Source organism: Carassius carassius, chromosome 17 (genome assembly GCF_963082965.1).
Source record: "Carassius carassius chromosome 17, fCarCar2.1, whole genome shotgun sequence".
NCBI classification, from domain to species: Eukaryota; Metazoa; Chordata; class Actinopteri; order Cypriniformes; family Cyprinidae; genus Carassius; species Carassius carassius.
In genome coordinates, this window is record NC_081771.1 from 28,063,374 (window position 1) to 28,189,191 (window position 125,818).

General features: G+C 38.5%; 1 protein-coding gene across 2 annotated transcripts; it reads left to right on the forward strand.

Annotated features, from left to right (window-relative positions):
* Positions 1 to 42,671: 42,671 nt before the first annotated feature.
* Positions 42,672 to 110,591, forward strand: tmeff2b (transmembrane protein with EGF-like and two follistatin-like domains 2b). 2 transcript variants are annotated; one of them, XM_059571589.1, is made up of 8 exons: positions 42,672 to 43,327; positions 54,822 to 54,931; positions 62,654 to 62,810; positions 84,551 to 84,647; positions 92,763 to 92,911; positions 101,696 to 101,819; positions 102,446 to 102,604; positions 109,943 to 110,591. In XM_059571589.1, the coding sequence occupies exons 1-8, from the start codon at positions 43,126 to 43,128 to the stop codon at positions 110,034 to 110,036; spliced, it is 1,092 nt and encodes a 363-aa protein (XP_059427572.1). In that variant the 5' UTR covers positions 42,672 to 43,125; the 3' UTR covers positions 110,037 to 110,591. The 2 variants fall into 2 exon arrangements, with proteins under 2 accessions (XP_059427572.1, XP_059427571.1); XM_059571588.1 differs by having other exon boundaries at positions 42,681 to 43,327; positions 109,940 to 110,591.
* Positions 110,592 to 125,818: the final 15,227 nt, after the last annotated feature.

Consider the following 125,818-nt stretch of genomic DNA (forward strand, 5'->3'; position numbering starts at 1 on the left):
TCATAAAGGACTATTATAAACTGTAGAATGTTCAGTCTGGAATCTGAAAGAGAACAGAACAGAGTATGATATGCTTTTACACACTTTATGACTCAACGTAAAAATGTAACTTACAGCCATCTGTCAGACAAACAGACAAAGAAGAGGCGTCAAATCTATATGAGATAAAGTTCTTTGCTGTCTAAATACATTTAAAAATTGTTTTTGCAGTTTTATTTACACTCTACAAATCACTGTGTGGGTCATTGAAGTTCAGTTAAAATACTGAGAAAGCTTACCAGAGAAAGCAGAAGTTAGACTGTTAGTTACAATATTAACTGAAGAGAGAAGGCTACACTGTAAAAACCGGTAAAATACCGGCAGCTGTGGTTGCCAAAACTTCACCATTAAAAATATGGTAGCAACATTTTAGGTCTTACAGACTTAACTTAATTTCACAATAAAATACTATTTCATTAACCATTCTAATGTTTTAAAGTTAATAAACCAACATATTGAAGTACTAATATCTGTTTTGAACCATTGTTATGCACTGATAACCACCAAAAAGTGGTGGTGATGAGAAAGTCACATGATGAATCAAAGCTCATCACAAACAGCTCTTCCACAAGCTGAGAAGGAATATATATATACATTGTGACGCGTGGCCCGAGCACTCATCAGCGTCGCCCTGGAAACAGAGCAGACACACCTGCACCTGCTCATTACGGGCTGAGCGGTCACACCTGCAGCCCATTGGAAACGGGCTTTATAAGCAGCGTCATCGAACACAGAGGTGAGAGATGTCTCCAGAAGGGTCAGCTAACAATTCTCTGTGTTTCCCCTCCAGACAGCAGCGTGTGACCGCCAGCCTGCTGAAGACACGGATCTCACGGACCCACACAGCACTGCGCACCAAAGGAGGAAGAGAAAGCTGAGCACTGAGCACCGGAAACCCCTCACGTTGGCTATTTTTCCCTACACCACCTTAATAAAATCCACCCTCCGGCGAACTTACCTTGACCCTCGTGTCGTGTGCTTCTTCACCCCGTCACACTGGTGGAGAATGCAGGCATTACAGTGAAGAAATCACCGACCAGGGTCCCACTACATCACCGTTACCGTTCACTTGGTTTATTGACGGACGTTTTTTTTTCCGGGCTTGTTTCTCACGTCCCCTTCCTGTTTCCTCAGGTGGCGCTCCTCCCCCAATGATGGAGGATCTGTTAAAGCACCTCACCGGGGTGAGCATCCGCCAGCAACAGATTATGGAGCACACGAGGACGACCGCCTCTAACACTGCTGGGCCCAAGTGAGGGTCGCCGATCGGAAGGACCTCCAACCGGCACCCCACCCAGCACCTCACTTCGTGGTCAAAAACGGCCTGCTGTACTGTTGCCCAGCGGAGGGGGGAGGAGAAAACTTTATTGGTTGTTCAACGGACCAAAACAAGAGCGGTGCTGGAACTGGCCCATGCCCATCCTATGGCCGGCCACTTGGGGGCCCAAAACACCAGCCAACGCATACGCGACCGTTTTCATTGGCCGGGCCTGGAGGCCGAGGTGAAACGTTTCTGTCAGCCCTGTCCCACCTGCCAGCGGACGTCTCCACGGACCCCTCCCCCCAACCTGCTAATTCTGCTGCCCATCATTGAGGTGCCCTTCGAGCGGATCGGAATGGACCTAGTGGGGCCGCTGCCAAAGTCTGCCCGGGGACACGAACAAATCCTGGTCATCCTGGACTACGCCACTTGCTTCCCTGAGGCCATCCGATCCGCAAAGCCACCGCGAAAGCCATCGCCCAGGAGCTCTTCCTGTTGAGTAGTCGGATCGGCCTACCATCCCAGATACTGACTGACCAGGGCACCCCCTTTATGTCCCGGGGGATGGCTGACCTCTGCAAGCTCCCCCAAATAAAACAGCTCCGCACCACCGTATACCAACCGCAAACGGACGGCCTGGTCGAACGCTTCAACCAGACCCTGAAGCAGATGCTGCGGCGGGTGGCTGCTGAGGACAAGCGCGACTGGGACAAGATGCTGCCCTGTATCCTCTTCGGCATCCGGGAGGTACCCCAGGCGTCCACCGGGTTCACCCCTTTCGAGCTCCTTTTCGGCCGACAGCCCCGTGGCCTGCTTGATGTCGTCCGAGAAGCCTGAGAACAGCAGCCGGCCGTCCACCGCTCCACCATCGAGCACGTCTCTTAGATGAGGGAGAGGATTGACAGGGTCATGCCCATCGTCCGGGAGCACCTTGCCAAAGCCCAGCAGGCCCAGCAACGACATTACAACAGGGCGGCCCAGCCACGGTAGTTTCAGCCTGGAGACCACGTTATGGTCCTAGTCCCCACTGCCGCCTGTAAATTCTTGGCCAACTGGCAGGGACCCTATACCGTGATGGAAAGGATCGGCCCTGTAACCAACCGGGTCCGGCAGCCCGGACGACGCAGAGAGGACCAACTGTACCACGTGAACCTTCTGAAGTGCTGGGTCGGGACCGGGCCCCAGCTTGCAGCCCTTGCTCAGCGACCTCCCGTGGCTGTGGACATGGACCCCCACCTCTTGGCCGCCCAAAAGTCGGAGCTGCAACACCTGGTCACCAAAACCCACCACCAAAACGCAGGTACTGGCCTTCTTGGGGTTGGCGGGTTACTACCGCTGTTTTATTCCTAACTTCTCCTCCTTAGCCTCTCCCCTGACAGACCTGACCAGGAAGGGGCAGCCAGAGAAACGGAGAGCACGTTCCAGCGCGTGAAGGCCGCCCTCACCTCCGAGCCCGTGCTCAGGGCCCCCAACTTCAATCGCCCCTTCCTGTTGTAGACAGATGCATCCAATACCGGGTTGGGAGCCATCCTCTCCCAGGTCCTCGACGGTGAGGAACACCCGGTCATCTTTATCAGCCGGAAGCTGACCTCAGTGGAGCGATGGTATGCGACCATCGAGAAGGAGGCACTGGCCGTCAAGTGGGCAGTCCTGGAGCTCCGCTACTACCTCCTCGGCCACCTCTTCACCCTGATTACGGACCACGCCCCTCTACAGTGGATGGACCGGGCGAAGGTTACCAACGCCAGGGTGACTCTGTGGTTCCTCGCGCTCCAGGATTTCCACTTCACCGTACAACACCGAGGGGGGATGGCCAATGCGAACGCCGACGGTCTCTCAAGGATATGGTCAGCTTTTGCAGGTCTGTCAGGTTCCACTTCCCACCCTCCCCCAGTTTCCCTGCTTCTCCACAGGGACAGGACAACGCTTGGGGTGGGGGGAGTGTGATGCCTGGCCCTGGAAACAGAGCAGACGCACCTGCTCATTACGGGCTGAGTGGTCCCACCTGCAGCCCATTGGAAACGGGCTTTATAAGCAGCGTTGTCGAACACCGAGGTGAGAGATGTCTCCAGAAGGCTCCGCTAACAATTCTCTGTGTTTCCTCTCCAGACAGCAGCGTCTGACCGCCAGCCCGCTGAAGACACGGATCTCACAGACCCACACAGCATTGCGCACCAAAGGAGGAAGAGAAGGCTGAGCACTGAGCACCGGAAACCCCTCACGTTGGCTATTTTTCCCTACACCACCTTAATAAAATCCACCCTTCGGGTAACTTCCCTTAACCCTCGTGTCGTGTATGTCATATTATATATATAAAATATGTCATATTGTAGGTTCTTCAAAGTAGCCACCTTTTGCTTTGATTACTGCTTTGCACACTCTTGGCATTCTCTTGATGAGCTTCAAGAGGTAGTCACCTGAAATGTCTGTCTTCCAACAGTCTTGAAGGAGTTCCCTGAGAGATGCTTAGCACTTGTTAGCCCTTTTGCCTTCTGTCTGCGGTCCAGCTCACCCCTAAACCTTCTCGATTGGGTTCAGGTCCGGTGACTGTGGAGGCCAGGTCATCTGGCGCAGCACCCCAACACTCTCCTTGGTCAAATAGCCCTTGATGCCTTCAGTGTGACTCTACAATTTTCATAGTCATGAAAATAAAGAACGCTCTTTGAATGAGAAGGTGTGTCCAAACTTTTGGTCTGTACTGTAAATATATGTGTATATATATACATATGTATAGAAGGAGCACAGTGTCATTCACACAAACACTAAACACCATCATGGTAACACACATGGTACTGAAATAATGCAATTAACATTAATTTAACAACATTAGATGTAAGATAAAACCCTAATGTACACAACTAATAAGAAAAAATAAGAAGAAACAATTATTTCAACGGAAAAAAAACAAGCAAACATAAAATATGAAGTGTCATGCAGGGAATTCTTGGAGTGTCAATTTACAGTTTTTAGCTGTAAATTCAACAATGACTTTTTCTATTTCACCTCCAAAAAATTAAATTTACATTAAATGTAATTACAGTTATTCACCGTATATAGTATGGAAACGTACAGATAACCAGTTATTTTACTGTTAAAATCACAATAATTTTTACAGTGTAGAAGAGCCATTTTTGCTTGTTGTGCCAGGCAAGAATCGCATTTGTGTTTCTCAAGGAATTGGGTCAGAATCAGGAGATAATGCCTGTTTCACTGCTAAATTGCCAGTGTAAATATTGAACAGTGCACAATCCAATCCAATCCACTTTATTTCTATAGCACATTTTACAAACAAAAAGTTTGCAAAGAGACATAGACTCAGAACATACAAAGCAATTAAAATATATAGAATACAAAAGATAAAAATAATAAATACCACAAAGGACCACACAACTCACGCACAGTTAAAAGCCAAAGAATAAAAATTAGTCTTTAGACGAGCCTTGAAACACTCAACTGTAGGGTCAGTTCGGACATGGATGGGCAGAGCGTTCCATAGTTTAGATCCAACCACAGAAAATGCCCTGTCCCCCCGAGTTTTAAGTCTTGACTTAGGGACTGCAAGCTGTAGCTGGCCCTCCGACCTCAGTGTCCGCGCTGGCGTATAAATTTGGATGAGGTCCGAGATATATGTTGGGGCCAGTCCATTCACAGCTTTAAAAACAAACAATAAAATCTTAAAATCAATCCTAAAACGAACAGGAAGCCAGTGCAATGAGGCAAGAATTGGAGTTATATGAGCGCGCTTTTTGGTTCCTGTTAAAAGACGTGCTGCAGAATTTCGGAATAACTGTAAGTGTGAAAGTGAGTTTTGATTTATACCAATATAAATTGCATTACAGTAGTCTAAACGAGAAGAAATAAAGGCATGTTTAACTTGTTCAAAACTGTTAAAAGACAAAAATGGTTTAACTTTGGCTAAAAGGCGAAGATGATAAAAACTAGATTTCACTACTGCATTTATTTGTTTGTTTAGTTTAGTTACAACAGGATGCACAAAATAATTGAGGGAGCCCAAATCTAACATGGGATTAGTGGGGCCAAACTAGATAATCTCTGTTTTACTCTCATTTAGTTGTAAAAAATGTTGGGCCAACCACGCTTTGACGTCATTTAAACATTCAAGAAGGGGTGTCAGGGGCTGCCTTCATGCTTTCTGATTGACATATAACTTTGACAATCATCAGCATACAAATGATAGGAGATGCCATGTTTTTTAAAAATTATTCCAAGTGGAAGGAGGTACAATGCAAAATGAATAGGACCAAGAATTGATCCCTGTGGGACCCCACAGTTTAAAGGTGCAGTTGATGAAGTAAAGTCCCCCATTTTAATGAATGACTAATATGACTGAAACAACCACAGATACAACCCGTGTGGTACTCCTCTTTTTCAAACATAGTTTTTTTATTATTATTATTCATTTTATTAGGTTTTAATGCATCTGTAAATTACAGAATATGTCATACAAGTGTAAATATAATTACTTTTTTATGTCACACAGTTTATGATTACATTCGTTTCTGGCTTGCAATGGATTTTTTCTCATGCTAAGAACACACTGTGTCAGCACACTTAGGAAAGTTTAATAATTTGAAATGGTATTAAATTATCCCCTAGCCTCCTTTTTACTCAAATGTTTCTGAAGTTATAAGTTCCAAGTTTTCTTTGCTCTTATAAAGTGGGGCACTGAGCCACTGGCTCCAGAAATTAGAAAGCAATCTGAAGAACAGATGCTGAGGCATAATTTGATCACTGGCTTCTCTCACCGTGATTAGTTCTGTTTAAATATCTCAGTTCTATTTTAGAGCCAGGAATTCCAGATAATGTGAAGTAAAGTTGGCATGAGTGCAGGTGTAAGCAAACCCAGGTACTGTCAACCTCCCACAGGACATTTCTAGGTAATTTCTTCTAACTGAAGTTCAAAGTGTGCTAAGTTATTTAGTATGTTGTTGTTGAGTCATTTGGAAATCGTTTACTAAGGAGTATGCACAGCGAGTCCCGGGAGGTTCTATATTGCTCAGCATTTGTCTTGGCATTGATTCTGTGCCTATGCTCTTGTTCCGGTGTGTTATGACGATCACTGTATACTCTGCTGTATATGCACATTTAATATGACACCATTTGAGTACATTAAGAAAGATGACCTGGGATCAATTCATCATATATAGAGTGGTGGCCAAAATTATTAGAACACTAGTATTTCCATCAGCTAAAAATGGTTTCAAGTCAGTTATTTCTATCTTTTGTTGTAGTGTGTGAGTAGGAAATATCACTTTAAATTTCCAAACAATCATTTTGCCATTAATTGTTATAATCCAGTGACATTTTTGTTTGCACAAGGAGTCTGGCAATAGCTAGTGTTCCACACAGAGATCTGATCTCATCATCATACATTCTGTGGAAATGTCTCCAAGATGCTTAAAGAGACCTACCTGCAAAGCTACTTGAAAAACTATGAGCAAGCGCACAGAGGGCAAAAGCTCCTGTAAATGCAAAGGATGGTCACACCAAATATTCATTTAATTTAGTTAATAGATGAAGAAAATACTAGTGTTTGGCCACCACTCCACACACACACGCACACACATACACGCACGCACACACAAATATATATATATATACAGTTCCCCCCTCCCATTTTTTTTTATTTTATTTATTTATTTATTTTTGCACATGCACTAATAAGTTTCTTTTTTACTTTTAAATAATATGGAGAACAAATGGAAATGGTGTTTGCCACAGCATCCTTACAGTGAGCCCCTTTAATTTAATAGTTTACCAATATGTTTATAATATTTGGTTCCACCATTAAACTAAATTACTACTACTATTAAAACATTCTTTATAACACCATTACAGGGAAAATTCTATCATCATTTACTCACCCTTCACTTGTCTCAAACCTGTATTCTTTCCTCTGCTAAACAAAAAGGCTGAAGTATTCTAATCTGATATTGTTTAGAACTGTGTAGAAAATCTGAATCTGAAGTGTTAATTTGGTAATACTGTAAACCATAGCAACACAGCAATGTGCTAAAAAACACTCAAAACACCTTACGTATTCATTCATGTGCAACCACCTACAGCACCATAGCATCATGGCAGAAAATTTTGTATGGGCAAACGCAGATTCTTTTCTTCAGAAAATGTATACTTGTAGTTCTTTCATATCTCTTCTTTACCACATGTTACACACACAGAGAGAGACAAACTGCTGACATAGACCATCCTGTTGTCAGTGACTTTCAAAATATGTAAAAATGTACAGTAACAACAAAAAAAAATTAAAAAAATAAAACATTCTTCTCAACCTTGTCTCATAACATTTCTTGAATTATATAATGCTTCAGAAGGTATCAGTGTTTGGAGGTATGTAGGTCTTAGAAACAAAAAAGATGGCCATGGCAAAGTAGCACACTCTAAAAAGATATTTTTTTCACAGTGATATTTTTATTTTTGAAATATGAAGTTGTTCTACTGCTACTATCTTATTACAGTACTGTTAATCTGTTCCTCAAAAGCTTTTGGCTACTAAACTGGTACTAAATTACTAGTTCCCCCTCCTAGTCTGTACAAAACACAATTATGTACTGTACAATAACACCACAGTGGAAATTCATTTTTATAATAAAAGTACAATAAATACTAGCTGCACTCAAGTTTTGCCAGGTATCATGTCTTGTCTGGTGTTATCTTATCAACATAATTCATCATATTTTGTCAGTGGAAACAGATCACTGGTGATGATTGATGTTTATTAATATAACCTTCAATTCAATCTCATTACATGTCAGTCAGCAGCCTATATTGGGCTTTTGGGTTGCTGTGGAGGGAATCAATCCCATTAGACTCAATATATTTGTTTGTTTTACCTTTAATAAAAAATCTGCAGCAAACATATATGTTTAGAAAGCCATCAGTCCAATTTTCTTAAAGATTCAATTGACAGACAAAAAAATAAAACACTAAATCACGCCTCCGGTATATAATGCACTGCTGACTATATCTAGCACTGGGGCAAACACTGTCAGTAGCTATTTTAGCTGAGGCTATTATTTTAATTGTAGTTATTATTTAGATTTCAGAAATAGCTAGGGAGCTACGTGTGGCTGCAACTAGAGGGTCTCAGCCTCTTTTAGCCCACCTGTAATTTGAACACTCTTTAATAATGTTCTCAAATTGCAGCAAGGCTGAGAATTTTGGGTTAATTACTGTACATCTCCAATTCCTCGTCCATCTCTCCATCATCTCTGCCTATCATTACGTATTCCACTGCACATTTATTCATCGAGTAACAAATGTAGCATTTGAACCAATCAGACACACAATTGCTCATTAGATTTAACAAATCAATTATTCATTAGATTAACAAACTATCACAGACCCCTCACCCAACACCAGAATCAGTGCCTATAGTGCCTTTCGCACCGCTTTAGTTCCAGAACTAAATGTACAGTACTAAAGTACTGGGAAGATTTTGCACAAATTATTTCCAAGTACCATTTAAAGGGTTGCATTCGCACCAACAGTGTGTACTATGACATGACGTAAGTCGGTCCACAGCGATGTCATTTGTGCATGGCATTCAACAACGTTAACAACTGGAGGATGACGCCGTGAGCAGAGCTGTGTTTTTGTTGTGTCTCACGGGTTTCACAATAATGGACATGGAATGTTGACATATATGTAAAGCGATTGAAAGAACGGAAAGAAGGAATCTACAACGACAACTAGCAGTGCTACATTTGCTACAAGTGCCTGCACTTCAGCGTCCGCCCATTTATCACTGTTCATCTTACTTGCGAAATAAGTTGATACAATGTTTACACTATGTTTACACAGCGTTTTAAATCATGGCGGGTGTGTCAGGGTTTGGCAAGGTAGGACCCAGATGCAGAATTAACAGGGGAAACACTTTATTAACAAGCGTGAAACAGATGATGCAGTAAGGCAGTCCAAAATAGGGCAGGGCACACGACAGGAGAACAGGCTGGTCAGAAGGAGATGGCTCCAGACTCTGTGGCAAAAGGAGACCTGGTAGCAACTCAAGCAGGAAGGGCCTGACCCAGTTGAAGGAACCCCTTGTAGCGCCACAATGTCTGTCAGGTCAGAAGAACCAGCGACCAGGGAGGATTCAGGAAGCAGGGCAGGAACCAACACAGACACAAAGACAAAACAGGGGAGACAAGAATTTGACAGATAAAAGTAAACTTGCAAACCAATGCCTAGGGAGAAAAGAAAACTAAAAAGGAAAAACAAAAAGTAATACTAGAAATAACTGGAATTAACTGAAAACAAAAGAATAACAATTGGAAAAAGCTAGGAATAACTAGAACTACAAACCAAAATAAAGAAAACAGCAACCTTGCTGAAAACTAGAAAGAAAATAAAAAGGTGGGAAAAACCCCAAAAGGTTAAAGAACAAAAACACTAAACTACAAAGACTAGAACTAGACTACACATGGGAACAAATGAAAACTAGAAAATAAGAGGGAACCAAATGAGATGCAAAATACTGATTAAAGAGTTCTAACAAGACTAAATATCCAAGCTAGAGACTGTACACAAGGCACACACAAAAACGAACCAGCAAATACCAGAGGGTAATGAGCACAATATAAAGGGAGCAGAGCACACAAGGATCAGGTGAACAATTAGACAAACAAAGGACTAAACAAGGGGGCGTGGTGATTAGAAATGAGGAGGCAGGACAAGGGGAGCACACGGCCAACATAAACAAAGACACAACCATGTGCTCAGGCACAAAATGAACAGAGACACACTAAGCAAAGATAGCACAGACAAGACTGTCAGGGCAGGATCCTGACAGTACCCCCCCTCCAAAGGACGCCTCCTGGCGTCCATCCTGGGTGGAGTTAAACGGGTCACAGGGTTGGTAGGGAGCCAAAATGGTACTGACTTGGGGGGTGGATGGAAAGGGACCCATGGACGCCCAGGCCTGTCAGGAAACACAGGGGGTGGGATGGGAAGGGCGGAAAATGTTCCAGGGGAATGGTTTAAGGCTGACCAGGGTGGTGCCATCTTAGGGAAACTTTGCAGACCGGGACAGACAGAGGGTGGGGGCATAGTTAGTGGCACCTCTACCAGCACATTTCACAGGTGAAGGTCTCCTACTGGACTGGGTATTATGGCCAAACTCCAGGATATTCTTGGTAGGCAAGACATGACTAACAAGGGATTCGGAGGTGGCATCAACGAGAAGTTTAGGGCTCTCTGGAAGGGCCTACTTGGATAGAACATGGACAGTTTTCGAAGGTACAGCATGAGAGATAAGGTCATCTTCTGTGGGCTTTACATGACTGACAAGACTTTCAGGGTTGGCCACCAAGGATGCGACAAGACTGGCAAGAACTGCTTCTGTAGCGGGGGGAGAGTCTGGAGTGGGCTCTGGGGATATAACAGGGATGCTCTTAGGGGCCTCTGGACCAAGTTCAAATACTGACACTGGACAGCCCTTGGGACTTGTTGAAATGCCCTCCTGGGCTGCAGGAATAAGCTCAGGAACAGACTCTTGACTCCTGCTGGGGGATAACGAACTGCCCTCTGGGGCTATGAAGATTGACCAGGGAACTGGCTCTTGACGGCCCTCGGGGGCTGTTAAACTACTCTCCAGAGCTGGAACTGGCTCAAAGACAGTCTCAGGAACACCTCCTGTGGCTTCTAAACGGTCCTCTGGGGACACAGCAACAGACTCTGGGATGGATTCTTGAGTGCCCTTGGGGGCTGCAGGAACAGACTCATGAACGGATTCTTGGATTACTGATGCTGACGCTTGACTGGCCTCTGGGGCTGCAGGGACTGGGTCTTCAGGAACAAACTCCTGGACTGGTACTGAAGCGGACTCTGAAGCAGACTTTGGAATGAACTGGTTATGAAGACTCTAGACTCTGGTCAGGGGCTTGAGAAGATTCTGGAGGCTCCAGGGCGGAAGCATATTCAGTGCCTGTGGGGGCTGACGGCTTGAGAATGCCCTCCATGGATATGACCAACAAAGTGGACTGTTTAGGAGTGGTCTCCATGGTAGTGTCAGGAGTGGCAAGCTCAGGCCTGACACGAGTGTCGGTGACAGAGAGAGGGGGCTGCTCAGGAATGATGTCTGTTGCTGTAACAGGAAAAACATGCTGCTCAGAACCTGCCTCCATGGCCATAACTGAAGCATCAGGCAACTTGGGATCATCCAGGGTAAGTATATGAGGGGTCTCTGAACAAAGGGCTCTAGCCATCCTTGCGCGGGACTTCCTACACTTACGCCTCCCAGGACCGGAATTTGTCATCTTGCCCACTTTAGCTCCCCTCTTTATGTATACGTAGGTGTATGTTTATTTGTTTGTTTGTTTAGACTAGTTATGTGTTAGCATTTAGTTAACAAAACTTTTGTGCATGAATTACAGTTTCTGATTCTGTCACTGCTTGTGAATAATGTCTCTTTTACAATTCTGATCCAGCTAAATGCTCGAATGCATTAATACTGGAAGGTTATTTTCTGTGGCTATGAGCATTCTTTCTTAGAGTTGATATGAACTTACACTGAATGTTCACTGAACAAACAGATTAGTTGATGGCAATTTAATTCTGCTACAGTTACTAATGGCAGCTGATATAAATTATTTTAATTCATCATAATTAATTGTTATTATTTATATACCTTTCCCTTTTGAGCTAATTTGCTACACAGATCAGCTTTTTATGCCCTGTGCAGTCTCTGGCTGTAAAATGTCTACAGCTCACCACAGATCTTTTATACACCATCTCCCTATCGGTTTTGTTTCCTTTCATCCCTTATCTTCCTACAAAAGAAGAAGAGGACTCCTGTGTTCCACTCGAGTGCTTCCATATTCTCCAGATGTGACACAAGTGTTTTGAAGAACCCTAAATGGAAAGCAAGGAACTCATAATACATGTCAAGGGGCCTCACGGGAAGATGGTTTTACATATGCTCAAGCATCAGTTTTTGAAGTGCTGTTTCATAATCTGGCAACCAGGGGCTGTTTGCTTCATTTGTAATTCACACCTGAAAGTCGGTCATAAAGAGAACTGATTCTACGCTTGATCTTAGCCATCGGGCTGAAAATGACATAAAAAGAAGGTACTCTCTCACATTATCTGGACTCCCATATATTCCAAGAATTCAAAGACTCCCAATATGCAAAGAAAGCAGTTTTGCTGTAACTGATCTTTCACTTTTAAAAATAAAGGTTCCAATGGAGTTTTTTTGCAATGACACTATTGAAGAGAGTTATTTTGTATTCCTTAAGGATGTAAAATGTGTAGATGAGTTTGTTTCTTCATGAAAAAAGCATTACATAACTTGCTCACTAATGGTTCCTCTGTAGTGAATGGGTGCCATCAGAATGAGAGTCCAAACAGCTTATAAAAACATCACATTGATCGACAAGTAATCCACACAACTTCAATCTATCAATATAAAGTCTTATAAGTCAAAAAACTGCTTATTTGTAATAAAGAAATTCATTATTAAGATGCTTTTAACTTCAGACCGTTGCTTCCACCTGAAGAAATCTAGTCATAATAATGCTTTCTCCAGTGAAAAGGTAATTTTGTCTGAATCAGAAGAGAAATATGCACAGATCAAGAACTGTTTAGAGGCAAAAACCATCCAAAACATTTTTAACTGAGAGGACAACAGGGGATGGACTTTTTGACTGGAGGAAGCATTATTATGAATTGTGGACTGGTATTTTGGCCAGATACAATGGTAAAATGCCTTCCCTTACGAAAGGAAAATATATTTCCCTTTTTATTTTCTAATACTTTATATATTTGAATACATTTAATAATATATTGATGATACATATATTATATAATATATTGCAAAATATACAAATGATTGCCGCTTTCAATATATTATTATATATAATATATATAGCATTGCTGGGTACAACAGACAGGATGTGACGAGGCTCTGGAAGTTCAGCTGAGACGTGACCAGGCTCTGGAAGAACGGTAGTGATTTGACTGGGCTCATAAAGACCAACCATGACCTTGTTCTCGGAGATCAACGGTGACTTGACCTTGTTCGGGGAGATCAAAAGTGACTTGTGACTCATGAGGTCAAACTGTGGTTTTGCTTGACTCATGGGTGTTAATAGTGACTTGACCTGACTCAGGACGGTCAATGGTGATCTGAATAGACTCTGGGAAATCAACGGGGACCTGACTCAACTCTGGAGCATCCACGGAAACCTGACTCGACTCTGGAGCGTCCACGGGGACCTGATCAGTGGGGATCTGACTCGACTCTGGAAAATCAACGGGGACCTGAACAGCGGGGACCTGACTCGACTCTGGAAAGTCAACGGGGACCTGATCAGTGGGGATCTGACTCGACTCTGGAGAGTCAAATGGGACCTGACTCGACTCTGGACAGTCAACAGGGACCTGACTTGACTATGGAGGGTCAACGGGGACCTGACTCGACTATGGAGGGTCAACGGGGACCTGACTCGACTCTAGAGGGTCAACGGGGACCTGACTTCACTCTGGAGGGTCAACGGGGACCTGATCAATGGGGACCTGACTCAACTCTGGAGCGTCCACGGGGACCTGACTCGACTCTGGAGCATCCACGGGGACCTGACTCGACTCTGGAGCGTCCATGGGGACCTGACTCGACTCTGGAGCGTCCACGGGGACCTGATCAGTGGGGATCTGACTCGACTCTGGAAAATCAACGGGGACCTGAACAGCGGGGACCTGACTCGACTCTGGAAAGTCAACGGGGACCTGATCAGTGGGGATCTGACTCGACTCTGGAGAGTCAAATGGGACCTGACTCGACTCTGGACAGTCAACAGGGACCTGACTTGACTATGGAGGGTCAACGGGGACCTGACTCGACTCTAGAGGGTCAACAGGGACCTGACTTCACTCTGGAGGGTCAACGGGGACCTGATCAATGGGGACCTGACTCAACTCTGGAGCGTCCACGGGGACCTGACTCGACTCTGGAGCATCCACGGGGACCTGACTCGACTCTGGAGCGTCCATGGGGACCTGACTCGGCTCTGAAGCGTCCACGGGGACCTGACGCGACTTTGGAAAGTCTACGGGGATCTGACTCGAGTCTGGAAAGTCTACTGTGGCTGCCATCTTGTGCAGTGGCGCTGTGCTGGCAGCCATCTGGTGTAGTGGGGCTGTGCTGGTGGCCATCTCGTGCAGTGGCGCTGTTCTGTTCTGGCGGCCATCTTGTGCAGTGGCGCTGGGCTGGCGGCCATCTTGTGCAGTTGCACTGGGCTGGCGGTCATCTTGTGCAGCGGCGCTGGGCTGGCGGCCCTCTTGTGCATCCTTTCTGGAGACACTGGCATAGAGTCAGCCATCGTGTCTGGAGAGACGGGTGTGGTCGGTGTATCCCATTGAGCACGATGGTGTAGGTAACTGGTGAACCCCCAAAAGTCCAGGATCTCCAGCCTCCTCATCTCCCATCGAGGTACAGGGTCATCTAGGCAGGCGTTAAACAGGTCCTTCAGTGCCTCATCATTAAACCCCAGCCCTACTGCCATAGTCCAAAACTTCTGAGCCAAACCACCAACCTCACACCCCCTTTGACGGAGGGTGGTTAGGTTCAGAAGTCTCCCCCTCTGCTCCTTCATGATGGCTGGGGAGCGGATTTGAAATCATCATCCAGGTGGATGCTGCACACTGGTGGTGGATGAGGAGATACCCCCTGACTATGTAAAGTGCTTTGAGTGCCTAGAAAAGCGCTATATAAATGTAATGAATTATTATTATTATTAACTGTCAAGTCAGCAGTCTTCCCCATGATTGTGTAGCCTACAGAACTAGACTGAGAGACCATTTAAAGGCTTTGCAGGTGTTTTGAGTTAATTAGCTGATTAGAGTGTGGCACCAGTTGTCTTCAATATTGAACCTATTCACAATATTCAAATTTTGATACTGAATTTGGGATTTTCCTTAGTTGTCAGTTATAAATATCAAAATTAAAAGAAATAAACATTTAAAATATATCAGTCTGTATGTAATGAATGAATGTAATATACGTACAGTCGTGTGGCCAAAAGTTTTGAGAATTACATAAATATTGGAAATTGGAAAAGTTGCTGCTTAAGTTTTTATAATAGCAATTTGCATAGACTCCAGAATGTTATTAAGAGTGATCAGATGAATTGCATAGTCCTTCTTTGCCATGAAAATTAACTTGATCCCAAAAAAACCTTTCCACTGCATTTCATTGCTGTCATTAAAGGACCTGCTGAGATCATTTCAGTAATCGTCTTGTTAACTCAGGTTAGAATGTTGACGAGCACAAGGCTGGAGATCATTATGTCAGGCTGATTGGGTTAGAATGGCAGACTTGACATGTTAAAAGGAGGGTGATGCTTGAAATCATTGTTCTTCCATTGTTAACCATGGTGACCTGAAAAGAAACGCGTGCAGCCATCATTGCGTTGCATAAAAATGGCTTCACAGGTAAGGATATTGTGGCTACTAAGATTGCACCTAAATCAACAATTTAAAGGATCATCAAGAACTTCAAGGAAAGAGGTTCAATTCTTGTAAAGAAGGCTTCGTCTACGTCCTCGTCCAGGATCGTCTCCTAAAGAGGATTCATCTGTGGGATCGGAGTGCCACCAGTGCAGAGCTTGCTCAGGAATGGCAGCAGGCAGGTGTGAGCGCATCTGCACGCACAGTGAGGCCAAGACTTTTGGAAGATGGCCTGGTGTCAAGAAGGGCAGCATAGAAGCCACTTCTCTCCAAAAAAAACATCAGGGACAGATTGATCTTCTGCAGAAAGTATAGTGAATGGACTGCTGAGGACTGGGGCAAAGTCATATTCTCCGATGAAGCCCCTTTCCGATTGTTTGGGGCATCTGGAAAAAGGCTTGTCCGGAGAAGAAAAGGTGAGCGCTACCATTCAGTCCTGTGTCATGCCAACAGTAAAGCATCCTGACACCATTCATGTGTGGGGTTGCTTCTCATCCAAGGGAGTGGGCTCACTCACAATTCTGCCCAAAAACACAGCCATGAATAAAGAATGGTACCAAAACATTTTCTTCTTCCAACAATCCAACAACAGTTTGGTGAAGAACAATGCATTTTCCAGCACGATGGAGCACCGTGCCATAAGGCAAAAGTGATAACTAAGTGGCTCGGGGACCAGAATGTTGAAATTTTGGGTCCATGGCGTGGAAACTCCCCAGATCTTAATCCCATTGAAACTTATGGTCAATCCTCAAGAGGCGGGTGGACAAACAAAAACCCACTAATTCTGACAAACTCCAAGAAGTGATTATGAAAGAATGGGTTGCTATCAGTCAGGATTTGGCCCAGAAGTTGATTGAGAGCATGCCCAGTCGAATTGCAGAGGTCCTGAAAAAGAAGGGCCAACACTGCAAATACTGACTCTTTGCATAAATGTCATGTAATTGTCGATAAAAGCCTTTGAAACGTATGAAGTATGTATGTATGTACGTATGTTTCGCAGCAAACTTTTTGAAAACTAATATTTATGTAATTATCAAAACTTTTGGCCACGACTGTACAAGTTTCACTTTTTGAATGGAATTGGTGAAATAAATAAACTTTTTGATGATATTCTAATTATATGACCAGCACCTGTATATATTCAAGTTTCAAGATTTTTATTTGTCACATACATGGTTATATGGAGAGCATATGACCAGCAGTGAAATATGGGATCTGTAAGACTTGAAATTCAATAAAAGAAAAAATTCAGCACATGAAATAAAGATTTTGACAAGGCACGTTATGTACATATTATCCGTTCAGAGAATATACATGTGATAAGACCAACTGGAAGATCCATCACCATTACAGTGATTCAGGCCGGTTAGAGCACAGAGCAGTGCTGTGTTTTAGTAAGACACTGACTCAATCCAATTATACCTCACTCACATCTGGGCTGCTGACAAACACAGGTGTTTGCCCTCATCAATACTTCCTTTAACTATTTTTTAAATTATTTATTTATTTTTCAGTTTTATCTTCTTTTGGTGGCAGAAAAATGCAAATGTGTTTGAATCAATCTTAGACTATCCAATTCCACTTGCCTTGATAGTGTATAGAGTGTCTCTATAAGTGTGGCTGCCTCAGCAATGAAGAAAAAACTATAAAAATCCATATATCTCTGCAAAGGGTTTGTTTACATCAAGTTTAGAAAGTTTAATCTTGATCACAATGAACCATCTTTGGAAAACCCATGATTCTTGCTAGGTATGCAAGAATGAAACAACTTTTGACTGGTTCATCTCTGATGATTGTGTAATTTTAAATAATGTACAGGTGATAAATAACAGATAAAATTAAATATAATATTGTGACAGCTGTTTGGGGAATTATTTTATCTAGACAAAATTTTGTTTACTGTACTAAAATATAATTATAAATCTCCACACACACACACACACACACACACACACAGAGTATAAAGAATTTATAATTTTTTTTTTTTTTTACATTTGACTATTTCCTGAAACTGTTGAATCCAATCCGATTTCAGAAACCTTTTTTTAACAACCCATTTATTGTCCAGTTCAAATCTGATTTATCTTCAAACTTTAAGGATTTTTTCCTCTAAAATGTTTAAACATGGCTTTATCAAGCCAACAATCAAGGTTTGTTTTGACATTGAAAAAAAATTAAGTAATATGATCTTTTTCAAATTTAAATTTCTTTCTTGTATTCAAATTTGAATTGCAGTCTTGCATCCCATTTTCTTTCCTGATTTTAATTCTGAATGGCTTGAAACCCCATTATATATATATATATATATATTAAATTAAATTAAATGTATGCATTTAGCAGACGCTTTTATCCAAAGCAACTTACAGCGCATTCAGGCTATCAATTTTTACCTATCGTGTTCCCGGGGAATCGAACCCCCAACCTTGCGCTTGTTAGAGGAACAAAGTTTTCTGGAATATGTTTACAAGAAAATACTATTTCAATTTCAATCCAATGTGTTACTCACCATTTCTTTGTAAATGTTAATGAAATTTACTAGCAATTTCTGAGTGAAAATTGTACACAATTTTTTTTCTTTGGCTATTATATCACTACTGCAAGCAGAAAAAGAGCAGACAGTCATTTGCTGATTGTAGATTGAGTGGACACAGTTTACACCTGTACTTTTTGCTGTCCACTTGTGACTGGATGGAAGTGTAAGGTTCATAACACTTCCAAACCTTTGATTGACACTGAAATGAACACTGTTGGAAATTCGATTACACACAATAACTATTGGACTGACACAAATATTCATGAAAAAAAAAGTCTTTTGATAGTGTTTTGGTTAAAAAAGGGTTATTTTGATGAATGAGAAACATGGGGCTCTTTTGAATTCGATACTGATTCCATGAAAAGTCCATAAACACTTGAATCTGATGATCTGCATCCCTGCTCTCTCATGTTTGAGAGTGGAGTGATAGCATTGCTTCAGTCCTTTTTATTCTCTCCTGGCCTCCTTTTTCCTCCCTTGAGTGATGATTAGCATGCTCGCTAATGCCTGCTAATGCACTTCTCTTCACTCAAGCCCCTTATCCTGCTTGCTCCTGCGTGGGTCTAAATAAAGATGTATTATTGAGCTCTCAATATCAACCTGACAATCATCGGCCAGCGCTATCGTTCCATTAGCATCAACAGCAAAAGACAGGAGCCGTCTAATTCGTCAATCGCCAAGCATCACTTTCAGGGAACTCGTCAATGGATCGTAGCCCTAATGGTGATCTCATCTCTGAGCTCAGTATCATCAAGTTGGCATTTGTGATTCAGAGCTAATGGAAATGTTGCTCTCTCTGCCCGAGAAAGACCTCAGGAAGCTATCGCCTGCTACCGCTAATGATGCCGATGCTGGTTTGTGTAACAAAAAGGTTGAAGGCAGAAACATCATGCCTATTCAAACTAGTGGATATCTGCTTAATTTCAGCCAAGTTGACTTTAAATGAAATTCTTAAAATAATAAATTTTATCTTTGAAGAAAAGTTAGAAAACTAATAAATAAATAAATAAATAAGGTGCTTGTCTAAAATGCTGTGGCAGAAATCATCAAAATTTGGCTTTTGTGATCACTGGTTGCAATTTTGCATGATTATAAAATTAATATATTAATAAAAACTATAGGTTTTGATTTGAACTCAGATCACATTTCACACTAAATAACAACTGGAACGAAGATGCCGAAACTTCAGGATTGCCTCAAAGGAATAAATTACATTCTAAAATATATTAAATTAGAAATCGGCTATTTAAGTTGTGGTTTTTTTTATTTATTTATTTTGCAATATTGCTGTATTTTGGTCAAATAAATGCAGCCTTGTTGAGCGTGGGAGACTTCTTTCAAAAACATGTTGACCCCAAACTTTTGAATGAGTGCGCAGATGTATTATATTATTACCTCAGCACACCTCTACTCTATATTTTACAAGCACAGAAGAAAAGAAAATTGTTTAACATTCATTTCTTAATCGGCTTAATTGGCTAATGACTTAGCAACTGTGAATAGCAAACCAGAAGATAATAGTGGAAACACTTTTAAAGCTTAAGTTTTCATTAAGGTTATGCTAGCAAGTACAAACTAGGTATCCATTTAATGTACATGGCCATTGTGTCACTATAATGCCTATGCTGTTGAGTTAGATCCAAAGGCGACTTTGTCCTCGTCCAGTGAGCTCAGCTGGTAAGTGAAGCAAGCTAATGCAATTATGAACTCAATTAAGTCACAGTAATAGAGTTTCCGTGAATCCCCCCGACTGAAGTGTCTGATAGCGAAGGGCAATAGTGACACTGTAAATTGACAATGGTCACATTTAATAACTGAGGATATATGTGTATTTGTTTGTAAAACCTGATGAAACTGACATTGATGGTAAACATTGCATGTCAAAAGGTTATGAAATGAAAATGGGAATCATTTGCTCACCCTCATTAAGATGCTTGTAAGAAGAATCTCCTCATCTATGAGAGAGAGCATACAAACAGTTTGAACTGTTCTAATTGACTTTATCTTTGTGACTGTGTGTTTTGAACAATTTTCACTTTCTTTGTAGACAGACACATTTCTGGAATCTTGTAAAATTGTGGTTAAAAAATGGATTGAACAACATTCGAATGAGGGTAAAAATGAATTGTGAAACTGGTGGAAGTTTTGCTTTGAGAATTCGCTCAGCAACCTATTGGCAAGTTTACATGATAAAAATTGTACTAAAAACTGCCCCTTTTTCCTTAGTTTTTTGTTGTGAGATTGTAGGGACAGAGGCTCCTCCTTGATGGAGGAGACTCCAGTGCTGATCATGGGCTGCACATGGGACACAAGAGGCTCATGGATTTTGGTCTGTTCTCTCTCATTTTTGATTTGTGTTCTTGTTTGAAGAGTGGGTTCTTGAGATTGTGTGTTCCCATTTTTATTGCCACAACTCTACAAACCCCATTTCCAGCAGTTATTTGATATTTTCCTTTCATTATTCATTAAAATCTTGATCCTAAACATTATTTGTTTAACTTTAAATACATATATTTTCTTTACTGAAACTCATTTTGGGAAGGGTCCTCTTTATGTTGTGACTTTGATCCAGGTCGTAACATAAATTGGGGCCTCATCTGGGATCAAATTCTGGTTTGGAGTTTTATTACTTGTTTTTCAAGTTACTTTGAGAGTGGAGTGTGGAAAAGGTTCACAGTTATTGCATTATTAGAAGACTCTGGTTAGGTAGAATGTTCCAGCTGGGTTGCTAGTCAGTCCTTCCAATGGAGCACTGTTTGTTTTGTTAGTTTGTTATTTTTGAAGGTATCCTGGGTGGAGATTTAATCTCTGTTGGGGGTAAGCTATTCAGGGCTTGGTTTTTACCAGGTGACATGAAGTTTTGCTTTTAAAGTGGCCCCGAGCCCGTTGAAGATTAGAGAGTTTTTTTTGTCGTTGTTGTGTACAGTGTTCACTAGAGTTGTTCTCTAATATGTCCATGCTTGTTGGTGTAGTATTTAGAACCAATGTTTAGTGTGGGAACATTTTAAATATTAACTTTGTTGGTTTAATTGAGAGAGCATTTTCTCATCTCTACTTTCTTCAAGTTGGTAGGTAATTTTACACCATGGTTGCATGCTATGCTGTTGAACGTTATCAGCAGTTCAGGTGTGTGACTTATGAATTGGTCTCTTTCTGTAAGAGTACTTTGTTTCTAGCATGTTACCTGTTGAGAGGTTTTTGTTAAACCTTTTGAATGGGTTCTCTATTGAGGAGACGGGGTGACTGATTATGACTTATTAACTGATGTAAATTAAATTATATATATTAAATTACATATATTAAATTCTAATGTGGAAGAATTTCTCAAAGCGCTAATAGCAAAATTACAAGAGCCAAAGTATTGTTGGCTTTCTCTGTGTCTGTGCATTAGCATGTGACTTTATTTTAGCTTACATAGTATCGTTTTCAAAAACTTGCACTTTGAAAAGCATTTTCAAAAGTTTGCGTTTCAGGCACCCAGAATGCTGCTGTCATGTAATGTCATGAAAATGAATGACCAAAACGCATAAAAAGTTTTGTTTACACCTCATTTTAATGTGTAATTGTTGCATTGTAATTATATATTTAAGTACTGAGTACATGTACTTACTGTAATAAATTCCACTGGTAGTGAGCAAGTGAGAACCCAAATGCAGCTTTTATTACACAAAGGTAATAACCACAAAAAACTTGACTTGACCTGGCTTGAACAGACTTTGCATAACCCTTTTGTAAATAAATAAAGAAAAAAGAAAAAAGAAAATGTAATTTGTGGTTGCCAGAAATTCACTGTAAAAATACACTGACAATGTTTTAGGTATTACAAGATGGCAACTTGCATATGTAGATTTCATTAAATGGTAATGTTATTTACATAATCAATTTACTATAAACACAAAATATAAAGTAAAATGTAAGCAAACACCCTAATACACCTTATTAATAGCAAAAAATAAGAACAAGAATATTTAAATAAAAGTTTTCCATTGTAAATAATGCAGTAATTCATAGTTTTTACTTGTAACAAATCTTAAATTTGACAGTTTTAAAATCAAGTTATGTATAATGTTAAATTGCAGTTACAGTTTTTCACTGTTTATGATACTTATAGAGTTAGCAATTAAAAAGCTATTTTTAGTTATATTTTTTTTCAGCATAATTGAACTGTCTTTATCAGAAGGTGACATCTACTTCAATCAAAAAAGTGAAACAGCTGGACAGAAAAGTCTGAGAAAGATTTATTTAGACTCCCTGCATCCAGAAAACAAAGCAGATGTGACAAATGCAATAGGAAGCCTTGATGAGGCCGCTTTGTTTATCCGTCCTCTCGTCATCAAACCAAGGCCTTACTTGAAATACCATAATTTGGGAGATGTGAGAATTACTGCAGATCAAATGCAACAGCTTCCTCTCAACTCCCCAAAGAACTAAGAATAGAGATTAGCAAACGCAGAAGACACAGAGCGGATCTTTATAAGCACTTCCTCAAAGTGAACGAGACCCCAGTGCTCTTACAGACTGGAACAAATAGGTTACTCCATAGCCCCGAGAAATCTCCCATCAGACACCTCTCCCTTGGAGCAGATCACATGATTGGCCACATCTATCACAACGACTATGTTTGAGGGCACAGAAATAGCAGTTTGACTTAATACAATTCAGACCCTTCAGAAAGGGAAAGGAAGACACACATGCTCACATACGCACTTGAAATTGAACAGATCTGTCTACACCAGTGCAAAACGCGGTCATGGGACTGATGCTCTCAAGTCAAAGACAATAGAAAACAGCTTTTACTCTGTCACTGACTACCAAAATACAGCTTGCAGTGCACATAAATTTGTACCAAACCACATGCCCAGAGTCATCAAGACTGGCTGGTTAATGTGACCCCGTTAACCCCAGCTGGCAGATGTCCTAACCACACTATCTGTCTAAAAACCGTTTCCCCTATAACTAATATTGCATATCATATTTGTTTTTGAATGGTTCCTGAAAGCTCAAAGCTTTTTGCATAAAGCAGATTATGCAACTTTTGGAGAAAGCAATATAATAGAGGACTCATATTTTAATCAGAAGAAAAGGTTTGAAGTTAAAAATATCTTACATGCATCTTTTCATTTCACATGACATTTCACATAATTGATGGATTGAAATTGTGTGGATTACTTGTGGATTAGTGTAATGTTTGTTTATCAGCTGTTTGGACTTTTATTCTGATGGTACCCATTCGCTGCAGAGGATCATTTGGCAAGCAACTCTTGTAATGCTAAACTTCTCCAAATATGTTCTAATAAAGAATAAATGAAGAAACTAACAATCTACATGCAAGGTGGCCTGAGGGTGAGTACATTTTCAGCTAATTGTAATTTTGGGGTGAACTATTCTTTTATTGTAAATGCTTCTTCAGGTTTTACAGATCTTCTTGGCTTGTGCACACTGATAAGCACTCATTTATCACATAATCAGAGTGTGTTCCTATATTTCAAAAGCAGACATCACTTAGTTATGAAAAAATGTACATAAAAAATGAAGATTAGAAATAGGAGCATGATTGGTATTCAATGTGGACGTTTGAATCTGGCCTGTTTCCTTCACGCTCATGCACTTTTTAGTTTTCTGTTGGCTTCTAATCTCCTGCAAATTAAAGGCAGATATTCCAAAATATAAATTATAAAAAATAAGTAAAAAAAAAAAAAAAATTCACAAAAAACACTCATAAATATAATAGCAATATTAAGCTTCCTCAAGAGAGGCAAATTATTTTACATGATCAGACACTCTTCTCAGGAGGCACAGATAATGTCAAAACCATGAGAAAGTAAAAGGCAAGAAAATAAATAAATAATAAATAATAAATTAAAGGGCACCTATTATGCAAAATCCACTTCTACATGGTGTTTAGACATAAATATGTGTTGGCAGTGTGTGAACACAACCACCCTATGATAAAAATCCACAGACTCCTCATTTTTAAATCCAAAGTCAGTTTCACTAGGCCTGCCATTTTGATTGTCATGCAGTGTGATGTCACATTGCATAGGGCGGGGCCGCTGGGGTTGATTGACAGCCCTGCATTGCTATAGTTTCCGCCCTCGGCTGTAGTCCTCCATTTTCTCCATGATTGAGTAGCTGTAACATCAACAATGTCTTGCAAGAAATCCCCATGTTCTGTGTTTGGATGTAAGACTGAACATAAGAGTCATCATTTTCTCCCAGCACCTGAGCTGCTGAGGACGCTGTGGATTACTTTCAGCTCAGATTCCTTTGTGAATGTCATGTCGTTAGTACTTAGTGTTTTAAGAGCTTGTCCTCCAACAAAAAATTACCATATAGGTCGTTTGTGCAAGCACCTTATTACGACCTATATTTACGTTTTAAAGTTCTGTGCCCTCTAGCGAGTGTAAAAATAATAACAGTATCGTGTTGCGTCGGTTGTCATGAAATGACGTATAATGTCATTGCCAATCAAAATGCGCGTTTATTTAAATTGAATGTGTGGACTTTTTACACCGATCTCACAGTAATTTGTACATATTTTACTAGGTGGCTTATTCGCTCGAATGACCACATCTAACCCCACCCCACCATGCGCGTTCTTTGGGATTGAAACCATGTTCACATGATTATATATCATTGTACTCTTCCAACTGAGCAAAATAGTAGTATACGCTCTGATGGGTTGTATTTCAGGGATTTGGACAAACGACCTATACGAGCGTAGTGGTTGGAGGACAGGTTGTGTTTTAATCGTGTACGGGATGCCCTCTTCTGGAGATGGGGCGGGAATATGCAGCTCATTTGCATTTAATGTTTTTTAGACACACCCCAACAATGACATTTTCCAGCTGTTAAATAATGCTATATTTAAAGCCTGTTGTGAATTCTGTCGCTTTAAATATTAAGTTGGTTGCGTGTGTGATATTTTAAGTTCCCTTGTAAGCAAATAACGTAGTGCAGCGTTCTCAGCACATACGGACTCAGCGTAATTGGCTATTCACTAAGCTACTCCAGTTGAGCGATCATATCGCGTGCACGCATTCATGTGCAGTGTTTATGTGCAAGAGAAAGTTTATGACAAAGTAAGTTCTCCTTTCTGTATGTTGTGAATAACAGATTGTCATACTGTATCCCAACTGCGCTAATTTAGACCATGTTTGTGGTGTGGTTGATGTTTAGCGATCTGTCTGAGTGTAATTTGATACTGCTTAACGAGCGGATTATCCCGCTAGCATCGCGGCTCGTATTGTTCATGTTTAGCCTACTAGTTATTACTTTGAAGTGAATTTCTCCGTGGATAATATCTTTCACTGGTTGTCATTTATTACTGCCTGTATTACTGAGACAGTCCAATTTCTATAATCCACATTTTGGTGTTTGTCAATTTATTATGCAGTTTATTACAGACTCATACTAATATATTTCTCGATTTATATTTCATGCATCAGTGCACTTTACAGATATGTTTATATTTGGGTTTGCAATCTCTTAAGTTGTTGAATAATTTTAGACTGTGAATATTTATTTCTGTTATATTATTTGTTTCAGAGACTACCTCAAGTACACTATTATGTGTATATGGTCACTCTTGTGCAATAAACAGTTAAACTCTATCTGATGACTCCGACTCCCTGACCAGAGTTCTGCAGCGGTCAATAATATAATCCACCAGTTTCAGTGGGGCAAACCCCAACATATGGTCCTTCGAGCCGGATCTATTGACTACTGCAGTGATGTCATTGGAAGAGCGATCAACCTCTCTCCCTCATGTTGAGACGTCAGACAGACCCTCACGGCATCGTCGCACACCTAAGCATCTGGAGGAGTATCTCCTTGATTACAGCCATCACCGACCTGCTCTTTCCTCCCCACCTACAGCAGAGGTGCCAGCGGAGCAGAGAGGAGCAGCAGCCGCAGTGGGCATAATTAATCAATCACGACCAGTCTCCAGCCAGGGTGAGCATCCAGCCACAAGCTCCACAGACTTATTAAGCATGAGTTCACTGAGGGAATTAATGAAGTCTATCTCCGAGAAGGAAAGAGATGAAGCTGCTGATATGGCTGCACTTCAGAGCAAACTCAAGCAGTACGAAAAACGACAGCGTCGGCGTCAGGATCTGATGAAACATATCACATCATTCCTGAAGGAAGAAGGGGATGAAGAGGTGCAAAGTGTAAAGCCTGCCACACCACCGATGAGATCACCTCCAGAAAACTCACCTCATCCGACCCCTTCATCAAGTCATTCTTCCTATTCATCACAGTCACCTGACATTGAGTTACATACCAAAGGACAAGGACATGTGAGTGCCACACGAATAAATGTAAGCACACCTACTGCAGAGGCAGAGCACTTTAACTCTGGTTTCGTACCAATAAAGCCAGCCACTTCACTCCCCTTGTACTCACCAATTTCGTCTGGTACGTTACCTGCCGCCGTGCGCCAACATCAGTATGGCACAAGAGCAGATACTGTGCCACTACTGCTTAATACACAGTTTTGCCCATATGATGATGCTGGAACTGCCTTTCAGCCTCGGGTGCAGCCACAGTTAGTAGCTCCCACGCCAACCTACCAGCATCCCAGTGTGCCTTACATCTATACAACAGTGGCACCTTCTCCTCGACAACCTGTCGCGGCTCCATCTGCACCCAGTTTTTCAGTTCCTCACTATACTACAATGCCTCCAGTAGCATCAGTGCCTCAAACCCTGCACAGTGCTTCAGTTCCTGCCATGAACATTCCTGCTCTCGCAGACACTTCTCTAAAGCCATTGAGCCAGCCACTGAAGCGACCAGAATACTTGGTGCCTCACCGCCCTTTGCATGCTGTCCCCCAGCCAAAGATTCCTGATTTTGTGAATGACAATGAAAGGGAATTCGCTAACCTGAAGTTAGCTTTGGACAATCTTCTGGAACCTCATGCAGAGCTAGATGAAAAATACAAGTATCACATCTTGCTGGAACACCTTAAATTGCCTGAGGCACAAATGATTGGCCAGTCCTGCCGCCATCATCCCTACCCGTACTCTGCAGCTATGCAAGCTCTTCAGTTACAATATGGCCAACCCCATCAGCTGGCGCAGAGCGAAATAGCAGCAATCCTCACAGCACCAGAGGTAAAACCAAACGATGCACGCAGTTTTCAGAGTTTCGCTCTCCGTGTCCACCTCTTAGTGAGCATGCTGTTATCTTTGGAGGGACCCAGAGGGATGGAGTTGAACTGCTGCTCGCATGTGGATCGTTTGCTTAGTAAGCTGCCGAAGTACTTGCGAGATGGTTTCATAGAGTTTCTCCAGCTACAAGGGAAGCTCAACTCCCCCAGTATTAACCCGTACAACCTACAAGACTTCACAGGGTGGCTCGACATCAAAGCTCAGCAACAGAGATTGTCTAGTAGGTTAGTGCAACGCTATCAGTATGAAAGAGATCACAGTGGTTCAAAGGAGAAGAGTGCTGCTAAACAAAAAAGCCAAAGTACAGCCTTGTATCATGGTGCAGCACCCACTGAGGATAAAGCATTCCCCAGTCCTAAGGTGTCTTGGAAGAAGACCCCCCTCAAAGTCAACTGCCTTTTCTGTGGCAGTAAAGACCACTACATCACTCGATGCAGTAGTATTAAAGAACAGTCAGTGTCTGATCTTTGTAAGTGGATTTCAGAGGGGAAGCGCTGCTGGAAATGTGCCCGTTCCCATGCGCATGAGACCTGTAATCTGAAGAAACCCTGCAGTGACTGTAGTGGTATTCACCTTCAAGTGCTTCATGGCGTTGCCCGAAGTCGTGCAACTGATACATCATCAGCTTCCTTGGAGAGCCGCATCTACCTCTTGCCATCCATTGCATCTGGCAGAGTCCTTCTGAAAGTGGTGCCTGTGCTGCTGCACCACAAATCAAAGACAATAGAGACTTATGCAATATTAGATGACGGAGCTCAGCGCACCATGATCCTACCTACTGCTGTCCAACAGCTCCAGCTTGAAGGTGAACCTGAGACTCTAGCACTTCGTACAGTCCGACCGGACACTACTCACCTCAATGGCTCAAAAGTCACCTTCGATATCTCTCCACGAGGTAAACCAGAGAAACGCTATCAAGTGTTTGGAGCATTCACAGCTTCTGGCATTGATCTGGTGGAACAGTCATACCCAGTTCAGACTCTTCAGAGACGGTATGCACATCTAAGAGGAGTTCCACTACAGCCATTTCACAAGGTACGTCCGCTGGTGCTCATAGGTTCAGACCAAGTTCATCTTATCACTGCTAAAGAGCCTATTCGTCAAGGCACCAAAGGGGGACCCGTGGCAGTTTGTACAGCTCTCGGCTGGGCACTTCAAGGGGCGGAAATGAGTACTACCGGCCGAGGACCAGTGCAGCAGTGTTTCTTCGTTTCCACCGACCACCCAGATGATCTTCTTTACAGAAATGTGGAGCGGTTATGGCAACTGGATGTGCTGCCCTTTCGCAACGAGAAACTGGTTGTCCGGTCTAGGCAAGACAAAGAGGCCATGCAGTTGCTTGAGTCTCAAACTCAGCGAGTCAATGTCAAGGGAGTACAGCGTTACGCCACCCCTCTTCTGTGGAACTCAGGTGCTCCAGAACTTAAGGGCTCCATGCAATCCGTCCTTGCAAATCTGAGGAACACTGAAAGGAGACTCCAGAAGGACCCTGACAAGGCCTCAATCTATTCAGGAGAGATTGCCAAACTCATCGAGGCAGGTTACTTAGTCAAGCTCAACCAAACGGAAGCGACACAAACAGAGGCATGGTACCTGCCCCATCATCTCGTGAGTCATAACAATAAGCAACGACTGGTGTTCGACTGTTCTTTCAGATACCATGGTCGGTCCTTGAATGATCAGCTCCTCCCAGGTCCCACACTTGGACCATCGCTGTTAGGAGTACTCCTGAGATTCAGACAGTATCCTGTGGCAGTAAGCTCAGATATCAAGGGCATGTTCCATCAGGTCCGTCTGTTGTCGAAGGACAGGCCCTTTCTCCGTTTCATTTGGAGAGATTTGCAGAGTGAAAACCTTCCAGATGTATACGAGTGGCAGGTTCTGCCATTCGGCACGACAAGCAGTCCATGCTGTGCAATCTTTGCTCTGCAACACCATACTTGCAATTCTGAAGCCAAATATCCAGGGCTACAACAGCTAGTCCACCAAAGCTTCTATGTGGATAACTGCCTGACAAGCTTCCCTACTGTCTCAGCAGCCAAGCAAACTGTGGATCAGTTACGCAGCATGTTAGCAGAAGGAGGGTTCGACCTAAGACAGTGGGCTAGCAGTCATCCAACGGTGGTAGCTCATCTTCCGACGGAAGCCCAGTCATCAGCCACAGAGCAGTGGTTAGTGCAAAACCGTGTTGACCTTATGGAGCCCACATTAGGCCTCAGGTGGAATTGCGCAGCTGATACCCTCGGCTACCATTATCGGCTCATTGAGCATGCAGAACTGACCATAAGAGCTGCTTACCAGGTGTTGGCTTCCCAATATGATCCACTGGGGTTCATACTACCCTTTACCACCAGAGCAAAGGTGATCATCCAACAGTTATGGGCTAAAAAGAGAGACTGGGATGACCCAGATCTACCACCAAACCTTCAGGCCGCCTGGACCGACTGGGAAAGCGAGCTAAAACAACTCAGTGCAGTTTCCATTCCTCGCTGTTACACACCAGCCTCTACAACTGCAGCAGAACAGCACAGATCCCTTCATGTGTTCTGCGACGCCTCTGAAAGAGCATACGGGGCAGTGGCATATTTGGCTGTTCAAACCAGTGGTGACATTCATGTTTCCTTCATAATGGCCAGATCACGGGTTGCTCCTAAGAGGCAGCAGTCTATACCTCGCCTGGAGCTTTGCGCTGCCTTGGCTGGAGCTCAGCTGGCCAAACTGGTGAGGGATGAGCTGACACTCTCCATTAGTGAGACAATTCTGTGGACGGACTCCATGACTGTGCTAGAGTGGATTCAGTCAGACTCCTGCCGGTACAAGGTGTTCGTTGGGACACGAGTCACCGAGATCCAAGAATTAACAGACCACAGCTTATGGAGATATGTTAATACGCAGGATAACCCAGCTGATGACATTACGAGAGGTAAAACCCTCCAAAGTTTGGCCGAGCCCAGTCGATGGAGTCAAGGGCCTCCATTCTTGAAACAGAACCCAGAGCACTGGCCTAAAAGACCTGAAGTTGCACAGTCAGAAGTAGTTTCCGAATTGAAAGGCCTAACCTGCTACTCCGTAATGGCAGTTGTAACAGAGTCCAACCTCCCCGATGTTACGCAATTCAAGACCTGGCGAGAGTTAGTGGGGGCAACTCTGCGAGCCTGTCAAGGGGCAGCCGCATCGAATAGTGTAATAATGACTAACAGGGAGGCGGAAGCTGTCCTGCTGAGGGAATGTCAAGCTCAGAGCTTCCCGGAAGAGGTAGCTGCCCTTAGAGCACAGAAATTGATTCCTGTGCACAGTCGATTAGTTAACCTCGCTCCAGAGTGGGACCCCCTGACCAACATGATACGAGTTGGGGGGCGTCTAAGAAGGCTGGCAAACTCAGACCCAGAACAAATCCATCCCATTGTATTGGACCCAAGACACGCAGTAACAAAGCTCCTTATTCAAGAATTTGATGAGCGTCTGTTACATCCGGGAGCTGAGAGAGTCTACGCTGAGGTACGGAGGCAGTACTGGATTCTCAGAGGACGTCAGGCTATCAAGCACCATCAACTCCATTGTCAGTCCTGTCAGCGCTGGAGAGCGCAGCCAAAGGTACCTCAAATGGCAGATTTGCCACCAGAACGCCTCCGTCTGCTCTGTCCACCCTTTTATTCAACGGGTGTTGACTGCTTTGGCCCATACCTGGTCAAAATAGGAAGGCGGAATGAGAAACGCTGGGGCCTGATCTTCAAATGTCTCACAACAAGGGCAGCTCACATCGAGCTTCTTAATTCGATGGATGTTGATGCCTTCCTCCTTGCACTCCGCCGGCTCATAGCCAGAAGAGGTCAACCCCGCGAGATTCGCTCAGATTGTGGCACCAACTTCCGCGGGGCAGAAAGAGAGCTACGGGAAGCCTTCTTAAGCATGGAGTCAGAACTCCAAATCCGTCTTGCAGACCACCAAATTGAGTTCAAGCTTAACCCGCCCAGCGCTCCACATTTTGGCGGAATATGGGAGCGCGAGGTCCGCTCTATAAAAAATGCTCTTCAGGTAGCCGTTGGTAACCAAGCAGTCACAGAGGATGTTCTGTCCACAATCCTAGTGGAAGTGGAGGGGATTCTCAATTCAAAACCTCTGGGATACGCCTCAACAGATGTCGCCGACATCGATCCAATTACTCCTAACCTTCTCCTTATGGGGCGGCGGGATGCATCTCTCCCTCAGGTGGCGTATGCTCCAGGAGACATGGGGCGGCGGAGGTGGCGTCACTGTCAAAACATGGCGGACCAATTCTGGATACAGTTCACCAGAAACTACTTGCCTACGCTTCAGACCAGGCAGAAGTGGCATAAAGCGTCAGAAAACCTGGAGGTCGACTCTGTTGTACTGATTGTGGATCCGCAACTCCCAAGAGCTCAGTGGCCCATAGGTAGAGTTCGGAAGACATTGCCTAGCAGTGATGGATGTGTGCGAACTGTTGAAGTTGTCATTGACGGTAAAGCTTACATTAGACCAGTTGCTCGCTTGATACAGTTGCCTGCTCTAGAAGGTAACCCCAAAGACATTTAGAGAATTCCCTTGATTACCCATTTGCTACTCAAATGTGGGGGCGGCTGTTGTGAATTCTGTCGCTTTAAATATTAAGTTGGTTGCGTGTGTGATATTTTAAGTTGCCTTGTAAGCAAATAACGTAGTGCAGCGTTCTCAGCACATACGGACTCAGCGTAATTGGCTATTCACTAAGCTACTCCAGTTGAGCGATCATATCGCGTGCACGCATTCATGTGCAGTGTTTATGTGCAAGAGAAAGTTTATGACAAAGTAAGTTCTCCTTTCTGTATGTTGTGAATAACAGATTGTCATACTGTATCCCAACTGCGCTAATTTAGACCATGTTTGTGGTGTGGTTGATGTTTAGCGATCTGTCTGAGTGTAATTTGATACTGCTTAACGAGCGGATTATCCCGCTAGCATCGCGGCTCGTATTGTTCATGTTTAGCCTACTAGTTATTACTTTGAAGTGAATTTCTCCGTGGATAATATCTTTCACTGGTTGTCATTTATTACTGCCTGTATTACTGAGACAGTCCAATTTCTATAATCCACATTTTGGTGTTTGTCAATTTATTATGCAGTTTATTACAGACTCATACTAATATATTTCTCGATTTATATTTCATGCATCAGTGCACTTTACAGATATGTTTATATTTGGGTTTGCAATCTCTTAAGTTGTTGAATAATTTTAGACTGTGAATATTTATTTCTGTTATATTATTTGTTTCAGAGACTACCTCAAGTACACTATTATGTGTATATGGTCACTCTTGTGCAATAAACAGTTAAACTCTATCTGATGACTCCGACTCCCTGACCAGAGTTCTGCAGCGGTCAATAATATAATCCACCAGTTTCAGTGGGGCAAACCCCAACAAAGCCGTTGTTCAGCCGTTGTTCTCCAAAATGGTGCTAAGGTGATGCGGAGAGACACAGAGGAGGCGAATTGTTGAATAAAGTCGTTATTTTAGTTTTCTTCGCATAAAAAAAAAGTTTTCTTGTCGCTTCATAACGTTACGGTTTAACCACTGTTGGCAGATGGACTATTCTGACGATGTCTTTCATACTTTTCTGACAGTTTAATTTACTTGGCAGTTAATGGGACAGTCACAGGGGCCCGGTTTTCATCCAAAATATCTTAAATTGTGTTCTGAAGATGAACAAAGCTTTTACGGATTGGGAATGACATGGGTGTAAGTGATTTATGACCAAATTTTCATTTTGGGGTGGAGTGTCCCTTTAATATTGGGTATATTCATTGTACAGTAGCTAACTGTCAGGGGAGGGCTTAGGTTTCTTTGTTAGTTTTTTAGTCCAAATGTTTTTTGTTATTCCTTTCTTTCATCTTTGCACACTGTAGCTAAAAGACTCATGAGTAGGGATGGGAACCGAAAACCGGTTCTTATTCAGAACCGGTTTTGTTCTTTGAAAAGAACACATCTATCTTATGACTTATACAACAAACAAATGTTTTGTGCGGGACACAGAGAAGGAGGCGGCGCGGCAGCCTAGTCACTCCATCAAAATGCGCAAACGCGCACGGACAGCCACGGCGCACACACACACACACACACACACACACACTTTTGGTCTGGTGACGGCGCACCAGGCTACAGTCAGAAAACATTGCGTCAGCAGTACAGCTTTAAAGTACAAAAACAGCTTATTCGCTCCTACAAACTGCTAGGCGCACACACCGACACGCAAGTATACTAGATGCTAGTATTCGGGAAGCGCGCGGATTGAGTGAGAGCTAGTAGAAGTATTCCTGAAAATTTTTGTTACAAAAAATAATATTTGGAATAAAATTAATGCAATTAATAATGTGGTGAATTAATAAAGCTCTTGGAATTAATAAATGTAATGTCAACATTTCCTTTGGTGAGGCACTGCCTACCCTGCCTACCCTGACCGCACGTCCCTGGTTCCAATCAAAGTGCATTGAAGTGCGCAAGACGTGAATTTAAATTGTATTGATTTACAGAGGTATATGATGTCACAGTTGTCCATGTTTAAAGACGCTACACAGCACAAATCAGTGAATGAATGTTTCGATGTGAGGTAAACTTCAACAGATTTTCCCTGCTCAGGGAGTAGGGAGCAATGAACAATTGGAACACAGTTCATGCACGGAGTTCATTTCTAACGAGCTGATTATCTGAATCAGGTGTGTTAACAAAGAGAAACGTGCAAAATATGCAGAGCAGTCGGGCGCGAGGACTGGAATTGAGAACCGCTGCCGTAAAGGATGTCACGAACCGAATAACAGACACGCCTCCCTGCCTCTTTAATTACTGAGCACATTGATTCCAATGACGCGCGGCGCATCCACAAACTCGTTGCGCTGTCCTGTCTTTAATTGCCAAACACATTGTTTCCCACGACTGTATGTGCACTCGCGCCTTTGATAACTGTGCACATCGTTTTGTCTGACTGTACATCTAACGGCAGCGCGCTGCACCTGCCGCCACTAAATTGCATTATATTTGTCCCATATTGTCATTAATATACATACTGGCTTCAACTTGGACCACTAAATAAATAGACTGCTATTGTTATGCAAGTATGAGGGTTAGATTATTTAGTGTACAGGTCATTAAGAGTGATAAACAAAGTGATAGAAAATATTTATTTTAATGCATTTTAAATGTTTAAAAATGTGGAAACCACTCATTGCATCACACCATCTCCTGACTGCATTATTATTTGTAATATAGGGACTTTATGGAGAGTGTGAACCGTTATATTTCATTAATTAAGGGAAATTAACAAGTGTCTCAGCCCTCAAAGGACTATTAGGCCAACAAGCTTATTCCTGCTTGAAAAGCAAAACGTTATTGATAGTGTAAAAAAACATCAACTTTGAAACACATGCTGATTGATGGACTAGCATTACTCAACATTACTTACTACCTTCCAGCAACGCTACATTCAGTGAAGGTAAAATAGTAAAAAACATAGTTCATTTAAATGAAACCAGAAGCCAACCCAGAAAATTTCTAAAAATACCCCACCCTACTTATGAAGATCTTTACACTGTAATATATGTTGCATTTTGACATTGCCAACCTTTAAATTAAGTTGACAGTAAGTAATAAACAGTACTGAGCATTGAGTAGTTGAGTATTGTGCATTTTTCCTTACCACTATTTCTTAATAATTGTTTAATGATTTTAATGGAACCGGAATCAGAACCGGAACCGTTAGGTGGAACCGGTACCGGAATCGGAACCGGAAAATTTCTAACGATTCCCAACCCTACTCATGAGTATTCTTTGAATACAAAAACAAACACACTCCAATTCATCCTGATATCTGATATTTCCAGAGGAAGGTCTTTGTACGGACACAGCATGCACAGAGATCTAACAGTGAAAAGCCACTTAAAAATCAAATAACCAAGACTCCAACTTCTAGACTAACTTCTGACTTTTTTACTTCTAATACTGCAGTGATGGATATTATGGAGTGTTATTTTATCTCATTCTCTTCAAGCCACTCAATAAATATAAGCTATATTTTATGAACCGCAATGACAAATGTTTTTCATCCATAACAGAAGATAAACCATGACATTACTCCCTGATTCAAGACATTAATACAAAACTAAGTGACAACTCTGTCTCCCTCCTCCTCTTCCCTCACACACTTGCTGTTACTCCATTCTTCAGACAGATGAGCCTCTCATTTATAAGCTCCAAAAAAAAGAAAAGAAAAAAGTTGCTTTTGTCTATGAATGACAGTGATATTATTTTCTCTGGGTCTGCATGCTCTAATCTGCCTTTCTTACCGGAATTGATTTATTCAGATGTGTATCAAGCTGAGCCATCTTTGAATACTTCAATAATGTTCCTTCCCCTCCCTCTGCATTTCTGTTCTATTTCTCTTTGTTTTATTCATAGGCAAAACCAGCAGCAGTCATGATCACAGCATAAATGCGTAGCTTATTCTTTCACCTTCCATTGTAGGTTTTTTATTTTTTCTTATTGCATCTCCATTTTATGCCTGACCTGCTTTTATGAAGCAACATCAGAGATCTGGATTTGCATTCAGCTTTGACAAGTACCCGTGAAATCTACTATGGCCTTCAAAATCTTCTCATCTTTTTATCTGCGTCAACCCTTACACGTTGGTATGAAGAGTGGAATGCTCTGATATATAAAGGACTGTGTTGTGTGTTTTTAACTGAAAAAGACTGATCGGGCCACTTGTGAATATTATGGACATGCTTGTACATTTACAGCTCTGCACTCCAAAAATCAATTATTTGGGTGAGCGTGCTTAAATTGTGGACAGTACATGGACATATACAACAGTAAGTTAAGTATCTTCTCAATCCAGTCCAAAACATGGTGGAAACTAAGAACAAATAGCAATGGTTATGGCCAACAAATTTAGCCAACTCGTACATATTTAATATGCAAATTACAATGTAAAAGGCCTTTTAGTGTAATTCTGAAAAGGCTGAGGTACATATCTTTTTGTTGACAGATTTTTATTAAGTAAATAAAATAACTGTTAAACTAAAAGTCTAAAATATGATACATCAGGCTTTTAAAGAATGTTTATATTATATCTCTCACTCATCATTATATTAAATTGCATTACATGTTTTTCCACAAAAAAAAAAAAAAAAAAAAAAACGAGAGAAAAATAAAGCTTTCATCATAGAACATCATCTTACTAAGACATATTATTAGGAGAGTGACAACAATATTCATACGTATTTTATTTAAGTTCTCTCCAGCCCTGGAAAGCTGATCTGATATTTACATGGGTACTACTTCTTGCCTTATCGTTAGCCTTTTTTTGATCCGCAGGTTTTCCTCTTTTGTTTTTTTCATCCACCATCTCTATCTTTCCGCCGTCGCTCGGCTAGTCTCATCCCCATTATAAGTAGCTACACCCGCCCCTTACTGCTGACTGGCTACAAGTTAGTTTTGGTACTCGGCCTGACTCTGTTTTCTAAAGAGTTTTTGAAAAAATACAGACCACACCTTTAAATAGCCTGTTAAATACTTTTGATGTGATTTTAAAATTGAATTACCTTCTAATCTGGTGTCCTTGTAAAACATACATACTATACATGCTGGTTAGCAGGTGAATACGTGGGCTGTTGAAGACACACTCTGTTGTCTGATTTGCCCTTGCCTAGATCCATTCCTTGCTTAAATCATTCATATTTTGTCCTGAAGAGAGAAAGGAAAGGGGGATAGACAGATAAAGACAAACCCTGAGGTCTACAGGCATGGTGAAGTCAGGATTTATAGTCATACGAGAGCTATATAAAACTCAATAGTCACAGTCGGGTCAAGTTGACAGATGAGAACACAGACACGCAGAATCAGGTTAGATATACCTTGAGGGAGTCATCGGATCGGTTTGTCTTTTATTGCTGCCCTGAATGCAGGCAGAGCTGGGACAAACCACAGATGCACTCTTGTGGTTTGGAGGTGCATGGCCCGTCTGTACTACTGCAATAGAATCTAAAACACAAGAATAAAGTGCACTCCGAGTCTTTACCGCAAAGGTGCATTCAACATATTCAGATTAAGCTGTCGGGAAAGCTGACTGTGATTTATGATGATTCTAAATTGTATTTATGACATGTTTTCTTTTAGAATTAATTTATCTGTATGCAGTGTAATGAATATGTCAAATTATGTTTTATACTTGCAGGGTCATTTATACTATGTAGTACATTTTCATGTGCGCATTATATTAGATAATATTAACCTCACACTTTTACATTTTCTTTAATCATAATATCATAATTAACTTTTTATTCTTCAATACCACATGAGCCTTCAGAAATCATTCTTTAAATTGGTGTTGTGCATGTAACATTTCTTATTATTTTTAATGTTTACAACAGTCGTGCTACTTAAACTTTTGTGGGAAACCATGATAATTTTCAGGATTTTCAATTAATAGAAATTTTCAGAGTACAGCTTTATTTAATTTGAAATATTTTTTAAAATAAAAGTCTTTCCTGTCACTCAGTCAATTTAATGTGCCCTTGATTAATAAAAGGCATTACTTTCTTTCAAAAAGAAATAGAAAATCTTACTGACCACAAAATTTTAAACAGTAATGTGCTGTTTGACAAACTTTTCCAAATGCATGTAAGTGTACAGTGTCAGAATATACAAATATGCAATTATGTGATATCAGCACTAAATGAAGGAGAAACTCCAGCATTACCTACCAATTTAAATGTATACATGTAACAGACATGACTGCCCCAAAGCTTTTGCCTGCCTCTGATCTGCACAAAGTTTTTGTCCCTCCCACCTCTCTTTCTGCATATTCTGTGGATATGTACAGTATAGCCAATAAATGCAGTTAATCCCAGTCAGTCTGTGACTGTAAATGCAGCCTAGCATATTGATTTGGTAAAAGTTACAGTTCAAAATGCATTGCATAACAGAAGCATAGTAATATTAAATATAGTCAATTTATATTCACCAGATAACACAAATCTTTCCGTTCATACCAAATACGAGCATACTTCCCGGAAAGACGTTTTCTTTATGCATGTGTTGCCGTCACTTTCATAGCAGCATTGCAAAAGTTTTCAATTAACCACATGGCTCTAAATAAGTACTTCAAAGGTCAAGTTCAGCCAACCAAACTTATTCCAGTAATGAAAGCAAATATCTTTCCAGTTAAATTAAAGAGATCTAGAGAAAAGCCCAATTAAAGGAGCTCATCTTTAGAACACAATAGGAGTGCCGACAATGTGAGATGAGGACGCCGGAGCTCTGTGTGCAAAGGGAAGTGTAAGACAAAGGCCTCTTTAGCCACAATTAGAATATGGCCTTCTTGAAGAATCAGTGGAGGAGAATCTTTTAACAGACTACAGTCTCCCATTGGCAGTTATATTAGTGCTGTAACAAAGACAGTCTTGGGAGCCCTATTTTCAGTCTGTTAATTGAATTGTGTGGGAATTGTTTGCTGAAACAGTCTTGAAATAGGCGACTGGAGGTGTTAGACAGTAACAGACATGTGAGTTGACACTGCAGGTTACACAACAAAAGAAACTAAAAACCGCCTTCTCGCTCACGACAGGCGTCCAATCATACAGAAGTCTGTATGCTTACATTCTCCCGTCTGCGCAAACACTGACACACACCATTAGCTCAAACCCTCTTCCATTCTTTGTCTTCACCTCTGAGCTGTCTCAAAGAACCACGGATTCCAGTCCTCGCCGAGATCCTCGTACAATCCTAAAAAAACCTGCTGCTATTGAGCAGAGCCTTCGGTCCTATCCCACCAGCTCAGGAGTGCATTACTGCACAGCTGGATGGAGAGCAGGGAACACAGAGTGCTCTAACAGGACATGCAATGACCCGGTTGGATCTATGAGCCTGGGAAACGTCTACAAAGGGAAAAGAGACAGGGAATGAGAAAGAGGATAAGTCTGAGGCTTAATGCTAATGAAGGATTAAATCCACCGATTGACTGCTGTTAAAATAATTAGAAAAAAGTCAAATAGAATATAAAGTGCAGCAGTAATCTGATAAAGCAATGCCAGCTGTACTCTGATCTCTGAAATCAGGTTGTGTCAGTCATATTTTTGTCTTTAATATAACCAGGTAATTTATATTTTAATCAATGCCACACAAAATATACTTTGCACTTTGGAGTAACTGATCGTCAATGGTTTTTATGATCAACTTAAGTTCACAATATTTTGGGAAATGTTGCCACGTCACTGTATTTATTGAAAGAAGACTTGTAATGCTCAGCCTACGGTTGTGGGTATACACAACTAACGGTTGTTCTGGGTCCTTGTAAGTGCTGGTTAGGTTTTAGTGTTTGTTCAATATTCTAATCTAGCAAAAGTAGTAGCAGTTTTGTTATGAAATAATTTCACTACTTTGCATTGAGTGGATGTTGCCATTTACTTGTTTGTATTTTTTTTTATTATGAAATATGTCAATTATGTCAGTTATTTTAAGAATTTGAGTTATGGGAGTTGCCATGTTTGAGATTTTCTTTGAGATTTTTTTACTGTCTCTATGGTTACATGCGGGAAAAGCAAAGGGGTTTGATTTTATTTTTTATTTGTTCATGCAGTGTCAGACTGCTGAAGAGGACAGTTTAAGAATCACACCTGATATGTTAACTGATACCGTACTTAATATGGATATAAAGAAATCTGTAGGTTTCAGGAAGTTGGTCATTTACTGTGGTAGGTAAGGTAAGTGGTTAGCAAGCTGAAAAAAGTTTAAGAATCTGGTCAAGCATATTGCTCTTTATAATGATTGGAATACCTTTCTGAAAGTAGCCAAAAGTATTATATGTCTATCAGGGTTGTTAAAAACAAAACTAAAGCAGAATCTAGAGAAAACATGGAATGCAAAGCAGAGCGGCACTGAAGTGAATCAATGGATATTGAATTTAATTGACTTTAAAGGTTTGATGGAGCCCTGCATCCATATCCTGAGAACAAACACCAACTGGGTGTGACAGGAGAGGAGAGCTGTGAACAGTGTGTGCTTTGCTTATTCATTTCTCAAGCTAACGGGCAGATAATTATGAATGACACGCCGCTTCATTCACCACTCGCTCGTGAAATGAAACACAGAGAAGTACGCAAGCTCATGTGTGACAATTAATTTAGAAGTTTGACGGGACATGCAGGAGTGGAAGAAGAAAAGTACATATCCCGGAGACCGGAACCGGCACTGGCTTCGATGATCAAGAGTTTGGTAGTGCTGTATAAGTTAGAGAATGTTGATCGGTAACTCTCTGATGAAAACAAAATAATAAAGCAAACAAAAATAATTATGCTAAAACACGCCTGAAATAGTAATTATAACACACACACACACACACACAAATATTTTTTTAAGTCTTTTATTTGGAGTAACTTAACTCACACTTATTAGACTTGAGCTACCTGGGGTTAATGTCTCGGTCAAGATAGGTAGGATTGAGTAAACTCTCTGAATTCTTCAGAGCAGATACCGAATCAACATTTGACTCACTCTCTGAACTGTAAGTGATTTAATAAAAAAAATAAAAATAAATAGCACAAAAACGTGTGTACTTACCCTGACATTTAAATCAGTATTATTACAGACTGCAGCAGGCTAATAGATAGGCCTACATAGAGGGTTTCTCGTATTTTTTTGATAATTCTATTTGAATTAAAATACATTAGAACAAATATTCAGCAAAAAGAGAATATGGGATCTGTGCGATTTGAGCCCATTCTAAAAAAAGATCTACCTTTATTATTATTATTATTAAATTACAACAATGGTAGCACATTATCAGCCTACTGTGTACTGTCAGGAAAAACAAATATTATCTTTGAAGCTTGTCACTAGGTCAGTATGTTTTTGTTCCAGTTTTAACCCTACATGTTGAACACTGTATTAATAGTCCTCATTTAGAGTGCATATTAAAACCTTAAACAAAATAATAAAGCAAACAAAAACAATTATGCTAAAACACGCCTGAAATAGTAATTATAACACACACACACACACACACACACACACACACACACACAAATATTTTGTGTCCCTGTGCTCTAAACAATGCATGATTGGTTGGGTTTCCAGCAATAATACCTTGCATGCAATATAAGTGACATACAGGATGATGCATGGTTTCCCAGTATGCATTGCAACTGCTGGTTTTCTAATTAGTGGTGCTTGCTAAGGCAGTTATCACTATTATTATTGCTTACCCCTGCGGGATAACCCAGAACACCCTAGAAACAGCATAAATTAGTTAAAAACCTCTGAGCACACCGCAACTGCGTAGCAAGTACCCAGAACATTCTAGCAACTCCGAAAAAAAATTTGGGCAAGCATGCACAAAATATTGTTTTATTGTGACACTATTTTAAATGTGTTTATATTTTATAGACTAGTTTATCTTTGCATTAATAAAAAAATTATATATGTTGTTTTCTCATTTTAAACCTCTGTCTGATTACTGCTCCATTAAAGGTTAAACGAGTTTTGCAGACGTGTAAGACTCCAAGATTCTTATATTAAACATATGGCTCAAATGTCATTTGTATTGCCTTGAACACGTTAAATATCACTACTAATGTGCATTTATTAACATAAATATGAACAGTTCTGTGGTAGATTTCCGTCACATGAACAAATCAAACAGTTTTTCATAACGCTTCAACTGATCAGGCCAAAAATTCATCAAATTAATTTATATTTTTAAAAAGATTAAAGCTTACACGAATAGTCTCTTCAACCCATTGCGTGTTCCAGAGTGTTTCTCTTTTGATTTGATTCAGATTCGCGATTCACAAAACGAGTTCTTCAGACCGCTTTATGAGCCCGCGTGGCAGGTAAATGTAAAAGAGTCGACTCAAATGATTCATTCAAACAATTCGTTCGCGAATCGGACATCCGCGAGCAGATTGCATTTGTGATTCAGTCTCAAAAGTAACGAATACGTCTGGATTAAGTATTAAGCATTAAGTAGCGTAAAAGTCAACAGAAACATTTGTACTCAAGGAAAGTTGAACTGTATTATTTTGTCAGAGCTAATGACTTGAATAGCCAAAGCAAACAATGTAGGCTATTTCCTTTTACCGCCGGAGGTAAAGGAAGTCACACTTGCACTCTTGATGATGCTGTATTACACGGCTTGGTACCCGCTACACCCTCTACAGCCAATCTGCGCCGCCGAAGCATGTGCCCACCTCTCACCTTCATCATCACCATCATCGTCCTCATCCTCACAGTCAAAGCCAGACACCAGCCGAACAAGACACTGTCAGACAGACATAGGAAGAGAGAGAGAGAGAGAGAGAGAGAGAGAGAGAGCTTCAGCATTTTTTCCCCTTCAGAAAGGAGTGATCAACTAGTGGATCCGGACAGCTTTTCCAGGTCCATGCTTGGATGTTATATCTTTTCATCTCCGCTTTGAGTTTCATCACTGCAACCGGACACTTCCACTTGTCAAGACAGTCCAACCGCGCCGGTATCAGAGCATATAGATACATGGGGATCATCGCAGCATTGCCCGGAAGATGTGTATCACTGCTCCGCGGCTGAGATCTGTGTCGCCTGCGCTCGTCGTGGGATCAGAGACCTCGGTTCATGTCCAAGTGTCATTCCCGGTGTACTGAGATGGCTTTTTGCGCTGTGCTGCGACATACACGGGGACCGCGGCAGGAGAATCGGACACATGTAGTTTTAATTACAACATATTGCTTTTTTTGTATATTACCAGTGAAGGAACTTTGCGCGTTCCCATCATCGCTGAGTGACTGTCAAACACCCACCGGGTGGAACTGCTCCGGTAAGAGACCTGAACACTCCGCTAATTTCCAAAGCCCGTGCGCTCTTGCGCGCTTACTGTTCTAGCAAGTTTATCTGTTTTGAATCGGGTTGCTAATCATTCAGTGAACTGAGTCTTTTATTCAGAGTAACTTAACTCACACTTATTAGACTTGAGTTACCTGGGGTTAATGTCTCGGTCAAGATAGGTAGGATTGAGTAAACTCTCTGAATTCTTCAGAGCAGGTACCGAATCAACATTTGACTCACTCTCTGAACTGTAAGTGATTTAATAAAAAATACTAATAATAATTAGCACAAAAACGTGTGTACTTACCCTGACATTTAAATCAGTATTATTACAGACTGCAGCAGGCTAATAGATAGGCCTACAAAGAGGGTTTCTCGTATTTTTTTGATAATTCTATTTGAATTAAAAGACATTAGAACAAATATTATGCAAAAAGAGAATATGGGATCTGTGCAATTTGAGCCCATTCTAAAAAAAGATCTACCTTTATTATTATTATTATTATTATTATTTAAATTACAACATTGGTAGCACATCTTATCAGCCTACTGTGTACTGTCAGGAAAAACAAATATTATCTTTGAGGCTTGTCACTCAGTACATTTTTGTTCCAGTTTTAACCCTACATGGTGAACAATGTATTAATAGTCCTCATTGAGAGTGCATATTAAAACCTTAATCTGGTAATATGAATTCTTTAAGAGACGAGGCACGTCTGTAAAATCTGCAGTGAGTAGTTTATGATTGCTTTCAGTAATAAAATAACCATATACCTTTCAATGGTTTGGGCTTGGTAAGATTTATTTTTAATGATTAAAAATAATAATAATAATATTAATACCTTAATCTGCTATTATGAATTTTTTAAGAGTAAAAGAGTGCTGTCCTAGTGACTAGCTACAGGTGCAATTTTTTGTGTGGATTGGTCGTTCTAAGAGGTAGCTCAGATTTTCAGTGCACACGCATGTTTTGAGTTAATGATTTGCAAGGATTTTCAACCCCTAGGTCTTACCAGTAGGCATTTGTGCATGTGAAATCTTTGAGGGCAATCATCTGGCCCCAAACAAGTACATCTGGTGCTGCTTTACACCATATCAGTGGAGTAAATGTGGCACTGAAAGGGAGCGCTTGTCAGAGATACTTTGGGAACAAAGGGCCCCGCTGTGCAATTATGTTTCTCTTTAAATAGCTGTAGGAGGGCAACGGTCTACAAGAAATCTATCTGTTGCACAGACCTACAGTGGCCTATGTGAGATGACTCGGTGTTGGATCTCCTTCATAAAACAGTTTACTTTCTATCTAAACAGGTCAGTAAGAAATATAATCAAATAAAAGGAATTAGAGTACAGCAGACCTGTAAATTTGATGTTTACATGTTCTTCTCTCCCACACTCTCATTCTGTGTATGTCATTCCCGGCTCCGTCGTATCAATTCCTTCCCATCGCGTAACCCCACCACAGTGCTGTCACACGTGTTGAAAGCAGAGCTTGATAAAATAAGCTGTCAGATAGACAAGGTGCCAGTTGGCTGGCTTGACTATATTCCAATACAGATCTATCAGATCTTTCTGTTGTAAGCTTCTTTTCTCTTTGGCAGACTTACACAGTCATGCATGCTAGTTTAGGCTTGTCACACACCGCTGGTGAACTATTGAGAGCTTCGAGGAGCGAATAAAGCAATTGTTTGAATGTTTAAAAAGCTTACTTTACTCTCGCACTGTGGTATGCTGCTGATCATTTCTCTTAAAACATATTTTTTCTTATTTTTCAGTAAAAGGTCTAAAGACTTTTATGTCAAACAAGAAACATTTGGTCGAGAAAGATGTTTAGATAGCTATAGCATAAATCTATCCAAATCTAGTGAGGTTTATATTTTAAGCAAGACATAATAAATGTTGCCAGAGCGGAAATGTGGGACTGAGACTCAAATGAGGTTTAGAGTTTATGCTCAAATACTGCTGTATAAGATAGTCGTAAGTTTTTTCATAAACTTGCGGAGTTTACCGGGGTCCAACCTAATTCTAAAACATTCTAAAATTAATATTTAGGAAACTTTAAAATTGGAAACCCAATTGAAACGCAAATATTATATATAGTTATTCACATCGCTGGGGAACTGTTGAGATACATATACAATTATTGGGAAAATTATAAAAAAAAAAAATTAATTATACGGTGGCATTTTAAACAGTGATCTCACATAAAATAACCCACATTATCTTACAAATTTTTTCCTCTCATGTGAATGTATCTTGATTTGAAGATGATTACATATTTGTACTATAAAACAACACAAAAATATAAAAAAAGATTATTTTTTTTGCAGGTCTGTGTAACTTCAATGCAGGGGTACAGCACCTGATTTTTTTTTACCTTTCATCTGCAAATTTCTCTCTCCTTCAGACTGTGAAAGACCATAGGGATTAGTTTAATCCTGCACCTCAGCGCTTTATTTCTCATTCCTTAGACACTCTGTATACTAGAGCCTATTTTGATTGTTGGGTGTGTGTGTGAGAGAGAGAGGGAGAAATAGAAAGACTGTGAGAGGGGAAGGTCTTCTGGGAGAGCTTGTCTGAGCTCCTGGGCTAATGAGGAAGTTCTGGTGCCCTATTTTGGGTTTCTTGGGGTTTTCCGTTCGGCTCATTGTTTTATCCCACCTTTAATGCCATTATTGAGATTTAATCCAGTAGAGCACAGGAAGGATGCCACTACTCAGTCAAGAAAAACGAGGAGGAAAGAGAGTTCTCTCCTCTGTTTATCTCGATTCTGCCATCATTAGTTGGCTCAGAGGAGGCATGACTAATGTATGCCACCAGGAAGATGTTGCCGGGCTAATTGAATGGCTAACACAAGAGTGTTTGTGATAAAATAATAATGCCGCTTGGCTCATTCAGGGAGAAAGAGCGAGTTGGTATTGAATGGTCGAGTGTGAGTTGTGTACCTGAAGGTGAGCAGGAGAAATAAAGGACAGTAATTGGAGACGTCCCTCCAGAGTGCACACTCATAAAGCTGAGTGGTTAGGAAGAGCACCATGTTTAAATATGCATGACGGCAGATGTTTCTGTTTTTCATTCTGAACATTGTTATTTCCTCTGTTCTACAATTCCTACACATTGAAAACAGGCAGCGGTAACATGCCCACACACCTCAACAACATGCAGATGTAGAAACTCAGACATTAACAGGGAATCGAAATCTAAACATGTAAATAATCAGTTTTTAGTATTGTTATGATGTCAAATAAATTTGAGATCTTACACCATTTCTAAGTAACAAATCAAAATTATAATGCTAACCATGAACTATCTTCTTTAAAAGTAGATATTTTCAGATCAGTTTGCGGGATGACTTTCCTTTGAACCTTAATCTATTTGGGCCCAAAGCCACAATTTTATGTTCTTCCGATAATTACAAAATAGTTTGATGCATATGTGCCAAACAGTTATGTGGTGTATCCTAGGGGTGCAAAAGATTGAGAACACAGCTCACAAATTTGGATGGGGCTGGAGTGGCCAGCTGCACTAAAAACAAACATCAAATTCAATGTTTGAACAATGATCCATGCGCACAACAAGCAATGAACAAACACAGATGCATTGGTGCATTTCGAAACTCGGATGATCTTTGAATGGAAAGATAATAAATTACAAACAGATCTGAAACAATCAAGTGACTGTTATTGTGGTATGTTTAATGCATATACAGTAACCTACCACAGTTCAAAATGAATATGCATTGCACACCCATTCACAAACTTGGGCCAGATCTACAGAGGAGAAGATTCACAGCTTCACTGAGAGTATTTTTGTGTTTTGTGTGTAAAGCTTGTTGTTGCATCTCAGTGAGATTTGATGTTTGGCATAGCTTTAAAATGCAGTAAACTGTCAAATCACTTACCTTGTATAGCTTTATTCTCGATGGCTCACACTTTGCAAGGCTGTTTGGCGTAAGCCCCTGGCAAAACGGTTAGAAAGTAAATGAATAAACCTTGAACAGATTTTGTTGTAAAAGATAGATTTCTTTTAAGGTTCATTGTCTCAATGAGTGCATGTTATCGAAATGCTCATATTTATGATATTTCAGCTAGACTTTGTGAGGTAACAGTACACACTGAAAGTATGATGTTTAAGTACATTGCACACAGAGCTTAATCAAAATGGCATTTTAGAAATATTAATTATTACACTGGTCTGACTAAAATTGTACTTTTAAAGAACTTGTAAATTCACATACTGACATATAGTACCAACATTTGCAGACTCCTGCACTGATTTGGAATGAAAATCATTGGAATGGTAATTGCATTGTAAAATCTGACAGTGCTTAGCTCTTATTTGGTAACTGCTAGCATGGTAAAATTATCCAAATACCTAGTAAACACCCATTTGAAAGGCTAGGGATGTGTAGAAGTTTGAAAACAACAGATATGCCAGTTTTGCAGAGCTTTCTGTGACATTCTGTGGGCACAAATTAAATTTGGGACTGATAATATCAGGAAAGTCAGGTTTGGATTTGGACAAGATTTGTTTCATAATAAAAACAGAGGTTTTCTAAAGCATAAGTCAGCGTAACTAAATGAATAAAAGGGGAAATACCTTCCAGTTAAAAAACTCATCAAGTCTTTAAGGTCAGCCTCTCAGGCAATGTTTTCTCTCTATTTTCAATGTGGCAAAAAGATCGCTCTGCTTTGGAATGTGTGGAATTCTTGTGGGCTTCTTCATTTGGTAAATTAGCACATGTAATATAATTTTCTGCACTCTGAGAAAGAAGTTCTGCCCTTGAAACATTTCAGATATTAATTCATGTGTGTATTTGTCAGTGCATGCTCTCTGCCATCCAAACTCACAATGTGACGTGTTTCTCCAGATAAAATCTTGAGCGAATGTGATTTGTCTGGCTACATGAGATAGACAGGAAACACTGTTCATTCGATCAGTACTTATGGCCAGCTGTCATATGCAGCCATATGGTGGTGAAACCAAGCTCAACTCCCAGGGGCTTTGGGTCGATACTCCACAGGTATGTCAGAAGGTGCGAAGTTCAGTCCTTATTAACACAGTACTCCAAGGGTACCTCCAAAAAAGACATAGCTGCATCCTTCATTTAACATGGGTTCTGTTCCTGCTTGTCTGTTTTGGAAAATGAAAACCAAAGAGCTCAATGGTAGATTAATGAGGAGAGTATAAATACTACACTAATGGCCGGGCTATTCTTACTGGACCATCTGTTACGTGAGACAGGGTAGTGCTCACTTACATGCATTTGTTACCAACATGGCTAGAATCAACAATCATCAGTGACTGACCCACAGCTCAAAAATCACTTCTGAAATAACGAGATGTTACTGTACGTGAAAATCTGTTTAATACAGTAACTATTTGTACTTATTTGCGGACGTTATCCTTTGATGGTCATTGGGTATTGGCTCACATAAAAGCCTGTGGATTCACCTAAATGGAAAAATGGTTAGTGTAACATTAGCAACACATTATTAGCTGTTTGTAAGTGTAGTCAAGCCAGTGGATAATGATGTCAATTGGGTGTTAGATGTTGTAAAGATGTTCTGAAACATCTTGCAGTCGACACTGTATAATTTCGCACCTCCTCTTCTTTAGAATCAGTTTCTAGTTCAAACATATATGGCTGAATTAATGTAATATTGCCACTGTGTGGCATTTACTACTTCAGTTAAAGGTGGGGTAAGCGATTTCTGGGAGCCAATGTTGATATTTCAAATCTCCAAAACAAACACATCCCTACCCCAAAAGGATCTCGCCCCTATTTTGATAGCTTCACACATACGAACGCAACCCAGGCAACCATTATGGTGGAATCTGCTGTATTACTATCTGCTGTATTAAACATATTATCTTACTTTTCGGACACACATCGGGAGCTGATGCTTGGAACAGACAGTGGAGGAGGTTTAGATGCTCCAGGCTTATAGGGTGTGGAAATGAATGTGTATTTATCATAGCTGAAGGGAATGACAATATGATTGTAGATGAACAAACAATCGAACATGACAAACAAGCATATTCAAGAAAAAGCCTTCATATTTTAGTTATGTAAAATGAAGCAAAACCAATGTTACTCACTTATTGAGAAGGAACAAAGCAACCTTGGCATCTGATCACAGGCCTTCCCGCTCCTTGAGTTCTCTCCAGAACTGGAAAGCTGATCCAAAATTTACCCAGGTCTTACTTCTTGCCTTATTTTAAGCCTTCTTTTGTTTCGCAGACATTATCGTCTTTTGTTTTTATCCGCCATCTTTATCTTTCTGTCGTTGCTCGGATCGTCTCGCCCCCATCATACGTAGACATGCCCCTTACTGCTGACTGGTTATATAAGTTTGTTTTGGTACTCAGCCTGACTCAGTTTTCTAAAGTGTTTTTAAAAAAATACATACCCCACATTTAATTGAGTAAAAGTTGAGTTGAATCAATAATTATTAAAGAGAAGTCTGTTCTTTCACTGGATGAATGAGTTTTAGCTTAAAATTAGGACGTCATATAAAAAAAAAACACATGCAGAATTGTTCAAAGCATTGTTAATAAAGAAGCAACTAGAAAATGAACTACACATATCTTTTTCAGACAGATGTTTAATTTCATAATCTCTAGCTTCAGTTTTATTATATGTAACATAATATAAAAGTTATTAGTTAATGGTTATAATAAAATAGTTCAGACAACTCCCTAAATAAGTTTTGTTAGATTTCTAATCAGGCACTGAACAGAATTACCAATAAAGGTTGTTTCAGCCAACGGAATTGCTTTGAGGTCCTTTGGAACCTGATTCATTGGGCAGATTGAATTATTCATGACCCCAGTCCTTGATTAGTATGCAAATATGAGAAATAATAAAAACATTTTATAAAGAATTTTCTATTTTTCAGCTGTAGTTACCCAGCAGTTTCCTTCTAAAGTTCTCTTAAAAGAAAAGATGCATGGGATTTCACATCTATTTTCATATAGAAAATAAATATTTTTTAATGCCTTCGTTACCCCACATCTATAAAATATTGCACATTATACAGAGCAATATAACATTTCTTTTCATACTGCAGCAGCCTGGTAGCAGTAACTCACATTAGTGTGAGCTTTAGGTAATACTATTGCAGATCTTCAGTAGCTTTTGCACCCTGTCGGTTAATGATACTCAAACCATTTGCATATTCATTTAGCAGATGTTTTAGTTCAAAGAAACTTTGCCCCGAGTTCATTAACACAACATATGCAAGCACAGATTTCTTGTGATGTGTTGTTTGTCAGCAAATGTTCAGATATCTCTGGTGTCATCATTGGTATACATTCAGGTTTGTTGTTGTCACTATTTCCTATGCCACTTCCTGTGTGATGTTCAATGTTGGTTAACCCACCTAAACAATGTTGCAAGCTTAGCTGCCAACACTATTTGTTTCTTTGAAGAAAAAGGAGCTAAGCAAAGAAGAACGCTTCACAGAATGTTGCTAGTTAAGTTGCACTGTTTGAACTGTAGCACCACAGTAAAAGTATATACTAGATATGGGCTTGAAGGTTGAATTAAGACAAAAAGACAACCAGGATACAGTGTAAAATGAAAGTTGGTTAATCAAAATGACTCACAAATGAGTCACACACAAACTCTAAAAGGTCTCACTTACACACTGAAATAGTCGGAGTGGGTACCAAATTAACATCTGACTCACTCGCTGAACCTCAAGCCATTACTTTCAGTCATATTCGATTCGAAATAAGAGATGCAACGTACACTAATGGACAAAGATGTTCTTCTGCTTGTGAACATTGACCTACAAACTGTATATTGACAGCTAAAGCTTGTTTCTTTTTCTATTCTTTTTCTGTTTGCAAACTCTCTCTATATAAACTTACAAAACATAATAAAAAGTCACTGTGTGATTTGCGTAACAAATAAGTTTAAAATATTTCGTATGTTTTAATCTATTCTCATATTTACTGAATTCTGCTGATGAGAAAATAATGCTATGCTCAAAACAACAAGAAAAATACTATTAAAATGAAATGTTTATCTTACTGATTATACAGGATTATTCAAATTATGTATGCATAATATATAATTTATTCATATGTGGGCATGGGTATACCACACACACACACACACACACACACACACATATATATATATATATATATATACACACACACACACACACATATATTTCCATGTTTTATGAGGACATAATGGGGCGTTATACTGTGTATTTTCTATTCTCTTTACCCTAAATTGACCTCTTATACAAAACTTTCTGCATTTTTAGAATTAAAAAAAAATAAAAATAATAATAAAATAAATTATTAACAAGCTTGTTTCTTTATGGAAACAAAAAAGATAAAAAAAAAAAAAAAAAAAATATATATATATATATATATATATATATATATATATATATATAATAATCCCATACTATACTTGTGGGGATCCATAACATAGGGAATACCAGGTTCACACACAAAACTCAAAACTACTATACTACTATGTATATATGTATCTCAAAATGACTAAGAATCATTAAGTAATCATTAAGGAACCGAAATCATGAAACATGTTTTCCATACATTTCTCTATAGTCAATTTAGTGATTGTGCTTAAAAGCACAAAATCTGAGAGCTGAATTGTCATGTGAAGCACTGAATCCTCTGAATGGAATGAATGGAAATGGAAGTGACCCCAGTGCTGGAGTGACACAACTCAGACTCAGAAATTCTCCATTGTGTTTGCGTTTGCAGTGTCATATGGTGTGTGTGTGTGTGTGTGTGTGTAGTCTTCTTCTTCCACTCAGCCTGCTTGTCTCTGGTTCATTATCATTCCTCACAGACTTACTTATCCTGAGACTTTGGCTGCGTGTCTTGTTTCAGCACCGCTGTATCACTCTGTGCCACCTCCCTCCTCATCTCTCCCTCTCTCTAACACACAGACACGCGCACATACCCACTCGTTTGTCTCGGCTAAGTAGTCTGCACCATTGCTGAGGATGATGGGCTGCACAGCCAGACACAACTGATCCGGCAATATTTAAATTTTATGCATGTCTCATCTCAGCGAGAGAAATCATACCGCCCATCACTGCACACACTCTCTTCCTTCTGTATCTTATTTTCTCTTTCCTCTTCTCGTTAATTTGGGCGCAGGTCAGTTTGTCTACATGATTTTCTTGTATTTATCAGCATCGGAATCTTTTGTTCTTCCGGATCTCAAAATCTTTCCAATAATTCTGCACAACCAGCCAGACAACTGTATAAATAGTTCTTCACTGTGCTTTTTGAAAGTTTTGAGCATAGCATGATTTTCTCAGTAAATATGAGAAAAAACAAGACATTTTAACTTATTTGTGTTGTGTATTAGACTTACAACATGTTATACAAATCACACAATAATACTTTATTACAAGTTCATACTTTATTCATACAACACCAGAATTTCAAAGAAAAAAGTCTCTTTTGTTCACCAAGACTGCAGTTGATGTGTCAGTATATATTGCAGCTTCGTTGCATTTAAGGACTTTTTAAATAGTATTACAGTGTATCTTATGTGTAGAAGTTTCAACTTCTGAGTGCTTTTTCAACCAACTTTTGTAGTGATCAAGTAAAAGTAATTTGTAACAAATTACAGAGAAGCTTTATGGGCCCCTTGTGGATTTCTGTCAAAATGAAAGAAAATGATGAAGACAGCCATTAGTAATTATAGTATTATACTTTACTATAAGCCATTATAGTAAAGAACAGTATACCAATTAATGTAAAATGTTTACATATTTTCATCAGAGCATAACCTAAAATAGGCAAAGTGCTTAATATAAATTTTTATTTATTTTAATGAAATCAATTATTTTTTGTCACTGAGTATAATAATGTAACTTAATTCATATAAAATATATTACATGCAATATCCATTTTAAAAAATGAAGTTTAAGGATTTTAAGTAAACTTAAGTGCACTTTTTTCATAAGGGTCAGTGTGATTCCATGTTGTAACGTTATAGCTCGCCCCATCCTGTTCTTTGACTTGCAGATGGTGGAGCTTATAAAATATTCATCCTGGATCATCCTGTATGTCTGTGTGTTTACTGGGAGAAGCCTTTGAGTTCAGTTTTGGCTTAAGGCATTGTGCGTAATAGACAGATATGGAGGTGTATTTGTGAGAGGTTTCACACAATTAAGGGTTTTGGAATGTGTCTCATTCCTTATCATGCTAATAGTATACCCATCTGGGTCTTACTTTTATTCATAAGTGTGAGAGATTAAGTCTACATTAACTCTCCATTTATGTTGACAGACAAGAAAAAAACCTCAGTCCATTAAGAGACATCTTGCCCACATTCTATACAGAGGGCTGTAAGCTTCATAGGCTGGGCTGTTATGACCTCAAACCAGGGACACGGTCTATTTTATCAAAGCAGCTTTTATAACAGAGTATCTGTTGTTTGCAACTGCAGTCATGATATGATTCAGCTTGAATATCCTCTATCCAGCTTGGAACCAAAAGTCCTTTGTCCCGAGGAAGTAATTCTGTGAGGTTGTTTCACACCAATGATGTGTTTATTCAGTTTTAATGAACTACAGTGCTTCATCTGACCGCTGGTGCACTTGGGGAAAAGACTGGAGATGTTGAACTGATATGAACCAATTATAAAACATTCAGTTCCAGTTTTGAGACATTACACGCAAACTTGGCCGCTAAACAAGATCCTGTGATCTGATTTCACTGGTATGGTCAAATTATAACCAAGCCTAAATTTGTCTGGAAAATTTGTTTTTAAAAAGAACAAATCAAACATGTGAAATGCTAATTAATAAAATTTATGATAATTTTTTACAGCATAAAATTACACATTATACACGAACATATACTACACAAAAACACACACTTATAGTATATATATAGATTTATATAGATATCTACACATTTATATTTTATATTTATTATAATATTTTAATTATCTTTATAATGTATATATATATTGTATTTATTTCATAAAAATAAAATGTTCTATATATATATATATATATATATATATATATATATATATATATATATATATATATATATATATCTTGATGGGTTGTTTCCTTTTTTAATTTATTTTTTAATAAATGATGGCCTTTGATGGCCAATTTTCGGCAGCCATTAGTCCAGTCTTGATTGTTTAGAAATCATTATTATCATAGTTATATATATATATATATATATATATATATATATATATATATATATATATATATATATACATATATGTATGTATATATATATATGTATGTATATATGTATGTATATATATATATATATTCTTTGATGAATTGAAATTTCAAAAGAAGCAATTATAACCATCATTTTATCATTATTTCGATATTAATTAAACAAAAAAATCTTCTTGACCTCAGAACTACTTTTAGTATGTACGTAGCATGTTTCGTGCGATATCTGTTTGTAATCTATAACCTATATTTGTGTTTGTTTCTTGACAGGGTTTGAGGAGCAGGACACTGATCTTTTTCTGTGTGACACCAACACGTGCAAGTTTGATGGCGAGTGTCTGCGAATCGGGGACACGGTGACGTGCATCTGTGATTTTAAGGTAGGAATCAGTGCTCCACACACATTTGCAAGCTGTATTAGCACCACATGTTGAATGTGTGAGGCATTACCAAACATGGAGTAAACATGCTGTCTCAAATTAAAATACACCTCCACATGCCTTCTCACAGAAAACACACACACATTCTCTCGTTCGGTCAGAGTGCTCGGCTTCGCTCAGACATCATGCATCTGTGTCTTGTTGCAGGCCAAGCTGCATCACTCAGGTAAATAGCATTATCTGTCTGCTCACGCAGCATGCGGGGGGGGATTTCCTTTGATGCATCTGCTCGATCGCCCAGCCTCGCTCGGCACAAAGATGCCTTGTGCACTTAAGAAGGGTCACGCTGCTTTCATTTCTGCCCTTAATACAATTGAGCGGCACTAACGCTAGTCTGGGGCCATGTGAGTGCCTCTAGCTGTGGTGGGGAGGGTTATTGGTTAAGTATCATGCGCAGCGAGAGACGGTACCGGGGCGTGTGTGGGGATGCCCTACTCCTGCGGTTGGGCGCTGCTGCCCTGCCCTCCCTCCAGACTCCCGAACAGAGAGTGGATTGGGAGAAGTGTGTGTAAGAGAGAGATGAATGGATGTGATTCGCACAAGTTCACTTACTGACAGGCTATTGATTCAACCCTCATACTCAGAGAGAGAGAGCGAAGGACCGAAATGGAAGGCGGTCACTCTCTTTCTGGACTGCTAGGAACACCAAATGGAACTACAATCTGTTTGTTTCAGTGACCTGACTGGGCAAAGCATAAAAAACACTTGCACATTTATCTAGTGTATGTTTGGGAGCGAGACATTGGAGGGTGATAGGGAGAGTTTAAGACAATTACTGAACTATTAATCAATGTGACATGGCACCTTATGAAAAGAACACTAATGACGTGAGATCAAAGGGCGTGAGAAAAATCAATCTGACACGTGTAGGTTTAGATCAACAATTAATAAGCAATCACTATGCACCATTTTCATTGTCATATAATCCTTCAGAAATGATTCATATATGCTGATTGGGTGCTCAAGAACCATTTATTATTATTATAAATGCTGAAAATAGTGTACTGCTTAATTTTGTGGAAACCATAGTAGCATTAAAAGTAACCATACAGCATTTATATGAAATACAAAAATGTATTTAAAGTAATGTTTGGTTGATTTAATGCATCTTTGGTGAATAAAAGTATTGATTTATAAAAAATAAAAAAAAGTCACAGACTTTTGACCAGTAGTGTTTATGTGAATTTGAAATACCTATCTATGTCCTGTGTATAGTGGCTGTCAGTGTGTTTCCATCTGCATAAAAGTCAAGCAAAATTCTTTTTCTCTCTTTAATTTATCCTTGCACTCCAGCCATCTGTCTTGCAGTGTGTGATCAAATGGCTATGTGCAAGTGCCAAAGCACTATATAATATCTGGTCTGGCATGGCTTTGAGTCTGTCATGTTCCAATTTAGAAATGAAACACACTGGAAAACATACACTGACAGACTTTAAATTACACATCTGTGCATGTAACTGTCATGGAATAATGGATCTGAGACAGGAACCAGTACAAGAATAGAATTCATGCACAAAAGCTCAAATCAGTAATGGCATAAATGGAAATTAACTGGTTCAACCGAACATTATGATGTCCAAATTCCTGTTAAATGCATTGTTGATGAAGAACAAGGGTTTTTACATATTTTATGAAAGGGGATATTTTGGAATAAAAATTTACCAAAAACCTTTGAAAATAAGCTGCAAAAAATATCTCATTTAACATTTCCTTCACCATCATGGTTCTCGGTTCTTAATTTCTGATCCTGGAGAGCCACCTTTCCTGTAAAGTTAGTTCCAACTCAAAATAAAATAATCAAGTCTTTTGGGTTAAAAAAGCCAGGTGTGTTGAAGCACAATCAGTACTTAACATTATGGAAAAGTGGCTCTCCAGGAACAGAAATTAAGAACCCAGATTTAGATGAACACATTAATTAGCATGTGACCAGCCACATTAACACATCAACAATGCCTATTGGGTAAAAAAAAGTGTCCTCTCCAAATATGGAGAGGTTAACACGATAGATAGAGAGTAATATTTCAAAATCTTAGAAGAACTTACAATAAGAATTTAATATGGAAATGTAAGGAGGTTGTGGACTAACATTTCTGAATATTAGGTTAACTAACAATAAGAATTAAATATTAAAATGTAAGTAGGTTGTTGAAGGAAGCTGGGGCAAATTTGTATTTACTATAATATTCAGCAAAGCACAGTTACGCTTTTCAAATGCAAAACCGGCATTTACCGACATAAAACATTCAAGGGCACATACAGTAGAATTTTTTTTTTATTATAAATATAAAAAGAATATGGAAAAACATAAGGGCTGTTCAAAAGCAATGTTAGTCATTTCACTATGTGTGTGTGTGTGTGTGTGTGTGTGTGTGTGTGTGTGTGTGTGTGTGTGTGTGTGTGTGTGTGTGTGCAAGTGTGTGTATAAGTGTGAGCATCTGTGATGCTGAGACACGCTGACCCTTCCATCACCTGCTTGTATATATGGTCACTTGGTGCCTGACTGCCACAGGACAAACAACACAAACACACATTTTCACACATGATTGGCTGGAATGTTTTAGTGTTTGATATTCTCTTCCCCTCTCCTCTCTCTGTACTTCAAGCGTACTCTTACACACACACACAATACAACATACGGAGGCCATCACCTTGGCAGTGTCCTAATGAAGCGATATGAAGGACTGAGTGCTTTAGCTCAATAATGCTAGCGATAGCTTCCATTAGGAGCCACTAACACAGTAACATAACCTCCACACACACACACACACACACACAGCAACATGCTAACCGACTTCTGCCCAGACCCTTTTCCCTCCACTCTCACTTTCTCTCCTTTTTCATCTCCCCTTTTTAGCGGTGTCTAGGAGTTCTGATTAATTCATGCATTCTCTTAGTATTTTTCCCCCAAAACATCTCACTATATAGTCTCAAATGTGATTTGACAGGTATATGTGTGTATTTCCTACTTAATGGGGAACAAATGTCCCCACAAAGATAGCAATACCAGTAAATTCTGACCTTGTGGGGACATTTTTGGTACCCGTGAGAAAAACAGCTTATAAATCATGCAGAATGATGGTTTTTGGAGAAAGTTTTGTGTGAGTGGTAGGTTTAGGAGATAGAAAATACAGTTTGTACAGTATAAAAACCATTACATATATGAAATGTCCCCATAAATCATAGGAACTCGTGTGTGTGTGTGTGTGTGTGTGTGAGAGAGAGAGAGAGAGAGAGACAGCATCGTTCAGTTTGTGTGCAGCAATTTTCTCTGGAGGTATATGGAGATCTTCTTGTACGAATCTCTAATGTATGAGACTTACAGTATATCAGAATCAGTTTTCATATGGTAACATTTTTATGGTACAGGAAATGTTTTGTGCTTTTTTTATTTAGGAGATACAGTGTCCCCTTTAGGTAATCAGAGAAACTGCACTTTATTTAACGTTATTTAAGTTCTCAACAGATGCCCCACGATGACACAGATGAGTGAACATCCTGTATGCAAGTTATGTTTAGTTACCTTTTTGACAGAACACTGTATTACACTAAAATCATGTGGAGCACAAAAGGAAAATCTTACAAGAATGTGTGCGCTGCTGGGCTGCCAAGTTCTAAAAGGAACAAAAAAAGCACCAAAAAAAATAAAATTATAAAAAAAATAAAATCCTCATATTCCAACTGGTTGAGACACAGCATCATATTCACTATAAAAAATCTCTATATATATATTTTAAAAACACCTTGAACCATATGATACGAAATCAGGTGCATTCATTCAAATTCATTGATTGAAACAAAGTTTTTTAACACTAGAACAAAATGACATCACATGTTTTTGCTTTATGATTTTTATTTAATTTATGCTGTATATTAAATCCTTATTTAGTCTGTCATAAATGTACAGTACTATTGTATTTTGTACATGCAATTTTTTTTTATTTTTTTTTTACAAATTTCAATTACAGACACACCATATAGAATTCTAGTATGTTTAGAATTGATGTGCAGTTGTGCAAGTGGGAATATATAATCTATTTAATGTTGCTCATTCAGTCATAATGTATTACTGTTAAGTGTTTTGTTTTTAAGTGTTACACAATGTCAAGCTGTTTTGACACTGATACCAAGCTTAATCATTTATTAGTTATAAATAATCTTATAATCTGATAATAAAATTGAATCTAATGAGTTGGATCTCATTTCATTTATAAAAAAAATCAAATGAGATAAAGTCCCTTTTATTTTTAAATCATTCAAGACACTACATAATAGCCTATACTTAAATACACATAATGTATAGCATATTTAGAGGTTGAATTACAAGAAAAAAATGTTATCTAAAATCTTAATTATGATGTAAACTATTACAATTCACTTTTTATTATCATACATACACACACACACACACACACACACACACACAATCATTCTCTCTCTCTCTCTCTCTTTCTCTCTCTCTCTCTCACTCACTCATTCTCTCTCTCTCTCTCTCTCTCTCTCTCTCTCGCACGCACGCACTCACTCACTCACTCACTCACTCACTCACACACCCACACACACACACACACATATGATTTTACAGTCAAATTAATAATTAACCAAAACTCTCAATTTTTATTATTTCACATTTAATAAATAAAAAAAAGTCAACTAAAATGTTTATAGTGTAACTAGATTTTCTCTCATTTAATTTAGCTAATTCTTTTGTAAACATTATTAATGCATTAACTAATAGGACTAATAAGAAGCCTACAATTGTTCACTGTTTGTTCATGTTGGTTCAGAGTACATTAGATAAGGTTTTGACAATTTGACATTTGATTTTAATAAATATGACGTATTCTAAATGTTCATTTCTGGTTCAAGTTAAAGTGCTACTACTTTGTGCAACTTTGCTGTTCCTTTAGTAATTACTACAGTTCTGGATCTTTATACAGTAATGTATAGGATACATACAGCTGTGAGACCGGCTGTTAAAAGATGCCTGGTTGTGGTTGCGCTCTGGGTGCGAGGACACAGTGAGGGATGCAGTTCTGCAGAGCAGGAAAACGATATGAGAGATAGATGAGAGCAGTTACAGTAAATGGAGGAACAGGAAAAAATAATTTCTCTTAATGACATGTTTTAAAATCCTCGTCAAAAAGTGGCTGCTGGTTGAAGATGTATGAGGAAACAGCAGTTATATCATCTTTCCTTCCTCTCTATTCATCCTTCACTGGCTATAGAATCCATTTTCTTATTTCAGCCTTTCAATTCTTTACAGCTTTCTACTCAGTGTTTTATTAATTTCTCCATTCTGTCAATTGCTCATCACATGTTGGAGCTCTCTCTTGCTCTCTCTCTCTCTTCTTCCGCTAGTATAGATAATAAAGGTTTGAGTCTCAGCTTCAAAGCAATGATGTGTTTTCTTTTAGAAAATCCATATATTTTTCAAAACGCTTATAAATCATACAGAATGAGTTTTTTTTTTTTTTTGAGAAAGTAAAAATGCACAAAGTTTCCTGTGAGGGTTAGGGTTAGGTGTAGGGTTGGTGTAGGGCGATAGAATATAGAGTTTTTACAGTATAAAAACCATTACGCCTATGGGATGTCCCCACTTTTCACAAAAACAAATGTGTGTGTGTGTGTGTGTTTGTGCATGTGTTCATGTTAAGTGCAGTGATTAAACCAATTGCTACATACCCACACACACATACACACACACACACACACACACACCTGTTGATATCGTAGTATCTGCCTCCAACTGCAAATCTTTCCTCTTTCTCATTTATTTTCTTAATTTGTTCTGTTTTAACTTTCTTTGCCTCACTCTGTATTAAATTACACAACTGAGATTAAGGTATACAGTATGGATCATTGCATTGCAAATCATGTAATTCAACAGCAATAATTCAAGTATATTTTTATAAATAAAAATAAAATGTATATTGTGGGGGTCCAAAAGTCAGAGGCCAAACACACCCTCAAACACAAACCCCCTGAATGTGTTTGACTGTTTTTACTAGATTTACAAAGAGATTTGCCCAGTCTGACATCACCACATTATGAAAAAAATTAACTTGAAATAATATTAAATCATCTTTGAGCGAGCCGTTTTTAGTAAGCACTTAATTTACTAAAGGATTTGACTACAAGAATTAAGTTCCTAAATGAAAGTGATTATTAATAATAATTAGTAGTTGTAAATAAAAGCTACACAAAATATGCTTTTTACTGTATTATAGTAGTTTTTGATGAATCAGTTGATGAATCAATACCAATAAGCAAATAAATAAAAAATTACAAAGATGATGGAACTTTGTCAACTCAGGCTCACTGGACAAATGATTTCTGCAAAATCATATTACATTGATTCTGGCATATTTGACAAACCTCTTAAAGTGAATTGTGCAATGAGTGCCACAAAAACTGTGTTCAGTTTTATCCAAAACACATAAACATGAATCTAACTGAATGTATCAAGACAGTTTCGAATGTTGCTTAAAGAATAATGCTCTGTTGCATTTAAAAATAACGTACAGCCCTACATTAGCCTAACTGAGAGTATTAACAAAAGCAAACGTGAGATAAAAACACATTTGCTGAAGCATCCATGCCATATTAGTTTACTTCTACGAATCTTTGAGCTCTTTTGTCGCTACTTGTATTTCACAGGACTCGTACTCGCAAGTGCACTCCTGTACCAGGTGGACTACAGAGCAAGTTTACTTTCTCAAAAATACCATACGGAGAAGGGTTATATTATGAGAACCTCAAAATGTATTAGTTTAAAAATAATGCTCTATGGTAAAAGTGTTTTGAGGACATACAATTTTAAGAAATTTGCATAAAAAACAAGTCTTTATTAATCAATAATCTGCCCCCTAATCATAATTTGTGTGGAAAGGAATAAAAGTTGTTTTTTACTGCTACTAGTGACTAGTCAAACTGGAAATTGAATGGAATTTCCATTGCCTTAACAAAAAACCAACCTGCATCACTGCAAAATATATATCAGTGGGCGTTTCAGACAGATTCACCGTGTTCTGATTCATTAAATCACCTTCTCCAATATTTATGGCTGGCTGCCTGTGATTTATAAATCACAATTGAGATTTCAAACTTTCAAAGAGTCACCCTCCCTCCTGTGTCTCCGTTTGGTCCTTCTCACTTTCGCTCTCTTTTTCCCTCAGGCCGTTAGTCAGCAGTTATGTGTTTGGTGTGTGTGTGTGTTTCCAATGATTTTACAGTGTGTTTGCTGTGTGTCAGTTGTGTGTACGTGTGTGTATTCAGATAGATGGATGACCTTTTGTTTAATGGCTGATGTAAATAACCTCTATCTGCTTCTGTGTGGTTGATATACGAGTGAAACCAGTTCACCTTCTGCGTTCTTGCCTCTGGGTGACCTGTTTCCTCCAGACACCACACCACAGCTGGCCATAATGACACCAGTGGTCTTCTGTGTTTGTGTGGGTGTCTGTGTATGCCGAAGGGTCATGGTCGGGTGTAATAGCAGCCATTCTTTCACTCTTCACTACCTGCATGCAGGTACACCTAAACAGGTGTCTTGTGTTTCAAAATGCAGATGTAATTAAAGTTTGTCCTCATCTGATCTGACCATTAAACATTTACTACAGAAACATGCATCTGTGACACCTGTGCCTCTTTCTCCTTTTACAGTGCAGCAGTGACTATGCTCCAGTGTGCGGATCTAATGGCGAGAGCTATGAGAACCATTGTCTCCTGCGCAAAGATGCCTGTAAATTGCAGACAGAGGTGCTGGTGGTGTCAGAGGGAGCTTGTCCTGTCGGTACGTCCCTGTTTCGTAGAGGTGACTGTCCTTCCTGTGTGTGTGTGTGCCACTGAACATCTCAACGGCACCTGTTAAACTAAGGTTATAAAAATCATTAGCACTTTACAATAAGGTTCTGTTTGTTAATGCATCACGTATCATAAACTAACAATTAATTGTATTTCAGTATAGATAATATCTATACAATATTTAAACAACCTTATTTTTATCAAATTGCTTTACAACATAGTTTTTTTTTCTCGTTGAAAAGCATGAATCTAACTGCTTAAACTATATGTGGAAAATATAGAATACATTGTAAGAAAAATGAACTTAATTTGAGATATACTCTCTGAAATCCTGTTTATGGTAGTATTGATTTTCAAATAAACTGATCTTGTTTTAAAGATGTTTAGATAGCTTCACTGATCAACAAAAATTATTGTAATGTTTTTTATTTTCTAATGATTTGCTAATACTACAATCAGTGCTGGGGAAACGCATTACAGGTAACACAAATTTTGTAATCAGATTACTTTTTTACAGAGCCCCGAACATGACATGCAAGAAAAAATAAATAAATTGTGCGCACGATTTAGCAAATCGAGGGAACGAATTAGTAAATCGTGTGCACAATTTATAAATCGAGTGAACGGAATAGTAAATCGAGGGAACGCAATAGTAATCGTGTGCACGTTTTAGTACAGTGATGGAAAGAATTAGTAAATTGTGCACACGATTTAGCCTACTATTTTTTCCTGCATGTCATGTGCGGGGCTCCGTACTTTTTTTTATTTTTTAAGATTTAATTATTTATTTTCCAAGGTTGAACATGGTCCACAATTGCGACCACAAATAACTATGTACAACCCGAATTCCGGAAAAGTTGGGACGTTTTTTAAATTTTAATAAAATGAAAACTAAAGGAATTTCAAATCACATGAGCCAATATTTTATTCACAATAGAACATAGATAACGTAGCAAATGTTTAAACTGAGAAATTTTACACTTTTATCCACTTAATTAGCTCATTTAAAATTTAATGCCTGCTACAGGTCTCAAAAAAGTTGGCACGGGGGCAACAAATGGCTAAAAAAGCAAGCGGTTTTGAAAAGATTCAGCTGGGAGAACATCTAGTGATTAATTAAGTTAATTGATATCAGGTCTGTAACATGATTAGCTATAAAAGCTTTGTCTTAGAGAAGCAGAGTCTCTCAGAAGTAAAGATGGGCAGAGGCTCTCCAATCTGTGAAAGACTGCGTAAAGAATTTGTAAAAAACTTTAAAAACAATGTTCCTCAACGTCAAATTGCAAAGGCTTTGCAAATCTCATCATCTACAGTGCATAACATCATCAAAAGATTCAGAGAAACTGGAGAAATCTCTGTGCGTAAGGGACAAGGCCGGAGACCTTTATTGGATGCCCGTGGTCTTCGGGCTCTCAGACGACACTGCATCACTCATCGGCATGATTGTGTCAATGACATTACTAAATGGGCCCAGGAATACTTTCAGAAACCACTGTCGGTAAACACAATCCGCCGTGCCATCAGCAGATGCCAACTAAAGCTCTATCATGCAAAAAGGAAGCCATATGTGAACATGGTCCAGAAGCGCCGTCGTGTCCTGTGGGCCAAGGCTCATTTAAAATGGACTATTTCAAAGTGGAATAGTGTTTTATGGTCAGACGAGTCCAAATTTGACATTCTTGTTGGAAATCACGGACAACATGTCCTCCGGGCTAAAGAGGAGGGAGACCTTCCAGCATGTTATCAGCGTTCAGTTCAAAAGCCAGCATCTCTGATGGTATGGGGGTGCATAAGTGCATACGGTATGGGCAGCTTGCATGTTTTGGAAGGCTCTGTGAATGCTGAAAGGTATATAAAGGTTTTAGAGCAACATATGCTTCCCTCCAAACAACGTCTATTTCAGGGAAGGCCTTGTTTATTTCAGCAGGACAATGCAAAACCACATACTGCAGCTATAACAACAGCATGGCTTCGTCGTAGAAGAGTCCGGGTGCTAACCTGGCCTGCCTGCAGTCCAGATCTTTCACATATAGAGAACATTTGGCGCATCATTAAACGAAAAATACGTCAAAGACGACCACGAACTCTTCAGCAGCTGGAAATCTATATGAGGCAAGAATGGGACCAAATTCCAACAGCAAAACTCCAGCAACTCATAGCCTCAATGCCCAGACGTCTTCAAACTGTTTTGAAAAGAAAAGGAGATGCTACACCATGGTAAACATGCCCCGCCCCAACTATTTTGAGACCTGTAGCAGAAATCAAAATTGAAATGAGCTCATTTTGTGCATAAAATTGTAAACTTTCTCAGTTTAAACATTTGCTATGTTATCTATGTTCTATTGTGAATAAAATATTGGCTCATGTGATTTGAAAGTCTTTTAGTTTTCATTTTATTAAAATTTAAAAAACGTCCCAACTTTTCCGGAATTCGGGTTGTACAAGACCAGGGTTTGCTTGTACAAAAAAAAAAAAAAAAAAAAAAAAAATATATATATATATATATATGTATATATATATATATAATAAATAATTGAATAAGTTAGGGGGTGGATTAACAACAACAACACTGCTCCAGGATTTCCACTCCTCCGCCTTGATAACGCTCAGAAGTAATCCGTACGGATGGCCTATTGAGTTATTATAAGAGATAGCTTTGTAACAAATTCAGTCCAGGCCCTAAGTGTTTTTGGTTTGGCTTTGTTAATTCTCGCTGTAGTAAGTTCTAATAGTGCAATGTATTTAATTTCTATGGGCCACAATTTACCTGCTGGAATTGTAGGCTCATGCCAAATCTTAAAGATTATCTTTTTGGCTGCAGTTAGAGCAGTGTGAAGAATCCTACGCTGGCGAACAGTCAATTCAAGATCTGCATCCTCATTCAACAAACAAAGACTGGGGTGCTTAAGGATTACCGTATCACATAGTTCTGTCACAACTTGAAATACCTCATCCCAAAAGTTACCAATAAGTTGGCATTCATAAAACATGCATATAAGTACCCACAATATTTGAATTACAGAGTGAACAGAAGGGGGTAGGCAAGCGCTTCATTTTGTGCAAGATATTTGGAGTGGCGTAAGCCCTATGAAGCAGTTTGTAGTGTATTAACTGATGGGCAAGATTTTTTGACATTGTTGGAATAGTGTCCCATATCCAGTCCCAATTTAGTTTGCAAGGAGCCAGTTCCTTTTCCCATATCGTGGTGATGGGGAGCTTTCCACAGCTGAGCTTGAGCAGTCTGTTGTAAATGAATGACACTGCTCCTCGTGTCTGTGAAAAGTTCAAACAGTCCATCAAAGGGTGAGAGTCCAAGTTGCAGTTCCATGGTACTCCATAAGCACGCATAGCGCTTCTCAACCTTAAATGCAGAAAATAGGAATGTCCAGGAAGATTATAACACTCTTTCAGATCTTGAAAAGACCTTTAGCCCCTGATTATTAAATATATCACCAAGAGTATGTATACCTTGATCCGACCTTGGCTTAAAAACAAAAGGTCTGTTGTCGGATTGCAAATTATGATTATGCCAGATCGGCGATTCAGATGTAAACTTAGATGAACTTCCCATAAATTTGCACACCTCATTCCAGATTTTAAGAGAATTGTACACAGTTGTATTCCCAAACCTTAGATCTTTCTTTGATAGACCGTGAATAAAATATCCTGGAGCCAATGTGGAAGCACAGCTGATGCTTCCACGTCCCGCCAGGCGATCTGTGAGTCAACCTGTAACCAAATCTTTAGCGAGCGCAGCTGACATGCCCAAAAGTACAATTGAAAGTTCGGAAGAGACAAGCCTCCTTTGTCAGATCTTCTCTGCAATGTTGGGAGTTTAATTCTTGGTCGTTTCTTATTCCAAATGAATTTTGTAATCAAGGAATTCATTTCTTTAAAAAAGGTTATACGGGGAGATAAAGGAATCATGGAGAACAGAAATAAAAGTCGAGGGAGGATATTCATTTTAATGATTGCGATTCTGCCTTGCAGTGAGACTAGAATAATGTCCCATCTCTGTAAATCTTGTCTGATAGTAGTAAATAAAGAACTATAATTTTCTTTAAGGATAGTCTGTAGTGATGGAAAGATCTGAATTCCCAGATATTTAAATGTCTTGCTAATTGGGATCGAGGAAGACGCTAATGCAGTATTTGTTGATGCAGACAAGGGCATTAACACAGATTTTCCCCAATTAATTTTGTAACCACTTTTGACGCTAAAGTCATTAAATATTTTAAGACACTGAGGTAGAGAAGAGGAAACATTGGACATGTAGAGAAGGATATCATCCGCGAAAAGAGAGATAGAATGCTTGGAGTCACCAACAGTAATCTGGGAAATAATATGGTCCTGCCGAATTGCCTGCGCTAGGGGCTCTAATGAAATTGCAAATAAGAAGGGCGATAAAGGGCAACCCTGTCTAGTGCCTCTATTCAACGGGATTGCATCCGAACAACACAACCTCCTTGAAACCCGTGCAGAAAAGTTAGCATAGAGGGTCTGAATCATATGAATAAAATGAGGGCCAAATCCAAAACGGGTTAAAGTAGACCATAAATATGTCCACTCGACCCGGTCAAAGGCTTTCTCAGCGTCTAGCGAGAGAATAGCACGTTGTTCGATAACAGGGTCGGGTGAGTCGATGATGTTCAAAAGGGTCGCACGTTATCCGAAGCAAAACGTTCCTTAAGAAATCCTGTCTGGTCATGGGCAATTAGGAAGCTGGCAACTGATTCCAGACGATGGGCTAGAACCTTAGCATATAACCTGACATTCGTACCAATTAGTGAAATCGGCCTTTAGCTAGAGCAGCATAAGGGTTCTTTCCCTTTTTTCAGTAGCAGAGAAATAAGAACGGTGTTCTGATCTCTATGGAAGCAACCCGAATCAATAGCTAAATTTATGGAGTCAAGGAGAAGTGGTCCAATCAAATCCCATATCGCCAGATACAGCTCCGGGGGTAAACCATCTAGACCAGGGGCCCTACCCTTATTCATAACCTCTAAAGCCTCCTTTAATTCTTTTAATTCTATTGGAGAATCAAGAAAAGCACATTGCTGCTCACTTAATTGAGGTAGATCTAAATTTAACAAAAAGTCAGTGACAGGTTCTTCATTCACTTCCACCTCAGATCTGTATAGATGCTCATAAAATTCCTTAAATATCCTATTTACATCACCCGGAGCTGTGTGAAGAACATCTGCATTGTCCTTAATGGCAGTTATTGAGGCAAAGGCCTCGTTGCGTTTCAACCTTAACTCCATTAGTTTGCTTGGCCGCTCTCCATTAAAATAGTAGTTTTGTTTGGTATGGTGCATCAAAAATTCTACCCTTTTTAGTAAGATCGCCTTGTAGTCAGTTTTTAAATTCCCCAGGATTCTGCTTTTCTGTTCCGTAAAAGTTTTTTTAAGATCCTTCTCTACACATTTAATCTGAGCCTCCAAACGGGTTAATTGTTTTACTCTGGATTTATTTACATAAGAGGCAAAAGAAATATAGTTTTCCTCTCAAAAAACACTTGGTTGTTTCCCATAGGATTTGTGGATTAGTAGCTGAGCTCGAATTTTCTTTGAGAAACAGAGATAGTTTAGAACATAACTGTTTTACAAAATCTTCATTTTGCAAAAGAGTTGTATTCATACGCCACCTTTTGGAGCTTAGAGGAGTAATCGGAGGAGACAGATCACAGCAGAGTGATCTGAAATCAGTATGGGTAAAATATCAATATGGTTTACACTTTGAATAAGAGATTTGTAAATCAGAATGTAATCTAGCCTCGAAAATGATTTATGGTGTGCTGAATAAAAAGTATAATCTCTACAGCTCTCATTCTTCACTCTCCAGATATCACATAAATCGTTATCAGCAATGAGTTCGTTTAACGACTGCGAAGCCTGATCGCCATGAACAGAGACAATGGATCTATCGATTAAGGGGTTACAAACTGCATTAGCATCTATTCCTACGACCAAGTTGTAGTTGACAAAATTAAGGAGGGATTTGGTAAGAGATGGAAAAAAATCTACATCATAATTATTAGGGGAATATACTGAGAAGAGAACCATTTTCAAGTTATTCCATGAACCTGACGCATATGTAAATCGCCCGTTTTCATCCCCTCCCGCTGTCTCAATTAGAAACGGGAATTTTCTGTTCTGAAGAATAATAACTCCTCTTGAGGCACTATTATACGACGAGAAAGCTATCACTTTAAAATGTCTATTCTGAAAGCGGGTAACATCAGAAGCCTTGAGATGGGATTCTTGTATTAGGGCAATGTCAGCTCGTTTGCGATGCAGATAATCTAGGCATTTGGATCTTTTTATGGGAGAATTTAGACCGTTAACATTCCACGATATCACATTAACGTCCCTCATTCTGTCACAATATAATTATACATGAGACAAAGGTAGCCATAGCAACCGCACACATCAATAAGTATTTCACCCCATGAAACATAAATAATACAACAAAAACAGCAAACCCTGGTAGTTCTAACATTGTAATGGTTAAAAACAATACAAAATCCAAAAAACAAAATACTATCAGCAGCTTGCAGAGAGGAGGAACACACTCTCTTATCTGCCTGGAAAGAAAATATATTCGAGGCCATGCACTCGGACTATAAGTGGCAGCAGTTACTCAAACATCAGCATCTCTCACCTGAGTGTCCATCACAGCTGAGATTAAACCTATATCCCTACTCAAAGTGTTATAATACGAAGCAGAGAAGGCCGAATTTACTCATTCCTGACTCATTCTAAGACTCTTTCTAAGACATTCCTGTGGGCGCAGTGCTGTCCATTTCCGTAGTGACGTTCAGAGATGCGATGAACCACTCCAGGTCTCGGGGGGTTTTGAAAAGCAAATGCTCCTGACCATTACGTACTTTGACCGATGCAGGGTAAAGCAGGAATGACTCAATGCCTAGTAGTTGGAGGCGTTTCCTCCCTTCGGCCATAGCTTTCCTTTTTTTGGATGTTCCCTGGCTGAAGTCAGGAAAGAACTGTAAATTACCCCCTTCATAACTCATATTCCTGGAGGAATCCTCGTTCGCGTAGAGACGGTGCCCCCGTTCAATCTCGATCGTCTTCCCTTGCAGAGCAGGAATCCACTTGGGAATATTGGTCTGCAAGAACTGAATTGCGTTCCCTCCTTCAGCTCCTTCCCGTAGGCCCGATGGATTTATCTTCATAAAGAAATAGTTTCTCCTGAAGCTCCTCTAGGCAAGACTTGTTAGCAATCAAGTCCCTTTTAACATCCTGCACCGTAGCCTGGATGTCGTCACATCTATTGCCGAATGATTTAACATCCTTTTCCAGCAAATCCAATATACTGTCCAATATCCAATATCCAATCGTGCTGTAATCGTAGAGATTTCCTCGCGAACGATCGTCGACATGCTTAGTTTTATGGCGCTCAGTTGCTTATCGAGCATTTCAGCAATGGCGTTGTGAAGGTGCTCGTCGTCTTTATGCTTTTTCTTCGCCGGGGAGTGGATTAAATCTCGTTTAGATGCCATCTATAGTGCCACTAAAACAAGGAATTTACTTAAGATTCGGCCAAAAACTTATAGATAATACCGAAAAAAAGACAACTGAGGTAGAGCATCATTATTAAGCATTCATCACCGTCCGCTGCGCCGGCCACCCCCTCTCCGTACTTTTTTAAGTAACAGGTAAAGTAATGTGTTACTTTTAAATTGACAACTAAATATCACCTAGTGGGCAAGTACGTCAACATATAACACCTTTGTGTTATGGGAGTCCTGAGTTTGAACCCTATTAACATATATATATATATAATATAGTGTGTGTGTGTGTGTGTGTGTGTGTGTGTGTGTGTGTGTGTGTGTGTGTGTGTGTGTGTGTGTGTGCGCGCAAGTTTACTTTGTTTTCCGGTCACTGGGTTGAGAGAAATTGGGCTGAGGCATTTCACTTTTGTTGTAAAAGGGACTTTACAGTTGCCAAATAAAAATGTTTGTTATTAAAAACAAGCCTAGCACTGGTGACAAAAAGTAATGCAAAAGTAATATAATGCATTCATTTCAATAAATATTAACCAAAGAATGCAATTAGTTACTTTTTTAAAAGTAACTTTTCCCAAAACGTCTAGGACGAGGTATAATTGGTTAACAATTGTTGAAGAACATTATTTTAAAATAATATGTTAATCTAGGTTTAAGGTCATTCATAAAAAAATTAAGATTACAATTTGTTAATATTAAACCATTGAAAACTAAATTTTAACAAAATTCATTAATCTATGAATAAGTTAAATCAAAAAATATATTTTTGTACTACATCATTTGAAATGTTAAACTGTATGTGTATGTCAAAGAAAGGTTAAAATCAGAATCACTCCATGTTCACACATAGACATTAGAACTTTGCCAATAAGCTGCAAAAAAATTCAAAGATAAATTAAACTGCAAACTCCCATTAGCAGGGAGCAGTGATATGTCCACATGCTCTCGACGCTCAGAGGTGCAACATTCCACAGTGAAACATCCACCGGGGTTCAGTCTAAATGTGCTGACTTGTGGCCACACCGCGGAGGAAATAACAGTGATTATGAGCTAAAGTAACAGCCATTCACTAATGCCTAAGGACTCTGAGAGTGACGAATGCACCTGGTGTCGGGTGAAATACAAAACGACACAGTTGGTTCAGATTGTTAATGGAGATAATGACACTTCTGAAACTGGGATATATAATAATCTTACAAAATAAAAATAAAAATCAGTGACGTAAAACGTAGTGTTTAGAGATTGCTATGTCAATTATATTTCATTTAAGTATCAACTTGGTCTCATAAATTAATGCTTAAATAATTAAATTGTACATTAAAAATGGTTAATGTACAGAACAGTTAATATGAATTAACTTCTTCAAAGACAAAAGTTTGAGATCATATTAAGCTCCTTGGGTTTTGATTGTGCTATTTTGTCACATCTGAGCACAGTTTGTGACAGTCGAGATCACAGAAATTTATATTTCTGTGATATACAGCAGAAACTCATTGTGAAAGCTCAAGACTCTCCTGCTTTTGCAGTTGCAATGTGTGTGCTGTGAAACAGTCTTAAGAATTTAAAGGCCACCTATTATGCCCCTTTTTAAAATATGTTATATTGGTTTTGGGTGTCCCCAGAATGTGTCTGTGAACTTTCAGCCCAAAATACAAAAAAACTATTACTACTAAAAAAGATCTATTTTGGAGTGTGTCGCTTTAAATGCAAATGAGCTGCATATTCCCGCCCTGTCTCCAGAAGCATTTAATATCTACAGCAATAAAACACAACTAAGAGCAAGGGAACCGGTGTTTAGCCGTACATATGGGAAGCCAAATGCACTGAAAGTGGGATGAAACAGTGAAATGTTACAGAGCTTGCGCCGTGCTGATCTGCCGTCTGTGCATTGACTCTTCTATAGTTACATTGTGTACTAAGATAGGCAGAAAATGAAAAGCTGCAATTTTCTAGGCCGATATAGATAGAAACTATACTCTTATGAGCAGACTAGAAAAATGTAACTTTTCATTTTCCGTCATTCTTAGTACACGATGTAACTACAGAAGAGTCGAGTTTTAAATAAGAAAAATATTCAAAATCTTTGGTCATTTTTGAGCGAGATGCTGACGGTCTAATCAGATTCATGATCTATGCTAAGCTAAGCTAAAAGTGCTACCGCCGGACACGGAGATCGAATGAATGGATTCGAAAAAGGTAAAACTCAACTGTTTGAACTGTTTAAAACTCAATGAAAAACATGAACTAGAGTTTTTAAAAATGTTTTACTTTTGCAAAGACATTTTATGCTGGTTACAGTTTGTTTTGCTTATGGAGACAGTTTAGATGCAAGTTTGATTGACGTTCTGACAGTGTGATGGAAGCCAATTCCAGCCTATCTCACCTGCTGGTACAATATTATAGAGAAAGAGAAACAGAGCACAGCACTGACAGCAGTCACCGGTGAAGATACTGATACTAATGTTCGCTGAAATTGAATCTTTAAATAACATTTAATACGATGTGCTAATAGAAACGATTCTTGTTTGTTTTCCCTCCATCCATTGTTTTTTCTATCTCATTTCAGTCTCTTTCTTTTGCCTTTTCTTTATAATCTGATCAGTTATCTGAAGTGTAGAGACAACGCTTTAGGAAGACTATTCAGAAAAGCTCAGGGGAATTTCGATCAGAATTGTGTACAGCTATAATAGCAAATGACTTTGTTCCAATCCTCTTTCTGTTTTTCTCACACAAATGGACAAAGACACACTTCTACTCATTAGAGGTGACTTCCTGTGAGGACACACACACACACACACACACAAAGTATTTTGGTCCAGTTTCATGTCCTCTTTTTGTCCTCTGTCTCTAGATTAGCCCACTTTTGACATATTTTATTAAATGAGGAAGTTGTAGGTTGTATAGAAAATATATATACTTTTTAATATCAAAATAAATTAGCTTAGTGTGCGTTTGTGTGTGTGTGTCCACAAAGATAAGCATCATTTAAATGGTAGTTTAAACCATTTAAGAAGATTGGTCAGTAAAATAAATTATTACATTTATTCAGCAAGAATACATTAAACTGATGGCAGAAAAGACCTTTATACAATAAAAAAAGGTTTCAAATAAATGCATTATTTTAAAACTTTCTATTCATAATAAATACAAATAATAATATTTTTGGCAATATTACTGTTTTTACTGTATTTTCGATCAAATCAATTCAGCCTTGGTGAGCTTGAGACTCATTTAAAAAACAATAAAAATATATATATTTCCAACCCCATACTTTTAAACATTGCTGTATATTTCCCATAAATTGTAGAATTTTTGTTAATTTTTTTTTTTGCAATATCCCGGGTGATGTGGTTAAATGGCTCAACACTACAATTATGTAACAATTGAGATTATAAGGTAATATCATTTACTTTCCTGCCATGCTGTAGAGTCTTGAAACATTGTATTGTGTCTCGCAATTTTAAAGAACATTAAATATTCATAATGCGGGAAAATAACGCAGAATGTTGGACACATTTAAATGCTACAATTAAAAATTTTATTCTATTCTATTGTATTCTATTCTATCTATTTTCAACAATGAACTGAAGCGATTTCGAACAGGCCACAATTCCCATATTAAATGGGGGACATTAGATGTGTTTACAACAAACTAGTTTTCAAGGAAGGTAACTCTTATCTTCGTTACTACAAGCATATCTAGCAAAAACAGTACAATGTAAAAAGTAGATTCCCCATCATGGAAAGAACACAGCCATCTGTGTTTGTCTGTGTGTGATGCAGAGATGTAGGGTTGTTCAGAGGCAAAGGCAGTAATCAGTGTCAAGTAAAGTGGGCTACATTTCCTCACAGACCACAAATCATTGTGTGTGCTATATGGGGGTACACAAATCTGAGTGTGTGTTTGGAGACAGAATAAACACAGGTCACAGTGCTCTCAAATTGATCACCCATTGCTTGTAAAGAAGAGAAAGATAGGGGGATGTAGTTATAAATCAGACCCTCTGTGTATATATATGTGTGTGTGTGTGTGTGTGTGTGTGTGTGTGTGTGTGTGTGTGTGTGTGTGTGTGTGTGTGTGTGTGTGTGTGTGTGTGTGTGCGCTGGGGAAGGGGCAACGCTGCAGGAAGATGGAATAGGAAAAGTCATCATTAGGATAATCCATCAAAACATCTAGACGCTCCCCACAGAGCAGTTTGAGAAAGAGAGAGAGACGGGCAGAGAGAGAGAGACAGTCTGATGTAATACCAGAAGGACCGACCCAGACTAATAATTTGGCTAATTATGGAAGATCATGACTGCAGCGGGGATTGGGCTGATCAGCAAAGGGAACAAGAAATGATCTGGAGAATGAAAACACGGATTGAAGATGAAGAAATGAGATGCTGAATACATGCAGCCTCTGTCTCTCTCTTCTATTTCAGACAGCAAAAGTGTGACAGGTTCAGAGTAATGTGAACCTGTAATTGAGTCCCTCATTAAAACCACAGCCTCATGAATATGAACGACCTCAGCCTCATCTGCATAGGTTAGACTATTTGTGTTGCCTGCGACCCAGCAGGGGACACATGAAGTTTGGGAAAGAGAACATGAGAAAGTGAGAAAGGTTGAAGAAGAGGACATTGCAAAATAGCTTGCTTGAATCTGTTCTTGTATTTTGTCTTGTTTTTGAAATTCATTGACATGATTTAATCATGTGTGTATTGGTTCCTCGTGAATCGACACAAACATAATTTGTTCACATAACTGCAACATCATGCAATGAAGTTATTTTTATGTGACCCAATTAGGCAAAATAGTCTCAAAGTGATTTTATATGCTTCCCTGACAGGATTAATTTATTCAGGTTCATGTTTTACGTCACATCACTGAATTACAACATTGTTCTAGCTAGATAAAAAATTGTTGCCTTTTTATTTATTTATTTTTTTACTGTACCTTTCACCACAATGGTCAACCAGTCTCAACAAATACCAACATAACTGAACATTAAACATCATGTCTTTCCATTTTCTTATCCTTCTCAGATAGTAAATAGTACTTATTTTCAACACTTCATTGCCTCAATAAGTTCCATGCAACACATGCTGTATACTACAGTTTCAGTATGAAAATATTCTAACATGCTTGATTGGCTCATATTAAATAATTTATTCTGGTAGATTGCACATCAACGAGATTTGCATTAATTGAAAGCCAAGAAATCAGGTTAAGAGAACTGTGGACTCAGCTTCCTGATCTTAGCCGACAGGACTGGCCCCCAGTGTGGTCTTCTGCTGCTGGAGCTCATCTGCTTCAGAGATCGACTTTTGCGTTCAGAGATGCTGTTCTGCATAGCTCTGAGTTACTGTTGCTCTTCAGTTTGAACCAGTCTCGCCCAGGGGCGCAGATAGGATTTTTTAACTGGGCGGGACCAAGCTGTCCAGCAGTCAAATTTTTTTCAGTCCAGAAAAATCACCAGCACAGTCATAGACGACAGTACAATTGCATCTAAAAAAAAATTTTTATATCATAGAAAAGGTCTTTATTTTTTGTAACTTAATTCAAAAAAGCAAACTTTCTTATATTCTAGATTCATTGCACACAAACGGAAATATTTCAATATTTTTTTTTGTTTTAATTCTGATGGTTACGACTTACAGCTTAAGAAAATAAAAAATTCGGTATCTCAAAAATTGGAATATTCTATTTTGATTCACTTGATTAATTTTGAGTATAAATACAGGGTACCTCATGGGCTAGTTTAGAACATGCAACCACAATTATGGGAAAGACTACTGACAATTGTCCAGAAGACGATCATCAACACACTCCACAAGGAGGGTAAGCCACAGAAGGTCATTGCTGAAAGGGCTGGCTGTTCACAGAGTGCTGTATCAAAATATATTCATAGAAAGTTGACTGAAAGGAAAAAGTGTGGTAGGAAACGGTGCACAAGCAACAGGGGTGACCACAGACTTGGGAAAATTAATCCGGAAAAGACGATTCAAGAACTTGGGAGAGTGTCACAAGGAGTGGACTGAAGCTGAAGTCAGTGCATCAAGAGTCGCCACACTCAGACCAGACATCTTCAGGAAAAGGGCTACTGCTGTCACATTCCTAGAACCAAGCCACTCCTGAACCAGAGAATAATGTCAGAAGCATTTCACCTGGGGTAAGGAGAAAAAGAACTGGACTGTTGCCTAGTGTTCCACAGTCCTCTTTTCAGATGAAAGTAAATTTAGCATTTCATTTGGAAAACATGGTCTGGAGTCTGGAGGAAGACTGGAGAGGCACAGAATTCAAAGTCCAGTGTGAAGTTTCTGAAGTCAGAGATGATTTGGGTGCCGTGACGTCTGCTGGTGTTGCTCCATTGTGTTTTATCAAGTCCAAAGTCAATGCAGTCATCTACCAGGAGATTTTGGAAGCACTTCCATCTGCTGACAAGCTTTATGGAGATGCTGATTTCCTCTTCCAGCAGGATGTTAGCACCTGCCCACAGTGAAAAAAAAAACACTTCCAAGTGGTTTGATGACCATGATACTACTGTCCTTGATCAGCCAACTCACCTGACCTGAACCTCACAGAGAACCTATGGGGTATTGTGAAGAGGAAGAGAAGTAACATCTGACAAACAATACAGAGGAGCTAAAGGCCACTATCAAAGAAACCTGGGCTTCAGTAACGCCTCAGCAGTGCCACAGACTGATCGCCTTCATGCCACGCCACACTGAAGCCCCAACCAAGTATTGAGTGCATAATTAAACCTACTTTGAGTACTATTTTTATTTTTCTTAAAAAAATTCCAAATTTTTCTAAGCTGTAAGTCACCATCAGAATTAAAACAAAAAACTCTTGAAATATTTCAGTTTGTGGTCAATGAATCTAGAATATAAGTTTGCTTTATGGGTGTGTTGGGGGATGTATGAAAGTGGACCAACTCAGAATTGAAAAGATCAGATTCCATGTGGTTTGTGCTCTCAACAATGTCATGAAATAAAAACAAGTCACATACTGAATAACTGAGACACATATATGAGCAAAAAAAGTTTTGATTTGGAACACATCTTCCTGCAGTGTGAACATATTTAAAGTCACTTAAATCACCTTTTTCCCCATTCTGATGTTCCGTTTGAACTTCATCAGATCATCTTGACATTTGTATATATATATATATATGATCGTAGACAAAACAACATTGGCTGTAGTGGCTCCATTCATGTATGTTGATTTTTCCTATGCTCTTTATGGTGTGATTCCATTAATTAAATTAAATGGTGGCCACCTTGTCAAAAACTATTTTATGATTCATTTTATTTGTTTGCCATCTCTAGAACACATTTTATTAGTAGAATAATTTATATTGTTAAAATGAATTATTTTGTGCTACTGTACATTATCCCTTAGTGGGGTTGAGATACTTTTACTAAAAAACAAGACAAAAAGGCTTATTAAGAAAAGTACATTTGCAGAGACGCAGGAGAGGCACAGTTTGGAATTAAAGGAATAACACATTAAGGCCTTGCCTTCCTGTGGCCATCTCAAACGAAGATTTATATTTGTTCTGGGCGGGGAATAATTGGTGGGGTGATTGATGGGAGGGCACAGAGCTATAAGCTGCTCCTCTCCATCATAACAAATTGATGAATGTCAGATTTTCCCAAAGCTGCCGTCGAGCCCAGGAGCGGATGGCGAGAAAGACTGAGAGCGAGAGAGCACGGTACAGTCTAGTCATACCGGTAGTGCCCTTGAACTTGAGAGAGAGAAAGTGGAGTTATCTGGGGCTACTTTTTGTTTTCACCTCAGATGAATCCACGAGAACTCCATTATTTATATTTTGAGAGGTACAGATGCAGCCGGAGGGCAGATTTATAAGTGTTAAAAATGGGAAGTGAGGTGACAGCCAAGCTATTTTCCATCCTCCCTTTCCTCTCTAATGTATACATTTCCCTCTATAGTTGTTTTTCTTTCGCCCACTAGTCCTCAGTTCTACAGATTTAATCCACTGGGCTCATAAAAGCTTAGTTTAGGTCCCAGGAATTTTCTACAATTAGAAGCCTCAGGTGTGCTTTAGTGTCCATTAATGCCTTACATAAATAAGGTTAAGAGAGAATTGCACGTGCCATGCAGACTTTCATTTTGCAAGGCGTCTGTGATATTGCTTCTGTTGTTCTCCTCTGCTTCTGTGCAAGACACAGATGCTGCGAAAAGCCATAAAGATAGGAGAATGGTATTAGATATGATCATGTATTTCTAATCTAAGCATGCATAAATGTATGACATAGCCCACATTCTAGGCAAATATCTGAAGATTCTTCTGGCCAAGAACTGTCCAGTTACAGGACGTGACCATCTGACCAATGAAGTGACAGTTTTACATAAAGTTTATTTGTGAAGAAAGTATCACTTTAGCATCAATTTGCACCTCTTCATTTGATTATCACTCAACTAAACTACAGCATTTTTCTTTTATTTTTAAACTACAGTTTTGTTTTGTTTTTAGTGAGCAAATAGGGCCAGTGTTCAAATCCCATTCTAATTAACTTGTCAGGCAGTAATCACTAAGCGTTTTATTGAATGGAAAACAGAAATTTTGATAAGACTCATTTTGTGTTTCACAAGAAAAAGAAATCATGCAAGTTCGACACAATGTGAGGCTTGGTAGATGATGACAGAATTTTCAATTTAATGCAAATAATCTGCAGAAGCAGCGACTTGCTTCGCCATAAGGGTTTTTAGATGTGTGAATGAATGACTTTGCCACAGTGCTGTAGACAAACATCTTTTGTGTCTATGAGTGTGCAATCTAATTATCAAATACATAGTCTTCTTGTTTGTAAGGTGCATCTAGAATAGGTTCAAAAATAGAACTAAATCCATTTGAATGGACATGACACTTGTGTTTCTAACCATCTGTTTTCTGCTTTGCAGATATTGGCTCTGGATCAGGGGATGATGGTGAGTATTTTCAGCTCATCTCTAATTAATACAGAGCATTACAATAATGATCTCATATCTCGCTTTGTCTGATCACATCCGCACATACCAAAATGCTCATACTTAGTTCAGATGACAGCAGCTTCTGTCTGACTCTCCTGATCCTGGATGAAGAATTTAACTCTAGAGCATGGCTAATTAAAAAGATTCTGAATGGGGTGATGGGTAGATCAAGAGAGAGAGAGGGAGGGGCGCTCTGAAGTGAGGGGTGATATATCTACTCTGAAATATTAGGAAAGTTCTACTGAACAACTAGGAATTAATTTGAAACAAGGAATGGAGAGAGAGAGAAACTATGATTGGAATGGAATATGTATCTAGTCTGTCCCTAGTATAAGTGAAATATAGTAGGCATTTCACTATATTATTGTCACATGACCTTACCAAGTTGCCTATTAATAGCAGTAACATTTTTCATTTTAAATCCAGTTAAATGTAAAAATGTCTTCTTTTGGGGGAGTCTGATAAATTGATGAGACCCAAAAAGTCAGACCATTCAATTGGGTTCTGGGATACAGTTTAAATATAATAAGCTCTTTGTTTGGAATAGCATACACTGAAAAAATATATATAATTCACTCAGAAATTGCTAGTAAATTTTACAATTATTTACAAATTAATGGCAAGTAACCAAAGAAATTAAATGCAAAATAGTACAAAAAGAAATAAAAAAGTAGAAAGAATGAAATATATATATATATACAATATATATATATATATATACAATGCACTACATTGTATACTGTGCTGTATTCAGAAAATGGTATGCAGTTTGTCCATTTCATACATCAGCTTTTCATATGACTCACATCAAGGCTTCAATGCAAGCATCATGTGCCCTTTTGACCACCACATGAAAAGCATTGCAGATAGAGTTACGAAAAGCCAATTCTATGAGGCTGTTACTGCATGTACCATGAAAGCAGGAGTGCACACACAGTAAACAGTGAAATCATGTATTTAAGCTTAGAATAGAAACGGGGCATGGGAATTGATTTAATGCCACTGCAGAATGAGAAAAAATACTCACAGAAAATTGATTCACATGAATTTACATTTACATGAATTGGATTGTTGTTGGAAATATTAAGGTATATATATATAACTGAATAAAATGAAACTGAGGACTCCTGATAAAGTTTCATAAAGCATGTGCAAACATCACATACATCAGACCTGTAATTGCATTCATCATGTGAATTCTCCAGTAATCACTGGCTGTACTTTAAAAGGTCACACGCTTTAAATTGTTTGAACTCTGAGTGACGCATTAACAGCGCTTGACTGGCACGCAGTGTGCTGCTGGAGGTAATAGCTCCTAGAGTTCAACTCACTGGGCAAAGCTGATGTGAGCCGTGTGAAAGGGCCTTTACTGCGAGACTTTAATATGAAATACAGCATGCTTCTAGAATGCTAAAACCTATTATGCTTACCAACGCTACATTTATTTGATCGAAAACAAAGTAAATAATAAAATTGTGGAATTTTATTCATATTTAACAGAAATTTCAGCATCATTACTCCAGTGTCACACGATCCTTCAGCAATCATTTTAATATGCTGATTTGGTCCACCTCTTATCAGTGTTGAAATCAGATGTGCTGCTTAATGTTTTTGTACAAACCATGATTCATTTTTTAATATAAGGTTAAAACAAAACTCAAAAGAACAGCATTTATTTATTATTGTTTTATATCTTAAATACATATACATATATCTTTTTACTGTCATTTATTTTTACAATTTAATATATCAATCTCACTGAATTTCTCTCCAATTCTTTTTTTTTTTTTAAGTAGTGTATTATTACGCAAATATAGATAACCACATTTATGTATTCAACTATTGTTGAATGCTTAGCCATCCTGCCCATCCCTATAACTGATCAGGATCAAAACGAGGGACTGGGAGAAAAAAAAACGAACAACAGAAGAACATGGCTCAAAGTACAAAGAACAGGAAATTGAGGATGAGAAGAAAAGAAATGAAATAAGAGAGGATATAAAAACGAAAGTGGCATCTGAAAGCCATACAACAGGGATGACACAGGAGATAGATGTACAGAACGTGTGAACAAATATAGCCACTGTAAGAGAGATGAGACACGGGGAGCTGGAGCGAGGGAGTGAAATAGAAAAGAAAAGAGAGAAGGATGGAGGGGGCACGGCCACTTAGAGAAAGATCGGTGTGGCTCAAGAGAAGAGTGTAGCTTGAGGAAAGTATTGCCTCTCTTCCAGTTGAATCAAACATGTTTTAATGTGTGATTGTAAATTATTGATGAGCTCTGACTCATACATTCTATATCACACACACACACAAAAACTCAGAATCAGATATGTTCTATCGACGTGGAAACAACACTTCCTCCTCACTTTCACATAACTGAGAGCCTCATGAAACTGAGCAGAGATATTACGCAAGAGTCTTCTTCCAGCACACACATGTAAATGTACAGTAACTACAAAAATCACAAATAACAGAAGGATTTTCTTCGATTACTATCATAGAAAAATAAGAAATTCACTCTTAGATACAAGTGAGTCTTTTTGAACATACAGATTCTAAATCAAACTTTTTGTTAATGTGAGAGAAATGGTTGAACATAAGACCTTATGCATCCAATAGGGAAAGACATATGAGCCAAATCTTACTAGCTGTTTTTGCTAAATCACATAATAAGAAATTATTTTGCAACTGTTAAAAAGTAAGGTCTGTGTAGTGAGAATACCTGGATGTACAACATTGTCACTGTCATTTGACATTTATTCATTTATTTTGGAATTGTAAGAAAAATGGCTTTAAAGAGATAGTTGACCCAAAAATGAAAATTTCTGTCATTGTTTCAAATGTGTATTGCTTGCTGTAAAATGAATGAATTGAAGAACAGTTTTGATAACCTTTGACTTCCATTGTATGGACAAAAATCACTGCAGACATTTCACAAAATTCCTTCTTGTTTGCCATGCAAGATGAATAAATGATTGCAGAATTGTCATTTTTGAGTGGACTATTCTTGGATAATATGTGGGATCGACATGTCATGTAATGCCTATAGTCTTGAATAATCAAGTGAATTAAATGAACTGCTGTTTTCATTTTCTTCTTTAGAAATAAATCTTCCAGGAAAAACACTAGCAAATCAGTGTTCAAACCTATGTTCTTGCATAAGAGTAGCCTACAATATTGATTTATATTCCCAGCTGTTGCATTTCATTTGGTTGGAAAATTAAGAGTTGTGTCATTTGTTCTTTCATGTTTAAATCAAGTCCAGAATGTCCAGCTGTGATGCCACTTGTTTAGAAGATATGTACTTGGGATAGACGTCTTGTAGAACATTCTTCTCACTATCAGAGATATTGATGTAGCTATTCAGATCCACTGTGATATACAGTAACAATCACAGGAACCTATGGGTAGCTACAGTTCAAACTTTACCTCATGAATCATCATACAGTGTAGAACTGATGTAAAAATGTGCTTCCTTAAGTAACTCACAGTGATTTGTCTAACTTTTATTAGCAACACTACACACTATCCTTGACTCGGTGAATCTCAATGTGACCACATTGCAGCAACTGACACTTTATTTTCCATAATGTGTCGAAAAATCAGGCTGTTCCTTTACACCCACTCAAAAAAGCTATTTTTTAAGCGAAAAACTGCTGCTTGATCCATATTTAGCCTTCAAAAACACTCACAATGCTATGTTTATCTAGATTCTTTCATTTACTGCCAGTAGCTGCATGCTTAAGGACTGCACATTTTGTAATTAGCACTGTCCTAATTGATGTTTTAGTGTTTTAGTAAAGGGCACTATTCAAGCTCAGATTACATTACAAATACACGCTGAACAATGTTCTTCTTTCAGCATCAAACCACTAAGGTGAGGTGTCTTCATGTGGTGATGAACTTGTGGCAATGCTAGATTTTCATGAAGGCGATGGCTAACAGAAGAGTCTCTGGCTCTTTGCCATCTATAACGCATCACAAATCACTTTTACGGTTACATTTTTTATTTTGTAGAGGGGCAGCTTGGCTGATACTGCAGTCAGTCTCCATTAATAATCAACGAATTATATAACCATACACCTGATGGCTGTTACTATTGTCCATTTCTCGTAATCTTGAATTCATTTACATTCAAATATTAACTTCTTATAGGATTGTATACACTTTAAATTATAGAAGCTGTGCCTGGACTTTTTCATGCTACAGTGTATTACTATGGAAACTTGTTCATGTTGACTTTAAAAAAATAATCTCTTAAAATACACTTTTCACATTTTCATATCCTTTTTATATTGGCAATGTACAGCAGTATACAATACAAGCAGCAGAAGTTGTTTTTTTCTTTTCCACTCATTTCCCCCACAAAATCAAAACAAAACAATTTGTTAACTACAAGATATCTTACCATCTTACCAAAATTTTTACTGTAAAATAATGTAAAAAACTATAATTTACTGTAACATTTATGTTCAAAGAACATTTTCCAGAAGTCCCTGCATGGCCCATCACACATGAATTTATTTTATTTAAATAGTTTAGTTTCTTCATAGTTTGAAATAGTTTTGACTCTGTGGCTGTTTTATTTATTTTTTATTTTATTTTATTTTTTGATAGGCTACTCAGATTCATAATGTAGTTTTCTATTTTACCACATGTATTATAGTGTTTATCAGTGTATTTTAAGTTACAAAGCGGACTCTGGTAGTTCAAGTGGACTGGTATATTAACATTATCTCACTTGATGAATTAAACAGTTATAATTTCTAGCACAGCTTCAATATTTTACAGCAAGTTTGCCAGTACTTTTTAATGTGCATGAATTTGATAACATTCTGTGTTGGAAATTAAATAAAATGGCCTACTTGTTTGTGTTGCCAAGGCAATATTTACAGCTAGCATTTTATCCTAAATGAACACATTTTATCTTAAACTACATTTATAATTACTCTATTGAAAATGAAGCAAATTTGCACATTTTGACGAAGCACAATAAAAACATTCATTTCACAAGTGCCATTTACCTAGGTTTTTTTTTACACATATTTTTATCTCAAACTCGTTCTTCACTTTTGACTCATGTAAATCAAATCACATCAGTTTAGGATTATTTCATAAAAGAACACTGAGCTCTTTTATCTGGACAGATACAGGAAAATTTGATTCCTCATAATATGACCCCTTTAAGTGCAGCTCTCAAGATCTCTCATCTCATTTGCTCTCTCTCTCTCTCTCTCTCTCTGCAGTTAACGAGGGTTCAGCAGAGATCAGTCAGAAGGAGACTTCAACGTGCGACATTTGTCAGTTTGGGGCCGAGTGCGACGAGGATTCTGAGGACGTGTGGTGAGTCACAAACGCACGCGACAGCTTTTCAGGGTCCTGACGTTCTGTTCTTCAGAGAGCCAGAGGGCTTGAGGAGTACGGGGGTCTGTCTAATGGCATGTATCTGATGTAGAGTCTTCTGCAGGCCTGCTTCTTGAGAGTTTCTGCTCTTCCTGGCACTGATTCTGAAGGCTGATAAAGTCTACGCCATTTCACTGTGATACATTACAGTGCATCGCCGAGGGTGCGTGCTGTACGGAATGCACTGCAGTAAATAATCTCTATTCGATTGTCCATCTCTCTGTCTTCCCATTTCTTTTTTGTCTTCTTCATCTCTTTCTTGCTTCCTTTTAGCTTTGCAATCTTTCTTGTGCTATCAGTCCCTTATCTTTATTGAGGCTTATGATTAAAGCTAGAAAAACAAATGACCAGTAGGGTAAGTAAAATAAACTTAATTCAAGATAAGCAATTCATCCTGTTTTGAGGATGTTTAGCTATTTTTTACTGGAAATCGGGACAGAAATACTGATTAAGACTGATTTTTGTGATGTCAGCAAAACTCATTTCGGAGTCAGAGCAAGTTATTACATTTTGATGAAATATAAATTTGCAAAAGTCAATTTCAATGACTTTGCCAACCTTCCGTCTGGACACATCTATTCCATAAATAGATTCCAGGTCAATGTTCTGTTTTAATCACTCACATGGACAAGTGTTTTTTTTTTTGCCATTATTTCCCCTTCAGGTTTCTCTTTCATTTCAGCCTTGTAATTTATTTAACCCACTGACTAACATGTTGTGCCATGGCATTCTGTGGCATTCTGAGCAGATTGTAAATGTTAATTGTATTGTTGTCGGACTGTGGGGGTCAGATCTCTGTCAGTCTGGAAGGATGATGGATTATTTCCTAGTACGAGGCCCAATGTTCAGGACAGCGGACTGGCAACCCAAGAGATGGAGGGGCGAAAGAGTGCAGCTCTCCTCTGCAATTCCATCTTCAATTAATAGAGTTCTTCTTCCCTAGCAGACAGATTAAAACCTCAGAACCATGGGAGGGCAATTACCATTCAAATATCTCTCACGGTAATACACTAACCAGACAGATCAGAGGGAGACCGAGGGCTGGAGAGAGATAGAGATGTGAAAAGGGACGGGAACGAATGAGGGAGAAAATGTCAGAAAAAGACAGAGATGAAAAGAGGGAAATGAGGCATCTCAGCAGTTAATGTGTGCGAGTGCGTCTACGTTAAGGTTCATGTGGTCAGTTAAAAGCGGGTGGGGAGGGGGGTTTACTTTCAAAATACGATTTAAAAAAGGCCCTGGAATTCTTAATAAATTATCTTGTCATTGTTGTTGTTTGTTTTCTAACAAACGATCAGGGAAAGGAGGTGCTTAAAGGAATAGTTCACCAAATAATTAACATTTAGTCCCCCTCTGGACCTGAGATGTGTGTGTTTCTTCATCAGAACAGATTTGGAGAAATGTAGCATCACTTGTTCGCAATCACTTGTTCACAAATAGGTCCTTTGAAGTGAATGGGTGCCGTCAGAATGATAGTCCGAATGGTTGATAAAAAGTTTTATTTTAGCAAACCTGTCATCTAATTTGAAAAAATGTCTATCGTTTACACTAAAACCCTGATTTGCAACAGACAACAAATCATTAAAATTAAAAATGTATTATAGCTGACTAATATTGCTCATAAATGACAGAAATGTGCGGTCACCTCTACAATTTGTAGAAAATGTTATGTTTATGTTATTTCTATTATTAGTCTTACATAATGTTGCATTTTCTAAAACAGTTGCACACAAATTGAGGGAAAACTCATTATATGTCAAAATTATGACATTACTTTTTCTTCTAGATAAATCTTATGTAAGATATCTAACATATTTGATAGTTCTCAGTACAAAAGCATGGGATTTGTGCCACTAATGGTTTAGAAATGTCATGGAAAGTGCCAGGAGCTACAAAAATGTTAAGTAAAAAAAATTATATATATATATATATATATATATATATATATTCTTCTGGAGTCACACCTCTGCCTCATTCTGCTGATTACTCTGAAAGATGCATTCTACTTCTGTTTTAGGTACACAATGTGTAGAGAAAGTGCAACGTTTTTTGTTTACACTGTTTTTGATTTTTTTTTTTTTTTTTGAGCTCACTTAAAAACCTGTGTTAAATTAATTTCTTAATGTTCTCACAAGACACTCAAAATATTACAGTAGTACCTATTAAAAGTGTGTTGTTGTTGTTTTTTTAAAGAAATTTATTTTATTCAGTAACTATGCATTAAATTGATCAAGCGTGACAGTAAATACTTTTACATTGTTAGAAAATATATATATTTCAAATAAATACAGATACAGATACAGATAGCTTTATTGTTCTATTAATGTTGTTCTATTCATCAAAGAATCCTGAAAAAAATCAGCATGTTAGGATGATTTCTGATGGATTACACTATAGTGACTCCTTAAATTTCTGCTTTGCCATAAAAGAAAAAAATTCTAATTTGAACATATATATTGAAACAGAAAACAGTAATTTTAAATTATAATAAAATTACAGTTTTTACTGAATTTTTAAATGAAGTAAATACAGCCTTACTGAACATAAGAAGCATTACAAAATCTTATCGAAACTTTTAAAGGGTGGCGTAAACGTACATACAGTAAATACATTAAAAGAGTAAATGAATACAAAAGTAAATTATATATACATATATTTATGTTTATTACCTTATAAGTAGACTTAATCATGGAAAAGGCAAGTTTGTAGAATATGGCCTGTTAGAAGATGTTTTTGTGTGACATTCGCTATGGGTTTTGTGGTTTAATATGCAGGGAATCTTTAAACCAAATATAGCTGTTCCAATTCCACAAGATTAAGTATATCTTTGAGAGTCATGAAATCCCTACTGATCCTTTCTAAGTTGCTTTCATCAATTATATTTTTGGAAAGCTGTGAAAAATGAGAAAATATAGTTTCCATCAGCCACAGCGAACAGTGAGTGTGCTAGATTGATTTGCAGAGTTGTAATTCCAGATGTTACAGGACCCCTCTCTCTCCATCACTCTCTTTCTCTCTCTTTCTCTTTACCTTTCTTCCCCTTGGAATCTATTTGTATGTGCGTGTTGTGTCTGATAACCAATTAGCAGCTACATCTGTGAGCATTGATGCGGCCAGTCCAATAGAATAGAATCCAGCTCAAACTAACAGTAATCTATTCATACCCTCTAATCTCATTTACTTCAGCTCAGTGCAAATGCAATGATTCTGCTGTTTTCATGCTATAAGAATTACATTTTGCATGTATGCGTGCATGTGAGAACACGATAAGTGTGGATAAATAGAGTCAGACATGGTTCATGTTGCTTTGTCTCATGTATGTCTTGCCAAATGCTGTCAGGTCTGGTCTGTTATCCTCTGGGCATATATGGAGGGATTAGAAATATTACAGCGGGGGTTTTATAAATCAATACCAGACTCAGAGATGAAGTGCTCACCAGTAAATATATTAGACAGAGGAAATGCAGCAAATATATCTGGTTTAAGTGCATTCTCTCTTTCTCTCTCCAAGAATTTGGAACTGTGACTGTATGGCAATCACTGTATGGCCCTAGTTAGACACTTTCCAATGCCAGACAACACTTTCATCTTAAGAACTAGCAGTATGACTATGTTTGAAGTTCTTTGATATTCAATGTTATGAGTACAAACAGTGGGTTGCAAAAGCCTGAAACCACATCTGGGATTCGTAACCAAGTTTAAAACTGAGAATAAATAAATGTGGGGAAAAACTAATTATAGTATTTTTAAGTCACCAAAGAAATATCTTGATATATATATAGTGTTCATATTCTTATATATTTAAATATTTTCAGATTAATATAAAAAAATATGTATTTAATGTAATTTTAATTTAGCTAAGTTTTAATGCTTTTTAAATAATATTTCTATTTAGCTTTTTTTATGTCAGTTTTAGTCATTTTAGTGCTGTCAAACGAACGCATCCAAAATAAATGTTTTTCTTTACATAATATATGTATGTGTACTGTGTTTATTTATTGTGTATATATAAATACACACACATAGAGTATATATTTAGAAAATATTTACATGTATATGCAGGGCTCTAGAGTTTGACCTCATTTCTCAATGGTGCGACAAAAAAAAAAATCAGAGGTTGCATCGGTGCGACCAGCCGTTCGAGGCAAAAAAAAAAAAGTCTCAGAGACTCTCCCTGTGGTTCAACAACAGACACTAGAGCCCTGCATTTCAGCCCAAGCCCAATGGGCCCCGACTTTTTTACACCCCTCGAGCCGGGCTTCGGGCCAGTTTTCACATCAAAGTTCAGATGCGGGCCGGGCCTCCTGCCTGTTTTAGATTTCTCCTTAATTTAATATTTTAGACATCCATCAATTAGTGATGAAAAAAACAACACGAGACTCTGCTACCTCGACTGTCAAGAGCGGCTCGTCAGTGTTTATTGTCCGGCAACAGCAGCAGCAGCAGTGTGGTGCGTGCCATCAGCGCAGCTCAACAGTTCTGCGTTAAAATATACGCAATAGGCTTAAGCTTGCCACAAAGCACTGGCCAAAGAAATTACCATAAATGTGACGGGGAAATAGTAATGAGATATTTGAATAAACTAGTGTTTTTTAGATATTTGAATAAACTAGTGTTTTCTAAGTCTGAATCCTCATCTCCTCATTAGATGCGCCTTTAGAGAGAAGTGCATCTTTATGGATTATGATTATAATGAAAGTGTTTTTGTTTTCGATTTGTTGTATTTTGTTAAGTAGTCATTTAAAACTTTATATAGATATATTTATAATGTCTGAGAGTCATGTTTTCATTGAGTTTTAGTTCATTTTTGTACTCCTGTTAAAGACGAGACAGCAAAAAGTACATCATGATTGTTTTCTTTATTTTATAAAAGCACAACTTTTTGTTAATATTTTGAGTGCACACAAATAAAAGTAGACCCTTTGCAGTTATAAATGATGTGTTACTCTTACCTTTATGTGCAAAAATGATGGCATATCCACTGATCACGCTGGCGTCTCCATGTCCGGAAGCATCTCCACACAAACTATTGGATAGCCCACATTTATATGCTTGAGCTGTTTTAGATCTATATATTTTATTATTATTATTTATTTTTTATTTTTTTTGAGAAGGCTAAATTGATCAAACATTGGCTCTCTGTCTTCCACTGGCTGCTTGGTCGTTACTTAAAAAAAAAAAAACTAAAACGTATATTTAACAAACAAACAAAAAACTAAACTAAATATAATCACTTTGCTATTACATACAAAACAGAACTATTTTAATAGCTGAAAGTATAAGCTGTTTAGGGACTGCTCTGTACAAATCAGACACTAGAGTATCCAGACACATTCAGACAAATTGTAAAACACTTAATTTAGATTTTCTTTTTATTTCATTTATCTAGAGATGTTTTAATTAAAAATTTCAGCTCAGTGAAGCACTTTAAGCACCAACACTTTTTCAGTAAGTTATCTTTCTTGTACAATTGTGCTTCAAATAAAGAATTTTATGTTGACCAGATTGTTAGTTAATCTACAAGCTACAAGTCAATATTGCCTATATGGACAGCGATAAAAAAAAAAAAAGTTACCTTGTAAAACTGCTGTTATTTGCGGTGGGGTCGAAAATTTGGATGCACCAAGTTGTGTGCGATTAATCGTGATTATGGATGCGATTAATCGTGATTAATCATTTGACAGCACTAGTAATTTTACTTCAACATTATTAGTTGCCAAGGAAACAATTTCAAATTTTCTATTTAGGCTTATATTTTTGTTTATTTTAGCTTGATTTTAATTAACAACAATTATTTTTTAAATAATTTGTTTTTGTTAACATCTTATTATTAATATTTAAGCTAATTTATATAAATATTACAATATTTGGGAACAGAATGATGCCTTATCTAATAATATGTAATTAATAATAGTAAAATAGCTAAATAGTAACATTTCCACTAACGGAGACTTATAGACTGCAAACATATCCATAAAGATGCACAGAGACTAACAAACCGGCAAACTCATTTTTGGTAAAAATAAAAAAAATTATATATATATATATATATATATATATATATATATATATATGTATATGTATATGTATATATATGTATATGTATATGTGTATATATATATATATATATATATATATATATATATATATATATATATATTTATATATATATATATATATATATATATATATATATATATATATATATATAATCTGAGTCCACACAGGCAAACAGATGGCAATATCTCGAAGCTCATCCAAATAGATAAATATCTCAGACTGCAAGTACAAGAGAGGGAGAGACGATGCTCTTTCTGCCAGGATAGAGTCAGTCTCCAGTAATGGGGTGTCTGGCAGAAGTGTGCGTTTAGATAAATAAATGAACAGATAAACTGCAAGTACAATGCAAAGTAAACTGAAAGATATTGGTGAAATAATGTTTGAAGGAATGAAGAGTCTGTGTGCATCTATTCATAAGTGCTTATCTCTACTCTTATAGAAACATCAAGAATAGTAATGAATTCTGACTTGTTTCCACAAAATTGGTTAATTTCAGTGAACTGATTCAGCGGCTCTTTTTGTCATCACACAATTACATGTTCACATGGTCTCTGACATCCCGACGTTTTATCTATTAATAAGGTGGTTTATATCAATGTTTTCCAGTTCGGTTTGTTGCAGCCATATTTAACAACCATTTATTAAAAACTGTTTGTATGTTGATGAAATTGTCATGCAAGCAGTACTGTATATGTTAATGGTTATTTGTTATGCTTGACTATTGAATTTTAATGATTTCTCAGTTAATAAGAGTGTGATTATAAAAGATAATAATATAATAAGAGATAATACAAAATAATAATCTTCTTACCTGTTTTGAGAACTGGTTTAGATGATTTATTACAAACATCTGACACAAAGAACAATTTGTTGCATGGTTAAACAGGAAAAATGCATTATAAATAGCTGAAACAACAGCAAAATATGTTATTAAATGATACTGTAGTTTGTTACTTTTTTTTTTCTTCTCAACATTGCTGCTTTTGCTTTGCTGCGTGATTAAAACTAGATTTTAAAATGTGGAGGAAATCACACTGTTCTTATAGTAATAAACCTGCTAATGGAACTGAATGTGTCATTTTATTTGACAAATAGAAGTTTAAATCATCAATAATGTGCAGGAGGTTCAGCATCTGTGTCTACAAATCAGCATATTTCTTATAAATTGGAAGTCCAACACTAATCAAATTGCAACTCCATATTTCTCTTTTCTGAAAGTTTGAGAAACCAATTATTATTATTGAACTTTAAGATGTTTGTTAGTTCCTTTAATGGTTGGCATTTAATTTGCTGTGATTTGTTTAACTGACTATTTCTTATTATTGTGCATAATTATTTATGTTTTGTTATTATAATTTTTTTAAACTCTGGGCACTTTGGGCCCTGTGGACTTTTGGAAATTAAAGTACTTCGTTAAATGTCCAACAGTGGATATACTATGCATGTATCATCTGATCCCTAATGAACAAATGTCATTACGTCTCATATTTCATAAAAAAAATTCACACTGACATTATAACCATGTGCAGTAACTTTAACAAAAACAGCTAAATGTTTACACAATCTAAAAATAATAACTAATTCATTATATCAAATATACTCAACTAACACTGGTCTGGGACAAGACTAAAATAAAGTCTACACACGAAAGTATGTGAAAAATAGTCGAAAAGAAAAAAAGCATTTGAAGACTGTTTAAATGTGATTGTTTAAATATATATGAAAATTTTAAAATAAAAACCAAGCCCTGGGACATGAACAAAAAAAAACACAAATTTATTGCCTGAAATTTCTTTCTATAAGAAAACCCAGACATGAATCTCCATTTACAGTAACGTTTACTCCGATATGAAAGTTTACACACACACTCTCTCTCTCTCTCTCTCTCTCTCTCTCTCTCTCTCTCTCTCTCTCTCTCTCTCTCTCTCTCTCTCTCTCTCTCTCTCTCTCTCTTTCTCTCTTTCTCTCTCTCTCTCTCTCTCTCTCTCTCTGCAGGTGTGTGTGCAACATCGATTGCTCCCACATCAGTTTTAATCCAGTCTGTGCATCAGACGGCCGTTCCTATGACAACCCCTGCCAGGTGAAAGAGGTGTCATGTCAGAAGCAGGAGAGGATTGAGGTCAAATACCTTGGACATTGTAAGGGTCAGTCTCAACTCTCAATTTCTTTATCACAAATGCATTAACCTCTGCTCCTGTCTGAGGGTCTAATCAGATTCATTCTGCTCACGATCTGAGAAGGTTATGAGGAAGGTTCACCCTCACACACCATCTCTCTCCCTCTCACACACACACACACACACACACACACAAAGGCTTGCTAAGTTTTACTGATGGTTTTTATCTATATACTGTAGCCAACTGAATAGTGCAACATAAATGTTAGTAGATTCCAATAATCACAACATACATTTTGTGTACATTTACCTTTTTATTTTATTTTTTTACAATTTGACCCAGCCCCAATCATAGACATAAATTAAGAACTCCTGATCATAATTTTTTTATCTAATGTTCTGTCCCCTTCCATCCAAACCCACACACCACTATTTGATGCATTTTAAGCTCAATTTGAATGAAGAAATCTAAAATAGCTTTTATTTGAAGAACCTGTGTGACCACTGAGCATTTGAGGTAAAAAGTGAGAGATATGTTTTTTTGTTTTTCAGAAAGGACACGTTCAAATGATAAGAAGCAATCATATTTAAAATACACACTGTTCTTTTGAACTTTCTATTCATGAATGAATCATGGAAACATATTCACATGCTTTCCACAAAATTATTAAGCAGAACAACTATTTTTTAACATTGGAAATATTTCTTGAGTACCAAATCAGCATATTAGGAAGATGGTTAGGATCATGTGACACTGAGGACTGGAGTAATGATGCTGAAAATTCAGATTAGCTTTCACTGGAATAAATTATATTTTAAAATATATTAAAATAGAAAACAGCTTTATCAAATTGTAATTATATTTCAGAATATTGTTGTTTTTACTCAATTTTTTGACTAAATAAATGCAGCCTTGGTGAGCTCTTGCTTTTTAAATCTTAAAATTTTAATACATTACTTAATTCCCCATTTAAAGAACAAAAGCAAAATAATCGTTTTTATTGCAGCAGTACTGCAGATATTGAGCATTTTTATTAAATTCTGACATAATTAGATTAAAGAAATGTTCTCTGTCATTTATTGGTAAATGAGAGTCAGGCAGCAGTACTTCTAATTTCATATTCACTAAAAGTGTTAATTGCATTAAATAAAACGGCACCAAACACAAATGTTAACAGCTATAAAAACAAAGTGTCGCTTGTTTCCTGTGATAAACAGAGTGGTGTAAAGGAGCATATTGGAACCAGTGAGTCTCTGGAGAACTAGCCTGCTTTATGTGTCCTCAACAGTCCACCGTACCCTGATACCTCCCAGTGTGTGTGACCGTTTGACTGAGTGCTGTGACCTGCTTCACAGACAGTGTCAGGAGAGAGTTTGAGAGCGAGAGAGACAGAGAAGAAAAGAAAGAAAGAAAGATTGTGATTAATTGAGTAAACAGAGGAGGGTGTGGTGTCACTGCTGTAGCATTGATCCCTCCATTGACTTACACGGATACCCTTCAAATGTGTTCTAACACACACACACACACACACACACTTTCTCCTCACCGCTTACAGACGAAACGCTGCACTCTGTCCTAAATAGTCTTTTAAAGGGCTAGTTCATCAAAAAATTAAGATTCTGTCATCATTTACTCACCTTCATTGTACAAAATCCATATAATTTTAGAATGGTCTGTGAGGAACAAACAGAAATTGAAGACCAAATCATTTGCTGAAACGTTTCTTTTCCGCACAGCTCTCGAATTTCATTCACATTCACATAGAATCTTGCAAGGCTTTTATTTAAGTGTCTGACATAAAGTCTGTGGTTAAAAGAAGCTCAAGATATTTTCACATTTTATTTTACAACATAAAATATCAGAAATACTCCACTGGTGATTTTACATGTCTTGACAACATGTACTAACTCCCAACTCGTCACATAGTGCCGCTTGGTCACAACCCCTTGGCATTACTTTTCGACGTGCAGGGTCCTCCATTGTTTTCAGTTGTTTGTCTTAAATCAATTCAATTCAAGTTTATTTGTATAGCGCTTTTTACAATACAAATCGTTACAAAGCAACTTTACAGAAAATTATGTTTCTACACTATTTAGTAGTAGCTTATAAGTGGTGACTGTCAGTCATTCATTTAATGGTTTGCATGCTTTGCATAGGAATACTTTTATATAAATATATACTTTCATTGGACCCCCAACCCCACCCCTATCCTAAACCTACCCACTTCTGAACAATATAAAACATGTAACAGGCAACTATAGTACAGTCACGGGTATTTATTGCAAAAACTGACCATGAAAAAGCAGTATCAAAGCATTACAAACAAGTCGTGTTGCATTCAAAATCTTCTAAAGCCATACGATATCATTATGCGAAGAAGAGAGAAAAACATAAGGTTTTAATTGCTGAAAATGATCCTGCTCCGTTAACACGTGAACATCTCATTCAAAAAGTTACTCCCCTAGCATGCAATAAGGACATGACATAAGGCTTCTTCTGCTGGGAATTTTTATTTTTTTTATTATTTGTGCACTGTGCAGCTACAGACTGCACACAGGGTGATCTATACCACAAACTATTCCTCTCACAAATCAATCGTTTTTTCTCTGAAGACTTGGAATATTAATACTTTTTGAATAGACTATGACTGTAGTTGTACCTGCCTGTTATATCCTGTGTTTTATTGACAAATGGTAGGTTTAGGGGCAGGGGATGGGTTACGTGCTCATAAATGTGTAAATAGTGTAATATAAATAAAACTGTTGTTTTGACTGTTAACACAAAAAAAAAAAAAATTAAAAATCACACCCCAACATATGTGTCACACTTCGCTGCAGGAAGGAACAAGAGAAACATGGAGTACAAGCAAAAGTCTTTAATCCAGGAATCACATGAATAATCCACAAAGGTAACACAGAACATCCAACAAGTATGGACGAGGTAGACCTGACAGAGGAGAGACGCAAAGACAGGAACTTAAATACTAATTATTAAACACAGGTGCATAGAATGACTAATTAACAGGGGCATGGAACACATGTGGAGGGAAAACACAACATAATGAGTCGAGGGGTGTGACAATATGCAATAATGGCAATATTATTACCCAATATATAATTTAATCATGAGTGCCTTTTGCAATAGAGGACCCTGCACGTCGAAAAATGACACTAAAGGGGTACCATTTGCATCAAAAGCGATGCCAAAGGGTCCAGACCAATCGTCAATATGTGACGAGTTGGGAGTGAGCTTGTGTTGGTCTTGAAAAAAAAAGCTAAATGGGACGATCAGGGACATTAAACATCATCATGCAAATGCATTTTCTATTTAAACAAAGCGGCACAGGACAGGAAAATGAGAACTGAGTCAGGCTGAAACTAGCAAAAACACTTGCACCGCATTGCCCTGGGTGTATGATAGGGCCCATAATGTCACTGATAGACTCACATTGATCTTGAATTAACTGATCGCTCTCTGTAAAATAATCACAATATAGATAACAGATGGTTTTCACACTACTTATAACAGTGTGAAGTTGATTGTTTATCACTGGCTTGATTCACTGATGCATAAACAATAGTAAACCATTTTTGACAAAGAACAGCTATGAACTGAGCCCTTACATATTAGCAGTGGTTGAAAGAGTACTGAGAATGTGTACCTAAGTACAAGTACTGTTACACTGATGAAAAAGTACTCAATTACAAGTAAAAGTACTGCTGTCAAAACAGTACAAGTACAAGTTACTAGTTACTTTTTAGCTGGCGATATTTAGTTACCAAAAAATATTCATATCAAAGATCTATGTGGATGGATAATAGCAACTTTGAACAAAACCCACTTTTATCTTATTGACAAAGTATGTTAATTAGTGGTCATGATACAGGGATTTCTAACTTCAATACCTTGGTTGGATAAGAAAGGGTTAAAGGGGTCCTATCATGCTCTTTTACAATGTCTTGAATTAGTTTTCGGGGTGTACTATAACATGCTCTCATGCTTGGTGGTTAAAAAAAACATTATTTTAACATAATTTACATTATTACAAAACCTTTCTCCCCAGCTTGGTACAAATGTTTCGATTAGTTCTGGGTTTGATGAAGACCTGCCTTCCGAAAAGCAAAATGTGTTGTGATTGGTTAGCTGTCCCAGTGTGTTGTGATTGGTGAACAGCTCAGGCGGTGTTTCAGTACTGCCAAAGCAGCAAGTTCCCTCTGATAAGGATGGCATCAATATTGCCATATCAATTTGATATTGTTTTGGAAAACAACGCTGTAGTCCAAACAAGCTGCTTATTGTAGTTCTTGAAAAGGGATTTAAAAAAAAAGAAATATCTCCCTTTGAAGTGGACTTTGAGATTTGTAACTTTGTAGATCTTTGTTATGCCCAAACATACACACTACACACTGACTAAAATTCAAAAAGTGAAAAAAGCATAATAGGACCCCATTAAGAATGAGCTTGTTACATCTGACATCATCCTTCACCACTTCTGTGACCTAATGCTCTGCCAGACGCCCCCCAAAAAACAACAAACTGATTTAGCTAAAATATTGGTGTCTGAGACACTGAGAGCATAGAGACTGTAGTGTGCACAGCAAATAACTCTTATCTTAAATACGTAATATTAATGAAATAGTGTTAATAAACGGCACCTGATGAATAGATTTTACATAGGCTTTTATTTACATATAAAAATATTAGGCCCCCAATTACCATTACAAAAATCTCAGTCTTAAACATTTGCTCATTCTGTGTATTTGTGTTGTTAAAATAGGGTAACTTACAGCACAAGAAAGCTTAATTTCAAACTGAATTGAATTAAAAAAAAAAAAAGACAAATACACAGTCAGTAATAAAATTATAAAACAAATTACCTTAATGGGTTAGTTCACCCAGATAGCAAAATTATGTAATCAATAACTTACCCTCATGTTGTTCCAAACCCGTAAGACCTCAGTTTATCTTTGGAACACAGTTTAAGATATTTTAGATTTAGTCCGAGAGCTCTCAGTCCCTCCATTGAAGCTGTGTGTATGATATACTGTCCATGTCCAGAAAGGTAAGAAAAACATCATCAAAGTAGTCCATGTGACATCAGAGGGTCAGTTAGAATATTTTGAAGCATCAAAAATACATTTTGGTCCAAAAATAGCAAAAACGATGACTTTATTCAGCATTGTCTTCTCTTCCATGTCTGTTGTGAGAGAGAGTTCAAAACAAAGCAGTCTGGATATCCGGTTCGCGAACGAATCATTCAGTTCACCAAATCGAACTGAATCGTTTTAAACTGTTCGCATCTCTAATACGCATTAATCCACAAATGACTTAAGCTGTTAACTTTTTTAATGCGGCTGACACTCCCCCTGAGTTCAAACAAACCAATATCCCGGAGTAATTCATGTACTCAAACAGTACACTGACTGCTGTGAAGAGAGAACTGAAGATGAACACCGAGCCGAGCCAGATAACGAACAAAAGACTGATTCGTTCACGAGTCAAGAACTGGTTGCATCGGTTTTCAGATCACCAGTAGTTCTTTCGGACAGTTCGATTCAATAAACCGGTTGAAGAAAACGGTTCACCGGTTCTTTTGCGCTCGACGTAATGCCGTCATTTGCGATGACTGCCCTTGATTCAAGCCTTCGGTTTACCCGCGCTCATAACACTAGCACAGAATCAGTTCAGAATCAATCACCAAAAGAATCAGTTCGGTTCAGGCGCTCTGTGTGTCAGTCTGCTTCATGCTGAATCACACATGCGCAGTTATCATCAGCTCCTCGGTTCTCTAATCGGACGCATCTGACAGAAACGGTTCTTGACTCGAGAACGAGTCAGTCTGTTGTTCGTTATCTGGCTCGGCTCGGTGTTCGTCTTCAGTTCTCTCTTCACAGCAGTTCAGTCAGTGTACTGTTTGAGTACATGAATTACTCCGGGATATTGGTTTGTTTGAACTCTGAGGGAGTGTCAGCCACATTAAAAAAGTTAACAGCTTAAGTCATTTGTGGATTAATGCGTATTAGAGATGCGAACCGTTTAAAACGATTCAGTTCGATTTGAGGAACTGAATGATTCGTTCGCGAACCGGATATCCAGACTGCTTTGTTTTGAACTCTCTCTCACAACAGACACGGAAGAGAAGACAATGCTGAATAAAGTCGTTGTTTTTGCTATTTTTGGACCAAAATGTATTTTCAATGCTTCAAAAAATTCTAACTGACCCTCTGATGTCACATGGACTACTTTCATGATGTTTTTCTTACCTTTCTGGACATGGGCAGTATACCATACACACAGCTTCAATGGAGGGACTGAGAGCTCTCGGACTAAATCTAAAATATCTTAAACTGTGTTCCAAAGATAAACTGAGGTCTTACGGGTTTGGAACAACATGAGGGTAAGTTATTAATTACATAATTTTGCTATCTGGGTGAACTAACCCTTTAATTCAGTTTGATGTATTCAAAATATGACCACACTGAATTTTAACAAGCAAAGATTTACAGTAGGATTTAAGAGCCATATACAGTATGTTAGGCCTATTTATGTAGATAAATGGAACATCCAATGGCTTTGACCTGTAATGACTGTAAAATGTAATTTATATGTACAAATCAGACAAATATCTGATTCCAAAACATTTCTAGCATAAATTTACATTGTAAATAAATTAAAGTTCCATTTTTGATTGTTGAAAGACTTTCTGGTACATTTCACTTTCAACCAATAAAACTTCTAGAAGGATTTTCATCGGTCAGCTGTGGATATATCCTGAATGTTTGATAACTTTTGACAAAATTTAATCCAGGAGCAAAGAGAAATAATTTCTACTTTAAAAGCAAGGAGAGATTTCACACAAGCAGTTTATTTGTATAAGTTAGGCCTATTCGAGAGCTCGCATCCAGTTTTTTTGCGATTACATGACAGTGCTCTCATGTTACAATAAAGCGCTCGCCACATTTGCGCAGGAATGATTATAATAATGCGGAATACCTGCAATCCCGCGCAGACATTCAGACTGAAATTGACAGGAGGCTGATGCGTGTCAAACTCACTCGGAGAAAAGAGAGAGACGCAGCTTGTAACTGTGTATGTTCAGATACTGTGGAAAATGAGTAATAGAACCGTGTCAGATATTTCAGTATCGGTATCAAAATATAGATATTTATGATAACACTACCATGTTCCCGGTTCAGATATCAGCGCATTGATTGGTCCGTTTACGATCGGATATTTTTATTCGCTACTGAAGTGCTTCAAAAATTTTAATATCAATTCAAATTGTGTGCGTACTCAGTAACGAACTATGATTTAAAAGTAACAAAGTAGATTATTTTGCTTAATTTGTACTGAAGTACAAGTAAAAGTACAGCTTTAAAAATGTACTCAAAAAAGTACAAGTACCCAAAAAAACTACTTAATTACAGTAACCTGAGTAGTTTTAATTTGTTACTTCCCACCACTGCATATTAGACTGATGACAGGTCACGATAGTCATGAAACACAATTTCTGTCACTAATGATTATTATGTCAATCGAGTAATCAGTTGATCATCCTAATAATTAATTGAGTAATTGGATCATTTTTGGTGGTAATAAAAATAGACTTAAGCAAACAATAGACTTTAAAATGATTTGAAATGAATCTTTAATACTGTGTTTGGCCAATTCTTTATAATAGAAATGCTGGACATCAAAACATGCAAACTCAGAGTGAGGGTTAAAACATTTATTTTTAAATGGCAATGAACAGTTAGCATATTTAGAATGATAACGATGTATCCTCCTGTGTTAGCATAGGTTTATAAATGGTTTACCTTATAGATCTGATGAAATTGTGCAGATTGCATTCCCAGGTGAATATTTTAATATGCAATATGAAATGATGGAGTTTGAGATGGTCCGTGCATGTAAATGATATCAGTTCGTGTGGAGCTGCATTTAATGTGAACTGAACCACTTTGAGATACACGTAACCTATAAATAAATTGCATATATTTATTTAATTTGATTGCAGCCTTTGTGAATTCACAATAGCGCAATGCTTAATTATTATTTTTAAATGGTTTTAATATTTCATGCAGCTTTAGAAAACGGTCTAATAATGCTGTTCATGGATTCTCATTCTCATTTATAATGGAGTACTCCAATTTAAATGAATTTAAACCCTATTTCAGATTTTTATATCATGTTTCTTAAGGTTAGTTTATAAAGTTTCCAAAGCTTTTTGTACCAAAAAAGGTATTTACCTACAGCAATGTAACACTTGTGATTGATGCTGAGAGACATGAAAGAACCAATCTTGATTATATACGTTACGTTATATTACGAGACGTGTCGAGGGGAAATTGTGACATCACAATTCTCCAGATTTCAAATCCTAACATTTTGAAAGGGTAGAAAAGAATAATTCTGGGGGATTGTGTTTTATTGTAGAGAAACCTCTTGAATGTGTAAATGTCAAGAACATTTAAAGTCTCTCATTTTATGACCCCTTGAAGCAAAAAGCTATTTCTTAAAAACATAATCAAATGTGTTGCTTCGGCGAGAGCGTGCCATTGTTAGAATACATTTCGAGCAAGTCACTTGCCAAGACTGCAAACAAATACCTGTGACCACTTTTGATGTTTGCAGTGGCTCTATGTGGATTTTATTTTTTTATTTTTTTACGTTACGACACTTTGTACACTATTTTACTCCACTTTCACGATTTCATCACAAACTGACCTTTCACAACAACTAACCTGACAACATAAAACTGATTGTGGAATTACAGTCTCCCCCTCTCTCTCTTGTTCGGGGTGTGTTTAGAGGAGAGAGACCAGGTGAGCGAGGTACCGTGGGGTCTTTATATCCCGTGTCCAGAGCGTTACAAGAACTACTGTGTCCATGGAGAGTGCGAGTATCCTAGCAACCTCTCGCCCCCCACCTGCAGGTAACCGCACCACACGACACACACAACACATCAAACTCTTCCTTCTCCCTCACCCACGCACCCACATACTCTTTAAAGGACAGTGTTAGATTGATTTTAGAGAAGCGCTGAGAAGACAAAAGCAGGGGAAGGATGGAGAAATGAGAGAAGATGAGAAGTGATGAAAGATGTGCAAGAAAAAGTGTGAAGGAAAGAGAAAAGGAGAAGAGAAATTGTGTGTGTGCCTCCCCCTGAAAGATGACTCATTCTACCAGCTGTGCATGTGTGTGTGTGTGTGTGTGTGTGTGTGTGCTGGCTGGCAGGTGTCCCTTTAACCGCCTCCTCTGAGAGGTCGAGGTTCTAATTAAACAAGACTATGTTTTTCCCAGTGTGCACCAGCTCCCCGCTGCACACTCACTCCCACACACACACACACACACACACATACTTCCACTGCTTTTCTGCACTTATAAACACTGAATGCCTAGTAATTATCCACAAACAGTGGCATCAACATCCTATTGCCATGTGATTATGCACACTGCCCTCTATCATCACCTGCTGAAAGTAGTTATTAATTATGGTCTCCCCATCTTTTCTTTGCTTTAATAACTTTATTTTCTCTCGTCTGTGTGTGTGTTTTTCAGTTGTCATTCGGGCTTCATTGGGCCGCAGTGTGACAGGAAGGACTATAACGTGATGTACGTGGTACCTGGTTCGGTAAAGCTGCGCTACGTCCTGATCGCATCCATCATTGGGGCTCTGCAGGTGGCCATTATCTGCCTTGTAGTGCTTTGCATCACACGGTGAGCTTAAACACACAAATCACTTAGACATGTGGCAAAGGTTTCTCTAACTTCACACAAGCACAGTCACATGCTTCTGATGACAATCACTGTTCAGCTGTAAATAACATCCAAAAGTCAGGAATGTAAAAGCTTAATGAACAGACAGGCTTCTATCCGCATGTGCATAGTTGTTTCAGTATGAAAAATATCTGTACATTTCACAAGAGTATTAATTCGCAAACAGCACAGAGATTTAAAGTTGACAGGAATTATGGCAGAACATATGGAAGCCCAAAAAGGACATGCATTATTATTATTTATTCCTTATTTTTGTGATCCTCATAAAATAGGTTTGAGTTTCTTTCTTTCTTTCTTTTTCTTCTTTTTTTTTTTGTGTGTGAATAAATTTAATTTTGTCTTTTGAATGGTATGGTCATATTTAAATTATTTTGGACAAACTATCCTTTTTTAAAATATATTATATAATACACAGTTACTACAAAAGTACCTCGATACTTAAATAAAAACACCCTTATTTACATTAATAATTTTTAAGTGAGACCACTTTTTGTAGTGACTATATAACGTATGAACTGCATTTATACAGAAGCACACACACACACGGTCACAGCATTGCTGTTTATAATGGGAGTGTTGAGTATTGTTGCATTGCACAGTTCCTCTATATAATTTATTAAAAATTCAACAGTTTTGTTTTTCCTGTGGCTGAGAAAGACAGTGTGATTTCCTTGATTATCTGATGCATAAAGCAGCAAATTAATTCAGTAACAGTTCTCAGCTAAATATATTTATGCCTACATACATAAATATTATGGCATGCAGTTGCAGACACACAAGTTTATAAATGAAATTTCTGTAAATCAGAACAACTCTGATTGCAATATCCAGAGAACTATTTTGAATAAAGATCATATAATGAAACCTGACCCATATGCATGCATAGTCATGAAGTAAAAGGTGTTTCAGAAGTGCACAGTGTTCACCGCAGTGCCCTCCTTCACCTTACAGCCCGCAACTGGTTTCTATGGCAACACACTTTCTAACTGCAGCAATGACTTAGGAACGTCTTTCTCTTATCTGTCTCCTCTTGCTTTCTCCCCCTTTAATTTTCTCAAGTCCTATCTTACACTGTCTCGCACTCTCGCTCTCCTCTGTCTGTCGGCATCTTTCGCTCTCTGTCTTTCCGTCTAGCTAATCAAAGATGCTCAGACTGAAGCACATGTTTAATCAAACACACTCCTGCAAGGGGCGCAGAGACGGTGTAGTGATTAGGTGATTGTAATGATTCTCTGATGCCGCATTACATGCAGTGTAAGAGCTACAGGGAGGTAGCAAAAGTAATGGTTCAGAGAGTGAAAATACAAAGAGCGAGGAAAGAACATCAAACTCTCTCTAATGAGCAATCATTCAGACTCTTTGACCTTTTAAAAGTTTACGACGCTCAGTACGACTCGTCCGTTTTTCATCTGCTCTCCACCTGTAAGCAGGCTTTCTGAGACCTCTAATGTGTAACGGTTGTTTTGATTGTTGCTTTGTCCTGTAACGAGGCTCCCAGGGATGGTGGAATGGGCCATGTTGTTGTAATGGCTCTGTTGCCCTTAGTGTTTGATCGCAAGGGGGAAATTGCCACCTCACTTTTGTATAATCAGCACAAATAGGCTTTGACTACAATCCATTTAATATAACTCTCCAAAAGTAGTCCTGTAGGATTCTAAAAGAGAGGGTTTACTGATTAAAGATGGCAAAAGTTTCACCAAACAGGCACAATGCAGTGAAAATGTTTTGCAGGGATTTAACGTCCAGCTTTTTTGTAATAACTTTCACCATTGTAGTTTCAGAGGGTGTACAACTGGGCTAAATGGAGGCGATAGATCTGTCATAATATCATTAGGAAGAATAAACCCTTATTAAAAATAAGAAACAAAACAAATGTGACGTAATTTGGCCTGCCAGTAATAAGTGCAAAAAAGACAATGTGTGCCTATTTCCTTCCACTGTATGAAACTGAAGCCAAAATGTGACCCTGGACCACAAAATCAGTCACAAGTAGCACAGGTATATTTGTAGCAATAGCTAACAATACATTGAATGGGTCAAAATGCTCCATTTTTCTTTTATGCCAAAAATCATTTGGATATTAAGTAAAGATCATGTTCCATGAAGATATTTTGGAAATGTCCTACTGTAAATATATCAAAACTTAATTTTTTATTAGTAATATGCATCGCTAAGAACTTATTTTGGACCATTTTAAAGGCATTTTTCTAAATATTTTGATTATTTTTGCAACCTCAGATTACAGATTTTTAAATAGTTCAATCATGAAAACCCTTTTATTTTAACGTGGTGATGGTTATGACAATGTTAATGTATTTGGTCTTGGCAAAATAGATGTATGCTGTAATTGTAGATTATTGCTGCTGCTGCAAGCAAGAACAGGAACTTGTTACTGCCAATGCATATGGCAATATGGTGCTGAGAGTATTTAAGACATACTGCTGCTGCACATATAGCATATAAAATAACCCATAGCAGATCTATACAGGTGGAGCTGGGGAAGGTGAAGGATTTCAGAGAAACTCTGAAAGCGTGCTGCAGGAATCTCAAGTGAATCCTAGCCAGCCACTGCAAGGCAGTAAGCCCATAGGCTGCATATGCATCATGAACCAATCAGCTTGTGCCAAGTCATTAAACTCTCTGAATATCATCAGTTACATTAACGACCTGTCAGTCTGCACCATCCATCTAGTTTCATGACTGAACTATATATTTCTATCTCACCCAAATATTGTCCTATCCTAACAAACCATATTTTAGTGAAAATTGTATTTATTCAGCTTTGAGGTGTATAAATCTCAATTTCAAATTTTGCACTGATGCTGTCATTTGGAGCCAAAGTCTGTGCAGTAGTGATTGTAAGGTATCAAAGTCCCACCCAAACTCTCACAGAGCCAATCATAAGCTTACAATCATAAGCCACACCCCATTATTACAGTGTCAAATTACTAAAATCAAACTTTTTTTTTTTTTTTTATCAAACACTTGAACATAAGTCCATGAAAATGATAAAAAAAAACATTTTGGTGCGAAAATTATTTAAAGAGTAAATAGATTATATATTTTTTTTTTTAAATTTCCTGATGTCCCATTTACTGAGAGGTTAGGGTTTATGAAAGAATAAAAGACAAACAGGAAATTATTTCATAGCGAGGACCCCTGCAGACCCTCCTTAGTGATATTAGTCATTAATAATTCATTATTAGATGATGGTTACACTACATGATTATGGTGCGTTATGATTAAAGGCTATATAAATACTAGACTATGTAGAAAATACTAGATTGGTATTTCTGTCTGTTAACAAAAACCCACCAATTCACTATCTCAACAAATTAGAATATGGTGACATGCCAATCAGCTAATCAACTCAAAACACCTGCAAAGTTTGGTTCACAGGGCTACACAATCATGGGGAAGACTGCTGATCTGACAGTTGTCCAGAAGACAATCATTGACAACCAAGGAGGGTAAGCCACAAACATTTATTGCCAAAGAAACTGTCTGTTCACAGAGTGCTGTATCCAAGCATGTTAACAGAAAGTTGAGTAGAAGGAAAAAGTGTGGAAAAAAAAGATGCACAAACAACCGAGAGAACCGCAGCCTTATAAGGATTGTCAAGCAAAATCGATTCAAGAATTTGAGTGAAGTTCACAAGGAATGGACTGAGGCTGGAGTCAAGGCATCAAGAGCCACCACACACAGACGTGTCAAGGAATTTGCTGAACCACAGACAACATCAGAGGCATCTTTACCTTGGCTAAGGAGAAGAAGAACTGGACTCTTGCCCAGTGGTCCAAAGTCCTCTTTTCAGATGAGAGCAAGTTTTGTATTTCATTTGGAAACCAAGGTCATAGAGTCTGGAGGAAGGGTGGAGAAGCTCATAGCCCAAGTTGCTTGAAGTGAAGTCCAGTGTTAAGTTTCTGCAGTCTGTGATGATTTGGAGTGCAATGTCATCTGCTGGTGTTGGTCCATTGTGTTTTTTGAAAACCAAAGTCACTGCACCCATTTACCAAGAAATTTTGGAGCACTTCATGCTTCCTTCTGCTGACCAGCTTTTTGAAGATGATGATTTCATTTTCCAGCAGGATTTGGCACCTGCCCACACTGCCAAAAGCACCAGAAGTTGGTTAAATGTTGGTGTTGATGTGCTTGACTGACCAGCAAACTCACCAGACCTGAACCCCATTGAGAATCTATGGGGTACTGTCAAGAGGGAGATGAGAAACAAGAGACCAAAAAATGCACATGAGCTGAAGGCCACTGACCAAAGAAACAGTAATTAGAGCAAAAGGAGCACCTACTAAGTATTGAGTACATGTACAGTAAATGAACATACTTTCCAGAAGGCCAACAGTTCACTAAATGTTTTTTTTTAATTGGTCTTATGAAGTTTTCTAATTTGTTGAGACCAAGGCTCAGGAAACCTTTGCAGGTGGTTTGAGTTGATTAGCTGATTGGCATGTCACCATATTCTAATTTGTTGAGATTGGTGGGTTTTTGTTAAATGTGAGCCAAAATCATCACAATTTAAAAAGAAACAAAGACTTAAACTACTTCAGTCTGTGTGCATTGAATTTATTTGAGTTGAATTACTGAAATAAATGAACTTTTCCATGACATTCTAATTTATTGAGATGCACATGTAATATTGTTAGAATCACATGGCTGGAATTTTTGAATGACAGCCAATCAGAATCCAACAGTCCTTAGAGTATTTAAAGTTTAAAACTGCTCTTACAATAAACAAAACATTATCGTCAGTTAATGTGAATATATAGCTATCTTTATAGTTATTGTGCTTGATCTAAAAAGGCCTGTAAAATGTAAAAAAAAGTATTTCAAATAAAAAACATTATTTTGAACTTTGTTTATCAAAGAATCCAGAAAAATGCATTGTTTCCAAAACATATATATATATATATATATATATATATATATATATATATATATATAAAGAAGCACAACTGGCACAGAATAATTTCTGAAGGATCATGTGACAATGAAGACTGAAGTAATAAATGTTTAATTCAGCTTGGCCAAAACAGGAATTCTTAAAATGTATTATTTTAGAAAACAGTTATTTTGAATTGTAATTATATTTCACATACGCATCATAATAAATAGACCTATTTTACACAACTTTAAGAATTCTCCAATAAGTGTATTGTGTATGTATTGTGATGTATCTCAGCTTTAATAAGGTACAGTAAATGGGCCGTTATCTGGATTATTATGGTTCAAATGTGCTGCAGTTTAACAATAATAAACATTTGTCTTTACATTGGAATTTGATTTGAAACATGATTTTCTGAGCCAGTTAAAATTATTATATTCTGTGTTATATTTTCACAGAATGATCCTTAGATTATATAGAATAATATTATGTAAAAAAATAAAAATAAAATAAACAACAACAAAAACCCTTGAATTATGTAAAATTGACTTTAGCTGCATTTTCATAAACAGGATCACTGCTTTCAAAAATCTTAACCTCAAACTTTTGATCTTTGAGCAAGAGTAACTGGTACAGGCTGTCATGAGTGAGTTTTGAGGAGAGTTTTTTTTATAAAAAATAATGCACAAAACTTGTGAATATTTATGGCTGTTCTTTTTCTTAATTCACCCACCATTGGCTGTCATGGCAAAAAAGTTAATTTGAGGCTGTGAATCTAATGCATATAATGCTTTAAAACTTGGTCGGTGATTCGTTTTCTCAACCCATTCAGGCAGTGAGTTAAAGGTTCTCTTCACTGCATAAAACTTGATGTTTGCGAGCAAGAGGATGGAACTAATTAAAACAGGATGAGCTTTGGTCTGGTCAGGAATCAGTGTCCCCCGCGTACCCTGCTGCCTCCGAGCCGATTTAAGACCAGGGGCGCACTCTGCCCTATGCAAAACATGACATTTAATAAAGCGACGAGGAAAATATAATAAAGTTTCCCTGCAGTGGAACGTTTCCCCTGCCGAGCTGCTAAGGAAGAGAGAGAAGCTGTTAATGAGACAATTTAAACCACAGCAAGTTCCTGTCTCTCTCCATCTCCTTCTTTCTGTGCATTTTATACATTATGATTAGAGCTGTCAGATTAAAGTATTAATGTAGTCAAATTAATTACATAAAAAAACAACCTGTTAAAAATGTAATGCATTTAATCATGCCCACTGACCCCTATGTAAACATTGTAATAAGGAACATAAATCTATAATATAATAAAAAAAAACTCCTGTGTGAAAGTATGCATCAGACAGACTGACAAAATGCAATTGCAAAATGGATGACTTTTTAGATTGTAGGTCAGTGTCAGGCTTCTTTATTGCTAAAAAAAATAAAAAAATAAAGTTTTGTAATGTTGTAAAACTTGGTAGGTGATTTGTTCCCTTAACCTGTATAGCCAATTAAAGTTGAAGTTAAAGGTTCTCTTCACTGTGTAAAACCTGATGTTTGTAAGCAAGGAGATGAAACTAATTAAAATAGGAACAAATCTGGTCTGGTCATAAATTATTACCATCTAATTCAGTGTCTTTGACTTTTAAAGTCAATACATTCCCGTCACTTAGAATGGGATTTGAGATTTTTCTGAAAATATTGATACATGAATAGTTGTGATTTAATTTGATTGCATATTGTTTAAATCGACAGCCCTAGTCTACAATCAATTATTGTATTTTTTTTTTCTGTTAAGAATAAAAATAAAAGTTTGTTAATATTCAATTATTATTATTATTATTATTATTATTTTGGTAATGTTTACATTTTACACCTTAAAGCGCTCTTCTCTTGACAACAGACAGTAATAATAATAATAATAATAATAATAAATAATAATAATAAAAAATATTACTATTGCTAATTAGTAAATATTACTAATAATTAATAATTTTATGTTTTCAACCTTTAAGCATCTCCTTCGTTGACAACATATGGTTATTATTTTTATTGTTATTATTAAATAAAAATTATATAATGAAAGAAATAATTACTATTGCTTTTCTAATATTGCCCTGTACAAAATAATTATATTACACAATAAAAAAAAATATATATATATATACACACACACACACACACACACACAATAATAGTTTTATGATTTACACATTAAAGTACATGCAGACATGAAATCATGTTGAACATCATTTGCTGCAAACTGAGGCACTCTGAGACTGGATCACAAGAGACTAAAAAATATTACGATTTCAGATTAATAGTAATTAATTGTGCAGCCCTATTAAATCAAATGAGGAATATAAACTTCCTTCTTTGTGTGTTTCCAGAAGGTGTCCACGTGAGAATCGGATAGCACGGCAGAAACAAAACGTTCCACACTTCAACTCGGCAAACACCCTGCGGGCCTCCACCAGACTCATCTGACGAACCCTTAAACTTAGAGTGACATGTGCTAACGACAGCAGAGAAAAAGGCCCCAGGGAATTGTGGGAATACACACCCCTCCAGACATGTTGTTGGTGTGTGTAAAAACTGAGGCAGGACTCCTGGCAGTGTGCAAACCATTTCGTCCCTGGATTCCCCTGAGGACGCAAGCAGGGGACAGCCTCGCGGGATGGGCCTGCAGTGGTTTTTCCACCTGGCCTGCAGGCTGGAGTCAGACTCAGTGGGAAAGAGAACAGGCTGTCTGCTTCATCAGAGCATACAGCCAAAAAACAGCCCTTCCCTGGGGTTGCAACAATCTGGAAAAGAGAAGTGCTTGTGGATGGATGGATGGATGGATGGATGGATGATGGATGTATGACTGGAGAGGTGTGCCACATGTTGCCTTGTATTTGTTGTCAATGACACCATCGAAGAAATGAGCTCTCCAGGGCTCTCTTTGTAATGTATTATATATTTCCAATAGGTTAACATACTTGTGATGTTTTTTCTGTTTTAATTTGCTGTAATGTAAATAAATAATTTATATCATGTGAATTGATGCCTCATTGTGTATGATTTTGACCACCGCTGCAAAAAAATCAGGTACGCTTTACTTTAAGGTTTCATTCGTTTCTTACATTAGTTAACATGAACTAACAATGAACTATACTTCTACATCATTTATTTGAACTCTTAGTCATTGTTAATCTCAACATTTACTAATATATTTTTAAAATAAAAAGTTTTATCCATTTGATATTAATGCATCTTTATGAACTCTCAATAACAAAGATTAATAAACGCTGTAAAAATACATTGCCCATTGTCGGTTTGTGTTAATGCATTAAATAATGTTAAATAAAAAATTCTTGTAAAGTGTTACCTAAATTCATTTCCTTAATTGGTATTGTAGGGATGCACAATATATTGGTACCATATGGTTATCAATTGAAATTAAATATTTAATTGTGCATGCTAATTTGCAATATTTTTTACGTTGAGATTACATTTGCCATCATCTAAAGGTCACTTAAAGTTGACACTAATAATTTATCATTTAGTAAATCTCAAAATTAATATTCATTTTGATTGTGTACATTATGCATTATTGCTAAATTGACTTTAGAATGATGGATAAAAAGGAATGATTTCAGTTTTTAGTCTATTTTTTGTCCAGACAAAAGGATACAGAATATAAAATCTTGACAATTTATTATAATAAATGATTACTGGCTTATTCTATATCACTCCGAATTTTTTATGTTGGTGCATCATAAGTATTTTTGTCTCTTTGTCCAGTAAAATTTGTAAACACACACACACACACACACACATATATATATATATATTGCTAACAGCTACTAAATTCCAGCTTCTCACAATCTTTTAAACAACTTTGTCAAAAACATGTCTTTAACTTTGCTACAGTCTTCCTCCCTGCAAATCTCCTTAACCTTCCAAGTTTGAAAGTCTTGTCACCTGTCAAAAATATCTATTCTTGTACAGATTTAGAAGTACCCAGCACTCTGTTGATTAGCTTTAGGACTGAGGTACATCCTTTCTCGTCGCCTTGTTTCTCTTAGCACAATCTGACACGAGCAGGAAAGGAAAGTCTGTCTGTCTGCCTCCTTCGGCCCAAAGGGAGTTGTAGGCGGATGAAGCCCAGCAGCCAGTCGATGGCTGTGTGCCGCACCCATTACCCAGCAATCAATGCTGCCACAAGATCCGACAGCAGAGAGGCTGTCACAACCTCAGTCCGGCTCTCTCCTACGCCTCTGAGCTGTCAAATACAATCACCGCCAACAAGTAGTGTGTGTGCGTGTTGTACCGATACCAATGCCCTCTGTGACCTGAGGTAACTTGTGGAACCAGATCCAACAGTCCTTGGGAGACAGAATGGCGAGTGTTTATGTGTGTGAGCAAGCTTAATATATAAAACTACAAATGATGCATGAAAGATGATGCGTTTTATGATTCTCGTGTCTCCTGTTGCCATTATGATCAATGACCACACGATGGCAGTGCTCAAATGAGTGTCTCAAATGGAACATTTACTGTTCATGCCTTTATTCCTAATGCAAAGACAAGGGTGTCACCTCCATGGTTTTTTTCCCCTAAAATTCTGTCAGATAAGAAATGTCTGCTATGCAATGTAAATGTAATGAATTGCATTAAGTCATATCAAGCTAAATAACAAAAAATATCAGGGAGTTCATGCTTGTGACAAGGAAACGTAATGGGATGGAAAATTTTCAAACCAAAATGGCGCTACGGTTATAGCCTTGTCATTGGCATTCAAATACTTAAGTGTGACTTCTATAGAAATATCAGGAGGAATTTTTTTTTCTTGTCTATTTTATGTGATGAGCCCGTTTCAAAAATTAATAAAGACATCTGAGATTGGCAAATGATGTAATTTCCTCTAAGTGACACTTAATATGATGTTTCGAAACTCTAAGATAATTTAAATGAAAAGAGTACTTCATAAAAATGTTGTTTGGTATGAATGATAAAATAAACACATTTTGTCATAGCACACATTTGTTAGTACAATTTAATTATTAAAAAATATTTTAAATATTGTTTGAATTGCTATAGGCATGTCAAAATGCTGTATAGAGCTCTGGAATGTGTCGTCACAGTGCAATGCGTTCTGGGAATTTAGGACAAGGGAGCTAGAGTATAGACTAGGAAATAGTGGGGGTAGATGTTAAAATGTATAGTCTATTATACAGTTAAAAACTAATTAGAATGGTGAATGCTTGCTGTGTTATGAACTGCCATGGACTGAAATGGAGCACAATTTTCTACTTTCTATCTTAGAAATGACACAATGGTGCAAGTGAAACTCAATGAAAATAAACAACTTGACCAAAATGTGGCTTCGTCATTTGTACTTATTATAGATTCATAATTTCTGATCAGCTTAAATATGTAAATGCTCACACCATGAGTAATGTACGAAAACATGTTTAGAAATTTTACTTGATATATAAGCAATATCACACAAGTAGAAATGAGATATGGCTGTGTTACAGCCACTGGCACGAGGCCTCAGGTAATCCCAGCATGCCGATATACAACCATATCTCACGTCTACTTGTGTGATATTGCATTTATAAAACAGTTCGACGTTACCAATTCCAAAACATCACTTTAGAACTAGTAATGACGTAACTAGTAACATTTGCTTCATTAAAATCTTATTGTATTACTGTTTTAAAAACAGTGTATCATAGCATTAGTGTATTAGTATTAGTGTAAAAAGTGTATTATGTGTAGTAGAGCAGCGGTTTTCAATTCCAGTCCTTGCGACCCCCTGCTCTGCACATTTTGTATGTCTCTCTTTGTTAACACACCTGATTCAGACTATCAGCTCGTTAGAAGTGAGCTCCGTGCATGAACTGTGTTCCCACTGACATGGTCTCTACACAGTATTCATTGCTCCCTACTCCCTGAGCAGGGGAAATCCGTTGACGTTTACTTGACTTCGAAAAATGAATTCACAAATGTGTGCTGTGCAACATCTTCACACACGGAAAAGTGTGAAATCATATACCTCAGTAAATAAATGCAATTTAAATTCTCGTCTTGCACACTTCAATGCTCTTTGAATGGAACATATATGTTTGCTTTGAATTGGAATCAGGATATATGTTGTTTAAATACATGATCAACCAGCAGAGATCAAGATATACTGTGTTAACTGTTTTAACTATCTTATTAAAAACTGCAAAATAAAAAATCACTTTTGTCATGTGTGTGGTACGATAGAAAGTGGCTGTATGATTTCTATGAGCATGTATGTGTCGTGTCTTGGCCACACGACTGAGCGCTCAAATGAACACATGGGATTCAAAATATTAGTCCATTAATTCTAAGCGCAAGGAGCTCTTTAAAAATGTAATGTAAATACAGTATTTTTTTCCTTTGGTGATTTGTATTTGTTGTCATTTAAGCGTGTCTTAAAACATGATGGCCACTACCCAGAATACAATGCGCAATGATGTAGTTTCCCAAGCTCTACTTCTCCCCTTTTCAGCACTTCACTCATTGTCTTCTGTCTTCCGTTGGTATTTCCACAGCCAGAAGGTAAGTTCTTATGAATTCAAAAGTCGTCTGTGCACTTGTTCCTCTGAGGCTTAAAGGCCCGTTCACACCGATCACATCTATCGTTCTTGGTGTGAACGGGCCTTAAGATCTAAATAACTATAGCCTATGGACTACTTAATGTCTAGAAAGAATACAGTAGCAAAAATCTTTTTAATATTTGTGCACAATATTTGAATGTATATGTCATTTTTGCGTATACTGAGCTTAAATTATACTTCTTTACATGATCTTTTCATGTTAATGCACCAGTGCAGTTAACACATGACGCACTTGTTGCACGAATCAGTCAATCAAAATATTTTAGTTTTTATCAGAATGTAGATATTTGGCCAATGAGATTTTGCTGCATTATTGACACAAATTGGCAAAATTGGGAATAGCATTTTAGCATAGCATTTACAAACCCAATTCCAAAAAAGTTTGGAATGCAGAGTGAAAAAGGAATGGAATAATTTACAAATCTCATAAACTTATATTTTATTCACAATAGAATATAGATAACATATCAAATGTTGAAAGTGAGACATTTTGAAATATCATGCCAAATATTGGCTCATTTTTTATTTGATGAGAGCTACACATTCCAAAAAAGTTGGGACAGGTAGTTAAATGTACATATAAGGAACAGATGGAGGACCAATATGCAACTTATTAGGTCAATTGGCAACATGATTGGGTATAAAAAGAGCCTCTCAGAGTGGCAGTGTCTCTCAGAAGTCAAGATGGGTAGAGGATCACCAATTCCCCCAATGCTGCAGTGAAAAATAGTGGAGCAATATCAGAAAGGAGTTTCTCAGAGAAAAATTTAGTTTTTTTTTTTAGTTTGAAGTAATCATCATCTACAGTGCATAATATCATCCAAAGATTCAGAGAATCTGGAACAATCTCTGTGCGTAACGGTCAAGACCGGAAAACTATACTGGATGCCCGTGATCTTTGGACCCTTAGACGGCACTGCATCACATACAGGAATGCTACTGTAATGGAAATCACAACATGGGCTGAGGAATACTTCCAGAAAACATTGTCGGTGAACACAATCCACCGTGCTATTCGCTGCCGGCTAAAACTCTATAGGTCAAAAAAGAAGCCACATCTAAACATGATCCAGAAGCTCAGGCATTTTCTCTGGGCCAAGGCTCATTTAAAATGGACTGTGACAAAGTGGAAAACTGTTCTGTGGTCAGACGAATCAAAATTTGAAGTTCTTTTTGGAAAACTGGGACGCCATGTCATCCGGACTAAAGAAGACAAGGACAACCCAATTTGTTATCAGTGCTCAGTTCAGAAGCCTGCATCTCCGATGGGGTTGCATGAGTGTGTGTGGCATGGGAAGCTTACACATCTGGAAAGGCACCATCAATGCTGAAAGGTATATCCAAGTTCTAGAACAACATATGCTCTCATCCAGACGTTGTCTCTTTCAGGGAAGACCTTGCATTTTCCAACATGACAATGCCAGACCACGTACTGCATCAATTACAACATCATGACTGCGTAGAAGAAGGATCGGGGTACTGAAATGGCCAGCCTGCAGTCCAGATCTTTCACCCATAGAAAACATTCGGAGCATTATTAAGAGGAAGATTCAACAAAGACCTAAGACAGTTGAGCAACTATAGAAGCCTGTATTAGGGGACAAGAAGGGGACAACATTCCTATTCCTAAACTTGAGCAACTTGTCTCCTCAGTCCCCAGACGTTTGCAGACTGTTATAAAAAGAAGAGGGGATGCCACACAGTGGTAAACATGGCCTTGTACCAACTTTTTTGAGATGTGTTGATGCCATGAAATTTAAAATCAACTTATTTTTCCCTTAAAATGATAAATTCTATATATATTTATATATATTTTATAAGTCATCTATGTTGTATTCTGAATAAAATATTGAAATTTTAAACATCCACATCATTGCATTCTGTTTTTATTCACAATTTGTACAGTGCCCCAACTTTTTTGGAATCAGGTTTGTATTTTTTGAGGACAAAGATATGTAAATTTGATTTTGAAGTTTGATATTTCCAATAATTATATTTCCCATACACAGATGATATCCCTCTGCATCTTAAAATAGTATGAATGGTCCTAATTAATGACCAGATTTTAATATACATATCTAACCGTTTTAAAAGTTCATTGTGACGATAATTTTGAACATTTTTGGAAAAGACTCTGTCTGCGTTATACTTTAAAACATGAAAACTTATTTTTTTGTGAAAAAGTTTGAGGGAAAAGTCTACTTAATTTAATATTTTATAATCTAATGCTATGATATTCAGACCATTGTGTGGCTTTAGTAAAAAACTTTATATTCTCATAAAAACACAAAAGAAAGAGTGCCAAGAGCCTCAAATAATGAGCAAATTTGTATCTGTGAAGGAGTGTGAAACCTTATAAATAAGCCTGGCTACCACAGGCGCTTTTCACTCACCGTTATGAATAATCTACACCAGGGCTGTGTGTGGCTGTGGAACGATGCGTGTTTGAGGCGCTTTTGTAGTCGTAAGGCAATCAATTACTTCCATGACTTCTTGTAAGTACTTATTCCCACCTTCCTTCCTCATGGCAGTGCAAGGTACACCAGGAACCCTCCCTCTTCATAGGTTTCCCAGAGTCGGGCTGTCAGCAGAGAATCTCAATAACAAGTACAGCAGACTCTCAACAGACAGAGACAGCAGGGAGGTCTGCTTCTGGGGCTTGACATGAGATGAGAAACGGGTGGGTTTAGACTTCAAGAAAGAAAAACTGTAAAGGAAGAATCATGGGGTTGAGGTCAGAAAGAGATAAAACAAGAGAGGATGGAAAGTTGTTAATTATGAATCCAAGGCAAACAGAACTAAGTCTTTTATGATAGATCAAAAATGCAAAGATTAACTTTAGACACAAGGCTTGATCAAAAGAGAAAGAGAAAATGAATAAAATAATCAAGTCAGGAGTCAAAAGCTTTGAAGGGGCAATTTGTTGTATCATATGTTTAATTATTTATTGATTGTGTCCTACAAAAGGGAGAGATATGAAATATGAAACAGGAATTTTCGTATTGTTACCGTATTGTTAATAGACTATATGCACATAATACAAATTTCCCATGGTGGAAAAGACATTTCATGAAACTATTTTTTGTAAACTATAAACAATCTACAATCTTGTAGAAACACTGTACAGCAATACAACTTCTGTTACAAAACTACTCAATATGGATCCATAGTTTGGTTTTAATGGCCATTTACAAAACTATTCATAGAAAATATTTAAAAATGAGATTAATGCTGTAGGTATAATTTGGGGAATTTAGTATATGATTCTGCTGTGTTTATCCAGTTAATTTGTTTTACTCTACCTTTTACCCAGAAAATGTGATTGATGTTTTTATTCAGGTAAATTCAGATTTATTGTTTGGGTTTTGTTGTTGTTTTGTCTGGTACTAAACAGTATATTCTGTTTTATGCATCTAGTCTCTGGTCTGGGTTATGCTTTCCTCTTCCTCCTCCTCATGTGTGAACTCTTCATCTAAAGTTCAACCGTGAGCACTTTCTGGATCTAATGCCTGTGAACTTATCTGTAACCCTATTAAACATCTTGCAATCTCTCGCTGTTGTGAAGAAAGGCTAATCAGTATACACTGACCTAAAGGATTATTAGGAACACCTGTTAAACTTCTCATTAATGCAATTATCTAATCAACCAATCACATGGCAGTTGCTTCAATGCATTTAGGGGTGTGGTCATGGTCAAGAAAACTGAACTGAATGTCAGAATGGGAAAGAAAGGTGATTTAAGCAATTTTGAGCATGGCATGGTTGTTGGTGCCAGACGGGCCGGTCTGAGTAATTCACAATCTGCTCAGTTACTGGGATTTTCACGCACAACCATTTCTAGGGTTTACAAAGAATGGTGTGAAAAGGGAAAAACATCCAGTATGTGGCAGTCCTGTGGGCGAAAATGCCTTGTTGATGCTAGAGGTCAGAGGAGAATGGGCCGACTGATTCAAGCTGATAGAAGAGCAACTTTGACTGAAATAACCACTCGTTACAACCGAGGTATGCAGCAAAGCATTTGTGAAACCACAACGCGCACAACCTTGAGGCGGATGGGCTACAACAGCAGAAGACCCCAACGGGTACCACTCATCTCCACTACAAATAGGAAAAAGAGTCTACAATTTGCAAGAGCACACCAAAATTGGACAGTTGAAGACTGGAAAAATGTTGCCTGGTCTCGAGTCTCGATTTCTGTTGAGACATTCAGATGGTAGAGTCAGAATTTGGCATAAACAGAATGAGAACATGGATCCTGCATGCCTTGTTACCATTGTGCAGGCTGGTGGTGGTGGTGTAATGGTGTGTGTGGGGGGGGGGGGTTTCTTGGCACACTTTAGGCCCCTTAGTGCCAATTGGGCATCGTTTAAATGCCACGGCCTACCTGAGCATTGTTTCTGACCATGTCCATCCCTTTATGACCACCATGTACCCATCCTCTGATGGCTACTTCCAGCAGGATAATGCACCATGTCACAAAGCTCGAATCATTTCAAATTGGTTTCTTGAACGTGACAATGAGTTCACTGTACTAAAATGGCCCCCACAGTCACCAGATCCCAACCCAATAGAGCATCTTTTGTGGTGGAACGGGAGCTTTGTGTCCTGGATGTGCATCCCACAAATCTCCATCAACTGCAAGATGCTATCCTATCAATATGGGCCAACATTTCTAAAGAATGCTTTCAGCACCTTGTTGAATCAATGTCACGTAGAATTAAGGCAGTTCTGAAGGAGAAAGGGGGTCAAACACAGTATTAGTATGGTGTTCCTAATAATCCTTAAGGTGAGTGTATATATTTGACAAGATCTATTAAATTGCAAATTAACTTAAAAAAATAGCCAATAAATATAAACAAAAAGTGTTTTCTAACTGAAATCAGAAGACAGATCTGCAAGCATTTATTTGAGTCTCCTTGTTGTTGCATTGTTTTCTCAGGCTTATAAAAACATATAATAAATATAATAAAAATATAACACTTAACACAGGAACTTACTAGGCAAAATCTATTTTTAGGTTGAGATTAAACAAAATCCATCAATCATATGTGCACTTAATATTTAACACACCAGCTATAAATAATAATTTATATATATATATATATATATATATATATATATATATATATATATATATTGCAAGGGGGTGAACGTTGTTATAGTTGGCATGGCCCATTAGCTACTATTGCTACAGTACATGTTAGCAAAAAGTTTATTTTCTTGATTACCTGTTTGAACGTTTAAGGCAGCATAAGCGCTGACAATATATTCTCTCTTAACTTTAACCAATCAAAAATAATAATAATAATAATAATAATAATAATAATAATAATGTATTGGGATTTTGTGTTATTGGCAGAAAACACAGACAGAAAATATATTGTCGCCTGTGGAAAACATTCATGGCAATAAGTAAACTGTCACACTAAATAAGACAAAAGGACATACTGGACATGCAAAGTACCTTTTAAAGGGGTCCTATAATGCTCTTTTACAAAGAGGTTGTTTGAGAAATACATGATTTTTTCACATTTTACATTATTACAACACCTCTCTCCCGAGCCTGGCATGAACAGCTCGAATAGTTCCTGTATCAAATGAATGCCCGCCTTCTGAAATACGAAATGTGCTGTGATTGGTTAGCTGGGCCAGTGTGTGTTGTGATTGGCAGCACTCGGCGCCTGGTCGGGAAATGTCATGCCCCTTACCAAATCGGCCTGCAAGCTTCAGTGTAAATACTGCATCAAAATCAAATCGGTTTTAGTGCGATTTAAACCCGGATGATTGTAACCAAGCTCGTCTGCCTTTGGAAAGCTAGCATGTCTCCTACATAGTGATAACACTCGTTGCCTTTTCTGGTGCAGCTCAACCAGGTCTCATCCCATTCGTCAAACTTTGTGAAATCACAAATCCTGGAAAATATATGGATTGAAGGGGTGGAGATTAATTCCCAACTCTGTAGAGTCTTTCACATGAGCTTTAGGTTAGGGGTGTAACGATTCATCAATATGGATCGATACATCGATACGATATCTGACGATACGATGCATCGATGCCACGTGTAAAATATCAATATCTGTAATATAAATAGGAACCTTATTTGCCTCTTGCATGGATGAAGAAATTACAGCAAAATGTGCGTTTCGGCGAATATCCTAGTAAATAAGTTGTTTGGGCATAAGTCTTAACGTAAACCATTGAGAGAGAAAAGGCATGTGCATCAGTATATTAAATCCGTGCTTTGTTCTTAAAGTGTAAGCAAACTACTAATAAATTTAACGCTGTCAAAGAAAAATACAAGTGCTCACTGCTCCTGACTTAACCTTTGTAAAATCAAAAATCATTAATCTATATTTAATTTATACAGTGAAGTGTGTGGAGTTATTTTACATTTATTACATTTCTGTAGCGTACCTTAAAATGTATTTTAGACTGAGCTGAAAAACCTGAAAAGCACTGTTTATTGAACTTGTGTTTTCATTGTACTGTTTATTTTCTGCTATTGCTTGTAATTTGGTTATTTGTAAAAACAAAAAAAAAGCTTTTTTAGCACTGAGCCCATAGTAGCAGCCAGAATTGTTTTTCCAATTTTTTATTTACACAATGTTCAGATAAATGTTCGTGTTATATATTTTGGTTGCATTTGTGAGTTAAAGGTACAATTTGTTATATATTTGCAGTAAAATATCCAAAAACCACTAGGCAAGTGTTATATATTTTGTCCAGCTGATTACTAACAATATCTCTAATGTTTTCAACTACTTGTAAATCATGAGAAAATTCCGTTCTAAACAGTGACAGGGGCAGTGCAGTCGCCTGTCAATGACGTTAGTTACCCTTTGTTACCGCCTTTACTGACGTAGGAACCACATGACAACAGTGTCGTGGACAAATGCGGAAGTAGTGTCTAGTGTCCAGCAAACCACTAGCTTGTCACAGTGTCTGGGTTGTGTTCCCTGGGTTTCCACTAGATGTCCTCCTTTCCCACGGTGTCTGTCACTTTATGAACTGTCTGTTCCCTTATTTGGTCACCTTCCTCCTGTTTAGTAATTGATTGTTCCCCACCTGTCTCCTGTTCCCTCATTATCCTTCTGTGTATTTATACCCGGTCTGTCCGAGTCTGTGTTACGGAGTCCTTGTTTAATGTTGAAAGTTTATTCATGTCCGTCATCTTGCCTTGCCTTGCCTTGCCTTGTCTTTGTGTCTTGTTTATGTTTGGATTTGGATATTCTGGTTTTGACCCTGCCTGGACTGTTTACACCTTTTGGATTACCCTTTAATAAATGACTTACCTGCGATTGGTTCCTTCTCCTTTGTTTTCTGTAACACCGATCGTGACAGAAGGACTCCGTCACAGTAGGAACCAGCGGTATGTCATTTTTCCGTTCCCCAGCCAAGATGGCGGAGCGGCGAACCAAGTACCTTCGGTTGATCGCCCTCCGCCAAGAGGGCAATGAAGTGGGTGCCCTGGCTCAGGTGTTCTGGTCCCTGGCCGAGTGCATGGGCTACAACGATGCGGCCCTCAAGGACTATTTCAATGGCGGGCTGGATGATCCAGTGTCTCAGGAGAAAATGGCGCAGTTAGAGACACTGGAATTCTGGGAATTCGTGCGCTACCTGCAGCATCGGCTTCGGTGGGATGCCCCAGCCACTTCTGTCTCTCCCGGCTGGGTGGTCGTCAGCCCAGCACCACTGCCCAGGATGGCAACCAGCCAAGCGCCACAACCCAAGATGGCCGCCAGTCCAGCACCACTGCCCAGGATGGCTACCAGCCAAGCGCCACAACCCAAAATGGCCACCAGTCCAGCACCACTGCCCAGGATGGCTACCAGCCAAGCGCCACAGCACAAGATGGCCGCTAACCCAGCGCCAATGCCCAAATTGGCCACCGCTCCAGCGCCACAGCCCAAGATGGCCGCCAGCCCAGCACCAATGCCCAAATTGGCCACCGGTTCAGCGCCACAGCCCAAGATGGCCGTCAGCCTAGCGCCACAGCACAAGATGGCCGTCAGTCCAGCGCCAGAGCACAAGATGGCCGCTAACCCAGCGCCAATGCCCAGATTGGCCACCGGTCCAGCGCCACAGTACAAGATGGCTGCCAGCCCAGCGCCAATGCCCAAATTGGCCACCGGTTCAGCGCCACAGGCCAAGATGGCTGTCAGCCTAGCGCCACAGCACAAGATGGCGTCAGTCCAGCGCCACAGCACAAGATGGCCGTCAGTCCAGCGCCACAGCACAAGATGGCCGCTAGCCCAGCGCCAATGCCCAAATTGGCCACCGGTCCAGCGCCACAGTACAAGATGGCCGCCAGCCCAGCACCACAGTACAAGAGGGCCACCTGTCCAGAGTCATGGCCCAAGATGGCTGCTTGCCCAGCGCCGCTGCACAGGATGAGAGTCTCAGTTGACCCTCCGGAGTCGAGTCAGGTTCCAGTTGACCCTCCGGAGTCGAGTCAGGTTCCAGTTGACCCTCCGGAGTCTAGTCAGGTGCCAGTGAACCCTCCGGAGTCCAGTCAGGTGCCAGTGAACCCTCCGGAGTCCAGTCAGGTGGCAGTGAACTCTCCGGAGTCGAGTCAGGTGCCAGTGAACTCTCCGGAGTCGAGTCAGGTGCCAGTGAACTCTCCGGAGTCGAGTCAGGTGCCAGTGAACTCTCCGGAGTCGAGTCAGGTGCCAGTGAACTCTCCGGAGTCGAGTCAGGTGCCAGTGAACTCTCCGGAGTCGAGTCAGGTGCCAGTGAACTCTCCGGAGTCGAGTCAGGTGCCAGTGAACTCTCCAGAGTCAGGGCTAGTCACCGCTGATCCTCCAGAGTCAGGGCTAGTCACCGCTGATCCTCCAGAGTCAGGGCTGGTCACCGCTGATCCTCCAGAGTCAGGGCTGGTCACCGCTGATCCTCCAGAGTCAGGGCTGGTCACCGCTGATCCTCCAGAGTCAGGGCTGGTCACCGCTGATCCTCCAGAGTCAGGGCTGGTCACCGCTGATCCTCCAGAGTCAGGGCTGGTCACCGCTGATCCTCCAGAGTCAGGGCTGGTCACCGCTGATCCTCCAGAGTCAGGGCTGGTCACCGCTGATCCTCCAGAGTCAGGGCTGGTCACCGCTGATCCTCCAGAGTCAGGGCTGGTCACCGCTGATCCTCCAGAGTCAGGGCTGGTCACCGCTGATCCTCCAGAGTGAGGGCTGGTCACCGCTGATCCTCCAGAGTGAGGGCTGGTCACCGCTGATCCTCCAGAGTCAGGGCTGGTCACCGCTGATCCTCCAGAGTCAGGGCTGGTCACCGCTGATCCTCCAGAGTCAGGGCTGGTCACCGCTGATCCTCCAGAGTCAGGGCTGGTCACCGCTGATCCTCCAGAGTCAGGGCTGGTCACCGCTGATCCTCCAGAGACTAGGCTGGTCACCGGTGATCTTCAAGGACTGAGTCAAGTCACCGGTGATCTTCAAGGACTGAGTCAAGTCACCGGTGATCTTCATGAACAAAGGCAAGTCACCATTGATCTTCATGAGCAAATACAAGTCACCAATGATCTTCATGAGCAATGTCAGGCCAGCACCAGTCTTCTGGAATCCAGTAAGGACACCAGGGGATTACCAGAGTTTCGTCGTCCCGTTGGTCCAGCCGCACGGAGGTCTGCTCCGCCTTGGAAGGCTCTGGTCCTGACCACATGGCTGTGGTGGTCTTCTGCTCCGCCCTGGGGGCCTTCCGCCCTGACCACACGGTTGTGGGGGTCTTCCGCTCCGGCCTGGAGGACTCTGACTTTGTCCACAAGGACGTGGTGGTCTTCGGCTCCGCCCTGGGGGGCTTCCATCCTGACCACACGGTTGTGGTGGTCTTCTGCTCTGCCTTGGGGGCCTCTCGTCCTGACCACATGGCTGTGGTGGTTTTCTGCTCCGCCCTGGGGGACTTCCGCCCTGACCACACTGTTGTGGTGGTCTTCTGCTCCGCCCTGGGGGGCTCTCGCCCTGACTACACGGTTGTGGTGGTCTTCTGCTCCGCCCTGGAGGACTTTGGCCTTGACCACAAGGGTGTGGTGGTCTTCTGCTCCGCCCTGGGGGGCTTCATGTTGTTTTTTCCTTTTGTTTTTGTGTTGATTTCTGTCCCTGTTCCTTTCTGGTAGTCTGGCCCTCCGTCCCTCCCCCGGACCTCCTCCGATCCTCCTCCCTCCTGGTCTCCCTGTTTTGTGTTTACACTTCTGGTGTCTGTTTCCCATGTTTCCTTTCTGGCCCTCCGTCCCTCCCCCTGAGCCTCCACCTGTCCGCCTCCCTCCTGGTCTCTATTTTGTGTCATGTCGTGGAGCGTCTGGGAGCCGCTCCGTAGAGGGGGGGTACTGTCACAGTGTCTGGGTTGTGTTCCCTGGGTTTCCACTAGATGTCCTCCTTTCCCACGGTGTCTGTCACTTTATGAACTGTCTGTTCCCTTATTTGGTCACCTTCCTCCTGTTTAGTAATTGATTGTTCCCCACCTGTCTCCTGTTCCCTCATTATCCTTCTGTGTATTTATACCCGGTCTGTCTGAGTCTGTGTTACGGAGTCCTTGTTTAATGTTGAAAGTTTATTCATGTCCGTCATCTTGCCTTGCCTTGCCTTGTCTTTGTGTCTTGTTTATGTTTGGATTTGGATATTCTGGTTTTGACCCTGCCTGGACTGTTTACCCCTTTTGAATTACCCTTTAATAAATGACTTACCTGCGATTGGTTCCTTCTCCTTTGTGTTCTGTAACACCGATCGTGACATAGCTTGCTTCAAGCAGTTCCTTATTTTCTTCTTCCTTAAATTTTTTTGGTGGATTGTGTTACTTATTTATGGAACATAATTACTGTTTACCGTCTGCCGCTGGTTCTGTCGACAAGGACAGCTCCCATAAACATAAGCGTACGGGCCAACCGAACGACCCGAGAAGAGTTTGGCACAAGAGGAGAGAAAGAGCAAAGATTAATATCAGTGTTGCATTTTCTAGATGGAGAGAGCTTCGCGACAAACTTCAACTAGAAAGATGCCGAACTCGCTTGTGTTTTACTTGACAGGTGAGTTGTTTTGATTCGTATCTTTACAGAAAACATATGCTATTATAACAATCAACAAGATTAGTATTATGGGGCATACACGCCAAATGCGGGGCATCGTGTCTCTAGACCCGCGCAAGGACACGTCTGATCCATAGTCTGATCGCGTCTTTGCATTGACTTTGTATGTAATCTACTCGTGCAAATCGCTGAACTCACGTTTGAAAATTATGATATTAAACACAACATATATAAAACTTTACCTCATCCGTTAAATCCATAATTTATCTTTCCATCTGATTGATGGCCGCCAGCGGTTGGGTAGAAGACAACAAATCCCATCATTCCACGCTCATTCTTAGCGTCATCAAACCACGCGATTGTTATTGTTTTGGTAGTGCGCCCTCTCGTGGCAGGTCCTACAACTTGTACCTTTAATAGATGGTTAAAATAGAATATATAATATAAAAATATTGATATATCGATCGGTATACTTCTGTATCAAATCGAATCGTTGAAGTTTGTTGAAGTATATATATATATATTTATATATATATTGAAGATGCTAATTACAGTTTATTTGATGGCTGAGAATGAGATTAGCATGAGTTTAAAAAAATACATATCCACAAACTATA

What these genes read in the sequence shown, in the direction of transcription:
- tmeff2b (XM_059571588.1), top strand. Translation starts at nt 43,126, where the DNA reads ATGTCCAAGTGTCATTCCCGGTGTACTGAGATGGCTTTTTGCGCTGTG. An exon ending in CACCGGGTGGAACTGCTCCG is followed by an intron (nt 43,328 to 54,821) that starts GTAAGAGACCTG and finishes GTTTCTTGACAG; the next exon opens with GGTTTGAGGAGCAGGACACT. An exon ending in GTAGTGCTTTGCATCACACG is followed by an intron (nt 102,605 to 109,939) that starts GTGAGCTTAAAC and finishes GTGTGTTTCCAG; the next exon opens with AAGGTGTCCACGTGAGAATC.